Source organism: Pithys albifrons, chromosome 2 (genome assembly GCF_047495875.1).
Source record: "Pithys albifrons albifrons isolate INPA30051 chromosome 2, PitAlb_v1, whole genome shotgun sequence".
Classification (NCBI taxonomy): Eukaryota; Metazoa; Chordata; class Aves; order Passeriformes; family Thamnophilidae; genus Pithys; species Pithys albifrons.
Genome location: NC_092459.1, coordinates 44,887,349 through 45,031,527, shown reverse-complemented (window position 1 = coordinate 45,031,527; position 144,179 = coordinate 44,887,349). Strand labels below are relative to the sequence as shown.

At 43.5% G+C, this 144,179-nt stretch overlaps 1 protein-coding gene across 1 annotated transcript; it reads right to left on the bottom strand.

Moving 5' to 3' along the window:
- Positions 1–53,254: 53,254 nt before the first annotated feature.
- FOXO3 (forkhead box O3) lies at positions 53,255–143,899 on the bottom strand. The gene is made up of 3 exons (XM_071548862.1): positions 141,919–143,899; positions 68,676–70,110; positions 53,255–57,341 (listed from the first exon to the last, which is right to left on the bottom strand). The coding sequence occupies exons 1-2, from the start codon at positions 142,498–142,500 to the stop codon at positions 68,710–68,712; spliced, it is 1,983 nt and encodes a 660-aa protein (XP_071404963.1). The 5' UTR covers positions 142,501–143,899; the 3' UTR covers positions 53,255–57,341; positions 68,676–68,709.
- Positions 143,900–144,179: the final 280 nt, after the last annotated feature.

Here is a 144,179-nt window from a genome sequence, read left to right as displayed (position 1 = left end):
GTTATGAGTAACTGAATGCACTTAGTGTCAAAACACAGTGGAATAGACCACAATGCAGTAATATTTTGAACGTCTGTTGGAAAATACAGGCACATAACTAAGTACTGAAAAAATGTGTAGCACAGTAAAAAATCCATGACCAATCTAGCAAAGCTATTAGATAACAAAAAATCCATATGGGCATTAAGTACTATTATTTAAAGTAAAATCTGTGTTATAAGCAGCATTCAAGTGAAATTGATGAGACATCTATATAGAACAGAAAGAATCATTTTTTTAAAGCTATGATACGACCTTCTGTATTTCTTTACTCGGGAAGTAGAATTTTATTCATCTTTTTATAAAGGCATAAAATTAACAACAAGCACTTCAGAGAATTAGGAATACTGCCTGACTTGTGAGGGTTTTTTTTTCCTTTATGAAACACTGAGATCATTGGTGACAAAAAATCAGGAGAAACCTGTCTGGGTTTTCCAGTATCTTGTGGATCTTTTTGAGTGCCCTGTCCTTTAAGAAGGCCTCAGTTTTAAAGATACGGAAATGGAAATAGCTGAACATTTGTCATCCTGACTATATATAGAAAAATTTTGCTCTCCATTTATACTTGCAGAAGTATACAAGTAGTAACTCAGTGATGTGTCACCAGGAAAGGAGGGTTTGTTTCATATTCCATTAATAGATCTATTAGTTTAAGAATCCTCTGTTGCATTTCTAAATTTTCTTTAGTTTTTTGTTGCTCTTGTAAATTTGAGGTACTAGCTTATTTGTTTATTTCCGTTTTCTTACTTGTAATCATTCTAAAAGGTCCAACTATATTCTGTTCAGATTTTGTTAAGACACATGCAAAATAATTTTTTTAAGTTCCTTTTGCAAGCAGTGGGCTGGTGGAGGAGGTCTGCACTGTAAAATACTATACCTACGAAATTGTTCTCCAGTGGGAGATTAAAAAAGAAAGAGCAGAATGACCAAAACAAGTAATTTGTCACAGATGTTCATGCAGTTCTGGTATTTTATTTTAAGCTGGATTCATCAAACATGATAAGGAGTAATTTTTGTCTGATATGAAGTTCTCACCCAAGCAAAGTAAGTGGTTTAAGTTTAAACTCTGGTTTGAAAATACAGGGAAACGTTACCGGACCGTCGACAGTTTGATTCAGCAGCCAAAGTGGACACAAGGAAGTAAATTGGAGAATGCTATTTTTTGCAGTATCTGAAATATGTCAGGAAAATACACCACTAATATATTTCTGTGGAGCATTTCCTTTACCTACAAGATGTTTTTGTCTATGAAGCACAAAGATTTTATCACAAGTGTCTGAATTGCGTAGATTCTAAAGGTTTCCGATGCCGTCGGAAAGCAAGCACAAAATGGTGATGTGTGAACCTCAGATATCTGAGCGGCGTTTACTGACCACTTTTACAGTATTTTGTAAGTTTATCTCATAGTTTTAGAAATAAAAAATTAGTGAAAATGTATGAAGTAAGCACTAGTGTAATATTGATTTCAGGTTTTTTACATAGGCTGATTATCATATTTAGTAAAGTAGAATAGAAATGAGAAGGCCTGGGACTAAGATTACTTTAAAAGGGAGATTTAAAAAAAAATAGAATTATTCTTAGTTTGTATTAGTTGCTATTACTTCTAGTATAATTTTCTTTTTTGTTAAGTTCCATCACTCTTCATTCCGAACTACTGTGCCCCGGCCCTGAAAGGGAGAAATATAATGGCTACAATTAGCTTTTGTTTACTGGAGCAAAATGATTTTTTTCCCCAGCTGAAATACATACATTAATTTGCTAGACTTCCAGCTATTTTTGCGGATGGTATTTCTGAGAAATAGATAGTGATGTCCGTTTTAATGCAGCTTACTGCAGTATAGCAGCTGTAATCGAGCATTTTTCTCTTTGAAAGTCAGATACACAGAATTGTCAGGCTGTTTGCTTTTAAGTACCTGAAAGCTGAATCAGAAAAAGGTATATTTGATACAATAAGTTTGCCTTTCCTGTCTGTACTTTCTTTTGAGTTTTCCAGGTAAATGCTGCATAGGGTGATTATCAGAAAAATTGAGGCTTACATAATCAAGCCATATATTTTTCTACTGCCTCCCTTCCCCCACTTATCTTTCATTTTACTAAGAAAAATGAAAAATTTTGAAAAGAAAATTAATATGGCATACTGATTATACACACGTTTTCATGGGACTGCATAGCTAAGCTACTTGTATGTATTTAGTAATAGAAAGCAGCAAGAAAAATATTAAAACCTTGAGAGGGCTAAACTTTAAAATTGTAATAGTCATTAAATACAGCATTATCTGATATGCTGTACCCAGCTGTGTAGCAGTGAGTCTTTTTTCTTTGCATGGAGAATTAAAATGCTTCTATGTCGTCTTTATTCAGAATAAGAAAAATAAGCACGTCATACCCTAATTTTTTTTATTCATCGTGAAGTTGATGTTCTTCCCTCAGTGAGTTAGTTCAATACCCAACTTTCAGAGGGTGAGCAATGATTATTTACTGACAAAATATATAGCAAATAAATCAAAACTCTGTCCTTCTAGATAATTGCAAATTGAATTAACTAAAAAGAGTACTATTAAAATTTTATCTAAATATGTTAACATGAGGTCTTACCTATAGGTGGCAGTCATCTTTCACTGTAGCAGGGATGCTAAACTTTTGGTTCGTGGTATTCCTACTTATGCTGAAATAATTTTGATGAGGTATGCGTATGTGCATGTACATTAGTATATACATTTCACTGTGTTGGGAGAGGGGGAAGAAGGTAAAAATAACCATAAAATTAATTAGTAATTAGGAGGAATCTGAATTGCTATACATAAGCAAGAAGATAAGGAATTAACATATTCTGGAGAAAAGGTCCAGGTATTTTTAAAATGACACAAACATGTTTTTTGTCTGTCCGTTGCTGACGCTTATCTAAATGAAGTAGTGATAACTCAGAAAGGAGCCAGTAGCCCTACAAATTGAACATAAAAGCAAGTATGTTGCCCGCCGTAGAGAACACAAGCCTGTATCATGCCCAGTCCTCCAAATTACATCTCTGTTTCATTGCCTATTATCTGTAAATTATAGAAGGGCCACAGTGATGATGTTGCCCTAGAAATCCCATCAATAAGCTCCCTTAGATATCAAGCAAATACAGGAAAGGTGCTCTGAGTGTGGGAGTTCGTTTCAACCATGGAGAGCAAGTAAAACCTGCAGGCTGCTGTGCTGTTCTCCGTCTCTTTGCAGAGCTGCCATGGACACGCGTGGCAGTGCCGTGCAAGGGGAGGATGCTGCCTGCCGGAGCAGAGATCTGCTTGGTTTTGCCCTCAGCTCTTTTAGGGATTTGCGTGGTTTATGGGGATTTCCTTTTGCAATACTGCTAAGGAGGCACTTGGGACCCCACCAAAACTGAAGGGCATAGAAGGAGCTAATAAGGCCAAGTCATCTCAGTCTAAAACAAACAGAACTTGTGAAACCACACATGTATCATAGTGAAATGGTAACATTCTTCTAAGAAAAGAAGACCGAAACATGGAATTCATGAGTAGGTGAGGTCATATTTTTTTTCTATTGCAGCTACACTCGGACTCTTTTCAGTTAAGATTAATCTAATATTGTGTCAAGGTAGGCCACTGTACACATTCAGCAGAGGTCAGGAACTAGTGCTTTACAAAATGGAAAACTGGAAATCTAGACAATTATGTGTTACTGCTAGAGCGTTTCACTGTGATGCAAGATTAAGGGCTCAGAATTGAGCAGAATGGTGCAGTATTATTAAAAGAGAAGGACTAATTCTCCTTATGCAAGAGTCACAGCAACACACATCATCGTATAAGCCAAAGCAGGCAGTATGATTTCATAGTCAAACAGGGTATTTCCACAGACAGACAACTACGACGTGACTAATTAGATACTTGCATATGCATGGCCCCATTTGTTCACCAACTGTAATAATTAGGAAGATTGTACTTCACATTAATTTACACTCTTGAATTTACACTATTGAATATAAGATAGAAGGTAGTGGTAAACTGGCTGGTGGCAAATGTGTAAATTTGAGACATGTTTTGAAAATCAGAGCTTTCGTAGTCAGCTCTGTCCTTTACACGTGGGCAGGGCTGGAGAAGACCTCCTCTGCTGTTGGGCCTGCTCCTCTCTATCGCAGGCAGCCATGTTACACTCTTCAGCTTAACATGCAGAGACACCAGGCTCCATCTTGAAGCTACCTCTATCATCAGCTGATTTTTTGTTCCTCTGCGTGGTTGAAGATTTCAGATAATGTGTACCATGACCACCTGAACCTCTCGTATTTTGCAAGGTCTTTGACTTCAGTTTAAAGAGCATTTCTCCTGCCTGGTGTAAAGTCCAGTCTGTCTCCTCTTGAGCTTTCCTCAGTTACTGCCAAAACCTGGTCAGTCTCAGTACAGCCAACCCAGATGTGACATACTTGTCATAAGAGAACGGTGCTTTTCCCTGACTGTTCTAGTCCTCATTTGCACCTCCATGTCCAGTAAATCTCTTCTCACCTGCAGGGTTAGAAGGAGGCACAGTGCTCCTGGGAGATGTTGCCAGGGCCTCTCATGGTGACATTAATACCTGCTAGACATACAACAACTAGTATTTTTATTTTTAATTATTTAATTTTGTATTAGAGATACTTGTTATCAATATCTCAAAAGCCTTGAGGACTGACTGAAACACCCAACTTACCTTTTCTTATGGATGCTCATAGCAAAAGTTCTTCATTCCTAGCTTATGACCTTGACCTTTGCACTATCATAATGATATTGCTTGACAAGGGTGTCAAAAGGCTTTTTTATAAAAGGGTGTCATTAGTTTCATCCAAGCCATGGGCTTCCTCTGAACTTCCTGGCATGTCCAGATTTGTTCAGGGATCTTTACACTTTGCACGGCTATGGACGTGAGCTGGCACACGCACATGATACGGTGCAGGGCGGTACCGGTGAGCTGGCTTAGCTCACAGAAGAGTTGCCTCTGTTGTTAGGTTACCTCAGGCACATCAGTGTGTTATTTCAGGTACACCTGCTGAAAGCTGTACGGTACTTCTCACTTGGGGTCCTGCACTGGCTTTGTTTGACAGTTCTGGGAGCAAGAGAACAAATTCCGAAACATTTTTACAGAATCAACAGAGGAGATGGACTTAGTGTCACATTATATTGTTTCTATCGATCTTGTGGGTTAGTCTCCGGTTTACAGGTGATACCTGTGAAATTGCAAGGGGAACAGAATGTATAAAGAATTGTGTGACACTCTTGAATAATACCTAAAAGTGGGATTTTTTTTTTTATTTTTAGTAGAAGAATCTACAGAATTTTGGTCTTTCTGGAAGTTAAGTAACATTATCACTGTCTCTAATTAAACAAAAATATGTTCTGTTTTGTTGTTTTTTATTGGGTTTTTTTTTAATCTTCCCTTGGAATTTGCTGTATGAACTTTGTAATGCAGCATTTTTATAAAGCTCTTTTATTTGATATATTTTACTTCTGTGCCTGTGGGACAACTGAGAAACTTGACCACTTGTTTTATCTTTATAGTTAAAATACCATACTGAAGAACTTTTCCTAGGTTTGGTATATGCAGAGTTCCATGGTACTGAGTCAAGCTTATCATGTAAAATGATTTTTGGGGCCTTTGTTATACAATATTCCAGTGCTATTTCATGCCAGCAGTACCCTCAGCTTTGTGTCCTCAGATGATCATTCCTAGATTAAGGTAGTCAGTGAAAATAATTAGTAGGATCTATTTGAGATCATTCTTTAAGGAAGTCCACTATCAGCCTTCCTCTAATTTGAGACTTTCCCTTCCAAAGTACTTTGCAAGCTCTTACTCATATTAAGAGATAATTTAGAAATTGCTGTCTTCCTTCATTTGGGGTTTTTTTTCAAGTAGCATACTAACAAATATTTTCCTGAAATCCAGCCAGATTAAGTCAAGTAATTTACTTGATGTATAAAAGCATGGTTTGGTGTTTTTTTTGTAAATGTCTGGCTAGTGTGCCATAATCTATTCTTAGGGAAGCTCTGTAGTGTTTTTCTTATTTTCTGTTTATCCAATTTTATCTCATGCTTCCCCCCATCCAAGTTCCTGATGGGCAGTCCCAATTTTTCATCCTTTTAAACTCTGATTACTTCTAAAATCCTATTTGATATGACTGTTTTTCTGCTTGCATTCAAGGACCAAGTTTTCCCACTCTGAAATTAGGAAAGCCAGAACAAAAGTTAATTTTTTTTGCCCTTTTACCTCCATCTAAAGGATTCACAGAGAAGCTCTCTCACAGAGGTGGTGGTGAAACATGGATTTTCTTGGGGTCTTTAGCATATATCTGAGAAGACCATGAACATAAGAGGTTCTAAATCCTGCAATTTACTCTTCCAAGACTTTCACACTTTACTTCTAGTCCAGCCAAGGCCTGGTCATATCTTACAGGTTTTACAGAGTCTTAAAAGAGTGTGAACATAGCTAAACAGCTTGGTTAAGGTTGGTACAAGTTAAAAAGCATCCTTTAAAAAACTGAAGTTATACCCAAATGAAGAAATCAGAAAAGAACATCTATCTGGCAGGTTGTATATGTAAAAAACACAATTAACTGTATAAAAAATTAGTTTGAGGAAAAGCTCACTGGCTCATATGTTACTAATTTTTAGCAATGGCTCTAGAGGTAAGTACAGGTTATTGGGTCTCATGCCCAAGCCAGGTAAAGTAGTTACAGAAAAGAATTAGCTAACAAATGGGTAAGTAAGTGTGACATAGGGGAAGAAGCAGGCAGCTTTTGCAAAGGGAAGTGATGCCTTGCAAGTCCCTCTGTATGGGGAGGGGAGTTCTCAATGACACATTTAACAGGAATTTAAAAAAGGCATTTGACATCTTTTACCAGAGGCTCTCAAAAGACTTAAGCTGCATAGGCAAAGAGGCAGCTTCTCACGTGGACGAACATCATATGAAAAGAGAGGAAGCAAAGGTCAAAAATGAATGTGATGGGAGTCAAATAGCAGAGCCCCTCCACCAACATTGTACAACGTGCTCAGAAGTGTTCTGTGAAGGGGCATGAATAGAAGTTGCAGAGATTACTACGAACACAACGACAGGATGAGGGAGGACACTGTAAAGCTGAGTAACTGAGCAACAAAACAGCAGATGAACCTCGGTGTAGATGACTTCCCTGTGATGCACGGGTGGGAATGGCAGGGTCTCAGCTGGCTGCTACCCCCCAGGAGCAGCATCGTGGGGCTGTAATAAATGCTTCCATGAAAACATCAATGCACTGCTTGGGAGTGGTTCAAAAAGCAAGAAAGACATTAGGAATTAAAAAGAAAGGAACCGGGAACAAAACAAAACAAAACAAAAAATCCCATTGTTATGATGCTGTGTAAAACTTTTCTACCACCTTCCAAGTTTTGCACGTTTCTTTGGCCTGGAAGCCTTTAGCATAAATGCATGGCAAGTCCTATGTTTAAAAAAACCTTTGCAAAATCCAAGCTAGAAAGCCAATAACAGACAAACAAACAAAACCCACTATACTAAAGGAAAACAACTATTTGCTTTGCAGGCTTCTCCCCCACCTTCAGAAAAGCCAAAAGGAAAAGAAATAGCGTAAGAGGATAGCCGTGGCACTGCTGCAAACATGCCAAGTGGTGATGAAGATGAGTATGTAGAATAGTCTGATTACCCTTGGACCCTCATTTTCACCTCTTCCCCTCTTTTATCCTTGTAGATCAAATCTATTAATAATAGTAAAGGAGTTGTTCAATGCCATGCTAAAAATCACTGATAAGCAAGAGAGAGCATTGTGGCCAGGGTTTTAACATTAAAGCACACAAAGCAGCGGGCAAAAGAGATGTGATAGCAGGCTCTGTTGACATGGTTTCCTAGATGAGGCAACTGGGAATAACCTGGAGATCAGGGTTATTTAATATTTTTGTTAATGATCCTGTACCAACAACATAACCCATGTATCAACTGTAGCAATGAAATTGTCTAACAAGGCAAAGGCAGGGAGCTGCTGTTGGCACAGAAGAGGACTTGGCTGTAGCAATGGAAGTGAATGACTGTGTCCCTTGCATTAGTAAAGGAAGTCAAAATGTAATTAAATCCACATCTGCATGCTAATAAACTAGTAGGGGTTTCACCTGCAGATGGGAGCTTACAGGTTAGATCAGAGGGCCTGCAGAGATCCTGAGCTGACCCAGCGGGGCATTGGAGGAATGCGGATGGGGGAGAAACAAACGTGTAGGGTATAGCAAGTGTGTATGTGGCATTTCCAGTATCTGATTTCCTGACTAAATTGCGTCTGCAATATCATTTGTGATTGGGATCACTTGCACTCAGAAAACATGAAATGCAGATACCTGTCCTGGACAACACTGAACTTTGTCTTGCGAGAACTGGTTAAAAAGCATTGCTTCCACTAACCAAACATGGTCAGGAATGGCACAGGTTTTTTTGGAGGGTTTTTGTTCTCAGACTTCCACAGCCTTCCCTGTCCCTGCTCCTCAGGTACACATAGAAAGCTGAAGGCAAGGAGGAAGCAGGGCTGTATCCAATTAGCAGCTCCTCCACAAGGTGTGGAGGGTGGTTGCAGGGACTGGTGTTCAGCCAATGGGCCTGCCAGTTGCATGATGGATGGTAACATTTTTCATTGCTGTCAGGTGGCAGCAAATATTTTTAAGCATGGTGATCAATTTTGTTCTCTAGCATATAATTGAATATCAGTAAATATGTTATTAAGATGCTTGACAGTGTGCTCTTTCACAATCAAGGCCAAGATGTAGCCAGATACTCATCTTAATCTCTCCAAACACATTTCTAATGAATTTTTACAGTGCCTAGAGGAAAGGCCCCTGGTCTGAAGTGGGATACCTGGATGATAAAAGTAAATTATAATTAATAATATATCGTGTTTACGATTTCACAGTGTCATCTAAAGCTGGTGATAAAACCTTGTATAGGCTACTGCTAGAATCCTTTTAATAAAATTGCTTACTTTAAATCACTCCCAGGGCGTAAGAAAGGATGTTGCTTTGTTGACAGTGCTTTCTCTTAAATATTTATATTTATGGTCTATCAAGGAACCACCCAATACTGAGAGAAGAAGTATTTTGAAATAACTCCATTGTATTGCAATGTTTTTGTTATCATTCTGTCTTGTGAAGATGTGGATAAACTTCCTTTCTACTTACCAGAAATATGGCACAAGGTTGAGGCTTGATACCCACTGCAAAGCACAACTAAGGAGAAAACTATATCTGCTTAGGATTAGTATATACTGTCCCCTTGACAACTCAGTCCTCTATTTCTCTGAGTAATCAGTCTAAACTTCTACAATGGCAACTTTTGGTTCTTCTGTGTTCCTCTTAGCTGGAGGAACCTTTCTACTTCAATTTTTTAGAATAAAATTTACAAATTTTACTCAAAAAGTCTGCTGAGTTCTATCATATATGAAAGCCAATCACTGCAGTGTATGGTACAGAAAGGGATTCTAGTTCTTACTTAAATTCACATTTCTAGTCCACCTAATTTTACTGCAAAAGCATTTTGTTATCCTTTGACCCCTAGATTTTCTTACTATTTTTGAACCATTGAGAGAGGAAGGATGGAATCCTGGCCCTATTGCAGTAGTGGAAAATGTGCAGAGAACTACACTGAAATGAGGGCTAAGGGTGTTCAGAGCTCCAAAAAAAAAAGCTGTCTGGATAGTGTAGTTGGCTTTGAGCAGCCTTGTCAACATTTTAGTTACAAAAACAACAGAACCAATATATAAAAAAACCCACTTATCACCTTGTGCTGTAACCACAAATGGTTTGAGTAATAATGAAATAAAGACTGAACCATGAATTTTAGTGGTCTTTTTTTTTCTTCCCAATTCTGTACTTTTAATCATTGCTAGTTGACTCTTACAGGTGTGAAAGAATAGGTATGTTTTAGTTTGGGTGGGGCTGTGGCATCGCTTCTGGGTAAGAAAATAGGTTTAACTGTTATGGAGACAATTATTTAATATTTCACAAACTCCAAATAGCTCCTGAATGGCAGACCTGAAGTTGAAGACTTAAAAATTGCCTGCATTAAGTTATGTATCAGGAAAGCCTAAAGTGACATATGATGGAGTAATTTCTAACAAATCATTATTATCAATATGAAATAAATTTTCCATTAATTAATTACTACAGTCTTTGGACATTCATCCCTGACCGATAGATTATTTTACTTTTTTTTTTTAAGGACAGAGCAGAATATTAAATTTTCATTTTTATAATAACATGGCAAAAAATAATAAGTGGAAACATGGCAAAAAAACACACACAACCGCAATCAAGGTGGTAATAGGACAAGTCTATTTGAGCATGGAATACTCAGAAGAGGACATCTGTGCAGTAAATGCAGGCAGAGGTCAAATGCATAAAAGCAGTTGTTGAACTAAAGCACATGGACCTCCTAGGAAACTGGGACTCCTGTGGTGCCTACCCATCATAGAATCACAGAATGGGTCAGGTCAGAAAGGACCTTAAGGGGTACCAAGTTCCAGCCTTCCTAGGTTCCAACCTATGCCACCATCTTTTCCTTCCCAGAGAGCTCTCTCAGAAGTAGTCTACTGTCACTAGGCAAGCCACCAGCAGAGCAGGACTCTTGTCCCCTTACCCCTATTCCACCAGCCAGGCGCAGACTGAGCTCCTGGCCCTTTTGGCCAGGTGAAAGTGTGTGACCACAGCACAACTTAACTTCAAACTGAGTGCAGTGCAAACTACGAGAAAAACACTTGTGATATCCCTGTTCTATCAGGGAGACTAATGCAACTCCCACTTCCAACTGTAAAATCTGAAGGGCCTGATTTGAAGGGTACCACTTTTCCACCCTGGGGCATGGCCATAGAGATAAAAGCAGAGAGTGGCAGAATACAGTAATCTCCAGGATGTGTGGCATCATTATATTCAGGCACTGTGTAAGCTTGGTACAATAGCTGTTACCACATCTTGTTTGAGCTTGAACTATACCTTATTTAGCACAGAGAAACATTTCCAAAATTGCCTGGACATCATAACATGTTTTAAAGGTATAATTTTCAGCTTTTCCATTGACTACTTTTTGGTCAAGTCAGTAGTTCACTTTCCCCTGATCTGTTTGACTGTGTCAGCGGGGTAGCTGTATTTGCCTGCTAGCATGAAACGCTGGAGGGTCCTCCAATTTTTGTAGTTTCAGATTGTGGTTTGTCTTGCCAAAAATCTGGGTATGGGGATGAATACAAAAGTATCTTGTTCATCACATTTGCCTTCTGCTCAGGGATACAAGGAGCCTTTCACTGGATGCAGAACATACTTTATTATTGGTTTTGCATGTGGTACAAGTATTTGTTTTGCTGAATTCTCAGAACTTGAGAGAAAAAAAATGTTGCCACGTAAACGTCTTTCCAGAAAACAAGCAAACAAAGCAAAGAGCCAAGATCTCCAGCGCGGTGCCACTCAGCTGACATGAGCCACTTTGCACAAGGAGGGGCCATAGCCTGGATCTACTGTAGCTCTATCACTGGAGATTGAAAGCAAAGGCAAGATTTCCTCCAACCAGGATTTTGTCTGCAAAGGATGTCTGCTTTCTATGCACACACTAACGCTGCCCGAGGGATGGGACAGTTTTTATTTCCTGGTGACATGTATGAAACACCCTTTAGGTGCAAGAAAACAGGGTGAGTTTGGAAGAAAGAATAGTAAGAGTAAAGCAGGGAGTATTAACTACAAGTGAAGGGGACAGTCCTTAAGAGGATAATTTTCTCCTTTTAAATCTGGTGCCCGTATTAAAATTTCTCCCAGCAGCATGTGCATGACTGATACTTATTCAGCTGATAGCGCAAAGCAACAGTGACCCTGGCACCAATGCCGAGGCAATATTTACAAAAGGATGAACTATTTTCGAACAATGTCTCCAATGTACTAAGCACAAACAAGCTTTTCTTCAACATCAGGCATGCATGTTGTCTCGTTCCAACGATTTTGTTCATGTACAAATGTATTCATTGTGGACAATGCAAGGAAAATGTCATTCTCTATTTATATCCCAGTTTCCCTTTGTCCTCTTTACAGTATCTTGGGGCAGTGATGCAGAGCGGAGTCTTGTTCTAAACTCCTGCTATTTTCCTCCCCATCTTCTTCCAAAGCTCTCACAGTTAGAGAGCTGCAGCAAGTTAAAAGGCTCCCTACAGCAGATTTTTTTTTTTTTTGAGACACAAAGATCGGTCTCTCTCCCTCCGCTTCCCAGCAGAGAAGATCTGAGTCCTGCCTCTTGCTCCATCACTCAGGGCACATAATGGCCTTGGCAGCGGCGGATGTGGTGGCAGCGGCGTTTTGAGCCATGTAAGTGGATGCACCTGGCACAGCAGTGTGAATAGGAGATGTTAAGGCAACTCTGCCCCAGTAATATATGAAACCATCCACTTCATGAACAGCCCCTCTGTGAGAAAGGCTGCCTTTTTGTTGACTTGGATAAGTTCCCCAGTATGGTCAAAACAGAATAATGGAGGACTTTGAAAGAAGGGCCCTTGCACAGAAAATAATTAATCTAGCAGCAGAGGGGTAAGGAGAAAGATTTAGTGACACTTGAAAACAAAATAACAAACCCCCAAGTCCTAGGACTAAATTAAAACCTTGAGTGCAGGCTTAAACTGTGTTTTCATCATAGAACAAATCTTCTGCCCTGAAAGCATCATTCTTGGGCAGGTTGGCCACCATTTTGGGTAGGAATTAGGAACATCATTTTAAAGGACATTTCAGGGAAAATCTATTTTTCCTTTCAAGTATCATCTGATTTTCTCCAAGTTGAAAACGTCCACTGCTCTCATTCCAGTCTGAGAAGCTTCAGTTTATTGGTAAACTAATAAACATTGTTTTACTACATTTAAACATGTCTTTAAGAACATCAGTTGATAAAATTCCTTACAACTAAAATCACTTTAAATTGAAGCTAAACCTTAAGTAGGGTTTTCCTTTAATAGATTTTTGCACTCTTTCCAATTATGTGTGTACAACAAAAATATTCATGCATTCCTTAGATGCAACAGTGAAATGAATATAACACATTCCACATGTTCTGAAAAATTTTAAAACTTGCATTTCTGAAGGAAGAATATGTGACTGTTTTCCAGTGTGAGGCTCCTGAAGCCTGTACACTCACTTGAATGGATCTCCCAGTAAAGAACATCCTTTTTACACAGGATTCACACCAAATTCACTGTCAAGCATCAAAATATTCACTGATGATTATAGACTTCATAAAAAAGTCATTCATTTTTTTCCCCAGATAAAATATCTCAATCAGGTTGAAGCAATTTTGTTCTCTGAAAGAAAGTTTAAGACTTAATGAATATTACTAAATGAAAATTTTTTAACCACATAAAGCTTTTTAGATAAAGGTTATATATAACACCAAATAAATGAACTCTTCTTGTAATTCATACTTATAATAATGCATGATTTCATATGCTTTAGCACATAAAAGATTAGATAGCTTTAAAATTAGAGCAGTCAAACTTAGCACAGCACGAGATGAAGATAAGGAGTATTCAGTCACTGAAAACATCTTTCCTTCATCACCATCTTTCTCATCCTTAAGGAATTTTAAAATTGCAATTGAGCAATTCTGAACTACTGGACAAAAATAACTTCTATTAGCTGGAAAACATTTTAAGATCTTTCAACTGTAGAGTATAGAGATAAACTGCCATGTGAAGGCATGCCTTATCATTCTCATGAATTGAAGTTTGACAAAGGTTGGTAATTCTGACATTTGAAGAGATGATTAAAGCCCCTAAATGATTGAAAGCTAAGCATAGCCCTCAAGATTAAATGAAGATTAAATGATCATCTATTATGAATGTATGCAATATATATGATTTCAACAGTTAGCTGGCAGCAATTATTCATTCTCATTTTTCCTTAGATTTTTAGAAAATAGCATCTCCCAAAGTTAATACAGCTAAGGAAGATAGTATTGAAGTTCAAATAATTTGATTGTAATCTAGTTTTTTGTTTTATTTTTTCAAAAAATTCTAACATTGCTTCATTACCATATTGAAATCACTCAGACAAATAATTGGTTAATCCCTGTTCAAGTCATGATAAACCTTTGGAAATGTTTCAGTATGATCTGAGTCTTTAGTGAAGAGTGGGTAAAATATGCTCTTTTCAGTAAAGTTTTTTTAAAACTGTTTTCTCAGTATGTAAAGTGCTGTGCTATGTACGTGTCAATACAGAAGACCTTTTCTGCCAAAACATATAATTTTATCTAAGGGCAAGTCTTGGAAAATGCTACTTCTCAGGTTCTTTTAATCACATGATGTATAATGAATGACTGCAGCTAACAATATTTTATGCTGTTGTTGGTTTTGCAGCAGCTGGTACTACTGTTTTCTGTAATTTCACATTTCTTAGCAACAAAAAAGGGTAACTTCTGTTGTTGGAAGCTATGCTAGGATTATTTTCACAGTCTGCTCAATTTGCCTGCTCTTACATCTGAAAATCCACCATGAGCAATTGAGAAATAGTTTCTGCACAAGCTACATTACACATCACGACAATTATTGCTATCTTGGCTGATCCACTCAAACCCTTTTCTTCACTTAGTCTAAAAACCTAAAGCTCTTTTCAGGCAGCATATTCTGCTTCATGGAAGGCATGTTACCTCTATAGTCATGGTGAGAATCTGGGTACAGATGCAACGTGAGCTATTAAATTTCTGTAGGCTCAACGTTATGTAATAATGCCTCTAATTACTCCCATCCCTGGATACTGTGCTAGACCTACAGACAGCTGAGCCTACTATAAAAGTGTGTGGTCACCATTCTTAGGTACAAAATTTTGTACATGAGATGATCCTAACAGCAGTTATTCTAGTGCCACCTCCTCTAGTCTGGGCACGTATTTAAAAGGGATCTTTTTACATTTCAATGATAGTTCAGTTTAGCAAAAAAAAAATTAGGACTTGTTAGGTTTAAAAGTAGCATATGGATGTAATGCCTGAAATGAGAAAAGGGTTTGGGAAAGAAGACAGATTTCAACAGAGACAGGTGAGGTTCAGCATCTGCGAAATCCTTTTTGGAGGGTGAATACTTAGCACTTTTCATAGTAGTTGTGAGATCTTTGTTTTGCTCTGGACAGATTCAGTAATCTTCAGGTTGTGGTTTTCGGGCTCAGTTTGGTGTCTCAGCCAGTGCCTTGAACCTGGAGCCATGCCTGTTATTTTTGTTCTGGGCAGGGTGTATTTGTAGGTAATGCAGATACCCAGCATTTGGGAGACTCCTTTGACACATCCACCCTGCATGGCTGTGGCTGCAGGGGCCCTTCCAGCCTTGTGTAGGGGAGAGGAGCCCTCCCAACCCAGGCAGAGGCAGGCAGTCAGCATGGCAAGCCCAGCCCTCCTCTCACCTGCCATATGCCTGTGCTGTCCCTGCCCAGTGCTGTTAAATAAATGGATGCTGTCTGTGTCCTGGCCTTCACTGAACTGAAGATGCACCCTACAGTTAATGGTTGTTTGTATTTCCTTCAGCACCTGTAGTCTGTGTTATGCACTTGGCCAATGTGATGTGTAAGTGCATTATGAAAGCTGCTCCTTGTGGGAAACAGGACACTTGAGCTCTTGAACAGATGAAATATTTGATGCTGTGGAACAGGTGCAAACCCCAGTAACACCAATTAAATGGCTGTTTTCACTGAGGCAATGAAGTGAAAACATTTGTTATTTATTTCATAATCCAACTTGTATTTTAGACTTCAAAGTTAGCAGATTACTTCAGATAACCGTAATGATTTTGCCAGAAAGAAGTCTACTCTCTGAATTAGTGGGCTCTACAGATGAATGTCTCACAGCTGAATTCTCCATTTGTAAACTGAAGGTTTTCTTCTGCAGCTCTAAGCACTAGCAGTGTTGTTTGGGACCTGTGGGAGAGGCTCCGTGACCCAGGCAGGGTCCATAGCTCAGTATCCAAGATGCTGGGAAGTTCCTGCCCAGGCTGGCTCCACATGGGAGCTACCTGCCTGTCCCCCACGGTTCCATTGCTCAACAAGCACTGCATCTCCTTGGGTTTTTGTCACCCTGACACACATTCACAGACCTGGGCCAAACATTTCTTAGGCACAGGGGGACTGAGAGATGGAGAAAGACAGACCTCTGTCCTCAAACCATTTTGGGGCATATTCCTGCATCTAAACAGAAACATGGCAGCCTGTTTCTAGTCTGGTAGGAGTTGAGCAGCATCAGTGACCTTCTGCTCAAATCTTCAGGTGAGTACTCCCACTTTCTCCAGGCAAAACATTTTAAGAAGCTTCTAGGTGAATGTAAAGTTTTATTTACACTCAAGAAGCTAATAAAAACAGATACAGTTTTGTTTTCATTTAAGTTTCAAGCAAAACTTTAAAGACCAGTAATAAATAAATGGCTAGAAGGGAGAATAAAATGCTTGTACACACTTTGGTAGTGATGGTTTTCAGAAATTTGGTATACATTTTCAATATTACCATGGAGTATGAGTCGAAGGGAGTTAATGGACCTCACCTCTTTCACAATGATTAGGATATCCAAACATCTAAAAGAGGATCAAATGTCTTCTTGATGATTTTTCCCCCTCTAGTAAATTGCTGTTTGTAATAAAGGCAATGATTTGTGGATTAAATTGCTATTTATTTCAATGCATTGCTGGGAAATCAAGTCTCTAATCCATAACAGTGACAAGTCACTGCAAGGTGGGTTTCATGTCCTCAAGCACTTCACACTTTCTAGGTCGGGCACTCTGGATGCATGTCCTTGTGCAAAAGCTTCCATAGGATGTTTTACTTCACTCCTTAGACAGTGGCATTAAATCTGACAGCAAAATTGCTTCCACCCTCTTTATATCAGTAGCTACAGAAAGGTAGGTTAGAGCATATGGTTTTAATTTAGCCTTTAGTGGTGTTGTAGTTTGGGATTATTATGTAAATTCTCTCCCCTGCCACTTAACTGCCCAGGCCAGCGGTTGACAAAAGAAGTAGTTAACTGTGATCGCTGGGGTGGGGGCAGGTTTGTCTCTTTTGGTTTTTTTTTTGGATATTCTCCTCAGTCTTGGCTCGGCGGAACGGGGGAGTGGGGGCTCCAAGGAGGCAGGCTGCCCTGCTGGTTACTGCTGGGGTTTTCCCTGGCTGTCTTGCCGCTGCCTACTTCGGATTACCTTTTCCTGCCGTGCTGCTACCTGCCTTGGATTTGCTGCTGGTCGCTCGTACCTTTTTCTGCTTCTTGGACGGGGAACACAAGGGAAAGAGACTGAGTCCATCTGAAAGCCCACTGCTCGTCTGTTTCGCTGGAGAGGGACTGAAACTCACTCTGCAGCCAGCCGGGTTGTGACAAGGACACTTAAGTATAACCTTTTCTCCCGGAGGAAAACCTGCTGGGTTTTGTTGTTGTTTTTTTTTTTTTTCCTCTTATGGTGTTGGGAAAGTGGGTTGCACTAGTCTGTTTACATATATATATATATATATATAGCAGTTATCCTTCTTGTATTAAAATTCCTTTTCTTAAATTTGATAAAGAGTGGTGTGATTATTGAGGAGGAGGCCCCTCCCCTGCTTGTGGGTAAAACATTTTGGTTTTTCCCCTCAAACCGAGACATTTCTTGGCGCCCAACGTGTGGGGCTTGTAAACAAAGAAGGATAACTGCTATTTTGTGGCACCATGTGGGTCTTGAGCTTAGAGTTCATCAGGACCATCCTGTATAATATATTGGCTTTTTGTTGGTACAAATTCATGCCAAAAGGAGCGGCAGGTTTAAGTCTTATCAACAAATCAATGAGCAAAACTCAAATAGCCGCAATTATTATTGAGTTCTTACTCTGGATTTATGGTGCCATGAATTCGATGCCTTTGGATGTCATGTGGGTGGTGCTCTCCAGGCTGTTTTCCTGCCGCAACCTAAGCTGCTACCTCTGGGGATTCAGTGATAATAGTACGGACCCTTGGGAAGGAACAAAGGGGAATCTCTTCTCCCAACCCTTTGTCCATTCCCCATTCAAGTCTGCTACAACAGCTTTTGAGATGTTTAAATTCTCCCTGGATGCCAGAGATATCTTGCTCTTTATGGTTTTTCTGCAGGGTTGTATCCCTGCAGCTTACAGAATGTTTGAAGGTAGGGCCAGGGTTTTTCCAGAATGCATTCAGAAACCTAGCCCAGTGAAGGGGGAAAAGCGAGAGAATAAAACCCCTGATGCCACAGTGAAGGGAGAAAAGGATGAGGCTAAACCAGGAGGACAGGCCAAGCCTATGGAAGTTGCCCCTATTCAGAAAAGGAAATATAAGACCAAATTAGACCATCCAGCAGACGATGAGGGGGCTGCTGCACCTCCACAGCAAGCAGACCCAGAGCCTGAGATTATCACTGAGTCATTGTCATTTGATAATCTCCGTAGTTTGCGGAAAGACATTGCTCGACACCCGGGTGAGCCCATCCTGACTTGGTTGATCCGAGTTTGGGACCTTATGGGTGAAACCTTACAACTGGATGGTGCTGAAGCCAGGTTTTTGGGGGCTCTGGCCCAGGACGTGGCTATTGAACAGGTGTTCGTGAGGGAATCAAAGCCCCTTTCACTCTGGGCACGACTTCTAATGAGTGTAAGAGAGAAGTTTGTTTATAGAGAAATCCTGCAGGAACATCATATTAGGAAGACTTGGAAGACGATGGAAGAAGGAATTTTACGTCTGAGGGAGATGGCAATGATGGACGTGCTTTTTGGAAGAGGTGGGCAAGCCAATAATGACCCTGACAAGGTCAGATGCACACCACATATGTGGTGGGACCTTTCACGCTCGGGGCCAGCTGAATACACCGATTTCCTGGCATCCATGTATAGGGAAGAGAACCATGAAACAGTGGGCGCAGTAGCAAATAAGCTCCGGATATATGAAAGTATGACCCACAGCCCAATGCAGGCCCGTATTTCTGCTGTAGAGACATTGGTTGAGAGTCTCAAGACGCTGCCTGCAGAGGTAAAAGCGATCAGAGAGGAAATTAGGGAAAGTCTCCAAGTGGCACCAGTGCGAATGAGAACCTCTGAAGTCAGAGCCAGACGCCCCCCAGCCAGAGGAAGTGGACAGACCTCACGAACTGAGATGTGGTACTTCCTGGCCAAACATGGAGAAGACATGGGACGGTGGGATGGGAAACCCACCCGTGCCCTTGCAGCCCGAGTACAAGAACTGAAGGAGAATGGAAGAAGGTCAGTGAGAGTAAGTGCAGTCCCAGTTTCCCACGGGCAAGAATCTGACCCACAGGAGGGCACCTCCCAGGTGTACTCATCGAGAAAAGGTTCTGACCGCTATGACCAGGATCAGTGTTAGAGGGGCCCTGCCTCTAGCCAGGTAGAGGCACGGGACAACCGTGTCTATTGGACTGTGTGGATTCGATGGCCTGGTACATCAGACCCACAAAAGTATAAGGCTTTGGTTGATACTGGCGCTCAATGCACATTAATGCCATCAGGACATGTGGGCTCAGAAACTATTTCTATTTCTGGGGTGACAGGGGGATCTCAAGAGTTGACTGTGCTAGAAGCTGAAGTGAGCTTGACAGGGAGAGATTGGCAGAAACACCCCATTGTGACTGGTCCAGCCGCCCCATGTATCCTGGGCATTGACTACCTCAGGAATGGATATTTTAAGGACCCAAAGGGGCATAGATGGGCTTTTGGAATAGCCACTGTACAGACAGAAGGGATTGAACAATTGAACTCATTGCCAGGTCTCTCAGAAAGTCCTTCTGCTGTTGGACTGTTGAAAGTTGAGGAACAGCAAGTGCCAATTGCCACCACGACAGTGCACCGTCGGCAATACCGAACGAACCGTGATGCTGTGATCCCCATCCATAAGATGATCCGTGAACTGGAGAGCCAAGGGGTGGTCAGCAAAACCCACTCACCCTTCAACAGCCCCATCTGGCCTGTGCATAAGTCTGATGGAGAATGGAGATTGACTGTGGACTATCGTGGCTTGAATGAAGTTACCCCACCGCTGAGTGCCGCTGTGCCGGACATGCTGGAGCTCCAGTATGAACTGGAGTCCAGGGCAGCAAAGTGGTATGCCACTATTGACATTGCTAATGCGTTCTTCTCCATTCCTCTGGCACCAGAGTGCAGGCCACAGTTTGCTTTCACCTGGAGGGGCGTGCAGTACACCTGGAACCGACTACCCCAGGGGTGGAAACACAGTCCCACCATCTGTCATGGACTGATCCAGACTGCACTGGAGAAGGGTGAGGCTCCAGAACACCTGCAATACATTGATGACATCATTGTGTGGGGGGACACAGCAGAAGAGGTTTTTCAGAAAGGAGAGAAAATCATCCAGATCCTTTTGGGAGCTGGCTTTGCCATCAAACGGAGTAAGGTTAAGGGACCAGCCCAAGAGATCCAGTTCCTGGGAGTGAAGTGGCAGGATGGACGCCGTCAGATTCCAACAGAAGTCATCAATAAGATCACAGCAATGTCTCCACCTACCAGCAAAAAGGAAACACAAGCCTTCCTGGGTGCCATAGGGTTCTGGAGGATGCATATCCCAGCATACAGTCAGATCGTAAGCCCTCTCTACTTGGTAACCCGTAAGAAGAATGATTTCCACTGGGGCCCTGAGCAGCAACAAGCCTTTGACCAGATCAAGCATGAGATTGCTCAGGCTGTAGCCCTTGGACCAGTCAGGACAGGACCAGACGTACAGAACATGCTCTACTCCGCCGCCGGGAATAATGGCCTGTCTTGGAGCCTTTGGCAGAAGGTGCCTGGTGAGACTCGAGGCCGACCACTTGGATTCTGGAGCCGAGGCTACAGAGGATCTGAAGCCAACTATACCCCCACAGAGAAAGAGATCCTAGCCGCCTATGAAGGAGTCCAAGCCGCCTCAGAGGTGATTGGCACAGAAGCACAGCTGTTTCTGGCACCTCGACTACCAGTGCTGAAGTGGATGTTGTCAGGACAGGCTGCCTCTACACATCACGCCACTGATGCCACCTGGAGCAAGTGGATTGCCCTGATTACGCAGCGCGCCCGTATAGGAAAATCAAATCGCCCTGGGATCCTGGAAATCATCACAAACTGGCCTGAAGGTGAAAATTTTGGTCTAGCAGATGAAGAGGAAGAGCAGGTGACACGTGCGGAAGAAGCTCCACCATACAATCAATTGCCAAAAGAGGAAATACGCTACGCCCTCTTCACCGATGGCTCCTGTCGCATTGTAGGGACTAATCGCAAATGGAAAGCAGCTGTATGGAGTCCCACACGACAAGTTGCAGAAGCTACTGAAGGAGAAGGTGGGTCGAGTCAGTTTGCAGAGCTTAAAGCCGTGCAGTTGGCCCTGGACATTGCTGAACGAGAGAAATGGCCAAAGCTTTACCTCTACACCGACTCATGGATGGTGGCCAATGCTCTCTGGGGATGGTTAGACCGATGGAAGAAAACCAATTGGAAACGCAGAGGGAAACCCATCTGGGCTGCCGATATATGGCAAGATATTGCCACCCGAGTAGAGAAGCTGATTGTGAGAGTCCGCCACGTAGACGCACACGTGCCCAAAAATCGGGCCAATGAGGAACATCTCAACAACCAACAGGCAGACCGAGCTGCGCAAGTGAAAGTATCACAGACAGATCTGGACTGGCAGCACAAGGGAGAGCTGTTCTTGGCTCGATGGGCCCATGATGCCTCGGGCCATCAGGGCAGAGATGCCACTTATAAATGGGCACGAGACCGAGGGGTGGATTTAACCATGGACATTATCTCTCAGGTTATCCACGACTGTGAGACATGTGCTGCCATTAAGCAGGCTAAGAGAGTGAAGCCCCTGTGGTATGGTGGACGCTGGGATAAGTATAAGTACGGGGAGGCCTGGCAGGTTGACTACATCACACTGCCACAGACCCGCCAAGGCAAGCGCTATGTGCTCACCATGGTGGAAGCAACCACAGGGTGGCTGGAGACACACCCAGTGCCTCACGCCACTGCTCGGAACACCATCCTAGGCCTGGAAAAACAAGTGCTGTGGCGACATGGCACCCCAGAACGAATTGAGTCAGATAATGGAACTCATTTCAAAAACAGCTTAGTTGCTACCTGGGCGAGAGAACATGGCATTGAGTGGGTGTATCATATCCCCTACCATGCACCAGCTGCCGGGAAAGTTGAGCGGTGTAATGGACTGTTGAAAACCACTTTAAAGGCGTTGGGTGGAGGGACTTTCAAACACTGGGATCAACACTTAGCAAAGGCTACATGGCTAGTCAACACTAGAGGCTCTGTCAATCGAGCCGGCCCTGCCCAATCAGAACCCCTTCACACTGTAGATGGAGACAAAGTCCCTGTAATACACCTGAGAGGTATGCTAGGGAAAACAGTCTGGATCAACCCTGCCTCAGGCAAAGGCAAACCCATTCGTGGGGTTGTCTTTGCTCAAGGATCTGGTTCCACCTGGTGGGTGATGCAGGAAGATGGAGAGACACGATGTGTACCTCAAGGGGAACTTATCTCTGGGTAAACGACTCATATTACTGTATTTGTAAACACTTAATTATTTGAAAGAAAATTTAAGTTTAATGTAGAGTATCGGCATGGAAGAGAATTTAGGGGTGGATAATGTTGTAGTTTGGGATTATTATGTAAATTCTCTCCCCTGCCACTTAACTGCCCAGGCCAGCGGTTGACAAAAGAAGTAGTTAACTGTGATCGCTGGGGTGGGGGCAGGTTTGTCTCTTTTGGTTTTTTTTTTGGATATTCTCCTCAGTCTTGGCTCGGCGGAACGGGGGAGTGGGGGCTCCAAGGAGGCAGGCTGCCCTGCTGGTTACTGCTGGGGTTTTCCCTGGCTGTCTTGCCGCTGCCTACTTCGGATTACCTTTTCCTGCCGTGCTGCTACCTGCCTTGGATTTGCTGCTGGTCGCTCGTACCTTTTTCTGCTTCTTGGACGGGGAACACAAGGGAAAGAGACTGAGTCCATCTGAAAGCCCACTGCTCGTCTGTTTCGCTGGAGAGGGACTGAAACTCACTCTGCAGCCAGCCGGGTTGTGACAAGGACACTTAAGTATAACCTTTTCTCCCGGAGGAAAACCTGCTGGGTTTTGTTGTTGTTTTTTTTTTTTTTCCTCTTATGGTGTTGGGAAAGTGGGTTGCACTAGTCTGTTTACATATATATATATATATATATAGCAGTTATCCTTCTTGTATTAAAATTCCTTTTCTTAAATTTGATAAAGAGTGGTGTGATTATTGAGGAGGAGGCCCCTCCCCTGCTTGTGGGTAAAACATTTTGGTTTTTCCCCTCAAACCGAGACAAGTGGTTTTATTTCGCAAGCAAAAAAATCTGTTGAGCACTAACCTTGAATTAGAAACTGACCTATGAATTAGTCAGCCTTTTTCTTGTAAATGCTTTTGGTAGAGTATAAACATGAACCATCTATCTGCATAACGTTAGTGGCAGCCAAATGATTTCTTAGGAGCATTAATGCTGGAAATCCTAAACACTCCTTTCTTGCTGGAGAATGGTTTATAACTCCTGAGAATAATCTCTCCAACAAATAACTGCAAACAGAAAAGGCTGATCTTTTCCAATTGAATTTAGGATTTCTCTAGTATTTCACTAAGAAACCACAGATAATAATTATAAGATACTCTTCAAGGAAATGCAGGTCTCCTCCCAGAGTGTCTGTGGAAAGCCCTGACTGTGCTGGTGCTGGTGCAGCCTCCTCCTCTACTGTGGTGGCTTCATCCATTGTGCTACAGGAGATGTGAAAAGGCAAAGCAGAGTCTGAGTTCAGCTCAGCACTGGGAGTCCTGGTGCCAACAGAGTACCAGTGGCGACCCTGAGAAGTGTCAGTCAACAACAACCCCATGGCAGGCCTAAGTTTCTTTGCCTGTCCTGTTCCCAGTCTGCTGGGAAATCAAGGACAGTGAGGAGCAAGAGATTTCAGGCTTTCTGAAGCTGAGATCCTACTTGAGCTAAGGGAGCATCCAGCAGCCTACTTCTTTCCCAGATAGAGCAGCACAAGAAGCAGCCTAGCAAAGTGATAGATCCTGCACATGTGCTGCTGCCTCTGACATGAATGCAAGCACTGCAGCTTAACTGAGCTCATGGCAATGTCTTCAATGTTTTTAGTTTTCTTCTCACATCTAGGTAAAATGGAATCCATGAAGTGCCACCAGGCGTTGAAGTTCCTGTGTTTCTTTGACTGTGAGTTTTACTGGTTTTAAGAATAAAATTTTATAAAATGGGCATAATAAGAATGATGTGAAACAAATCTGAAAAAGATGCAGATAATTTGTCTGAAATATTCTTCAGGCCATGGGGGCATTTTAAAGGTTTTCAGAGGCAGAATAGTAAGTTTGCTCATTTTAGTTTATTTTTTGCTCACTTTAAAGAGAAAATATTTTGTGGGTGTCATAGCTCTTTTTGGTCTTTATTGTTGAATTAACAGTGGAACATACTTTCTTGTTTTGAACCTGTATTTTCAGAAGGTAATTTCTTTTATTATTGCAATAAGAGTACATGCCATAGCATAGCACTTCTATCTTGCTCTACATTTATTGACATGCCCTGCCATAATATGCCATAATAATTCTCTGAATTAAGATGGCATTTTTTATGCTTTCAGCAACAGCAGCAAGGTACTCTGCTCTTTGCTGTGTGCTGTTATTATTAGCTTGCTCATGATCAAATTTCAGCCTCGGGCACTGGTTGTGTGATGGGGCCGAGCTCTGATGGCAGGTTTCAGCCCACGTTTTTTCTGGCTATGTTTGCCCTGCCTAATTCATGATAGGGAACACAAAGACTTGGTTGAACAGAAGTGACATGCACAGCCATTTTAGGTATCCTCAAATTACGGCTTACAACTTGTTTCCAAACTGAAGTGGGTTCTGTTTAAAATAAAGGGTGGGAAAAGTTTTACTCTGGGCAGAGGTTTATCAGCCTCAGAACTCTCTCCAGTAGGTGGGAATAAGAAAGAAAGTATCTGATGTCTTCTCAGATAACCAGCAGCACACCACTTTGCCCTGGCCAGCACTGTTTTGCTCGCTGCCATCCTCCACATGGGTGCCACTTGGTCACTAGACTTGGCATTTGGAGTGCAGGCTGCAGGGGGCACGGATGGCGTTTCTCTGTTTTTCACTGTTATCGAACACTCAGTTTGGAGTGAGCCTGCCACGCTCTTGTGTCGCATAGAGCCTTTACCAAAGATTTGGCACAAATACTGTCAGTCACTACTAATAAAATAAGGCAAGCACCCTCCTGGAAGAGAGTGTTCCTGAGTTCCATCTTAGGATGTGATCCATTCCTCCTGACAAACAGGCAGAGACATCCAGAAATGTCCATGTAATGACTCATAAAGAGAGAGCACAAACATTGACTCCTGCAAGTGTATCTCCTGCCTCTTCAATAAGACTGGGGCTGATAAAGCTTGTCCTTTCTCAAGCCTCCTTCCTTGGGTGGTCTGCACTGTGCAACAGAAAGAGTGTTCTGTAAATAAACCAGCTCCCCCAGAAGCCAGGCTGATGGGTGACATGCATTCATTATGCTCATGTAAGAGCGTCATAGAACCATAGAATAGTTTTGTTTGGAAGGGATCTTAAAGATCACCTAGCTCCAACCTCTCTGCAATGGGCAGGGGCAGCTCCCACTAGACCAGGTTGCTCAGAGCCCCATCCAACCTAGCCTTGAACACTTCCAGGGATGGGGCATCCACAACTTCTCTGGGTAACTCATACCAGTGCCTAATCACCCTTTCTTTTCTTCGTAATCACAATTTCTTCCTAATATCTGACCTAAACCTACTCTCTTTCAGTGTGAAACCATTCACCCCTGTCCTATCACTACATGCTCTTGTAAATAGTCTCTCCCCATCTTTATTGTAGGCTCCCTTCAGGTACTGGAAGGCTGCATTCAGGTCACCCTGAAGCCTTATCTTTTCCAGGCTGAACAATTCCAATTCTCTTAGCCTTTCCTCAAAGGAGAGGTACTCCATCCCTCTAATCATCCTGGTGGCCTTCCTCTGGGCTTGCTCCAAAAGGTCATTGCCCTTCCTGTTTATATTCATTCAGCTCATTTCAGTCATTGTGGTCAGACATGAAAGCAGTATCACCTCACAAATGGAAAAAGCAATTCCTCTATCTCATTTTAGGATGACTTTAGGGAATGTAGTGCTGTGTGGCTAAGGTACATGTCCTGCTGAGGAAGGAGAATACTTCTGATCTTCATTAAAGCCTTCTGAACTCTCTGGTCGTGGGCTTGGATGCATCTGGGAAATAAAGTATTGCTGCCTATTTCTCTTCAGCAGGGCACTCTTGAGCTACGCAAGGAGGCTTGCTGGCTGCATACTCCTCTTCTGCTAAAAGAGCTTCTTCTCCAAAGGAAAAGAATTGAATGAAAAATTTAATGTGATTAAAGCAGGATTCTCTTGGGAAAAAGGTTTTTCCAGGCCCATCAAGGACATTTCCATTCCAGAAGAAATTACAGGTCATAGAAAACAAAACTTTCCTAGGTAGCTACTGATATAAACAAACAGGTAAAGTTCTTGTCCCCTGCCTGACTTGCTTTTTGTCCAGAATTGAAGTGTTCTGCTTGCTCTGCTTTCCAGTGGTGAGGTCTCCTTCACCAGCTCTGTTCTTAAGTAAGAGGGAAAAAAGACATCTTGGCAAAAATGTCTCAATCTGTCTTGCCAGTGCCATCATTAATTGAGCATATTTGGTAGTGGATCAGTTTTTCTAAGCTCGGAAAGTAAAGTGTCTTCTTTGTGGCCGTAGTGGTTTGACCCTGGCTGGACTGCAGGTACTCACTAAAGCCACTCTCTCACTCCCCTCTGCAACTGGACAGAGGAGAGAAAAAAAAACAATAAAAGATTCATGAGTTGTGATACGAGCTGGTAGAGGTCACTTAATGATCACCATCACAGGCAAAACAGTCTCAAAGTGGGGATATTAATTAAATTTATCACTAATGCAATCAGACCAAAAGAGTGAGAAATAAAAATAATCTTTAAAGCACCTTCTCCCCACCCCTCCTTCCTTCCAAGCTCTACCTCCTCCCCACCAGAGGTGCGGGGAGATAGGAAATGGTGGTTATGGTCAGTTGTTATTTCTCCTGCTGTCAGGAATCCTTCCACCCTTCCCCTGCTTCCTATGGAGTTCCTCCTACTGGGGACAGTCCTTCAGAAATCTCTCAGGTGTAAGTCCATCCCACAGGCAACAGTTCTTCACAAAACTTCTGTCACATGGGTCACTTCTCCACAGGGTGCAGTCCTTCATGGACAAGGTTCTCCAGCATGAGTCACCCACAGGGCCACAAGTCCTACCGAGGAAAACCTGCTCCAGCGTGGGCTCTTCTCTCCACAGGCTGCAGGTCCCTTCCAGGACACTGCTCCAGTATGGGCCTCCCACAGCGTCACAGCCTCCTTTATGCATCCACCTGCTCAGGCATGGGCTCCTCCATGGGCTGCAGGTGCATGTCTGCACCCCTGTGCTCCTCCATGGGCTGTGGTGCATGTCTGCACCCCTGTGCTCCTCCATGGGCTGCAGGTGCATGTCTGCATCCCTGTGCTCCTCCGTGGGCTGCAGGGGCACAGCTGCTTCACCATGGGCTGTGCCATGGGCTGCAGGGGAATCTCATCTCCAGGCCAGGAGCACCTCCTCGCCCTCCTTCTGCACTGATCCTGGTATCTACATCGTTGTTCACATGTTCTCACTCCATTCTTCCCTTGCTGCAATTTTCAACTGCCCAATAACTTTCTTACTGTTCATAAATATGTTATCACAGAGGCCTTATTGGTTCGTCCTTGGCCAGAGGCAGGAAACCCATCCTGGAGCCAGCTGGCATTGGCTCCATCAGACACAGGGGCAGCTTCCAAGAGAAGCCACCCCTGTAGCTCCCCACCCCCCTCCTTCCCCCCCGCCCCCCAAAAAAACCCAAACAACCACCTGGCCACAGAAATCCAATACAGTGGCCCACATGATGAGCAGGAGGATGGCACAGGGGGTGATCAGGTGAGCTGGAATATCTGCTGCCATGTTTCTCTCTCTGGCTTTGGAGGGCAATGGTTCCTCCCAGAGCTCTCCACAGCCAGCCCAGAGCTGTCAGCAGGCTGCCCTTCACTTCCCTGTTGTTCCTCCAGGTTATAGAACTTTAATTTTTCTTCCAGCTCTGTGGTGGGAGACACTGATGGCAATTTATTTAGGCTCCTGTTATCTAGAAACCTCCAATTGGGTTCCTCCTGGCATAGAGTAACACGCCTACTGCCTGCCAAATACTTTTTTTTTAATCCTAAAAGCCTTTCTGTTGCTAGGTGGAAATTTTTTCTGCCTTTCAAATATAAAGTGACTAATGGGATACATTTCATAATACATCAGCAAGCATAATACTTGTTATTATCATATTTTAGTGCCCTTTAAAAATTACCAACGTGTATTGGAAGGATAGGTACTATGTAAATTGTGCATCATAAAGACAGTAGGGAAAATTCTTTGTTATTTGATAATCACATTTTATAATCTTAAGAGGGTTTATTGCATTAAGGAGATGAGGTTAAGAAGTATTGGTGTGGGGGGAGTTTAACCAATGTTTTTCAGGAGATGGATCCTGAAGAAATAAAAGCATAAAAAAAATCCAATCTCATAATTATTTTTAAAATAAAATTGACGTTATGATGACACTCTTAGCTGTGAAAAATAGATTTCTAAGTATGAATTTAGATACATGAAAAAATTTCTATGCCACTCATTGGAAAAAACTGCAAACAGAAGTCCTTAAAATGTATTAAATGTACTTCACAGGTGTCCTGAGCTGAGCTGGCAAAATGCCAACTGGCCAGGACAGAGTGAAAGGGTTCCTCCTCCCCCCAACCAGCTAAGGGGAAAAGAAGAGGGAGAGGAAAGGAAAAACCCTCAAACCAGGTTTATGCTGAAACTAACTACATGTATGTATACAGAAAAGAGATAAGTAAGAGGAAACTACAATATAACACACACTTACACAAGTTACATATATATAACAAGGAATAACTTTCCACTCCCCAATTAATACAAAGCAAAGTCTATTACACTAGATCTGTAAGTACTCTAAGAGATACATAGCAAGAAACAGAAAGAATAACAACAAAAATGTTTCTACTTCCCTGAATGCAAACAAAATGCAAGCAGAGGCAGCAGGGGCAGTAGCAAGGCCTGCTCCAAGACAAAAGCTGGATCACGTCTGGCTTGTACCTCGGCCATGGCAGAGCTGACTAAGCCACTCCCACACACTGGATTTCATACCCTTTGAGATGATGTAGCATGGTATGGAATACAATATTATTGGCTGGAAGAAGTCAGCTGTGAGCTAGCTCAGCCCAGCTTAAATCAGCTGACAATTCTAGGCCTAGCTGAGCTTTAAAACCTAAGTTTAGGCCCACCTGGCTAAACCCATAACAACAGGTTTTTAATTTTTAACCTTACATGTCCTTGTAAAACTGATTGCTTGTCAGTGGACTCATTATAACAACTCAAACCTGCATTAGGAAGAGGACTATACAGGAGAATGGTTTCTTTTCTCTATTTTTTTAAACTTTTGGTAAACCTATATAGAAAGAATACTGAAAATTATTGTTGAAATTTTGAGGGTTTTTCTAAGAAACCAACTATCTCAGACCACTCTTAAGTTTCAAACAAAAATATCTGAATTAGATTTTACCAGCCCCATTGTTAGGTTTTATTCAAGTCCTGCAATTGTTATTATAAACTTTTTTCTCTTTTAACTAAAAAATTTTCATTTTAGCTGAACGTCCAACTTCATCTGCAACACTCCAACCTCATATGAATGGAGGGATATTTATCAGCCAGCCTGCACATTCTGGTCAAGGGCTCAGTGTTCTGCAGACAGAGGTCTTATCCAATGCACTGGTCTTAAAACTATCACTCACATCATTCCTTATGCTTTCCCTCCCACCCTTATCCTTTATAAATCTCATCTTTTATGCCACACAAAATGTAAAGTAAATAATGCAAGGGTGATTCTGCATTTTACCCTGTACCAGGTTGTCTCAGCCACAGACATTTGGAAGGATGAGTAAGTAGAAAATGTTTCAACTGTCCAGGCATCCCATCACATTTACATTTATAGTATTGCCAAAACCCCATATAACTCATGTTTAACCTGAAAAACCAAATGTTGCAACTTGAACCACCTTTCCCAACATTTCTATACAGTTCATCTCTTCCAAACCCAGAGGAATAAGTGGGTCTTGAACTGAAGACCAGCCCAAAACATTTTGAAGACTAGAAAGAGAGAAAAAAGGCATGGCATTAGGGCCATCTCCTGTGAGGGCTCAGTGCTGGACCAAATCCATGACTGCTACAGTTGTCCCAGCTCCACTGCCTGTTTAAGCAGGGCACTTTCCACAGACAGAGTGCCAGTCATCAGCACTCTAGTTTAGGGACTACTAACCCAAATGCAGGCACTGGACTGGATCTTTCCAACAAATTCAGATGCACAGCTCACTATACAGTCAGAAAGGTCTACATGCCCACCTCCTGTTGTTTCTGCCACCTGTTTTGGCAGAAACAACAAAATAGGTTTTGTGTGTGTGCCTGTGTGTATTGCATAATTCACGACCCAAACTGAATTCAAAATATTTGGATGGCAGCCTGCCCCACACTTGTTTGGTGGAACTGGAAAGGCATGCCAAGAGCAGCACCAGCAGCTGGCAGCCCAGGATGCTTCGACCCCCCAGGCTGGAGACACAGTCCAGAGACTGTGCAAGTAAAAAGGGTCCTGTTTTTTTAAATCAGCTCTTTGGGCAGCTGAGGTTTGTGTCCATGAAAGTAGAGCAGGGGATAGCTTTCAGCCCAGACACAGACACCTTTTCTACCAAAGCTCTTCAGGTCATTAATTTCTTGCAGCATTTTATTTTGGTGGTGAGCAGGAAGCATTTGACAAGTCACTGCTGTTTTACAGGCGGGAGCTCAGCTCAACCACACCTGAGAGTGACGAGGTAGGGACTCATAGTTCTTATGTACAGTTGCAAATTTGCCTTTCAGTGTTCATTTGCCTTGCAGTGCTGCTTGCAACAAAGATTTCATTTGAGCTGGTACAATACACTTGCATCATTAACAACAATTACCAGTCATTGTTCCATTTGGATTTCTCTTGCTAATTAGATTCACTGTGACAATCTGTATGGCCATAAACATAACCCCAAAAGGAGTATCTTCCCACAGTGAGCAGAATGGAATATGAATAATCAGTTTAATAATTGTATTTGACTTAACTTCTCAAGTCCAACGTGTTAATCAACAGCCTGCCAGGGCTCCTGATGTAGGAGTCCCACTCTGTTACTGACTGCTCTCACGAGAGGAACCAGAGCTTGCCTAACTGCTTTGCCAGCCTGCAAATGCTGTGTGGGTTTTACACAGGCTTTAAGAGCCACCAATTTGAATTCTTGCAGTTTTGCATGGGCATCCAGCTCTTCTCATTTTCATTCACTCTTGTCTCACACTCTACCTTTCCCTCTCATCACACTCTTTGGAAAGGCAGCAATGATGGAGACAATATTAACTCCAAGGGAAGCTGAAGAAATTCTGGAATGTAACCTTGCAATCTCTCTGTAAAAGGCACTGCTGTGCAGCCCTTTGCTCCAGGCACTTCTGCTCCCCTTGATGACCTGAATATTTGGGCAACAAACCTGGGCTGGAAGGCATTTCTTAGCTACTTGCTGGGCCTTATCTGGCAGTCCACAGCAACACCCCTCTTCCAGTGCATTTCCAACGAAGGCAGCAGTGCAGCTTCTAGACCCATGTTGCTCCATGTCTCAGTGGCCTGAAGCATGGTCAGAGGGTCGGGCTGTGCTTGTACCTGTTTGGTCAGGCTCCACCTGGGGCACTCCTACAAATTCCCTTCTCTGCAACACATGCATAAAAACTTCTGGTAATTGGTAGGCAGAGCAAGGCCTGGTTGGTTGCTCTGGCTGTGAATCACACAGACAGGCAGTCGTTTTTATTAATCTTTTTTGGTTACTTTTCCAAGATTTGAGGAAAAATATTAAAACAAATGTAACTACCAATTTGAAGAACTCTCCCAGATAACTCCTCCTTGACTCAACTACCAGGCACTCGTGTTGGAAGGGCTGGTAACTCCCACCACAAAGAGGGGAACGTTGCACCCAGGTTCATTTGGCATCAAAGCACTGGGAGGCACCTCTGAGCTGGTCCAGCCTGACCTTTTCTCCATCCTACTCCCACTTATGCTACTTGTTCCAGGGGCTCCTTTTGACTTTAAGCCAAAGAAAATAGTGGCTGGCAACAATGGAGGCTGGCCTTAGGCTGGTGCAGGCAGCACTTGGATACTTGGAGACTCCAGGAGGAGCCTATTCCATCAAACTCCATCCCCATCACCACATGTATGCACTCCAGGAATATCCCATGGCCTAGGAAAGAGAGTCTCTGGTCTCCTGGTCTCCATTGCAGGTCTTCTCTGCTGCTCAACTGTTAATGCATCTTTCCCAAAAGGAGGGTGAGAAGAGAGGAGAGTTAGTCTGGGCACTAATACTTCCTTATCTCATCTGGAAAAAGGAGCAGCGTAAGAATCAAGCTGTCCACGCATAGCTCTTCTATGACTATTTAATGCTGATTTTGCTTTTTCCTCAGTTCCTTTCTCAACATATTCACTCTCTGTTAATAGCAAAAGCCACCTCTGACACCAGTTTTCGCCTGCATGACTCTTTGTCTTTTGCTTGAATGTCATCCTCCTTTTATTGTAGCCCTTCTCAAGGTGTCCTGCTCATCCTACCTGACCTGCAAGCCATCTCCATGCCAGTGATGCGTCACGGCTTTGTGCAACACATTTCATCAGCCCAGCACTTGCATAGGCCAAGAGCATGCCATTAATGCAAACATTGAAACAAAATTGGTCCCAAAACTCCTATGTGAAGAACTCTCCCAGATAACTCCTCCTGATGTGAGATCTCCAGCCGCTGTACTCATTGTCTCGTCTTCTTACCAACAACACAATTCCTTTACTAATCTATTTTCTCTCCACATCAGTGGTTTCTCACTTGACATCATAGCAAATACATTAAAGTGGTCTAGATAAAGGAAATCTGGCAGATATCACCTGTCTGGAAACATAATCATTTTATCAAAGAAAACCATCAGGTTAGTCTGGCAGGATGTACCTTTAGTTGCATTTCATTCCATTTTTGATGTGCCTTTGCATTTTTAATTAACCTTCAAGGCATGTTCCAAAGCCCTGCATACCACTGAGGTCAGAGTTACAACGATGATGATGGTTGGCTGGATTATTTTTTAACCCTGCACAACTGAACACATTGTAATGGATATCCCCCAGTCACAGGGTCCCTCTCTGACTTGGCAGATGTATAAAAGCAAATGCTATTAGATGTGCTACCTCACATGCTGGTCTTTCCAGAACTCCTGGAAAGGCTGCCCAAGAGGAACACCACCTGCTCCTTGAGCACAGTAACAATTCTATTTTCATATCCCTGTTTCCATTAACCAGCCTGTTTTGCCCCTAGGATTTGTCTTCCTAAAACCAGAGCAGAGGTAAAATACTCCTTTGACTGCAGGCCATGCCTAAATTATCTTTAATCTTATTTACTGCATGCCAGTCTGACATTGCTTTTCTTCCTCTCTCACACTGAAATTTGAAATTTTTCACATTTTTTCTGGAATACTTTGCAAGTTTCAGCTCAGTTTTGCTACTGACGCTTATACTGGTATTTCTTGATCTCTAAATGATCAAGTCCTCTTTCTGTAAGGCTCTCCAGGATTAAGCAGAGAACTGAGCATCACAGTCACATGGAGCGAGCAGGCAGAGTGCAGGATGCCTCACCTCAATGCCTCTGTCTGCGCCTCTCCAGCACTCAAGCCTCCAACTTTCCCACTCAAGCCAGCTTGGATGAGGAACATTGCCCCACTTGTCAGTTTGCCCATTGGCAAACTGAGTCTCAGAGACACAATTTGTGTTTATTCCCCCATTTGCTTCAAACAGGGAGAGCTACTTAGTTCAAAGCTCTGCTCTGTGACTAGATCCCTAGTAACTTAATTGCACATCAAAACAACATCACCTTGCATGGTTTCACTGATGAAGATATTTGTTGGTTGTCAAATCCAGGGATATCTGGGCGCTACCACTGCTGACTTGAAGCACCATTGAGTAATGCAGTCTCCTCAGATTGTCAAGGTGCTGAAAGAAAACATGAATAATTTCCAAAAGACTTTTTGTCTCAGCCAAAACCATGAACAGCAGGTAAAGGAGCAAAGAGAAAGCATATTTCTGACCCTGCAGTTTCTCCTGCTGAGTTTCAGAGGTTATGGGACCATCAGAAGTGGAAAAGCTTCTCAGCAATACATTGCTAGAAACTTTCATGTTGGTAAGCATGTGCTTATCATCCTGAGGTGTTCTAGGGGACACTGGAAAAGGTTTCATACCACCTGAAGAACAGAAGCAGGCCAAGTCCAAATGGTGTTGGTGAAGTTTTTGCTTGACCAATCTCTCCAGTGCAGATGTGTGTGCATTTGTACCCTCTGCACAAGGACTATCTGGCCTTGCCTGCAATGAGGTTGGCATCAGTGTCAGGAGTGATTCTCTCAAGATCTGCTCTGTGTTTCATCTATCCTTATCAAATACCGCTACCATCCTGCTAGATGTGTCAGCCTAGAAGTTAAAGAAAAAGAATTTCTCCTCCCAAGAGCAGACACAACACAAAGTGCTGTCATGAAGCAGAATTTCATAGAATCATAGACTGGTTTTGTTCTGGAAGAGACCTTAAAGATCACCTGGTTCCAACCCTTCTGACATGGACAGGGATACCTTCCACTGGGCAGGGTTATTCAAAGACCCTTTCAGCCTTGAAGACTTCCAGGGATGGAGCATCCACAACTTCCCTGGGAAATCTGTTCCAATGTCCTACCACCCTCACAGTAAATAATTTCTTCCTAATATCTAATCTAAATCTCTTCCAGTTTGAAGCCATTCTCCCTTGTCCTATCTCTTCATGCCCTTGAAAAAATCTCTCTCCAGCACTCTTGCAACCCCGCTTAGGTACTGGAAGCTGCCATAAGGTTTCCTCAGAGACTTCTCTTCTCCAGACTGAAAAACTCCAACTCTCTCCGCCTTGTCTTCATAGGTGAGGTGCTCCAGCCCCGTGGTCATCAAAACATTAAAGGACTGAAGAAGCAGTGAAGTCAGTCCTTTCACCACACAGCACACCCTATAGGATGCTATAAGACAGTGGTCATATAAAACATCTAAGAGGTTATCACTGTGCTGAATCCTGGCCTTAGCAGAGAAACTTTAGCATGGCCAGCTCCACACCTCTTGTTCTGCACTTAGCTGCCGGATGGGAAACAACAATTAGATTGTGAAATGTCATGGGTCTACTGGGAAGCAAAAACATGTCAATATTTTCTTCTGGTTGCATCGAGCCATGATGATTTTGCTTGACTGCATGCCTGGGTGAAACAATAGAGAACACAAACAGAGATGGGGCCAGAGCTTGCCTGTGAACTACTTTTATCTTCCTGCCTTTCCAGTGCACCCATCGCAGCAGAGTCTGGGTGATAAGTCTGTCTCTTTACAAAACAGGAAGACCGTGGGCTGATTGGCTTCTCTGATGAGCTATAAATTACAGGGATTTTACCTGGCTGCCAGCCTGCATGTGCGCTGGGTAAGGAGGCGCTAATGGAGGGTGCTGCGGTGGCCAGCGATAGGATAATTACTGTTACTGCATTAGCAGAGAATAGCTGAGACTTAAGAGCCGGAGGGGAAAAGAGTCCCAGAAATTGGAGAACTGAAGGCATTGCTAGCTTCATGCACACAAAGGCGACCGACCTATAAATAATCTGTGACCTCTTTGTTCCAGTGAAATGGCACAAGAATTAAGACCCCGGTTCAGGAAGAAACTTAAAATGCGTTACTAAAGTCAGCATAGCTGAGCAGACCTATTGATATACCGGGGGCCTAGAGGCCTTTCTGCTCTGTGAGCCTTTGTGCTCACCTGTGAGAGTGGCTACTGGAGGTGTCCCGCTGGCAGAGCTGCTCACCAAGGGCTGCAGGGGGCAAGGTTAATTACTGCAGGTAAAGGAGGAAAAACACAGTCAAATTTTGAGTAGGACTTCTCAATAGTATCTACTCTTTCTCTGCCATCTAAGTTACAGCTAGACAAAGAAACCTCTGTTAACCTCGGTTACCTGATAGTAGTTAGCAATTTGAAAATGAAAAACTGACATGTAAAGCAAAAATATCAAGTGTTAGAATCAGAGCCTAACAAACATACCTCAGAAATTTGCAAGTAAAACAAACCCAAAACAAATCAGAGACCAAAAAAAGAGAGATGAGCCCGCAGCAGGGCAGGTCATCTCTAGGTTAGCTTCACCCAGCATGGGTATTGTCTCTCACCTTTGGGGAGAAAACCCACCCAAAAATATGCTTGTTCAAATTAAAAGGCTTGTCATCAGGCTCAGAAAGTCCTTGGCAGCCTTGATAAAGTAATATTAGAACTACTTGTGAAAAAAAGGCTTTGATGCTTGCCTGAGGTGGGGAGTAACACCATTTACAAATATTTTTCTCCTAGCTCTTGATCACAGAGACTTAGAAAAATTACACCTGAAAATTATTAATAAATATAAACAGATTTCTAAATGCTTCTGGGCTTTTGCATTTTATATTTGCATTAGAGAGAGAGTATATAGCTGTTTTACTGGTGGGGGGAAGTAAACACGGAGAAGGTGCATGACTGACCCAGCATCACCCACCCCCAGCCCCTGGCCTGGCCACCTGTGTCTGGAATCCCCAACAGATATATGTGTCCCAGGGAAGACATACACTGGGTGGGTATAAGAGCCATTTTGTTGCTTGGCAGGTGAGTAACAGGGTTTGGTAAAGCATCTTTGAACCCAGTGGGGTATCATACTTGACTGTGGGCTTAGCAGTTTAGCAGCTGGCTGGCAAAGCAATAATCCAGCAGTGTTTTCCCAGGGGAAGAGGAAACAATAGGAAACGCAAAGTGATCTTCCAGAAAGGTTGCAGCGGCCATTTGGGCAACTGCAGGAGGTCCAGCCACTCTCATTTATGCTGTGAACACCTGGACAGCGAGGAGCTCTCAGGTGTACACACATCCCCATTTTGCCTGCACTGCTTTTCATTTTATCTGACACTAAGGGTGAGGAAAGAGGCACATTCTTCTCTTATGACTACTTACCCTGAGCCACAGCACCTTTTCACTTCACCAGCTTTCCCCATGCCACACACGTATACATGGCCCCTAAAGCAAGCACTTTAAGACTGAAAGCATAATCCAAGTTTGCATTATAATTCTTCCTATGTAGCTTAGTCATTAGTGACTGCAGAGCAATTAAGAACTAACAGGTCTAGCAGAGAGAGACAAAGTTTTCTGGTCGCTTTTTCCAGGCTCCCAGGACCATCTTGACTGCTGTCCTGGGCAGCTCACAGCCCCATCAGGGAATATCTTATGTTACAAACTCTGCAGCCCAACGCTCTGCAGCCACATGTTGTTTGCATCCCGTGTTTATACCATTTCATGCTTGGAGCCACGATGCTAAAAGCTGTATTTTCCACTTGTTTCTCAGGCTCCTCCCATGTGCATGGCCCCAGTGGCCCAAAGAACCATCAGGCTGCAGAAGAAGCCAAGAGGCAAAGGTCATTTTTTGTTCTGAGGTAGCACAGCGCCTGGCACAGCTATTACTGGTCCTTGATTCAGAGCACAACCATCTTCAAAATAAATAAAATGAAGAACAAGAAGACCTTTGGGCCTATATCTGACACTTGTATTCTCACACCACCTGACATTGTATAAACATATGGATTGGTATGGTAGTTATTTTGACTCATCTGTTTAACAATCATTTTATTTTAATCATAATTTATTTAGCTTACCAGCTAGACAAAAGCTTCCTAATTTCTTCATCTGATTTAATTGATGTTCTCTAACAGAATGAAGCTAGACTGGATAAGACAGTACAAACTGTGCCAGTCTTCTTTGGTTCGCGTGTCTTTTAACAAGTCCTGTGACTGTCGCAGAGCCAGGTCACATCTTACATCTCACAGAGGAACTGGGACCATACATGGCTGTATACCCTGGGACAAGAAGCCAAGAAACTCACCAAAACAGTAAGTGTTGACACAATAATTAGCATATTGATTCTTAATGCAAATTACCTCTTCATACATCGTGAAACACTTTGGACTTCAGAGGACTTCAGAGGAGCCTGGAGTTTTTTATAAGCACCACAATAATTAAATACATGTCTTCAGTTGTAATAGTAAAATACAGTTCTGCGTGAAGGATCTTAGAAAGAAACATGTATGTTGTACAGATAAAAAATGTATGGGATACATCTACCTGACACCCCACTCCCATCCTCAAACATGCACCATAATTTACATTCCTGAAGGAGCTTTCAGACCATTGGTATTTCAGGCCTTCTTAGAAGAACATTTTGCTTTTTCTTTGAAGGAAATTATCTCTACCTTGTGTCACCTCAGCCTTGTGCCAAGGGAAAGGAGTGGCTGCAAACTGAAGGACTGAATCACAAAACTTAATCTTAAACCATTACTCCACTTTCTTGGAAAGAAAGGTTCACTTTAACAAACCCTAAATCAGACTGGCTTTCAGAGAAACTAATTTTTCAAGCTCAGTCACAAGTGCAGAGCTCTCACATTTGCATATGTTGGAGTCCCATAAAAACTATGAATCTGAAATCAGCACATGGAAAAGATTAAGTGAAGCAACCTGTAACTTCCTGCCCAAATTAGTTCATACTCAGCTCTCACTGTCAACATCTAAAGTCTTTGTGAAATGCTGAAGTGTAAAGGGTAGCACTGTCTCTCAAGGTCAAAGTCAACTGATATTAGGAAAGGGTGCAATAATTTTAAAACCATTAACAACATTAACAATCCCGTGAGCCAAGTCAGAAAGATGCCAGAAAGACTCAGAACCACCTCCCCAAGGAGGAAAAATCCCCCTGCATCCACAAGCATACAACACTGTTGTAAAAATCAGCTATCTTGACCAGAGGCACAGCTTGTTGCAGTGACAGAGGCAGATCCCACCCAGAGACAAATATGGCACCATGAAGCACCCACCAGAACACCTAGTTTTGAATGTAGAACAAGGTACATCACAGCAGGATGGTTAGTCCTACAAAAGGAAGCTGCTTCATCACAGTAACATTTTAGGAACAAATCACTCTCCTCTAATGGAAGGTCCTGAGCTTCACCAAGAAGATGAGAGCTCACACAAGATGCCTTTCCCTCTTCCTCCGATGCCCTTTGTATGCTCCTCATGTACGGTTGCCACATGTTAATGCTACCGCAGTCTCTTGATGAAAAAACACCAATTTGCCAGCACATATTCAAGTGCTTCAGGTAAGGCTTCCAGGGGGCATTAGAAAAAGGTAATGAAAAGACCTAGATCCCACTCTGAAGGGCTTCAGGGAACAGGGGACAAGTGAAGAAATTTCATCTTCTGCAAAGGCACTCAGGTCTGCTCAAGATTTGTTCAAGCTTGGCTTTCTACACAAGCAAATCATACAAGATCAGACATTCCTTGTACAGAAGCTGTTGAAACCATAGGTTGTTTTTGGTCAAGCATGGCAGGACATGAGGATCTCTGTGATCACCCTGTTCCTGTGCATATAGGTTCAGTGGGTGTTTGTTCCCCATGGCAGAGGAGCAACTGATTACAGCTGGAATGATGTGCTGTACCTGCTCCAAGGACAAATCCTGGTCTTCAAGCATGGACATCAAGAAATGAGGGAAGGTCCCATACCTCGAGGTTTGAGTGGCACAATTTGAAATAGCTTTCATTCTGGTCCAAGTGCAATTCAGGTCCTCCACTCTGTGCCTCAACAAGTCCTGGCTGTTAGCAAAAGCTGCCTTCCTTGAAAACTGCCCATATTTGCAGGCTTTCTGCACTCAGAGGGAAAAGGGAGGGATTGGATGAAAAAATACCTTTGTGTCTTTGAAACACAGAAAAGGTGTATGAGGTGGTTCAAGAGCCTTTCACAGGCTCAATAAAAGATTAATTGAATCATCCACAATGAAAGCAAGTTTAGCATCCCTGTCCCTGGGTTAGTGGACATGCAGAATCCTCACATGCAGTTTTTTACAATTGATGCTATTATTTGGTAAAGGCCTCAAGTACAGTCCTTACAGTCCTATGGAGGGTCATAAAAAACATACCTCAAACCCAAAAGGATGCATGGGTAGAACAGTGATAGAAATTTGCACTTTTCCTGACTGTGAACAATAATTCATGCAGTTAGCACTTTATCAGAACTAATCTAACTGGGTTTCTCATTTAAACTATGGGAAAGTGAGTTCAATTATGTTTCTGTAATATAAAGGACATCTTTTAACCCAACTTTTGCTCCTGTTCACCCACCTCCACCCAATGCTATTAGATGGCTTGAAACACAACACAAAAATACATTTCTTATCATATCAATTGGCTTCTCTCACTATAGCAGCTGTTATTAACATTCAGCAGCCCTATTAATGTCGTCCCCTGCAATCAGCAGAAAAAAGTCGTGCTCCACAGATCTCTGATACATCCCTTCCCAGTATCATAGGCCATTTCTGGATGATGCATAAGATGCAGGAGCTCTTTTTATGCCAGCAGTTTGCTCCCTTACATCTGGTCTGCATCCCCATGGTCCATAGCTGTCATGGCTTGCTCCATGGCAGATCCCTGAGCTGCCAATCTCACACAAAGCTGCCCTTCCCTGGGATGCATCTCCTGGCTGCCCTGTTGCTGTCACACCAGCTGGGAGAACCCCGTCTTTATGCCCTAGGTCTGTACTTTTAGAGAAAGGTTTACCTGTATGAGTAGTATATATATTGCACTGCTAAATATAAACTGCCCTGAAAAGATATCATAGATTTGCCTTAATGTGATGGAATAAAGTTCTAGAAAACCATTCCTCACAAACTACCAGAATTTTTGTGGAAAAGAACTGTGGAAACCCAAACTTCTGTAGAGCCTCCTGCAAGGAGCAGAGGTTTGGGAGCAAAACTTCAGAAACTGGACACACTCAATGGGCACCAAATTTGACTTACAAACCACAGAAACTCAGATGTCAGCAGCTGTATCTCTGTTCTTTTTAGCAAAGTTATGTTTACAATGTTTCACTCCTCATTGCATCTATCGACAATCCTTTTACTAACTGCTTTCCTCAGGTTATTTTCACTTCATGGGCGGCTGTACTTCAGTTAGGGTTCCCAAGAAGTTAAAAATAATGTAAACAACTATTTTCAAAACTGCTTGCATCTCTCCTCTTCCATCCTGGAACTGGAGTGTCCTTGAGATACTATACTTGACTTTAGCTGACAGATAGAAACAGGGTTGGCAAAAACAGACAGAGGAAGGATATTGCAACACACCAGTTGAATCTTTTCCCTTGAGATTTTGATTTTGACCTGGCCAGCGAGGCTGGCAAGAGGTGAGATGGGCAACCTTTCTACTTTTGCTCCACACGGAGGCAGGTTTGGCTGTGTTCTGCAACGGTTCTTGGGCAGAGATAACATGAGAAGCTAGGAGTAGTTTTTGGGGTCCACATGTCACCTCTTCAAAGCCAGGGCACCTTTGGCATCTCCGCAATGTCAGACTCCCCACTTCACCTCTGCAATGCCGGGCTGTCCATGCTGATGCTGTTCTGTCAGGGTACCTACAGCCCCCCTGCAATGTCAGGGGGCTCAGGAGCAAGCCCAGGGAGGCTCCACTGCTGGTCCACACCTGGGGACTCCAGCCCAGGCAAGTCCTGCTGCTATTCCTCTGGTCACCCATCTCAGATCCACCCTCAGCTGTCCTTCTCTTCCCTTTGGCAGACCCATCAGTCACAGCCAGTGGGGGACAAGAGGCAGCCAAGGAGGTATCCACAGGACTCCCCAGGGGCTGTGTTTTCCCTTAGGCTTCATGACCCTCTTTCAGGGCATGTAGGTCACGTAGGGAGACACATTCCCTGCATGCAAGTTGTGTTGCAAGACAGAAACTGCAAGGCATGGTTGCTAGCTATGAAAAATTAGCCAGGAAAAGGTTTCTCTCTTACGAAATGCACCTCCTGATCATCCTGCAGAAATTGTCCTTGCCTTTGCTAGTGCTGCCACCCCTCAGCTTTTCAGTTCTACCTTTGACTTCCTGACAGGCTTTCAGGAATGCCTCCACACCAGGCTGCTGAACAGAATTAGCTTTGCTGCCTTGCCTCAATTGTGCAGTTTTACCACAGTGCCTATCCCAGCTTCACAGTACCGGTGCAAATGGATTAAGCTTTACTGGGGTTTGTCAGATACAATTCTAGCTAACCTGGGGTCAATTTTTATACTCAGAATGCTGGTTTATTATTCTTTAATGTACTGTTTGGAAGTGTTATGGACATAAAATGGTGAAATGTAGCAGATCTTCCTTTTAAGTGTTTAGTCATGTGCACAAAGGCAGAGAAGTTCATACTTTCCTGACCATTTTGTTTCTCTGTTTCCAACATCATTCTCCAATGTCTGGAGAATTATTTCTGATAAGAAAGAAAGAATCATTCCACAGTTAAATAAAAGCAGGCAGGAAAGGAGAAAAAAGCAGGTATTGTCATATTGCCTTTGAGAACTGTTACTGGTGTTGGAACAGATTAAGTTTGGACCAGTGACTTAGAGCTCAAACGTGTGTTGCCAAGTCAATTCCCTTTTTCTAGACTTCTAGTTTGCACTAAGTTGAACAAGAAAATAATTTTGTAACATTAAACTCCCCACTTGGTACAACTGTAAGTTGAAAGGCGCAAATTGCTGAACAAGTTTGCAGGGAGACACTTATTTAGGTATTAATTTAGGTAATCATGAGTTCTCAGTGCCCTCTATGTGAAACTATTCTGTTTCTTACCATCTCTACATGTTGTCATCAGGGCAATTAGTGGTGATAAAGAAAACTTGGAGAACTTCTTTCAAAAACTTCTTTTGGCTTGGATGTCTGTCACATGACCATTCAGTCCATAAAAGTACACATTTGCTTGAGGTGAATATAATTTTCCTGGAGAAAAGGAACAAACCCTCTAGCCAGTCAGCTTCTTAGGATTTTGTCATTGTTTTCAAGGAGTGATTTAGCCACGACTGAGGAGCAGGCATACATGGATTACACAACACACATAAAGCCTGATAGTGTCATTACCACACCTCTGTTTTTTTAAGTACACTTCCTCCTACTTTTAGGTTGAGTCGAGTTATTCACAGTTAGTACCTGGCTCTGCACAAAGAAGTGCTGAATCCTTCACCTTCAAAGCACACAGACCACAAGGAAGGTCAAGTATTACTCAGGGATTTCTCACCAGATCTTCAGATCAAATCTCTTATTTTCTCAGTAAAATACAGCATATCTTTTTTGCATGTTCAGCTGTGGAGAAAAGGCCTTGATTAAACCAGTGAGGCCAAACCTCTCCCCTGAATGCTGCTAAGACATAGCAGCATAAAAATTAACATTTAAATCTTCCATGGAGCAAATATCCCAGTTAATCCCAGAAGTCCCTGGCAGGGCCTTATGGCACAGGGCAGGCAGGGACCAGCCATCTCCTGTAGTCATGGATCATCCCAACTGCTCAGGGACTTGCCCTATAGCCAGGAATGGCACCTCCTCATCAGGGAGGTGCTGTGGATGGGGTGCAGGGTCTTCAGTCCCACAGCATGCCAGGAATGCTCAACATCCCACCAATCAGACCAGGGGAGTAGTCAGACAGAAGGAAGCTCAGGTCAGTCCCCTGCACCTTGTTTGTTTGCTCATTTTCCTCAAAGACCCTGAGCCACCCACCCCTGAAAACACAACACAAGCACAAGGGAGCAAGAGGCTAATTTATTATTATTTGGAAGAATCTGCTTTGGCTTTACTCATAGATTAAGGCAGTTGTAGACAAAAGAGCAACAGCCACAAGGACAGCCCCCTGGAAGGTTTTTCTCCAGGTCTGTGCCCTGGGCAGGGCAGGCAGATAGGATCTGCAGCACCATAAATCACCTGGTGGGTTGTGAAACCAACTGTAAAATAAACATCTAATGTAAACATCCAACAGGCAGGGGTTTGTTTTTTCTGTCTGGGAGCACAAGTCTGGTACATTTTACTGACTGGCTATGCCAGGACTCTGTTGGGTGAGGTTACTGCTGGCCCCACTGCAGGGCAAGGAGGCAGCTGCCATTGTTCTTTGCCTCCAGAAGAGAAGGCTGATCCTGCCATAAGCATCCCTGCTCTTCTCTGGCACAGCCCCTCACATGCTTGCTTAGGCACCTAAGCTACCTAGGTAGCCTGGCAACAGTGATGGGGACACCCCAAATGGCTTCAGGCTGCATCTTTCACCAGCCCCTGGGTTTTCTGATAAGCAAGTTCTCACCCAAAGCTGCCTCTCCCTGACATGTCTCCCATGTCCCTGCCCATGCCAGTCCTGCTGCTCAGAGTCTGTGGGGCTTTGCTACTTGCACCTTTTCCTGGTCTGGCCCATTGTACCTTCTAGGAGAGCCAACATATGCCCTCAGCAGGGGAAGGAGGCTACCTCTGAAACAAACCTGCCTCATTGCAGCAATGTCAGCATTTTCACCTTTATTTATACTTCTGGTGCTTCCAATTTGCAGACATCCAGTCATAAGAGGGATAGACAGATGCCAGAGTACAGTGTGCCACAAAGAGGAGCACTTCCTATGCTGGTGTCATCAGGAAAAGGAATCCTATGGGGCAGGATATCTTCTCAGAGCTTTGAGTCTCACCAGGAACAGGAGAGGGCAACTTCTTTTTTGCAGTGAGATGTGCTTGGAGAACAAATTGAGATAACACACAGCTTCTCTGGGGGACAAAGGGAGACACTAGAGAATCAAAGAAAACCAAACACCAGCCAAAGTTCAAGACACATTTGGACAACACATGGTGACCTGTGCAAGGCAAGGAGCTTGACTCAATGATGCTGATGGGTCCCTTCCAACTCAGATTATTCTAGGATTCCAGGATTCTATGGGTGTACTACATCAATACTTCTCTGGGGTCTGGGTAACACACTGACTCATGCACCAACACACTGGGACAATGTTACTCAATACCTGTTATGCTCAAACCAGGAGAAAAGATAACCATTTGCTACTGTACACTGAGACCTGAGCCTCAGGTAAGAAAGGGCAGAAGTCTCTGCGCTATTTTTTTTGTCTTGCTTTTTAAAGCCATTCTAAGTATTTAAGGCAAGTCATAGAAGCATGAGGTTACAAGGGACCTCAGGAGATCATCCTCTTGCTCTGAGGCAGGGCCAAGGAAAATCCAGGCAAACGCTTTGCTCCCAAAAACACCCTTACTGAAGAAAAGTCTACATCTCTAGGAAATGTGTTAATTATCCTCATAGCTAAGAGAACATAACCTACATTTGTGGCAGATGAAACACAGCTATGTCCTCTCTTTGGTGGGCATGAAGGGTGCGGGTTTTTTTAAGTAATCTTCTACATTAAGTAATGTAAAGGTATTTTTTGTCCCCTCTCAACTTATTCTAATAAAATCAGCCTTCCCCCATAGGTCCCTATTCTCACTGTTTTTTCTCATTCTTGTTCTTCAGGCTGGCCCAAATGTCAGAACTGCCCCAGTGCCATGACACAACAGCAGGAGCTCAGGCAGTTTCGAGCTCCTTCCTGCCCACAGTTCCTTTTTTTGAGGGCTGCTGCTTATGCTTCACTTGGTGCTTGCGAGGCTGATCTCTTTCCTTAGCACAGCAGCTTTGTCTACTGAATCTCACCTGGCTGATCTCTTCCAGTTCCTCACGTTGGCACATGGTGGCACTCCTCATTCTGCAGGAGGGCCTTGCTTTGGGTGTGGGGCGCGTGTCCTGCAGCTGCTGGGCTGACTGACAAGCTGCAGAGGCTGCTGCCAGCTGCCAGCTTTCCAGGGCCCCCTGGTCATGGGCATCCAGCCAAAGTTGGGTGGGGCAGGTGGCAGGGGGACAAGTGTGGCAAGAGATTAGGCTCAGAGAAGGGGAATGGGACAGTTGGGAGCGGAGATAGCGTGCAAGTCCTACTTTTGGAAATGCACGTGAGAGAACTCATAGTTGTTGAAGTGTCTTGGTGGAAAACCAGTTGCTACCTCCAAATTCCTCATCTGTGGCCAAACACCTGTGGTTTTTCTGCCAAGTGGAAGGTGGATGGGCTGAAAACTGTCCAAAAAAAGTCTGTGGGACACAGTGGAGAAAGCCTGGGGGTAAGGGACTTTTAGCTGATAATCATTTTTCAACAGGAGAGTCTGCATCCCTATAATGGCCTACCAAATAGGGCATAGGGGATGCTGCTGAAAATACAGATTTTAACAGGGGAAAGTTACCCACTCCCTGCACTCATTCCACACCTTCACCTTTGCCTGCAGTTTATTCATACTTTGAGTTCTGTACATTAATTTTGTGTGAAGAAGCCAAGCAGGAGCAGTACTTTCACAGGCAGCTGTGCTCTGAGCAAGACCTAGCATGTGCCCAGGTGTTGTTTACAGGCCCTGGTCTGTGGCTGATTGCCCCATATGTGGGGTACAAGGGTGCCCAGGGTTTGTTTCAGGTGCTGTTACCAGCTGTTGCAGCACCTGTGCTGAACATGGACATGTGCAGTGAGGTGTAGGGGTCTGTACACTTGCTCTGGTGTGGCACAGCCCCATGTCTGGATACACAAAATTTGGGAGTAAACTGCTTAAACACAAACAAGGTACTTCAGCAGTTTGGCATAGTTCAGATTTCAGAAAAGAGGGGTCAGAACAATGACATTCTGCTCCATCTATTTCTTAAAACATTTCCTTTGTCAGACCCTTATTATTATCATATATTTCAGGTGCAAATCAACCCACCTCTAACAATTGTAGCACAGTTTCATCCTGAGACTATTGGCACATGGGTCATAGAATCAGAGAATCATAGAATTATAGAATCGATTGGGTTGGAAAAGACCTCCAAGATCATCGAGTCCAACCCTTGGTCCAACTCCAGTCCATTTACTAGATCATGGCACTCAGTGCCATGTCCAATCTGCGTTTAAAAATCTCTAGGGATGGTGAATCCACCACCTCTCTGGGCAGGGCATTCCAATGCCTGATTACTCTCTCTGGAAAGAATTTTTTTCTGATATCCAACTTAAATTTCCCCTGGCAGAGCTTAAGCCCGTGCCCCTTTGTCCTATTGCTGAGTGCCTGGGAGAAGAGACCAGCCCCCACCTGGCTAGAACTTCCCTTCAGGTAGTTCTAGACAGTGATGAGGTCACCTCTGAGCCTCCTCTTCTCCAGGCTAAACACCCCAGCTCCCTCAGCCTCTCCCCAGAGGGCTTGTGCTCCAGTCCCTTCCCCAGCCTTGTTGCTCTTCTCTGGACTTGCTCCAGCACCTCAATATCCTTTCTGAACTGAGGGGCCCAGAACTGAACACAGCACTCAAGGTGTGGCCTCACCAACACAGAGTACAGGGGAAGGATCACTACCCTGGTCCTGCTGGTCACGCTGGTTTTGATACAGGCCAGGATGCCATTGGCCTTCTTGGCCACCTGGACACACTGTTGGCTCATGTTGAGCTTCCTGTCAATTAGTACTCCAAGGTCCCTTTCTGCCTGGCTGCTCTCCAGCCACTCTGTGCCCAACCTGTAGCGCTGCAGGGGGTTGTTGTGGGCAAAGTGCAGGACCCGGCACTTGGCCTTATTGAACTTTATGCCATTGGAATCAGCCCATCTCTCAAGTCTATCCAGATCCCTCTGCAGAGCCCTCCTGCCTTCCAGCAGATCAACACTCCCTCCCAGCTTGGTGTCATCAGCAAATTTGCTGATGATGGACTCAATCCCCTCATCTAAATCATCAGTAAAGATGTTAAACAGGACTGGAGCCAACACAGACCCCTGGGGAACAACACTGGTGACTGGCCGCCAGCTAGATGCATCTCCATTCACCAGCACTCTCTGGGCCCGACCCTCCAGCCAGCTCTTAATCCAGGAGAGGGTACACTTGTCCAGGCCATGGGCTACCAGCTTTTCCAGGAGTATATTATGGGAGACAGTGTCTCAGACAAGGCTAGACCAAAAAGAAATGTGCGTGAGCTGTGTGTGTGTGTGTCTGTACAGCTATGTTAGACAAGTCACCTTTGGATGGTCTTTCCTCAACCATGAGCTCATCCAGTCTGCCCATATGGTAAATTTGACCTTTAAGTTAGTCTCGAAATGCTGCACATGCGCCTACAGAGGACTGTCAATTATAGTGGAAAAGAAACAGATAAGCCTTTTGTTAGCTTATGGATGAGGTGATCATCATAAAATGTTCCAATTCAGTTAACCTTCAAGGGGAAAAGTTTGCAGATTCTTAACTCACTGAAATAGAGAGAAATAGAGTTTTTCAATTTTATTTTGCAGATTACAGCCCAGGGAACTATTGCAGGTCACAAGTGCCAGAACTGCCAGAGGGCAGACACCACAGTCAACTCTGTGGCTGGTTGTTCTAGGCTGCACCTGGGCTGTAGAAAGCTACTTCACAACATCCATTTCTCACAGAAAGACTTGGCAGAGCGTGAACAAAGAGAGACACTTTGAAAAAGAGCAAGGCATTAGTTTTTCTCCATTCCTATGGCTGTACAATTTGCTCTGAAGTGGTGTACTCGAGTTCCTTTGAGCAACCATATGTGGTAGTAAGTCCACAAACCATTTGTACTTGCTCTCAGCTCTGCATCTCCTGACCTTAGCAGACTTTTGAATATAGCCACTAGACCACATTGGCTGCACACTTACCATTCTGCATGAAGCAATGGTCAGGGTTTAGCCTATGTCAGGAAAAGGTGGCTGACACAGGTAGAGCAGCAAATTGTGTCTTCAGACTTAGATGTGTTTCTTGCCAGTGCAGCTGGAATGGTGTGACTTGTACTGGCAATGAGCTCTTACCAGGTAACTGTATTACCTGGGCTTCTGGCTTAAACAAAAGCATTACAAAAAATAATTGGATCCACAACTTACAAAACTGATCCCACAAACATTTTAATAACTGGCTTTAGAAAAATAGAAAATGTCAAAAAGTCAAAGAATAGGGGGGGGAGAAAAAGGAAAAGAAGAAGAAAAAAAGAAGATTTCTTTCCAAAGAAAAATTCAGGGAGATCAAAAGGCAATGGAAAACACTGGTGACTTTAGATATGGATTGAAGAATCATTGAAGGGTATGAAAGAGTGGTTCAGGTGCCTGCTATGGTATTGTATAATTTAAAGAGTAGCATTTTATGAAGCCCTTTTCACATGCTGCTTATATTCCCGTATGCTCTTATCTTTTGATATTTTCTCTGCACAGATAGAGAAGTCCACTTGGATGCATGGACCCTGAGATAGGTAAGGTGGGAGCTGGCCACCCCTGTGCTCCTCACACATGCGTTTGTGTGGGAAAGCCAAACCATAAGAGGCTCCTGCTAACAGCAACATCATGTCATCATCCCTAAGGCCCTTTCCTAACAAGGGAACAAAGCTTTGGCAATGGAAGGTGAGGCAAGTCTGGAAAAGCAAAGAAATTTAAGAGGTTGGAAATGTAGCAACAGACTCTCAACCATGTCCCCTGAGACCCAGCAATTCAGGGCACTTTCTGCAGACAACTTGTCACCTTGAAGTCCTCTAGTGAAAAAAAATAGTGTAAAAGGCTCACCCAGAAGTGCTGGTTATGAGTGAATAAAAGGCTTTGCATTTGTGTTACCCCAAGGTAACTTCCCACATAACCACTTGTGCTCTGTGGTGAGGTGGCTCGCACTGACCCTTTGCTAACAACACTGCAGTCCACCTCACTCAGAGTGCAGAGAAAACACAACTCAGCTGCAAAGTGAAGACCCCCTGGATATTCATGCCTGACCTTTCCCTCTGCAATGCTCTCCAGAGGCAGAAGCTTCAGAGCAGACATGCCAAGGTAGCTGCCTTCCCCAGGAAGAGACTTTTATATCTCCCAGCCCTGAAAGCCACTATAATTTTATAACTGCTCAGGCATAGTAGAATTTTGACTTAAATTGTAGTTTTTCCATAGGAGTCTGCCAGGCTGAGTGACAGTGCATGGCAAAAACTTCTGTATAAATGAGACAGTCTTGCCATAAATTTTGCCTAAGAGATGCATACTGAGGTTGGTAATGCAGTTTGATATTGCAAGTATGACTCTCAAGAGAAGCGAGAATGACATTGCATTTCATTTAATGAGTAAAAGGACTACTTTTTTATTATTATTGTATGTCTTTTATTAATTACTTTCTAAGCAGTGACTTTTCTCCACAACATTCATCCATGAACTAGTTAATGGTGTGCAAGCCTGGATAGCCTCAAGTAAGAGGAGCCCACAGAGATTTAAGATAAAGGGCTACTGAAGTACGAATTTTCTACTGAAACAACAAATGCAAGACAGACATCAGGCCAATCATTCACAGCAGAGGCTTGGAAAACTGTACCTCTCCCTCCTTGATGGGAAGGTGTGGGGAGCAGCTTCCTCTACCACTCTCCAGAGAGGACCTCTGAGGTGGCTGTGCCAATGCAGTTTTTCTCCATCTTTTGCTTTGGAGAACAGAGGTAGCCTATACCTGTATTTCTTGATTAGCACTTTCTAACTAATGCCATCCTTTTCCAGTGTGGTTACCATGTCCATGAAGCAGGTGAAGCTTCAGAGAGGTGATCAGGTAATGGAGGAGGGTGCTGGCATCTGCTGTGCTTTGCTCACACTGGTGTCTTCTCCATCCTCTCACCTTGGACCTCACTGGACCAGCCATGGGATCTTTCAGGGCTTATAGCGGCCCCCAGGGCATAAAAAATGAGCCAAAGCCTGACATTCACTTGGTGTCAGGCTCCTCAGGTGCTCTCAGCAGCCTCAATGCCCACTGCAGGGTGGCAAGCACAGCCTATGGTAAGAACTGCTGCAAGGCTAATTCCTGGGGAAAGGCAACACTTGGGAACTGCTTTGTGCTTTGAAATTCAGGAAAACCAAAGTTTTAAGGTATTACCTCAAAATGAGTGAAAACTGAGGGAAGGGACTCCTGATCAGAATTACATTTGTCTCAGAAGTTGGAAATATTTTTATGAAATATCATATACTTTTACTGTTTTCCCCCCATTTCACCACGTTATTCATAGAATATAAACATCTTTAAACCTGCATGGCATAATGCAAAATTAAAAGAACATTACAACAGTTACCCTCACTGAGATCCCCACTGGGACATTTTAACTTGTTTTCTAGATAAATCACTCCTTGGTATGTCATCAAATCATCAAACAATAAGTAAATGTTTTGGCATATGTAAAACTGCTCATGTCATGAGTATGAAAAGAAAACCCAGGTGCAAAAGTAAAAAAATCCAAACTGAAGACTGAATTTTTTTCAGACAAATAAGTTTCTTAAATATTTAAATAGCAATTAAAAAAAAAATCTTGCTTTTTAAGTTTTTTTTTTGTTCTAATGGAATTTCATGTTTTGTGTTTACCTGATAAATATATTCTCATTTTAAAAAATTCCACAGGCAGAGCCAGTGGAAAAGAGCTCTGTGGGCTGAGTTGAGCAAACAAAGATGCCATGACACACTGCAGAAGCTGCTGGCAGTGGGATGAATCTGTGCACCAGCAAGAGCAGTATCTACTCCATCTGGCTTGGGCTCCGCTTCATCCAAGAAGACTTCCTTTTGAACAAGGAGATTCCAGGCACGATGACTCCACCAGTAAAAGAGGTAGCCTCCCAGGTTTCCTTATCTCAAACTACTTGAAAGCACCCCTAACTTCCTTGGCAGCAAGTAGCCAAACAAGAGCTGTAAAATACTGTTTTCCCTGCTCTGGTTGAACTCGCAACTCAGCATATGTGGTGACGAGCTCCTAAAATAGCTCTCGGTTGCCTCACCAGCCTCAGAAGCAACTTGAAAAGTCTTCTGGGGCAACTTGGAGAAGCTTTTAAATATTTGGACTTATTTTGAAAGTGCTCTGAAAGATAAGAATTATCTGTTCCAAGGCCAGGTGAACTGAAGGTCACAGCTAAGGCATTGCACAACACAACGAAGTAGGTTCAGCACAAAACTCACAAAGAATTTGATAAGCTCATCATTGCTGCTGTTGTCCCTGCCTAAATTCAGGTCAAAGCTGAGGCTGTTTGACCTGGCATCTCATTGGGCCAAACACTCTCATCTTTCGTGCCAAATACCAGTGGGGTGAATCCAACAAGGCAGAGTACATGAGGCCGTTCCAGACAGAGCCTTGTTGGAGAAGCCTTCAGGAAAAAACTCAAGCAAAACAGCTCCATTTCTGAGGAGAAGCTGTAGTTGCTGCAGGACAAGTGGGCTCTCACTCTGGAAAGGCTAACACATACTTCATCCTGGTCAAAGGCTATTTTGGGACTGGATCTTGTAATATTGCAGGCTACCTCTAGAGAGGGCAAAGCCTGAATAGCTCTTGCTGTGTTAAATGAGGGATATCCTCAAGCTGCTCTTTATTGCTGCAGTACTTCAGCACAATGTTCTTGTGGGCTCTGTATGGATAACATGGCACTTGTCCCCCTGGAGTCATGTGAAACCCCTCCCTCCTGTGAGGAAGGGCTCCTCTTTCTTGAAAATATAATTTTCTCTTAGAAAACAACTCAAAAAAACCATATACATCTGTGGTTTCCCATCAGGGTGGGAGAAGAGTTTTTTTGTCCATGTCTCATGTTTCTGAGCATGCTCTCCAGTGCCTTGGCCAGAGCCCTCGGTATAACTTTTTGCTGAGTTAGGCTGCTGGTTTTCTTATCCCAAATCCCAAACGGGTGGTTTCAAGTGCTCAAGGCATTTTTCAAAGACAGCTTGAAACCCAGCCAAGACTATAGTGGGGGAGGATTAGGGGGTGGGTGGGCACGTAACTCTTTTCCTGACAGGTCTGCAGTTGGTCTGGTTGTGTCCAGACCAGGCAAGCTGGTCTGCAGCTGCACAGTGCAGCTGCCTCCCCAGGGGACAACCCCCCTGTCCCTGAAATCAAGTGAACTTTGTGATTTTTTAGCAGCAGTAAATGATCCCCCTGAGGGTGATTTGACCACCAAAACTATGCGGCTTGGCTGAAGGGTTGACGTGCAGAGGCCCATGGCAATATGCATTTACAGATACTAGTGGATGCAGGATTGGGATCCCACCCCAGACCCAGATTTCCCCTACCAGCTATTTTTACCTGCTGCTTGGAAATTCCCCCTTCTCCAGGTTCTGCATTTACATGTCTGTCCATGACACAATAAAACAGAGTGAAAGCAAATGTGCAATGTAGAGATCCATTATGCTTTATTTACATGCGTCACCATCTCTTTTACAAACTAGATTACAATTTAAAATGGAATACACAAGGCAATATCTACTAACACCAAGTGGAGTAAGCACTGCGTCTCTACTTCGTTTGGAAAGGGGCAGGTTTTGCTCCAAAACAAACTTCCTTCCAACCTCTGAGTAGTAAGGTAATATATTTCTCCAGGGCAGCATCTTTTTTCCTTCTTTTATTTTTTTAATACAAAATCCTCAGTAAGACTGCAACGTGAGAGTGTCTGCTTTCAAATGAAAGTACAAGATAGCCCAAATGAAAAGTATAAACTGTTCAGCTCTTCAGTATGTAAAGACGGCCATGCACGATAAGGCTGTGGATTTAATATTCTTCCAATTTACATGGCTTGAAACAGAAACAGATAAAACAGTTTTACAGATACTGTATACATATTTTTTCCAATCATGCAACTTTTTAAAAAAAAAGTTAAACATGTGAAGACAAATGTACAATCCATTTTTTCCAACCCATAGCAACGAAATGTATCTGGTCCCCCTTTGCATCTGTAGGCAATTCCAAAGGTATATTGTGTACTAGAAACACTTACAGGACACTGATTGCCAAGCAATGACATAATTTTAGAGAAATACATGACCTAATAACTTTTTGAAGCGGTGGCACAAAAATTTCTGGAGTTAAGCTGTGTTTAACTATCCCATTATTCTCAAGAGAAATTTTTTTTACAAAATCATTAAATCAAGTCCCAACCTGTGACTAGAAACTGCATAAATAACACCTTTTTAGAACTTTTGTTTAGATCAAGTGTTCAAATGTTAGCCATGTAATTGTGATCATGACCTTTATCTGTTTTACATGATTTCACAAGGAAAACGTCTAGACATAAACATGTTCAAAGACTCAAAGGCCAAATTTTCAAAATGTAGGTTCCCAAAAATTAGCTATTCAAGTCTGTATTTTGACACCTAAGTAAGTGGCCCTTTGATTCAGCAAGATTTATTTAGCACCTCTGGAGCGAAGGGCCTTTGCTGGGCACCTCAGCAGGTATATAGGATGATGACTTTCCCCTGGGCCTGGGGGGACCTGTCACCTCCCTCTCCTTCAAGAAGTGACAAGGGCAGAGCAGCTCAACCTCTGCAACCACACTACAGTCCCCAGTGTTCAGTGCCTGACATCAGGCACTTTCATTTGAAAATTTTGGCCCCAAAAATGAGGAACAGAAACCAAACCAAGGCCAACTCCAACCCTCTGCAGCAAGCGCTGGGATGTTCTCTAAAGCAGGGGTCCAAGGTGTTCCAGCCATGCCAGTGGAAATGCTCTCAACATTGCTGGGAGGCAGATTAAGCCTTTCAGCTGCTAATGCTTTTATGACTTTTTTAAAAAACTTCTCTGCCATTGATGGGCTGTCTCTAAATCAAGTGTTATTTCTCCGTTTTCTGAACAGAGCAGGCCATAGTTTTCTTTCTCGGTTCTGTCAGTAGGAGCTGCTCCACTGAACTCAAACAGGCTAGGCTGCCAGAACAGAGCAGAAGTTGCCCCCACCTGCTTTAAGCTAACAGGCTTTCCCTTGCCTTTGACAAGAACTGAATTTATACCAAGAAAAACCAAAAAAGTATGGGGCACCTTGGCCATACTATCAAGTCAGGCCTTACTGGATCTATCAATGACCTGGCTGGTGGGTCTTTGGGCAAGCACCTCGGGTCTCACTGGAGAGGGATTGTGCAGGGATCAAATGCTGCTCTCCAGCATGAGAAGCCACAGAGTGAACTCTTCAGGCAGCCAAAACCACAGGGACAGGGGACAAGCCCAGCCACAGAGTGGCAGCTGCAAAGAAGCCTTCGGGAAAGAAGCACTAGAGGGGAGTCCTTCAGCATACACTCACATTTTGGGGTGCACCAGGAAGCTGACAGCTAATGGCACACACTCAGAGGCGGCCAGTGAGAGACACCAGACCAATTTCAGTGAAAGGACTCTGATAAGAAGGTGCCCAGGTGTGCCACACATGCTTCCTGGGACGCTGGCTGCTAGCAGAGATGGGCAATGAGCACCAGTCAGCTCCAATGAACACAATAAACTAGGCCACATGCTGATAACTAGACCACCTCAGTGTAAAAAGAAGAGTTTTTTTTCTTAAAGGCAAATGATAAACCCTTGGCTGCTTGGAAGAGTTGATATGCTACAGGGCTATGCTAACCACATCTGTACAGAGCCTACACAGTCATAACTGGGGGGAGAAATCAAGAGGTGCACCTTTATGAGAGAACAGCGTGGGGGCTACGGCACAAAACCAAAACTTCCATCACACCAGGAGCTGTTGTTTCACCTGTATCACCCCAGGGACCTGGAAAGTAAGGAGTGAGGAAGGGCCCACAAACGCGCCAGTGTGTGCATGTGCAGTGGCAGTGGCGAGAGGGAGTCACTCCACATTGCATGGGATACGTGTCCGTGGGAACTCATGCACTGAGACTTTGGGTTAAAATGCTAGTTTGTTTTCCTAACATCCATGCATAATGATCCATTTCTGTACATAATAAAATATATTTATATATTTATATGCATAATGCTTTTATGCAAAGAAAAAAACTTCATATATCGCTTTGGAGAATTATGTATACACTGTCCTATTCAGAACCTCTTCATATCGAGTTCCTATGTACCACTGGTGTTTTCCCCTCTTTTTTTTGTATCCCTCCCCTGCCAAGATTCTAATAAAAAGTAATCAAACTTTCCAGATTATAGAGAGGATCTATACAGCACCATACCTTTTATTCATTATTATTATTCATTTTATAAAAGAAAATCTTCGAAGCAAAATATATAAAACTGCCTTGTCTTTCAGTGTCATTTATCCTGTTACAATCTATGCCCATATGAAAAGCCATTTGTACCATAGTGTCACCTTGCCATTCCCACTGCTGCTTCTTCTGCCACAACAGATTATACATAATGAGAAGGAAAAAATAATCAAGGATATGCCTAAAACAACAACAACAAGTAAAGGATCACTAATGCAGTAACACACCCTGCAGTGACCTGTGCCTCAGCTCCTGGCATTGTCACTGCAAGTCACCTGCTGATGCCCAGCTGCTACATTTCCCTTACTTCTTGCTTTTTCAAACACATCTCCCACAGGTGGATTTGTTCACCTTGTCTGGCAGCTCAGCTTACAACTCCTTACCAGCTCACTGTGGCAGTAGGGGCAGCCTCGCCAATATAAGGCAGGAGTGGATCCTGCTCCAGTGGGCAGAAAACGGGTTCCTGCCTCGGTGTACGTGAGGACAACAGCACCCGCTGTCAGTCTGTCCTCATAAGTCAAGAGGCAAAGCCACCATCCTCCCTTGTTTTGCAATCAGCTCTGGTTTGACACTTATGGAAGGCAGGGGCGTACCATTAAATTTGAGGAAAGGGTAAGAAAGAAACAAACCAACCAACCTAACAAACAAACAGGCCACACACATCCCCTCTCTCTGGAATTCAGCCAGTTGATCGGTCTAACAAACGCTGTATATTCAGAAAAACCTGACACCTGAGCGGTGTTGGGCTATGATCATTTCCTTGCTTGTGCACAGTATTTCAAATTCCCCAGGGTGAGAAAGCAAAAACAGTCAAAAATCTAAGGAAATCACACTGGAGGTTGTAGGGGATAGGGTGGGCAGATGGAGAAAACGTCCAAAAAAAAAAACCAACTTAAAACATCCCATAAACCATTAATATATTGAAACACCACATATTCATTGACAAGTAACTATTTTAAAGGCTACACAGTGTGTTCTCAACAGGATGGTGCTGAACATTGTCTCCACAGCAGGTGCTTGGCCATCCCAGAAAAGGAAGATTTTGCATACTTCAGAATGAGTTCAATTTCCAACAAAAAGAGAAAAAAAATGAAAAAGAGGAAAAAAAAAGAAGTAGGATCTTCACTCCAGTAAGAGGCCTATTAACAGTCTGCTTCATTAGGAAAATAATGCAGGGTTCACAAAGGTCGTAAGCTGTAAACAGTATCACTGTCCACTTGCTGACAGCAGATTTGGCAAAGGGTTCTCTCTCTACATCTCGTGTCAGTTTGAGGGCCTGGAGAGGAAAAAGAAAAAGAAGGTAAGACAGTGAGACTACCGCATGTAGGAAAAAAAACACAACAAAAAAGGCAATCAAGCAAACCTCCAAACCCAACACTGAAGAGCAATTTAGATTTGTTTGCACTCAGAAGCTTCAAACATATAGCAACTAGGAAATTGCACTGTGACCCTGACTGAAAATGTTTCTCCCTTCCTAAGGTACGAGTGTTTTGTTGCTGGCTTAGGTGGTCCCAAACAGGTAAGAAAAAATCCTCTTTCCAAAGAAAAATGACAGCAAAATCTGATTTACAGAAACACAGTGCATTGTCTATTTGTTAAGTGTATTTCCAGGTGAAGTACAGACAGATCCTCCAGCTTTTCTCCATTTTTCATGATCACTCTTTTTCAGCATCACCAAAAGGCTGGGTAAATTTTCCCTCACTGTTTGACATTGACCACCACCCTTGAGGGACAGGTGAAGGAGGCTGCTCAAGAGAAGCAGTGGGAGCCATGAAATTCAATGTGGACTTTGGAGTTCTCCATTTTCCTGTGTGCAAATACACCACCAACAGACACCTGGCTTTAAAAACTGGGTCAGGGTCCATCTTATTCTATAGCCATGAAACTTCTCTGCAAAGGGAGAGAGACACTGCAAAGACACCTTGGATACAGCATGGAGATGACTACAACGGGACACAGTAAGCAGATAAAACATGGAAAACAGATGAACATTTCAACAAAGGGGGCTGAGGGCACGGAGATTTACAGGTACTCAGTTGCTTAAAGATATAGGAAGGTACTGAGTAGGGTTTTAGAAAGTATGTACATTTAAATATTCCCATGAAATCCTGCCACATCCTCAGAAAGCCCAACTGGTAGACATGCCGGGTATGTAACTTCTGGCTCTGAAATGGCTTCTGAAAACACGGCTTAGCCCCTCACACCACTTACTGCCTGTTGAGGATTTTCCCCAAGAAGAATGATTGATCATTTTTTTGTATAGTGCAAGAACAGGGGACACTGGCTGAAATCTAAAAGCCATTGAACTGATTACAGAAATATCTTTACTCTCAAAAGATCCTGCTATCAGGCACGCTCATGAAAAATCGTGGATTTAGTGGAACTGCTGGTTTAATCTGGACCGGCATCTCCTGCAAGGAGGATCACTCAAAGACTGTCTGCTTTCTAAGGTGCCAGGCACTGATCCTATGATAACATTTTATTAAAATGACCTATTCTGATAATGCTAAATGATTGATGGAAATTTAATCATTCTGTCTCATGGTTATTAGAGCAACAGTGTGACAGCTGCTCCCTGTGCCATTAGGGGAGAACTTCATTCAGCACAGCTTAGGGAGCTGACAGATTGCATGTTTCACCCAAACAAAATTTGGCTTTAGCCTTAATTATGTGGAGGGGTCTGGGGTAGACTGTTTTGTGAATAAAGGGATTTCCAACTGGATCAACATATTGATTTCTTCATTTTCAAAGGGCAAATTAACGCTGGCCATTCATTAATGTGACTGCTTGGCAACGACTCCATTTGGTTAGGGTGTCCTCATGGCCGTAACAAGGTCAGCAGAAGACACCCAGACAGGCCTGGTAGCCTCCAGTAAAACAAAAACAAGTGCATGCCATTTTCTCTACTTCTTAAAGCCTTAGCACCAGAGTAAGCTGAAAAGGAGTGACTTTACAAAGTGGAACCTCCTCCAAAAGCAAGGCTTGGGTCTCAAATTCTGCAGCCCAGCAAGTCAGTTCCCTCTCAGGCAGATGTCAGTTATGCTGAGCATGGGCTTTACTTTGGCATGTGTGAGAAGTCTTGCTGACTTTGAATAAAGTTATTAATTAAAAGTAAATGAGTGCAGAAACTCCTGATGAAGTACCAGAATACTGTTTAACATTTAAATTAAAAATCTATGTGAAATATTGTACTATGAAACAAAGAGACAAGAAGAAAAACTGGAGAGTGGATGAAGATGAGCATCATTTGCGGAAGAGGCACTGCCAGATATTTTTTCCTGAAGACACCTGTCCTTCATACAGTGACAACATTTAGAAGACAGATGCACAGTTGAGGTGAAATTTCTTGTAGCAAAACCAAACCATGCACTATTTTCACAGCTCTATGTACATGGGCTTTGCAAATGGATTTAAAAATTGAAAAGAAGTAGATCAGCATCTTAACCTGCCTGTCTTCAAGTTACCCTGTTAGTCTGTAACAGACACACAGACTCATGCTTTCTGCCTCACCTCAAAAAGCCTCTGTTTATCCCAAGTTAGCAGCCTGCTGCTTCATCGCAATGAAAGCAAGCTCAAGGCAGGAAAGCAAGTGCTCGAGTTACATCCCCGTTTATCAGAGGTTATCAATGGGTTGGTCTGGAAGCAACCTTAAAGATCATCTAGTCTAGCCCCTCTGCGGTGAGCAGGGACATCTTCAGCTAGATCAGGTTGCTCATAGCCCCATCCAACCAGACCTTGAAAACTTCAGGGAGGGGAGCATCCACCACCTCACTGGGCAACCTGTTCTGGTGTTTTATCACCCTCATTAAAAAAAATCTTCTTCCTTATATCTAATGTAAATCTAGTTTAAAACTATTACTCCTTGTCCTATTACAGCAGGCCCTGCTCAAAGGTTTGCATAATTGCTTGCAATCAATCATGCAGGAGATGAGATGTTCTTTCTTCTGCCCTCTTTGCCTTCCCATTCTCTACCTTGACCAGTTACAAATGCTACTCTCACTTTGTGGCCCAGCTGTTGGTTGTGATTTCCCCCAGCTACATTTCCTCTCCTGTCTCACATCATTCCCCCATTTGACTGGACAGCCATCTCCCAAGACCCATGCCAGCTTGTGCACCATCAGAGCAGTTCTGTAGGATCATTTACCACCTGTTGCTTTCTCCCTTTGATTCCCAGTGGTGCCAATTATGTAGCATTGGAAATTTCTTCAGAATAGAAAGATGACACATTGATGCTCCCCAGAGTGAAACACAGATAACATGCCCTGGTTTATCAGTGAGCTAACTTAACAATCAGCACACATAGGTTTCTGGAAAAAGAAAAGTTATGTGCTCCTTTCTAGTATGAGAAACTGCACTACCAACACACAGCTCCTCTGTAAGGCAGCCTACCAAGGATCTCCTGAATTGTCTGGAAGGCTTGTTGAGCGGATCGCATCTTGGAAAAGAATCACCATTTAGAAGCCTGTAAAACAAGAGTTTTCCCTGAGTACCACTTTGCAACAACTCTCCAGGGACAGGAAATCCCAATAACTACTTTTACTGTCCAAACACTTGGGATGCAAACGTTTTCAAGGAAACTTGTGCCCTTCAGTGACAGATGTGCATTCATTCTGGTGCCTCTGCCCTTCAATTTGTTAGTGGCTCCAGCAGTAGAGCTTCTATTCCAAAATGGGGAAAGGTTCAAAAAGCAAGGTTTGATTATGTGTGGTTACAAGTTAATATTCTGCATGAGGTTTCACAGCCCAAGACTGAAAAATACACAATATTTGTTTAGAAACAAATAAGGAAGATAACTACTGTGGCCAGTCCTACTATAGTGACAAAATTAGAGCATGAGATTTTTTTTGTTCAAGCGCAATAAAAATTAGGAATCCCAATGCCACAGTGACACCCTACAGGCTTAGCACATGCAGCACTAGGATAGTTCTTTGCTGACAGACAATGCTGAGGTTAGGGGGCAAAGCCAGGGGACAAAAAAAGAGCTGGCAACTTAATGTGCTTTATTTCCTAAACTTTCAGGCATGTTGCAACTTCACTTTTTCTCTTTTAAGTTCTACTTGTAAAAATAGATCTTTTCCAGCTCAGAATTGGGGGCAGAGAGTGAAGGAGAAGGATGAAAAGAGGAAGAATGCCAGCACACAACTAGGACTTAGGGGAGCTCAAGTGTTGCTGTGCTGGTAGTCGTATAGGCATGTGAAGCATAAAAGTGTATCTTTTCTTTTTGTGGCTGCTCTTCCACTCCAAGAAACATTGCAAACCATAGCAGACAACCAACTATTTTGGAAATAAATGTAACTAAAGACAGCAGATCCTTCTCTCATCCTGTATCAGCTCCCTGGAACAAAAGGCTTGTCCAGAACTGTAGGGAGGCATCACAACTATTTTTAAGCATGTTATTCTGATAACCCACTGGTCTGCAGAATCATAGAATTCTAAATCCAGGCTGGAAGGGACTCAGCATCATCTCATCCAACTTTCTTTTGAAGACAGTACCTCAGGTTAGGTTATTCAGGAACCTGTCAAGTATGGAATGTTTCCAGCACGGGGGAGTCTACTACTCCTCTGAGCAGTTCATTTTACCCTCAGGGGTAGATCAGGTCCTTTCTACCCATTTTACAGTTGAAAAGAAAACACCAAGCACAAGCACTGCTGATACCCAATTGCTGTTGAGAACCATTACATTGGGCTGGGTTCAATCCTCTGTCCTGGCCAACAAAGAATTTAGATACAGGACTACTTCTCTCCTAAAGGTCATCAGGCTTCTTACTTGACAAACTTTTCCTAGATTTTATCTCCCACCTTTTGTTCAGGAGCCTGAGAACTGGGGTAGAAATCATGACAGTTAAGGTGACACTGCCACTGACTGTGAGTTATCAGCCCGAGTGTTCAACACAGCACATTTTAGGCAGAATGCTGCTGGACTAGAGGAAGGTCAAAAATGCTCACAAAATACATCTTCTGTTAGAGATAAAGCACATTGGCTGGAATAATGGTGCTTTCTTTAGGTACTCGGGAGCACTGGGAAGAAGATGTCTAGTGAGGATCACAAAGGATGTCTAACTACTGCACCTGTGCATGATCAGAGAAGGATTTTGCTTGCACTTTTGAATCTGAAGAATGACAGTTACATTTTAAGGTAAAAGGTACCTGCATGGCTGGAAATATCCTGAATAATGGGTTTATAGTGCTATGGAAACATGCTATGTGTCCATTATTCTGAATGTCCTCAGAGAGAGCTTCTTTTTCATTGCTAGGTACCAAGTCTATTTTAAAAACATCTTCCCTGCTATGGAGTCTTCCCATTTTCCTCTGCAGTAAGTTGAAAATGGCAGACCATTAATGCTCACACAAGAGGATTCCCACCATGTTGATATAAGACAGGACATCTTCTATCATGCCTTACCAGTGGCAGAAAAGGCAAGATAGAGAAGGTCCTTCCTCAAAACCAGATTTTACCTATATTTTTATGAAATTATTTACCTATAAAAGCCAGGAGAAGCAGGCAGTACAAGGGAAAAACAATGAGCAAGATATTCAGCTCAGCTGTAAAAGTGCATAAACACAAGCCATTCTCTACAGCATCGTCTAGGAAAAGTGGCGTTTTTCCTGGAATAATGGCAGACAAATGTGGCTGCACAGCAGCTCCTGTTAGCTGAGCTGTGTCTCTGTCCGATTACTGCTCGGCAGATGTCCACTCTGCCACACTCCAATAACTGCCACCCTGTGTGGTAATCTGAGTGGAAAAGCTGATTAAACAGCCCCCGTATACGAGACCAGAGCAGAGCACTCCGACCACCCAGCCACAGGTACCTTATTTAATGGGGTCAATGTCCCCACACACTATTAGGGACTCAATCAGGGACAATGCTGATGGGAACATCTTGCTGGAGGTTCTTCACCATATGAACCACAAGCCCAGAGTGGCATTGCATGAGTATCCTACCTTCATCCTCCTTCTCCGGGCAAGGACAAAAAGCCTGACTATTAATGTATGGTACTACTCAAATATGTGCACTCCAGCTGCCCATGCCATACCTGTGCTTTTTGGCCGTCATCAGCACAAGACTTAAACCTCTCTGGCTGTCAGTTCATCACCTTGGTTGAGTGCCCAGTTGCTATGAAAAAAGATCTCAACCTTTCCTCAGCTGCATGACACTACACTTCTAAAAAGGATCTCTAATTATGCACTTCTTCAAGAAAATATGCTATCATGGGGGCTATTTAAAAATCTGGCTCAAAAGAACAAAAGAGTAAAAGAAAAACCACCTGTAACCAGCCCAGCTATCAGGCAACAGCATACCAGGGGACCAACACTGATCTGCAGCTCTAAACAATCATTATGGCTCATTCACATGAGAAAGACGATTTGCAAAGACTCATTCTGTAATAAAATCTGCGCACTGCTGATCCAAGGAGGAAAGCACTGGGGAGACCAGTTGATGCGGGCTGTTCTAAAAATATCAGTTTGTGCTGTCATCTGGTGAGAGTATGTCATCCTGTAATCTTGGCATCTGCAGGGACAGCAAGTTTCTGCCTAATTATTGCTGCTGAATCACATGACAAAGCATGAGGTACTAAAAAATACATCTATATAAAACACCAACAGGAGAACACCCAAACCACAGGATCAGACCACTGTCCTGACTTCAGCTGCTGCACACTCACAAAACCTGTGAAGGCAACCGTGGTTTTTACCCAGATCTTTGCCCTACATTAATAAAACCCCCAAATATAAAGCCAGATTAAAAAAACACCAAAACCAAAAGCCCTCCTCCCAGAAGGAGTGAGCAATTCATTGTGCTTGTGTGTCAGCTCCTGCTGCCTGTGCACAGCAAAAGCTGCAGTGTCCCTGCAAGCAAGCACAGGACTGGCTCTTGTGTGCAAGGGGCTTCAGGGGGCTTCAGTGGGCCTGCACAGGGGCAGCCCCAGTGGGGTTTGCCCAAGTTTCCTTTCTCCTCCTTCCCAGTAGCCATGAGCCTGGAGTTCAGTCCTCTGCCAGTGATGCGTGCTCAGGAACCGAGGAGCCTGCTCAGGGCAGGCCCTTCTTGAAGTTAAAGGGATCCCTGTTCCTCACAAAACACATTTTCTACATAGATATTTTTGTTCAAAGACTAAACTTGGCATGTGTGGTGTTCAGCTAGTTACAAAACCACCTTTCAAAACCTGGGCTGGTAGAAACAACACTTGAATGTTACAAGCACCACCACCTTAACCACTAACCTATTAGAAATGGAGCAGAAGAATTTGCTGCTCTTGAATTTCCTTTAGATATTTTAAAAGGCAGCCAGACCCACCTTGGCTCTGTGTAAGGAACCTGCCAGCCCTATGCCCAAGACCTCATTTTTGAAAGCAAGAGAGAAGGAAATGCAGCTATGGTCCTGAGGCAGTCAATGTCCTCAAGCAAGTGGTCCACCAATTCTGATTTCTACATTATAGCTTTCATGGGCAGAGGACCTCTGGCAGAAAACAAAAATCATCTTTGTGGCATATTGTACAGAACTCTGTGATTCAAAACTCCATCCAAACGGAAATCTTTGACTGCCTATTTTCACTTTTAAGATGGTGTTGTAAATATTAAGTCATTCTCAGACCTATTCACCTTTGGTATGAATTGTATCCATAAACAGGCTGAACACCAATTAACAAACTGGCAAGTAGTCCAAGCTGATACAGACTAATGAAATACCAATAGGCATTTTCTTAGGTTTCCTAAGACTTTTTGTAAATCAGAGATGTTAATCATCACACTGTGTGAACATTACATGACGTTACTATCTGCAGCTTGCACACTCCACTGCTGCAGTAAGATGAGGTGGGACCTATATGATACTAGGGAAGAATGAGTGGCTTCAACTGATCTGTCAAGTTTTTTACATGCAGTTTTCAAACAAGTCAACATGACTCCAGCACAGCTCTGTTACAGAGCCCAGAGGCATCCTGCTAAATGGCACATTGAAATCTCTCTCAGAAGGTGCAGCTTAGATGAGTTTTTCAGACAGTGACACCAGGTCAAAAGTTCTTGCCCTGTTTGTACTGGGCCATTCTCCACCCCACACCCAACCCTGCCAGCATTGATGCCTTTGTGGTGCCACTGTAAACTGGATCACTGAAACAATCCAGGTAAAAGCAACTTGTTGGATGGGTTTTGATGCTGAGGGAAATGTTTGCCCAAGCTGCAACTGTTCACGAGCCCCTGACCTTCCAGACCGCGGCAAATGTCCTGAATAGTCTCCTGTGATGCTCTGTTTGGGACAGAACTATTTGGCAAAAGGTAAGTCCTTTTGGACTTGCCAGCTGAGAAGGATCCCAGAGCAAAGTGCTGAGTTGTGGGAACCCAAGACTAGAAGGAACCATTAATTTCAAAATAAAAGGTATTCTAGAGACAGGTGAGGGAATAGTGATGCCTTTATTTATTAACAAACAAGCTGAAATACCTAGGTGATGATTATCTGAGTGGGCATAGGGCATTTTCCAGTGCTCTTGGGAAGCAGGTAAAGACAGAGGAACAGAGGCCTCAGGCAGCATAAGAGGAGAAAATTATGGCTGAGTGAATAAAGCATGAAAAAAAACATACTGATTTTCTCCTTTTTTTCATGTAAGAGAAAAAAACCAAAACAAACCCAAATTCAAATGTATATGCCTCAGTGAGAGCCACCTGAAAGGCTGGGCATGGCCAGCCTCATGGGCACAGGGCATATGAGCTGGGCAGACTTCTCTCCAGGGACCAGGCATGGCTTTGTGTGCAGCAAACATGCACGGCCACTAACATGCAACGGTGGCATCTCCTGCATGGGTTTTTTAATTCCCCTCTAAAGAAACTGTAGTTGATTTTCTTCCAAAGTAAATCTCCCTCAATACCTACAGTATGTATAAATTAAATACCTATGTATTTGCCTTCTTTCTTTTCTTCCTCAAAACTGACTCCAATTTCTCTCATTTTTCATAGAAAACACAGCACTCACTATTCCCAGGTATGCCAATAATCCATTGTAACTGCTTCTGCCTGCCTGCAAAACACATCTGGCTGCCCTTGCGAAATGGATTTAGCATGAGGCATCACCAGGCTGTTCTGCTGAAAGCGTTCCCCAGTCTTGGAGCCAGTAAAGACTCAGAACTGCAGCCATGAACATTGCTGAGAGGATTTTAATTCAGGGGTCCCTACTGTTACAGTGCAGAAGTAACTGAGAAGCAGTTCAGAATGACTGCATCTGATGTCACGCGAGCAGCCTCTATCAAAATATGAGATGCTTGCAGGGAGGCAAACTCTCGAAGAGCGCTGCTTAACAGATGAGGAAGGGTGCATGATGAACCAGCTCAGCAGAAATCATCCGCACTTGCACCTGATACCAGAGGCACCCCAGAGCAGCCGGTCCACTTGTCAGAGAGAGGGAGAGGCTTCCACAGATGACTGGACAGTAATTCGCTGAGGAGAGCTGTCTCGTTAATAAATCTGTCCTCTGCAATGAGACTCCGCTCACACAGATGTGTCAGTTCCTTTATTCGGAGGGAGCAGCCTGAAAAAGATCACGGCAGCTCTGCTTTCTGTGAATGCCAGAGGCCATGGTGAAGAGGCAGCAGCGAGCAGCAGTGAGGAGGTAGGATGGTGTGGCTCCTCTGTGCTGCCTAGGCAAGTGCCCCTGCGGCAGGTTCTACCTACACCCTGCAAACAAAGCTATGGAAGCAGGAGGTTGCCCTATTTGCTTGTGTCAAGCAAAACTGTCAATAACATACATTTTTCAGGCCCCATTTGACAGATTGTACTGCTGGATGTTTCCCAGCAATAAAGGTCCTACAGTCTTTTACATCATGCAAAGAAGGTTTTGAAATCCAAACAGAGGAAGAGAGAACTGGTCATGACCTGTAAATTTTTCCTTTCTGGTTCTCAAGACAACTCTCATTTGTTTCCCCCTTCCCTTTCCTAAAATCTCCATCACTGGAACTGAAGAAAACCCAAAATTCAGCTGTGGCCCTGGCCTTGCCATGTTGCCATCTCACACACGGGCAGTGGGACATACTGTTCTCTACAGCCCATCTCTACAGCCCATCTCCTGGCCATGCACTGCAACACGCTCACTTTGAGTGAGATCTGCAAAAACCAGAGGAAATCCTTCCACTGACAGAGAAAGGACTGTGCAAACCAAGCACTCCACTGAAGCACAGCAGCTTTGTAGATCAACTGAAAGGAGGATGCCTGGGCAGTCTTGTTCTCCCTCCCAGACAGCAGAGCACAGCACGTCTCCTGAGGTTCTCCGTACACACAGGGAACAGGAAAGCATTCAAGAGGTTCAGCACTGCTGCTCACCTACAGCAAAGTTTCCCCTTGAACATCTAACTGTGAAACACTGAATGAACACACTTAAAGAGGAAAAGGGCAAATTATGCACTGTACAGTCAAATGACACCGACTGCATCTTTCCATCCTTCATCTGGAAAATAAGAAAGCTGTAAGTAAGCGGCAAACAATGAATGCCTCATATAACCTCACCACTGAGATACTCTACACACTGTTTTGAAGTTAATAGAACACTTTCAATAATTTATAGCTAACCTTTTAGCCTACTGTATTTTGAAATCTACTCCCTTATACTAATAAATAAACAAAGGAGAAAGGGCACTTTGTGTAGCACCTGCCCTACAAGTCAAGGAATATGTACGTGTGAGGAGGCAGGGGTATGGGCAGGAGCTGCAGAATCACAGAAGGATGACAGGAACAATGTTCACAAGTTCAAATGCCCCCAGCTGTGAAAAACAAGCAATGGAAAAGAACGGATCAATCTAGGAAAAAAATTAATCTGAAGAGGCTAACATTTAGAAACCACCTATGCTAGAACCCAAACCTACAGATATTCTCTTGCAGGAGTCCAAAAGAAAATTTTATATACCCCATTCAGGAGGGTAGGAGGGCAACAATTTTTGCATACTTAAAACATTAAACTCACAACATTCCTGAGACCAGGATTTTACCATTGTTATCCCAATATACAATTCCTTCACTTAATACCTTCTTTTTGGTCCAAGAAATACAATTTAAAAAAAACAAGTAACTAACAATTTTGTTAGTGTTGCTGTATCACAGCAGTACAACCCTGATTCTGTCCAGATCTGTCCCACACACCCAATGCCCAGTGAGTGCCCTGTTCTTGCAGACACTCTTCCTCCTCCCCTGCAGCAACACTTCTTCACCAACTGCAGAGTCCCTCACCCCATCCCTGTGTAACGTAGCTTGGCTACATCTGGCATCAGCTGCAAGTAGGAATCCATCTGTTGCGACTTCAAAGAAGACGAGTTAGAGCTCTGTGATTCCCCAAACCCACAAATATTCCACCTTGGTTTGCCTGATTTGTCATTAACATTTCTCATGCCTAAATTAAGAAGGACGCTAACATCAGATGCGTCTTGACAGTGTTGCAGTTGAACAGCTTTTATAGCTTAGCCTCGTTTTCCCTCCCCACCTCCACGTTTCTTGGTTGTGCTTGTTGCATACCAACACAGAGCAAGCCATCCACAAGCCAAATTAATATTATTAGTGTGCACTAAATATTAAGGGTTTTGTGCAAACTCCAATAAAACTAAGGAACCAATTATTTTACCACGTCTATGGGGCACTGACCTGTTTGCCCATTTTCCCTGCTCTCAAAGATCCTTCAGCCTGGTACCCAACTCTGTGATGAAGCCTGTTTAGCACCAGTGAAGTTCCCCACATTCAGACTGACAACGTTCTGAGCTGAGATGAGGGAATCAAAGTTAAAATCCAGCCCATCAGCATCCATGAGTTCACTGCGGATAATGGACTCCATGTCACACTCCAGGCTCCCATTGAAAATATCCAGGTCCAAGTCACTTGGGAATTTCTCATGTCCCATGACTGGTAGGTTCACGCTAGAGGAGTACAAAGAGGAGCCTGACAGCGGGTCAGAAAGTGTTTGCATAGACTGATTGACAGGTGACTGCTGATGTTTGGTGGATCCCAAGCTGTTGGAGTCATTCAAGCCTATGTTACCGATGGAACTGGACAAGGCACGGCTGCCACTAAGAGAGGAGTTGTGGGACTGGTGCTGGTGATGGGACAGGTTCTGATTGACCAGACCACCCTGGCTGGACTGTGCAGCAAATGACATCATGGGGTCATTGCGGAGCATTATATTCCTGCGGGAATTCTGGGCAGACACAGCTGTGCTGGCTTGTGACATGAGTGGGTCAGACTGTGTCATCATGACATCACTGTGACTAAGTGCATCAGAGGCAAGAAGATCCTGCAGCGTCTGGTTGTTGTAATGAGAAATGGAAGAGAAGGTGGCCTGCTTGTTTTCCTGAATTGTCTGCATCGGCGACTGGCGCAGGGAATTCAGGGACGATGGCCCAAACACAGCATTGTTGAAACTACTTGATGGGGAACCCAGCCCTGAACCTTTGGAACCATAAGGAAAACTGGAGCTTCTCTGCATTATTCCTCCAGTAGGTGACTGCTGGGAGGGAGGGAGTGTTATATTGTCCAAGAGATCATCCATGAGGTTATCTGTAAGTCCGTCATTCAGATTCATTGTCCCAGCCATATCAGTCAACCTAGGCAACTCCACAGTACATGGTTTATTTACTGAAGGGGACAAGCTCGATGGACTACTGTACAGCATGGGAGAAAGTGGAGCATCATCATCTTGAACATCATCTAGTTCGGTGCTTGCCAAAATTGGTGACAAGCGGCCACTGATCGTACTGGCGTTTGAATTTGTACGGGAGCGAAAATCTGTCCACGCGTCCAGCTCATCACTGCTGCGAGACGTGGGACTCCCTGGCCACTTGGTGAGCTGAGAAGGGCTGTCCTCACTTGTCTCCTGGGCGGTCTGCAGGGCTGCCTTTTTCTTAGCCGCCCGCCCTCTGCTCTTTGTGTACTTGTTGCTGTTGTCCATTGACACAGCACGTCTCCGTGGTGCCTTCCCGCCTTTTCCACCATCTGGATTGATCATCCACCAAGAGCTTTTCCCAGTGCCTTCATTCTGCACCCTGACGAATCGGCTGTGGAGTGACAAGTTGTGCCGGATCGAATTCTGCAGGGAAGGAACAAAACAAAACATCAAGACCAGCACACCACCTCTTTTATGACCCAAATCTCAATCATTAAACCAACATCCCATGAAAAAACCAACATGAATAAAAGCATTGAGCCCTTCTGGACACCTCCATGGATTTCTCGGGTGCTGGATATCGGAGGGCTGGAGAGTGACTGCTGTAAAGCAAATCACGAGCTTGAACTAGCTGTGCATTCTTGGTGCCCACCTCTACATCCCCAAAAGCTGCATCCTGAGGAAAAGAGTGCGACACAGCTCTATTCCAGCTAGCAAGGAGCTAGATGTTTCTCTCTTACTTTTGATTCAGGACAAACCCCTATATTATCAGTAATCTTGCCATCAGTTCCTTGAAATAAAAACTGCAAAACTACAGCAAAAATCTGGCTGGGGAGGAGTCACACTCATCACAGCCTCTGCATATGTCTTTTTAATTCTTCACGGGCACATGTGCTGTGTATTTGTTATAATAATTCTTGAGAAAACTGCAAGTGCTGTTGCTCCTCTCCCACAGGCACTCTGCGCATGACTAAGCTATACTTCGTCTCTTGATTAGAGGCATCAGAATTATGACCGTACTTCAGCAGCTGGCCAGCTGTCCCCTCGCTATAGTATCCTCACAGTCTTCAAAACATGATGTGACACAGTGTGCAACGATATCCCTGTCCCTGTAAGCTGCTGGATACAGAGTTGTATAAAGCTGCTGTACAGGATCCCACAACATGCAGTACTCTCAAAGGAGCCTGCATAGAGTCTGCTTTTGCGTTCTACCCACTTGCACTAGTCAGCAACAACTCCTGTCCAAAACTCACACTGCCTCAAACTGAGGATAATAACCTCAGAATGAGGAAGAGGCTGAGCAAACCAGTCCATGGTACCCCTAGTGCAATGGAACCAGATTTAAACCAAAATAACTGAGAAGAAAGTCCCACTCCACTCATCCTGCTGGCCCTGTGCTTAAAATATGGCTCAAAGAAAGGAAAAGCAAATAGCATTTGTTAGCTTGAATGCTTCCAGGTTTGGTAAACAAACTTTTTTTCCAGTGTGGAAGTCAAAAGATTTTTGGAGCTATCCTACATTCCTTTGAAAAAACCCTTGTGCTATTCCTCCAAGTTTAAAGAGTTGCAGAGCTTTTTGTTTCTTAAATTTTGGCAGTTACCAGGCAGTTACCTATGAAAAGGATAGAAAATAAATCATGTTTTTCCTATCAACATCCTTCAAAAACACAAAGTCAACAGGACCACAGCATAATCAAACCATCCAGGACAAGTGTCCTTCATTTACAAAACACTGAAGAAATTCCACAATTAAATGGGCAAAGAATGAATCAATCAACAAATCATTCACAAGTGCCTGAACATTTGCATCCTTAGGATAAATGAATTCTTGACACAAGTAAACTGGAGATATATTTGATGTACACAGAAATACAGCCCAGCTTTTTTTAAACAATTCTTTTCACTATAAAATGCCTTTTTTCCCCACTATTGAGTGTTGTGGTTTTTGTCAGATTGCGAAATGGAAAACACGCCTCAAGTTCTTCTTGCATGCAGACAGCAGATGTGGTTGTGATTATCACGTAATGAAAAGAGAAATCATATGGACCACAGTTCAAAATAGCAACCGTTATGTTTTAAACAATTTACACAAAGCAGACTGGACTTTGCTGACATGCTCAAGAGAAGTTTGGGTCAGTGCCTCAGCTATAAACTTGTCCATTTCTGAGGGACTATCATGCTATCAAAATATGGTGGATTGAGTTGCACCATAATAAGTCTTCATTCTGAAGAAGAAAAAGACCTTTTTATTGTTTAACTGATGACATTTTAACTATATTTTGAGTCTGGCAACAATCTAGCTTCTAGTAACTAGGCACCACTGCTTACTTCCTCAGGTTTCTCCCAGTAAAACTGGCTGAAGAACTGCTGTTTTTTTTTGAAAAACAACCTTTGTTGATATACTAGCGCATGCTGCATCAATGCAGGTGGCTCTCACATCCATTCCCTGTAACTTTCACGGGCAAACACTTGTGAAAACATCTGCATGGGGATCTCTGCTCACAAAGAGCTGGCAGCAGGACAAGGACAATCAGAGCTGGACCACCACACCGAGCCACACTGAGCCATACAAGAGCCATACAAACCATGCTGCTCGCCACTTAAAAATGCTGGCTATAAGAATACACAGCATAGTGACTCTTGCTAATGAAAAATAAATCTTAGAAAACACAGAAAAGAAACACCCCAGGTGGTGTACACAGTGTGCCACACACAGCTTCACATACAAAAACATTCAGCCAAAGTGCCAGCAGCTAGCAGTTTTCAGCCTATAGTACTCTCATAAAAGATCTTATTTCTGCTGGTGGTATTCATAGTATGAAACTATTTGGTCTAAAACTACGACAAATCCTAAACAGTGAAACTGTGAGACTGAGGCACCTTTCAGGATGAGGACTCCTGCATGTATGGATATGTATGTGCACATGTGTAATTTTCTTATTATATCTTTTTGCTCAGTGTTGGTTTTACACAAATAATAAAAGAATGTAATAACCCTTTTGCATTGAAAATTGGTGGTTATAAAAAACCCAAGCAGTTTGTTTTCCTTTACATTAAGCACTATGCCACTTATACTCCTGCTTCTGTTTTTTTTTTTTTGCTTTTCTTCTGTAGGAAGACTGTTTTCTTTAGCATAATTATGGGCCAATTTATTTTTGTGTACCCCATCTCCACCCTCTGCTCAAACACTGCCTTAAGACCCACTTCTTTCATTGTAACCTCCCCCACTAACCTCTTCAGCAACAGTATCTGGGTTTCTTGGTCTTTCCTTCTGTTGGATGCTTTGCCAAACAAATTAGGGCTGGATCCTATTATCCTTTCACATGCAAGTTTTGCTACAGAAGCCACTGGGATTGACAACTCACACTGATAAAGGCTGTTGCACTGTGCTACCAGGCTGCAGTATGGATGGAAATAACTGTATTTCCTACCTGTTTTCTGAGCTGTCAAAAAATATTCCCATCTGCTTAAAATATAGGAAGAGATCTTGGGACAATCAGTGCTCACAACCATGTGCTTTACTAATATATGACCATGTAACAAACCACAAAGGAGGTGGGGAAGCAAAGAAAATACAGTTTATCATTTGAACCCACTTCTGGTGAAATTCATTTGACTTATGTGGGAGATGAATTAGGCCATGATGATGGAAACGTAACACATTTTTCCATGCCAAAATGCAGGCAGAAACTTAAAGGATCTATAAAGGAACTTCCATCATCTGTCCTGGACACCATATGGATATGGGATAGATGCTAGCCAGGCTGCAGACAGCTCAGATACCACCACTGGGTACAACATATGGACTGTACATGAGCAGAGCAGAAAAAAAATATGATGAGCTCCTCCCTTTATTAGTGTTACTATTTATACTGGACTTGAAGAATGCCATGCACTCTGCTTAGAGCCAGAAGACTGAGGTTTCTGCAGATAACATCAAGAGCACCATGTGCTGCCCTGAGGCCAGACCAGTTCAGCTGGGTCTCAGTCCCAGTCCTGGTCAAAAGGGGTTCTGCAGAGAAGGACTGTCCTTGGAGACAAGGAAGATCCAGGGCAGAGGAACACATGAGGGCAGAGCAGAATGAGTGTGAGCAGAGCATGGTGTAGCGCCACATGCAAGCAGTGCTGCTGCCCTGCCGTGACTTAGGCTAACAGCACCAGGAGGGGGAGTGAGCTGGGTGCCCACAGTAGCCAGGGCAGCACCATGAGGGGTTACAGCACTTTCCCCAAACTCAAGGCCATGGTCTCAGCTTTAATAAATGTTGATCCATTTTATTCAGTTAATACTCCTTGAGGGATCCAGCCACACTTTTCTTGCCAAAAAACCCCCCAGAGAGCCGCTACCATGTCCTAATTACACCTGTCTCTCTCGATATTTTGGTAACACTACAAATGGGTAAGCTGATAGAGAGGACACTCAAACATTTCCAAAGTGCCGTATCCTTCATTTGATACAAACAACTGAATGAGTCTCCCAGGGAGGCTGAGACTGCATGTCATTTCAACACTCAGACCCAGTCAGGCAACAGCAGCAAATGCTTGAGCCTTTAAAACAGAGAAAATTCTCCCTCCTTGTGCTTGTTTCGGCCTCTTCCAAGCCATGTTTACCTTGTGGAGTCATTCCACTAACTCAGACACCAGCTGCAAGTGCTTCCAGCGCAGTACAGAGTCCTTTTTGTCTGGAACCAACATGTGGTATCAATTTATCATCCTCAACAACGCAACAAGGAATCCACTCACTTTAAAAATAAAATGAGAGTTGTGTAACTTAACTCTTAAAAGTCTCCGTCTTTTTTTTTTTAAGAAAAAAAAACCAACTAAAGATTAGCAAGATTAGATGCAGCTGGTGGCTGCCGAGTCCAAGTTACACATTGGTCTGTTTTTCTTTCAGTGTTTTGTAGTGAGTGGCAAATTCGTTACTTCAGACATGGGCTCCTAAACTGTAAATTTAGGGGTACAAATCAAAAGCAGTTGTTTAATATGTGGGATACTAGGACATGGTGGGCGAAAAACACTATCTGCAGACCCATAAATGCTGCTAATGCTCACTTGGGAGAATTACACTTTATTTTATACTGTATTAACATATTTAACGTTTTAACTTAACCATATGAAGTTGTCTGGTGGTCATGCAGTAGAGAAAGGCATCAGATCTAATACCACTGAAAGAAAGCCATGAAAATAACTCCAGCTTATCAGACTCTAGCTGACTAGAGGGAGTCCAGCTTCTCCACAGCTCTGCTTGTTCACTTGAATTTCAGTTTACAGCTTATGTAATACTCCTCAAACTGTATTCACACAAGTTTCTTTTGGGATGAACATCCTTACAGAGGGCTTCCACCAAAAATTATTTCTTTAAGAAAGGCAAAATGAAACAAATTCTTTTTTGCATTCATTTGTTGCTGAAACCAGAGTCTGTGAATAATTCAACACATTTTTCCCACCTGTCCAGACCACTGTGTGCCTTCTTATGAAGTAACTCGAAACTTGTTTCAAACCAGTTTTTGTAGAATCATAGAATATGCTGACTGGGAAGCAACTCATCAGGATCACCAAGTCCAACTCCTGGCCCTGCACAGGACACCCCAAGAATCACACCATGTGCCTAAGAGCATTGTACATAATGATTCTTGAATTAAACTTGGTGCTGTGGCCACTTCTCCAGGGAGCCTGTTCCAGTGCCCAACCACCCTCTGGCTGAAAACGTCTTTCTGACATCCAACCTAAACCTCCGCAAGTCAGCTTCATACCATTTCCTTTGGTCCTGTCACTGGTCACAAGAGTGAAGAGATCAGTACCTGCCCCTCCACTGCCCCTCATGAGAATACTGAAGACCACAATGAGGTCTCCCCTCAGTCTCCTCTTCTACAGGCTGAACAGACCAAGTGACCTCAGCTGCTCCTCATACAGCTTCCCCTCGAGGCCTTTCACCATCCTTGTGGCCCTCCTTTGGATGCTCTACAACAGCTTAATGTCTTTCTTATATTGTGGTGCCCAAAACTGCACACAACATTCAAGGTGAGGTAGCACCCGTGCAGAACAGAGCAAGACAATAATATTTTACACGTTTTACATTTTGTTTGCTTTGAAATCCTCAAGGATTGCTTCAATTGCAAGCAAACAAGAAAACAGATGCAGCGGCTTCAAAATTATAAATAATTGAAGTTGCCAATTGTGTCCATGTATGTGGGAATTCCTGGAGAAAGGGATTTGCAAACCTAGGCAAGTCAATCTTTAGGAAGTAGCAACCTGTTGGTTCCATACAGTCCCTTCCTGTCTAGCTCTGTAAGGCTGCAGTGCTGTTCTTTTCAAGGAACTTTGAAGTCCCAAACGGAAAGAGGTCTCAGAATTTCTTCCTCTTTCCCATGAGCTTTTGCTAACTGGAAAAATGTATATAATTTAATGAACTAGTGAGGACACTCCACAGATGCAGCAAACGCAAGAACTAAAACATAAAGAGAGCTCTCCTACAATATCTATCCAGCTATGTTGTACTGATATACATCTTCTTCCATATTAAACCAAACATTATGTATTCCAAATTGTTATATTTTCCTGAAATTATGGAATTTTCAGGGAGAAAAAAAGCATTAAGCAAATTGCACGCAGAAAAAGAAATCTCTTCTGACACCCAAGTAGTTTTAATGCTTCATGTTTGGTATCATCTGCCAAGTTCCTAAGGCAGCTCCCAAAAATCTCACCAGATGTTCAGCGGAAAGAGGCAGTGAGAGTGCACCAGAGTCCTGCAGGATACCTCCCTTAGCACCCAGCTGGCAAAGGCCACTGTCCTCACAGTCCTCGAAAGGATATGTGGGATGACAAAGGCTCAGCTCCACCCAAGCATGCCCTCCTGCAGTAAAAGGGAAAAAAATCCCATAGATTTTGGGGGGGAAAGTCAGCTCAGCATCTGAAAGGTGGCTCTGTGGTTTCCCCTCCTCATCATTTCTTCAGAGGGCTTTTCTGCTCTTGGTGGTAGGGGAAGAGCTAGAAGTGGCCTCCACTGTAATCAGCCCTCTGCTTGGATCTCTGCCCATTATTCCCCATCCCAGAACAGCAGAGTCCTGAGGGATTTAAGCACCTTGGTAAAACATTAAGTCCAGCAAAGATTTATCCTCCGACATGTGCTGGCTCAGATAGGAGAGCAGAACACGGACCTGCCTCAGTCCCACACATGGGGCACTGCACAATGCCAAATTACAGCAGGGCAAGGTGATTAGCAGAGAGGAAACAAACCCTTCCTAACTTGCGCCCTGCACTTCCCTCCACTCCAGCTGTGCTGGCCACCAAGGCAGGTGGCAAATGACCTGCTCACCAAGGAGGGTTATGTCTTCCTTTTTTTGAAAATCACCTCAGAGCATGGGAATTGAGTAACAACTCTCAAGTTTTTCCTAAAAAAAAAAAAAATTAAAAAAATAACTTTAGCTAAAACAAACGCTGCCTCACTCTTTGCAAACAGTGATACTGCAAATCACTACACTGACGTAAATAAAACTTAGCTGAAAATATACACTGCCTGGAAATTGCCTCAGAGCATCACGCTTCCAGTTAGCAGAAAAATCTCCAGTTATTTTACAGTCAGACATGCTCTGACCACATGAGGACTCTAATAAATAGCATTTGTTTTGCTGTGAGTAGAGCATGCCGGTTGTCATTTATTTTTTTCCACTGTGTGTTGGAAGATGGGAAGCAGAGAGTGAGGAAAATGCTATTTTAACTAATGTAGCTGTGGAGCAAGAACAAGGTCAGGCTCACCAGCAACTCCTCCTAGTGTCAGGAGCCATATACCCTGGCACTCTTTGCTATAGGAAGCCCCCTAAAGAATAAAGTGTTAGCCTCTGCATGCTATAGTACTGCTTTTCCATGTTAAAACAGGATTTGGGAATCAGGAGGCAGGCATTGCCATTGAGAGTTTGCTAAGGCACCTTGTCAAAGAGCCACCTTTTTCATTCCCTTCCAGCCACTTCGTATTACAGCTGTCCAAAATTCAAGAAAACACAATTGATTTCAACCAAGGGATTTAACTTAATTAAGAGTAAGAATTTACTTTGAGGCATTGCTCTTGTAAGGTGCTGAATTGGTGAAAATCCCAAGGCACCTCACAGCAAGCTTGACTAGGACATGAACACAGGCAGCAAGAAAATGGAAGATGTTGCCCCTTGGTGAACTTAAACCCAAGGAGTTGCATACAAAAAAGCTGCAATGAATGCACACAGCTGGGTCTTTGCAGAGCCAGTTCAAACCAGCTGTAATTTCTGTTCAGGAGTGGTATCATCAGCAGACAGTATCTTTAATTTTTTCTCAATGGCAAGCCGCAGCATTTAAAGTGTTTCCACTGTAGAAACTTTGCAAATGACACCATGCTTTATTTGTCGAGTCCCTTCGGCACAGCATCACTGCATTTCTACCGTCCATGCCATGGAGCCCCAGGAGAAGTGCAGGAATACACAACTAATCAACCTGAACACTCTATGTACAGTAACTCTATAAAAATAGTTACCCCTGTCAGCGCAGCCCCAATCCACCAGATGCTGAAGCTACTGGAAGAGCACTCCCAAACCTCAGTGGTCACTCAGCTAGGCCTCAATGAAAACCATCCAATTTGACTGTGAGGCAGACTTTCCCCATGAAGTCTTTGGGCTTTTATTGCTAGAAAGAGGAACTCGAAAAAAGGAAAAAAAATCCCTGTTTTTAATTTCTTAGATGCAAAGATCCCAGCACAACTCTCATGCAGCATTGTGGAAACCAAAATGCTCAATTCTATTTTTTCTCACTCTCAGCATATGGCCGTTACTATACACTGACTATTTAGAAACACATATGGGTGTTCTTTCATGCCTTTATAAATAAATGTGAGTGATGCTACTGCTTATAATAATAATTCACTAAAAATAGTGGCTTCTCATGGAAGATCACAAAAGCCTCTCATTGCTGAATCACCTATTATAAATCTTTATTTTTTGAAATGTAGTCATGTGTTGATTTTTTAACACTTCCTAAGCCTGTGAAATGCAACTAAACCAGCAATAACTTCCACCATACAGTGGTAGGGGAAGAGCAACATCCATGTGTGTGACGACAGCCTTCCAGGGCTCCTGCTGTACCCAAGTGCAAGGCTGCCCTACACGCAGCTCCGTGATGTGCTAGCTCTGAAATGATAGATTGTCAAACACTCGGCCCGGATTAATTGGAAGTGTTGAGCTGCACACATTAAATTGCAAATCTGGTGACAGTTACAGCTAACATGTGACTGATGAGAGGAATAGATCTGATATGCTGTCGCCTGACCGAGTTTGATCAGGCCTGAGCAAGCCCATCAAAAGCCAGCACAGATGCCAGAGACCTCCTTATGAGAAAGCCTTCAAGCAACCTCCAACCAGCCCCCAGCATTTCTGCTATGTAGACTAATCTGAAACAGGACCCCTCTCCTGTGCTATTTTAAGCACATAATTATTTTATCGTTGAACCATAAGATACTATCTGATTTTTTTTAAAAAAGTGCATTTTAAAATACAATGTGCTTCAGTCAGCTGCTGAGCTGGCAAAGGGAGTGGTTCTGCTCCACAGACCTGAGCACTGGTGAAAGCTGGGGATGCACCTAAGTGTGGCTCCCAGTAGGTCTGACCTGCTGCCTTTTACAAGAAAAAAACCCTTGGGAGCCTCATGAAGGGCAGTTGGTGTGGAAACACACAACTGTGACTCCAGATATTCACCGAGTTAATGCAGTGCTGGTGTGGACAGGGTGTGAATTAGGAGATGAGGGATAAATTAACAGAACAACTTGAAAAACAGGTATCTCCTCCTTCATGACTCCAGACTATGTAGCTACAGCACTACCAATAAATACCTGAGCACTCTTCAAAATGTAATGGCAGCTATAAAATATTAATGCCTTTTGAAAGTAGAAAGTGATCAGTTTTCCTTTTGATGTATTCTGATGTGCATTCTGCTTTCGTCCTTAGAATAACACATGGGTCCTTCCTAGCCTCTTGGATTCACAGTTTCCTACATTTTTCTTCTGCATTGGGGAACATATTTTAAACACTGCACTTTAGGAGCATATTTGAAAAATTGTACAGAGTTGCTTTATATATACACAGATGATATAGGTGCCAGATGATATGGGTGGTCAAAAATATCCACCTCCTCAGCATTTTTTCATGAACAGGAGTGAGGTGGGTTTTCTTCAGAAGTCTTTCCCCAGCCCATTCTTTAATCTGACTTCCACTGATGCACTGCATCTGGACACCCAGTCCCAAAACCAGCTCTGCCCATAAACTCACTGCCAAGGCAGGTGGCTTTAGTTTCCACACTGTGATGCCCTGGCTGTAATCTCCAAGTTGACAGCATCTTTTTTTCTGCCTATAGAAAAAGTTTTTTTACAGACTTAAAATATGGGCAGCTCCAGTTCAGACCCTGATGTATGAGCTGGTGACACCAGCCACCCTTGGCAGGCGCTGGGAGAAATGGGTGCCTCCAACAAATAAGCCCACCAGCCTTTCCTGTTCTCCTCTGAGAGTGCCTTGACCCTCTCTGCTGGTGGAGGCGGATCTCACATTCTGGCAGGAAGGCTTCAGGACTGCGGCTTCTTTGGTCATTCCCGGTGCCTCCCAGGGCATGGCAGCTTCAGGGAGCTCACCCTTACTCAAACCAAACTCTCCCTCTACTCAGCCTCACCTAACCCCACTTATGAACTGTTTTAGTTTTCACTGAACCTCACCTCACTCAAATGACTTGCATGTTACTGGTTCTACTGGATTTTTTAAAATATATTTTCTGTTTACTGCAGGGGCAAAATATACCCAAGGAGCTGACAAAAGGGAATATGACGCCTATTATGCTGCCAATGAATCAGCCCTTTGCTACAGCAAGCAAGACATTCCTGTTTCACATGTAACTGGCAGCAGCACCATCCCAGAAATCTCACAGTCCAGGTAAATGCACAGGTATGAAAGTTTTGGGGGTTTTTTAAGCTCTTTTCCTAATTTGGGAAAATAAGATTACTATCATCAATACAATTCCAATCACAAGTGCTGAATGTTGAGCCCAAAGCTAGGCTGGGTCAAAATGTTTCAGCACTTGACAATGCTTTGTTCATGCCCCACCCCTACACCAGAGCCTGAATAGCAGAACGATGAGTGGAGGAGACTTTTCACGTTTCTGTACACTTAAGAAGTCCCTCCTGAGGCCAACACTCAGGCCATGCTGGGGCCCTTGTATCACTGTACATAGACTGGGACATTTTTCAGAGGCAGCTAGGGAGCCACAGGGCAATGGCACAGGACCTGCACTGTGCCAGCAGCGTCCTCAGGTACTATGACAAGAATTATCTACCCTGTAGGATGCAGTCTGTTTGGGCTTACAGTGTGAGAAGCATTGCCTAAGTAGAAGACACTTGCATCTGGAAATTTACAGACTCAACAGGCAGACAAAGAAACATTAATTCAATAAAAACGCTACAGAAAATAAAATCAAGAGACTTGTTCCGGTTTCATTTGCTAGCACAGACCAACGCTCCCTTCCCTGCCCTTCAGGACAGGCATTGAGGCAACCTCTCATTACCCTGAGATGCTGTCACTTCACAGACACCCCTGCTTTTAGGGGGCAAATGTTGTATTAGTAGAACTACAGTGTTTGAGATAAGCCCCCTTTTCAAAACCTACATGTTCAAGACACAGGGCAAATTTCAAAGGACAATGCCAAGAATGATCATGCCTTTGTACATCATCTTTTTCATATGACACTTTCACAGCATTCATAGCTCAAGAATGCAAGGCCTCCTAAGTATGCCAGGCATGGTTTTTGTAACAAAAGTACACAAGCAACAAGCACCTTTAAGTTGCAGTTGAACTGATGAGGGCAAAAAGAGCAAGCAAATACTTATGTGGGGATATTTCCCCTCCTTGGAAAGGGACCCACTACCAAGCACCCTGAGAGACACATATGGCCATATATTATGACAGGTCTGCTAATGCTTTCGTAATATGAGCTGATATGTAAAACATAAAAGCTTTGTGCTTTTTTTCCCCTTTCTATTTTTTCCCCCCAGTTTGATAAAGTTTTGAGGAGATGGGATATCTAGAAAAACAGAAATGAACAAGGCTACCTTCTATTTAAGATTAGAGATGTGGGGAATGAAAAAATTAATGAGACAGAAGAGTCTGCACTTGTTTCTTGTCTGACTTTTTTCAGAGCTAGTGGAAACTAATTCTGTTCACAGGATCTGCTCACATGCCCTATTGCAAAGTGAGATTCTCACCTGCAAAGGCTTTTTTGCATTTATCTAAATGCATGTGAACTACTTTGTGTGCTTGAACAGGAACTAGTGTAGGGTTAGATATGTACCAGTCTTGGCCAGACTTGGCCTTACTTATAAGGATAAACAGAAGGAGAAATGAAGAAATTTCCAATTCCATTCACAGGCAAGTTTCAGGAGCTTGCAAAAAGTAAATGAAAACCTTCTAATAGTTTTGTAACAGGCTCTTTTGGAGGTGAAAATGCACTGTATTAATTATTCTCAGCAGAAATGGCTTCTTGGTTCCATCCAATCACAGCTATAACACCAGCAGCCCTTCTGTAAGGAGGGTGACAGCTGAGTCACTAATGTTAAAACAGGGATGAGAAAAGAAAAATGAAAAAGGAACTGGACTACTTCCCCTGAGGAGCTAAATACAGTATTTAGTGGCATCTTTTTTATAAGGTTAACAAATCAAATGCTTCAGCTATGAATTTTTGCCATCATCATAACTACCTACAAGTTGACCCTGGACAACCTATCTCCATCTAGGGTTTCTCCTCCTGTGACACATAAATAAGGAGGAAGAAGGTGGGAGGCAGACCAACCTTTCACCATACTCAGGGTCTTTGGGGGGACAGGTGGTGATAGCCACACAAGGATTCAGCATGACAAACAGCAATGTTGTCCACACAGGGGGAAGGCAGCAAGAGGGAGCAGCAGCTTGGAACTTGTCCTTTCCCTCAGCTGCCATCTTCATCAGCTCTTGCCCCTGTGGCACTCTGCCTACTCGGGCCAGAGCAGACAGTACTTGGGTTCCTCTTGTTTAACTCACACTGAAGAGTGGTCCTGCTCACCTCATTGCCCTTAAGTAAGTGCATCAAAAGAAATTTAAAGTCAGGATGGCAAGAAATCTTAAAGCTATATGTACAGAGGAGGATCATTTTTTAATGCTGCAGAAGTGATGGACACTTTGGACTCTGTGTCACTTACAAACTGTATTTTAGTAAGTTGCATTTTAGTGAAGTATCATAATACAAGCATATGCTAGAAAATGTCTGTCCAGCAGAACACTAAGGGCAGAAGCTGATTCTTGAGGAAACCAACTGCAGCCACCTGACAAGACCCTCTGTATTAGGAGACCCTATATGTAGTCATATGGCATTAGGGCACAACAGGGTGAAATTTTTGTTTGTTTTCATAAGGTCATGTTTTTCAGCAATAGTCCTGGCTCGGGGCTGCACCAGGCAAACGGCTTTGTGCCTCCAGGCCCTAACAAATGGTTCCCAGTGCAAGAGCCAACAATGTAATCACAAATGCAACATGATCATGGGGTGGTTCGGAACACTGCCTCCTGATCTGATAGCAGTGCCAAACACCGGAGTGCACAAGACACTGGCATGCAGGGAACTGGGCCACCTGGGCAGATAAATCCTGGCAAGATCATGTGCACTTGGACTAACCTTCCTCCTTGAGGGCAATGTCAGGCAGCGCATGTCGGACACTGGTGGCACTGCCTTTATGTATTCTCTTTAGGGAGACACTTTCTCTGAGTTCTAAAGTTTAGCCAATCTCAGCCATGACTGCCAAACAAGCAAAATTTTTATTTAATTATTCTCACGCATGTCTTCAGAACACTCCCCACACAGTTGGCCTAAAGCACCCCATCCACGCCTTATCACAAACTCTGGCCGTGTTTTTATGACTACTTTAAGCAGAATTCAAGCATGATGCCAAATAGCAAGTAATCACAGTTCATGCAGAACGTCTGGCTGACCTCTGCAGGACTCTTCACATGAGAAAAAGTTTGCAGCATTAAGACCAAAGCCTGGAAGCGGGGTCATCTCTTCCCTCTGCTCACCCTCCCTCTCTGCCTTGGCTCTAGTATCCAGTACATGCTGTCCTCTTCATTACTTCAACACAGTCCTTAAGGCTTTAGACCTGACTGAAGAAAACGAGCAATCTCTGTGATTCAGGTTATTTAAAAATGGAAAAAAAGGGCAACTGTTAGGCAGAACCTGCTAGCAGGAGGAGGAGGAGGAGGAGGAGGAGGAGGAGGAGGAGGAGGAGGAGGAGGAGGGAGAGGAGGAGAAGGAGTTGGTCAGAGTGCCAAGAGACAAGAGTCCACAGTCTTCAAATTTCAAAGGCTTTCAGGAAAGATGACCTCAAGATACTTTCACAAGCTAGTCTGAATGAGTCACTGGTAATCTGTTGGGTTTTTCCTCCTTTGCTTTTTCCACCTAGATAATTTTGGTTTTTTTCACTTGGTGAAAGACAAAATAACTTTAATAACTTTAAATAACTTTACTCCCCTGTGGCACTTACTTGTCAATTAGCTCTGGACTGCTGCTATGTATTGGGATAGTGTATATGCTTGGGAAAGAGTTCCTGGGAATTATAAAGTCATAAACCACCTCAGTGCTTCAGCCCTACCCCACCACTCTGGTAGGCCAGCGAGTGAACACAGACCGCTTTCTTCTGCTGTGCCCCTTCTCCTTCCCCCACTCTCTCTAAAGAACTGGGACACTGCTGGAACTGGGCACAATGAAATTTGCAGCCATGCATGTTTAAAATAAAAAATGAAGTCCTGTACAAAACCAGGATTGTATCTCAGGCTACTTGCAATCCAGCCCCCTTTTGCTGCTCAAAAACAAAGACAGAGCTTGCATGTTTAGATAAGTATAGCAAAATGAAGATGAATAACTGTAAGCAATGCCTTTTGAATGCAGACAGGGCAAGGAGTGTCTGTCAAGACGTGCTGGCACTAACCGGATGGAGCCTTATGAATGTTTGTCTTGCTTCACTCCCAGGTCTACACCCTGAGTCCCAGGTGTGTGAAAGTCATCTGGGGACACAAGTAGGCTTGGAGAAGCCCCGCACCTGCAGCTCCCCTTCCACTGGGGAAGGGGCCAGCTGGCAGAGCCAAAGGAGGGCACATTTGGTGACTCCAGGCAAACAACACGGCCAGTGCGGGCAGTAACGCCAGGCCTGTCTGCTCAGTCCCGGACTGAGAGATGTCAGTGTGACACTGGGCATGTTGGAGAGGTCTCTGCAAACCCAGGACTCTGCCTTGCAGAGAAGCAGTGTTGGTGGAAAGGAGGTAACAGGACCAGAGTTGAACTGCAAGTATTAATAGTCACCACATTCTCATCAAGATGAGCACCTACCCTTTCTTGAGCACATACTGCCAGTAAGAAGTCTTTTAAGTCTTATCAACAGATCTGGGACACCCCAACAGCACATTTTGCCAGGAGAGCAAGGGAAAAAACAATCCACAGCTCTAGTCTTGTTGATAACTGGTCCCTGTGACATGCTGAACGTCATCTACTACATAATCAATCTCCTAGTTCATAATGACCTTTACGGGGAGAAAAGCAACCTGCTACATCACCTATTTACTGCTGACAACTGGATTGGGTTTGCTATTATAGAACTTTTGGACACCTGTGTGTCAAATGACAATGAGCCCCGCCTGTCTGGTGGGGTATTTTTAACTTCTAGAAGTACCTGGAGAAAAGCTGGGCGATGAATCCCACCATCAACCAAGTCTGCAGGGACACTACTGCAAAAAGGAAACAACCTATCGGGGAAATGTCATGGTGTCACGCCATTGTCTTTATGCATGGGTGTTTGAATGTCACCACACATGCTGCAGCAAGGTCTCCACCTCACAGCCCAAGTACAGCAATACAGGCACTTGATTGGCTAAACCTCATCAGTCCTCCAGATCTGCAGTGGTTTTGAGAAAACGTCTTGTTCAGGAACTGGAAAAATTCAAAGGATCCTACAGGACATGATCCATTTTTCTCCATGATTATCTCAACACATAAAGGCAAAATGAAAAGCCTGGAACAGACGTCAGCAGCTCCCAGAGGCCTGGCAAGCACTGGAAAGGAGAGCTTTCCAGCACCAAGAAAAGGCTCGGAGTATCACCTTCCCCTGGGTACATAGCAACAGTTGCTAGTTTTGGCAGGCAGCGAGATGCAGTGCAAGACGTGAGGGTGACATCATTTGATTATCACCTTGCTTCCCTTGGATTCAATTGGATTCCAATAAGGAATTATTTTTAGAATCACTGCAGACAAAAGCTTTGAAAACTAATTTATTTCAGATTTGGGTAAAGGAGGCTGGGGACGGTATTAATAGCAGACAAAGCCTTAACAAGTATTTGGAAACCAAAATCACAGCAGGAATACCATGTAGATATTAGTAGTGAAGGTAATTAACCTTCTGAAGAACACACTTAAAGGCAGGGTGGATTCTCCACTCCTTCAAGTTTTTGCATTTAAGACTAGATATTCATCCAAAAGGTGAGATGAAACTGAAACTGAATGTGGGATTTGCTACTGAAAGTTCTGATGGGAGCTCTGAAGTTTTATTCAAAAGGCCTGCCCATAAAACCTAAAATTTTGCCTGTTGCCTGTGTTTGGGAGTTTGGTCCCGCTTTGCTAATACAGGCATTTGCAGTTTTGAAGAAAGTTAAGAATTATTAGAGGGTATAATGACATATGATGCTAATATTCCAGGGAAAGCAGTACAGGAAAAAAAAATAAAAGCCCTCCAAAATGTTAAGCCTGAAGTCCATTGCTCTTGCCCTGGACACAAGAAATGAGAAACAACATGTCTTGTTACTCCATGACACTGAGAGCTTGAAAGTAATTGATCTTGCCTCCAATTTCAAGTTAGCCACAGTGTTTGTTTAGGAGAAGAGGCTCACATGACAGGCTGGAGCTTCTGAAGGAGACCTTTACCTAAAGTGGCAGCAGCTCTCTGGAAATAAATAACTGCAGGCATTCCCAGGCAGTCGTGGGTTTGTCAGCACCAGTCCACTGCTTGGTGGTGCACAGCATTTCTTCATTATGTTTATGCAGCTACAGATATTAGTATTTGCAGCAAACATCTTCTTTTTTACATCTCTTACTTCGAATATTTGATATCCTAGATGAATTTTAACGGACTGTTGTAGTGTCTTGTGTTTTTTAGCTTGTCATTTAGTATGCTTGTACAGTGATAGACTAATGAACTACTGAGTGATGTGCTCAGGAACCGTGTGGTATGTCACAACAACTTGGTCTATAAAATAAGGGGGCAAAGCTTTCTCTACCTTTGCAGTAAAGACAGATTCTTTCCAGATTCTCGCTGCCCCAATGACAGCGAGAAGAATTGTTTTGAGCAAGAAAGAAGGAAAACCAAAAAGCAGGACAGAAACGAAACTGCATTGTCAGGTTTTCATTCTGTCACAGCCCTTGTAATGAAACCCAGGAAGGCTACCCAGTGAGGGGCCCTGGGCTATCACATCATCCCCACTGCAAAACTTCTGACTGACGCAAGCAATTGACTTGTCTGCTAATTTGATTCTGCAACTCACTGCATCAGGACATGACTGATAAGAGCTGACCAGCAATTCCCACAGATAGGGATTTTGCAGAGCCTTGCATGCCATACAGTGAGGCCAACTCCACCCATTTCTTTCTGCACATGCCACTGCTGCCCACAAATCTGAGGCAGACACACACGACTCTATCAGCAGGACCATATGCGTCTGCAGAGATAGCAAAAGCCAGAGACTGCCATCAGCTAGCCAAATAAACAACTTCACATACAAAAAATGACATGTGGCAGGAGAGAGCCAGGAAAGGACACATTTAAGCCTCCTAAACTCAGAGGCTGTTGCTTCAAGTAATGCAGGGGTGGAAGACAACCCAATAGCCACAGATTCCTCTTCTACACAGATTCCTATTACAGAGAGGTCAAACGCAAGATGGACAAACCATACCCAAAGCAGAGCATACAGGCTTCTTCCAAACTGATGTATCTAAATCGAGGATTTTAACATGTGTGAAAAGTCTCAGACAAATATTGTGCTAGAACAGTAAGAATGGGAAATGGACAGCGAAAGTCAGGCCAGCAAGTAACAGGAGCAATGTAAAGATATTTGGTGGGGTAGAGAGGGCAATAAATAACAAGCTATCTGGCCCATGGAGATTTATGAGAGTCTGTCTGCCACTGAGGCTAAGCAACTCTTTTCTTCTGGAGTGGGACAGGTGAGGAAGCACAAAAGGAAAGATTGAGAACTGCTTAATGGACAAGTAGATTTTTAAAACCCTCAGAGAAGGCAGGAGAGACTGAAAAGACTGCACAGAAGTTCAGGCTTCCTGGAGCTACGTGCCTTGAGCTGAAGGCTGTACAGCTGCCTGTGGCCATAACTACCCCACACAAAGGATGCAGCACCACTGCTGGAGGGCTGGGAGGTGCCTGACCTTACCTGCCCAAGTCCCATCGTACCCTCCTCCTTTAGGACCAGCAAGGATTTACTGCTTCCCCTGGGTTATGCAGGGGTCATAGAATCATAGAATTCCTTACGCTGAAAAAGTTCAACCATTAACCTAAACCTGCCATGTTCACCACTAAACAATGTCTTTGAACACTTCAAGGGATAGTGATTCCACCCTGTTCCTTAGCAGCTTGTTCCAGTGCCTGACCAACCCTTCAGTTAAGAAAAAGAGTCACTGCACGACAGAGGGGTGAGCTGCACCAGATACGCTCCTCAGCACAGGTGCATCCCTTCTCCCTCTCCAAAAGTGCCCAAGGAGGCTCGAGGACTGCAGTCAAAATATGGTTTACTACTAACAGGAGGCAGGCAGCATAATATTTTCTAAAACTGATAAAAAAGAGGATATATGTCTCTACTAGCTCGGTCTCATGCCACTACATGTTTCAGGAGCTGCTGAGAAGCTGAGATTCCGGCAAACTCACAGGCAGGTGGCTGCTCCTGGTGGGGTGCTCTCAAGCAACTGCTTCCTTTCTTCCTGGAGAGTTTTTTTTTAACTGTTTATAGGGGTTTTTATCTGCTCCTGCCTAACACTGGCAAAAAAAGCTGGAGCTGAGGAGCTAGGATCTTTCCAGTTAATAGCTTTGGCGTTGTATCCTTAATCCTTCCTGAGGCGTCTCCTCAAAGTCACTTTACCAGCAGCCACTGTCTTGCCTGCCTGGTTGTTTTTAAGGCTATTGTGATACTAAACCAACTGCACACTACCCAAAAGTAATCATCCCAATACTGGGGCATATACTCTCTCCAATGCAGGAGATTAGCACACTAAACTGGGGACAAAGGGCAAGGAAGAGCGGGACAAGCCCCGCTGCCCACCTGCTGGCATCCTGGATGTCCAAGCTGGGAGTTGAGGTTCCTGGGGCATCCTGAGACTGAAGGTTTGTTTCAGAGCCCTATGATCAAAAATGTTCCACTGCTCATATGAGGCACAGAGGCATCTGTAGTTGGACCATTATGATTTTGTCCTCTTCTCTCTCCATGAATTTACTTTTTCCTTAGCTTCTCCCTTTTCATTGCTAAGATTGCAACACTGTGCAAGCTGTTGTCATCTTTGCATGCCCAGAGAAATAAACCAAATTATTATATTAGCAGATGAAAAAGGGGAAATTTGTCTCAAGACCATGATGTTTCTATTAAGGTGACTGGAGGCACAACATTGATGCCCCAAACAAGGGGGAAAGACAGGCAGAAAGGTATGGGAAGAAGAATTAGTAGTAGCAACACACATGATAATGCATCTGAACCAGCAAAAAGAGGCTACAGACTTACTTCTTGCCCTTCTCAAATAAATTACTTGTAACAAGCAATAAAAGTTTCTCTATCAATAAAACAGATTAAGAACTTAATACCTGTAATTTCAGCCTCAGAGAGTAAACTACTTAATCCTTCATTTTTTAAAATTTCTTTTACTTCTGAAAAGATTACTAGCTCCTCACTCTGGTGCTTCCACAGCAAATTAACAGGCATCAAATGACAAGATAACAAACGGATAAATCTCAGTCCAAAGTAGAAATCTGTCTACCCTCATTTAGAAGAGAAACTTTACTGTTCAGCTCCCTCTTGGGAAAAGCAAGCATAAATAAATACAGTGCTTTTGTTACCTTCCTCATTTAGGAAAAAAACACCACCACCACCACCATGTGATACAGCCTCAAGGCCACAGCTTTCTAGAAAGAAAGGTCAAGTGAAACAGTTGTTCCTGAAGAGTTTGTCTGATTGCAGAAACACAATCGCACCGAGCAAAGAGCAGCAGGACGATTGCCTTAAATCACACACTGCAGATGCCTCGGTCCTCCATGAAGCTAACACGGCCAGAAACGGAGAGTGGGGAGGTGGTGGGGAAATACAAGGATGCTGCATCCACTTTTATGTTGACCTTACTTCTGCCTGACAGTTTCTTGAAAAGGCAAGACTGCCTGGCCACCAAAACCAGCCAGGCACTGGAACAGGAAAACAAAAGCCCTCTACATGTGCGCTGCAGAGGTGGAGGAATGACCAGGTGGCAGAGATGGCAGGAAGAAACGATGAACTGGAAAACTACCACGAATAACAACCTCAGCGCTACCACAAAAATATGAAAACCCAGGGAAAAAAAAATTCTGCGAAAATACTGTAATAGGTTACCTTTATGTGGATGACTCTTCATGCTTGCCTAGACTGAGTCACTCTGTGAACTGCCTCGCAGTCCATCTGGCTGCCAACTCCTGGCTAAACTTGAACATCCTGTGACTGAAATGAATGCATTAAAGGCTAAGGGCCTGCAAGGTAACAAGGTTTTCTTTGTCCAGCACTTCCAGATGCACCAGCATTCCCCTTACACTAGCTCTTACATATTCTCTGGTTCTGCATTTGATATATTCCTGACTTTCAGAGCCTCTAAAAAACAGTAGACTTGAACTTTGCCTCACACCTTACTTTCATGGATGTCCTCAATCCATCCCTTGCCATGTACTGGTGACAGTACAATTTCAGATGTGAAATTGTTCACAATTTTTCATTGCTCTGGGCATGAAATTTTGCTGCCTCCTACGAAAACAACTTTCAAATACTGGAGGATGCAATTGTGCAGACAAATGCAGGCACTGAAACCACTCCAACATGATCTTACAGAAAGTGAGCCTTGCACTGCTGGATTCTGCACTTCCACTGTCTACCTTTCAACCCACTTGCAGTTACAGTAGAAATGGGGGGGGAGGGGGAGTGGGAAGAGGAAAAAAGCATTACTTACATTCCCAGCTTTTCTCCCCAAATTAGAAACACACTCCTATCTCAGGTGGCAAAATAAACTTAAATCATTTTTCCTGCTCTTACCAAAACTATTTTAAAACCAGTAGTCAGGAAAAAATTAAACGTCCCAGCCAATGTAATGTGTATTACTCAGTGATGATAAACACTATACACCCACCTAGATTTTTCACTTGATGTGGTTGGAAACTGCTATGTAAGGTGGAAAAAGTAAGGCAGGCTGCTTTATTTTTGGCATTTGCTTAAGAGTTTAGACCTACTGAAGCAGTGCATTTACTCTGGCTCCATGTGCTGCTTGCAGCCAACTGTGTAAAGGTATTTTGTGGCTATTTTTTTGGAGGGAAGTAAGAGGTATCACCCCCCTCATGTCTCCTCCTTCACTGCACTGCCAGGCTGCAAGAAGGGGGCATGCAGGGAGGGGACCTCCTCTTCCTCATCTGCCAGAGCAAAGCTCAGCAAGGTAAAGCTCTGTCTAGCCAACAAAGCTCTTTACCATGAATATCCTTATTAAACACAGCCTTATCAGAGACCAGTTTCTGCAGTCTGAAGCACCAGGAATTAACTCTGTCAATGCAAAATTTCAAGACAGGATTAGGGACCATTCCCAAGGAGATGAAAGCAAGTGTGCAAGCCACAACACAGTGACGTGACTGTGCTCACGCTGTGTCAGGGTCCTGCCTGAGTCGCTGGGGCTCAGGATGGGTACCCACCACCTTGGAGGTACCCCAGCCCCCTGAGAGGCTCGCTGCCCAGGCTGCTGAAGGAGAAGGGAGATACTGAAACCTATTTGTCTATAGGGATGGAGGGGAAAGGCTGGGCCAGTGCTTGCATAATGAGCTGGGCTGAGGACAGACCCCAGGTCCGGCAGCATTAGCTATGTGCAGAGGGCATGAAAAGATAGTCTGAAGCAGGGCAAACAACTTCCCACAAGTGTGGCCCAGGACTCCTGGGATGAGAGGCCACCATCCAGCAAGGTGCATGGCCAGGATATTAACTCATTCAGTACACTCCATCAGCCTCTGGCTCTAATCCCCACCCACAGGATCAGGCTATGTCTCTGGCCTTATCCACAGGATGAAGCTGTCTATCCCTGACACAGCCCTCAGGGCAGGGCTGCTGGGATCAACACCTTGGCTCCAGGGTGAGCCTCCTCCACTGGCACAATACAGCTGCCTGCCCAGCCTGGAGAAGGTGCAAGCTTTGCCCCACAGCTCCATGAGTCAGGATCTTGCTTCTCCTGCTGCTATATATTGAAAGCTGGCAATGCTATTAATGGCGACTCCATGAAACACATTTGTAACACTGGCTAATAAAGCATCAGTGAGGCTATTGTGCCCTGTCATTAGGAATCTTGGTGAAGAGCCTTCACGCTTCCCTTTCCTACAGAATACTTGTGCACCTCTCAGGAAAACAGTACACTTCAGTGCATGCCTAAACTACAATAATTTTTAAACCATTACTCTGAGTTTATCTTACAGCAGCCACTGAACGGTTAAGCTCATTAATGAGTCCAATTACAAACATGGGGAAAATACTTCTACTGCTTTTGGCATAAAGTAAGTGCAAAAAGTTGCCTTTCTGCTTGACTAAAAGCCTAAAAAGCAAACAATGCACACAGCATACATTGTTCAAGTGATGCAAACAAGCCCAAAAGCAGATAAACTTTGCAGGTGTTGTGCAGGAGCAAAGCAGGCAGAATCTACTGTTCCCACCCCAGCATCCCAGCCAACCAGTGCAGAAAATGGCTGCCCAGCACCAAATGGGATCCTGACCATTCACCAGCACTGAAAAATCCAAACTTGCACCTCAGAAAACAAGCAGCTATTATAAGAAAAAAACCCAAAACAACAGATAAGGCCCTAACACCCCAAAAGCATGCACTACTTATTTTAAGACTTATTCATCCTTTTCCAAACAAAATGAAGATGCTTTCAGTGAACCAAAACCTGTGGGGAGATTTTCAGTCACCAGAGGCAGTAGCAGATGCCTTGATTCCTACTCAGGTCAGCAGAAATCAGGTGCCCAACCCATCAGTGCCTCCAAAATCCCCTCTGTAATAGCTCAGTGCCACAAAAGGGAGAAGCAAATGAGTTTTGTCTATAGGCTGCTTCTCAAACAAAGAATACAAATTGCATGTGACAGGCTGCTGCATGACTTTGACTGTATCTGTCTACATGCCAGTGGAAGAGTTAATGGAGAAGTATGCCAACTTCAGAAGGGCATATTGCTGCCAGTCATTTTTAAAATAAAATAAAATAATGAAATAAAATAATGAAATAAAATAATGAAATAAAATAATGAAATAAAATAATGAAATAAAATAATGAAATAAAATAAAATAAAATAAAATACATCTCAGACATCCTATAGTCACATTATGCAAGACCATTTGATTTGAGCAACCTGCAATTTAGAAGTAGCATGCACCCCTGCCTGTCCATGGCCACAGACCCCATGGGTCACACATCTCATAGATTAGGACTGGCCTTGTCAGGCACAGTGCACTAACAACACCTCCATTTTACTGTCCTAAGATCTAACCTTAGTCACCCCCTAAACCTTCCTCTTTAAAGACATTTACCTTCATGTCTCAATGCACCTGCTTGAGCAGCATAGTGTGCCCATGGCTCCAGCTGTGAAACACGGACCTGTTGACCTGGCCGGCCCCTGAACTGGCCCCCAAGACTTCCTGGAGATGTTTAGGTGGTTGCATGAGTGGTAACCAGTCCAACACAAAAGTACCCTTCATTTTCTCCTAGTGAATAATTTTCCACCCTGAGCAGCTCCTCTGTCTAGAGACCTGCCTGCCTACACTCAGCTTCACTACCACAGTGAGAGTGCAGTCTCACGCTGGGTGGCACTGCTCCGAACACGGCTCCCAGAGTCCTCTTTTCACTATTTTTATTCTTCTTTCTGAGAGATTTTGGCCAGATCAGCTCTCTGAATTGGCCTGCTGAACAGCAGAAGAACTGATGTTGGTGGAGAAAGAGAAGTCATAGACAGTGCAGGAAGAAGCGGGAGCACCACGACAAAGATCTTCTCAGGGTCAGCTTACACCACACCATGGAAAATGTATCTATCAGAAGCAGCACTCCTCTCTGTGGCCTGCAATGTGCCTCAGTAAGCATGAGAACACCTCTTGTGAAGTGACAGCCATGGCTTCACAGATAAAACCATTCAAGCACCCTAAATTCAAGGATTTTTTTTCAAAGTTTTGGTTCATCTTCCAAAAGTAGAGAAAGAGCACAATTCAAAATTTAGATCTAATCATCCTATGTAGGATGCCTGAACTAAGGTAGGGAGCCAAGTCAGGCATCTGTGAATTAAAAATCTCACCTGGACCCTGCTAGCTCCCCAAAGGCTCTTCTGCTCATCACTTTATAACACTGCAACTGAACTATCATCCTCCCACCTCACCCTTTGTCTTCCACAAATCTCCCTGGGTGATTAATACTGAAGTTTGTAGACACACTGGCATTTTGATGTGGGTTTGTAGTTCAAAAACATTCAAAGTGACACTAGTATTTGGCAATACTGGAAAAATCACATACAGAGGGTTGTGTTCTCACACTGAGTGTCTGGGAAGAAACTTCCAGCAAGGTGTCGGTGTGCTAATGTGAAATCAGTTCATATGGGCCAGCACCTCCCTTAGTTGTTAGCATTTAAAAGAGGTCGAGGCTTTCAGAGGGACTCAAGACAATTAGATGATCCAGACTCATTGAATTTCAATTAGATTCATGCACTTACTTTCTTTAGCCTCTTCTAAAATCAAACCCATTGCTTATACTTATAATGATACCTAGGTTTTGAAACACTTTTCTCCTTTTTGTGTAGGTGCAAGTCTTTATTGGGGAAAATCTTTTATGTGGATGGTTAACTACAAACACACTTAAGTATTTCTTGAAGCAAACACAACTTAAGCTCATTTAGATTTAAGCAGGTGCTTGCCTGCTTTTCTGAAGACAGATGAACTTAATTACATGTTTACCTGGTCTCCTAAACAGGGGCCCTTCAGACATCTAGTAGCAATTTTTGCATGTTTTTTTTTCTTTGTTTTAAATGGTGTTCACATCACACTACAGAGTTTATAAGCTCAGTTATTCTTATATCCCTACAATACTCTGAGACTGGGTTATGTGATTACAGAATATACTTATTTTGAATATATTAATTTTCATTTGGAGAAAGCCATTTACATTTACCAAGTTTCACTACAAATTTAAGTAGTGTACAATTAGCACTAATTGTTGGATATGCCGTATTACTGTGTAATACGCTGATCTTCTAAAACCTTGAATTGTAATGTTTAATAATCTGTCCCTAAACAAGGGTCTAAACTTGGCTTCTCTACACATTTTGCCTTATCGTATTTGACTTGTTAATTATCTTCCCAAAAGCTGCAGTTAAAGGAAAGCAAAATGCAAAGATCTGTATTAAGATAGACATATGTGGATTCATCTCATTAGAAATCAGTAATTCTAACTTTCATATTCTAAGTAACGCCTAGATGAAAGACAGGCACTAAAGTACTTTCCAATGAAACGTGCCTAAGTCCTTGACAGTGCCTAATACCACATTAAAAAAAAAACCTTCAAGCACAGCAGACATTGAATGACCCCCTTCATACACATCTGTGTCTAACTTGGAGTCTGAGAAACTTGTACCTTGAACTTGCACAAGGAAGCAGCTTGTCCAGAGGGCTTTTGGAAGAACCCAGGACAGGTGTGAGGCAGGGACAGTGACTGAGGTCAGCTTGCCAGCTAACACGCTCCGTTAAAACTGCAGCTGCATGGGAGCAGGGGTTTTAACCAGAAAAGGAAGCAACTGCCCTTTTGCACATCTGCGATGCAATGCACTATTAAGCAAAATTAACTGATTATGTAGCAAACATGGCAAAATGAAGCCCTGACTCCTCTGACAGTGCTATCTCCTTTTTAATGAGGCACAGAACAATCTGTTACCAGGGTTAGTGCTGCAGCCACTGTTCATAGTAATGGGTCCCAGCTTATCTATTTTTTTTATAGTTCAGTAGGTACCACAGATGCCAGAGGTATCATACAGTACCTGCTGATCCTACACGGGCTCAATATCTGACCATGTCACTGGATATTAACAAACTTGTAAAAAGAGCCTCCAATAGTCATTAATGTGTTTAATGACATCTATTCTAGCCCTCCCAATCTGCTCCACAGGCCTCTAACTTGCCTTATGAACACTTGGTCCAACACATCCATACCTGTATGGCTCAACCTGCTCCATTACCTGGAACTTTCCTTGCTTCAGACATGTTTTGATGGCCATGCTTAACTTACCAGGCTTTTGTAATCCAAGGAGTGACTGAAGAACATAGTTAGAAAACCCTACAGGCAACTGCAGAATCAGCTAAACTGCACAAAATAGGTTACTTCTGCATTGTCGAATATATTTAGTGCAATTACAATCACAGAGAACTGAAAAAAATAAGGTAAGTAATAGAGGAGGGGGGCAAGCCATCAACAGCAAATGTGAAGTCCTGTTTCTTTTGCAAGAGAATGCCATCCTCAGGTCACCCTCCGTGGGAAAATAACAGGCTTTAAAATGGACATGGTTTTTATCACATAATTAAAGGCTGCAAGAGGGGATATTTAGGTTTTTCAGTACTGTGATGAACATCCAAAGCAAGAGCATGGAATAAAGCATTAAAAATCTCTAACTGTAGCCTCTGGAAAGGAACCAGATGGCAGCAAGAACCCCACAGTTTTGCTGCAAAGCCTCCTCATAACTTGCGACTTCTCAGAAGAGCACGTTGCAAAGGGGAAGAATGCACTTTGCAGGGCTTTTAGCCTGTGAGATAGAGTAAAAATAGTTTTAAATTTCCAGTTCTTGGGAGGCCACACATCTTTGAAAGTTTGTCTCTGGAATTTGTTCCCCAGTGATCACCAACCTCAGCTCTTCTGCCTGGATAGCCTCCTTAAAATTCACATTCTGCTAAAAATTTACACCCAACTAACTCTAATGAACAACTCTGACTAAAGTGAGGCTGTTCGTCCAAATAGCCAGAAAGTCTTGTATTAAACATATCTTAAAATGTGAACATCCTGCATTAATGAAGCAGCTTGATGCAGAACATGAAGATGACAAGTGTGTTAGTGAGCATCCATTCCTGCACAAAGCAATCCACAGGCTACATTTCTTCCCCTTGCAGATAGAATTGCTTTCAATCCATTACAGCCTTTTCATTGTGGTGAAATCACAAATGCAACTTAGCACCTTTAAAAGTAGCAAAGGCTCACCTTGACAATTGGGATTCAAAACATTTTGAATGAGACAACTAAAGGTAGGTGTGCCATGATGAGTACAACTTTTACTGTGTAGCCTGCAGACTGACAGGAAAGCATCATAAGGGATGGGGTATTTCATGGCAAGCAGATTTTTTCATGTCAATAATCAAATTATTTCATGTCAATCAAAATCACTGTCTTCTGCATGCTTAAGGCACACTCCAAATAGGTTGCAAGCACTGTATTTCTCGTGAAGAACCAAAAACAAGATTCCTTCCTTTTCTTTGCAGCATGGTTTCTTGTAAAAGATGAATACTTTCATCATCTAAATGAAATGGTTTCATAAATGAAGAAAGGTTACAATAAAACTATTCTCATTTCTTGTTTGTTTTCAGTACTTCACTTGAGAAACACAGATCTAAAGATTACGTACAGGATAGCATTGATGCAGAGAGGGATTGTGACACCACACCAAACCATAACGAGACTAATTCCTCCATCTCCTCCTAATCCCTCTGAGAATGCAGGATATTTACTTTTATCATCACCATCATTGGACTTCCCAGCCCTGACTGCCAGTTACTGTAGTACAGTATGTACTCTTCAGAGCTGCTGAGTCAAAGAAAAAATAGCTCAAGTAATTAGAAAACAAACAAACAAAAACAGACTTTTCTTTCTCTCCCACCCCTCCTCTTTATAGAGAAACATCACACACTGTGAATAACACCATGGCCATCATATGACTGTATTAAAAGCCTCATATTTGTTATTTCTTTTGCTGTGAGTGTAGACAAGAGAAAAATGTTTTACTGGAAGTTAGTCATCATAAAGTATCCACCGAGTCAATTATCTATCTTTGCAATGCAAGGGATCTTAAGATGTAGATTGCTGATAATGAACTACAGATTTTTGGAGGAGGGAATATTAACTAGGGAGAAGTCATGTCATATGTTTGATCCTAATATTTGTTTGCTTAGGAGCAGCACACTTTTGTGGGACTTGTTCAGTTTTTAAATGTACCTATCAATACTGAAAGCACACCTATTTTTACAAGAAAATCAACAAATACAATATACTATGTTATATACACACTCATTCTCTCTGTCTGCCTCAGTTTGGACCTCCCATGTAAACGGGACCCCTAAAAGCTTAACTCCGACTGAAACTGAATATTAACAATGTGCAAGCATCCTAAGCAGTCTGTGAACAACAGTCACCATTTAAATAAACCCGGAAAAACTGGACTCAATTTGCAGTAAGTTTTCAAAACCAACATTTAACACAGCCATAAAGCCCCTAAGTGACACAAGTATGCAGACTTCTAGGAAAACACGCTCACTTCAGCCAACCACTGCCAGTGTATTTCTCTCTAAAGAAAGCAAATGACTGAATTATCAACTGCAAATGACTTCTGGGTCACAGAAGGAGGTGGAGAGGCTGAAACCTTGAACTACTGCTGCTGATCTATAGTATTTTTATCTCCCTGCTCCCTATGTGTAGTTGCTGGTTATCTCAAAGGATGAATGACCTGCCTGCAATGAATTATGCCTGCTTATCTTCCAGACAGGGTATACACCAAGTCATTAAGTCATCTAAGAGTATAACCCCAAGGGAATTACTAAATGAACTCAAAATCCTGTCCTGCTCTTAGCTCCTGTGACAGACTTCTGCGTGCTTCTGGTGCAGGCGCCGTGGGAGCGAGGAGGGGGCTTTAATGTCTCTCACTGGTTGGCATGGCTACCTCTTCTTGGAGATTCATTTTTTCTGCTTCTGACACTACGAAGTTAAATTATGTCAAAGTAATAACAATAGTCGTTTGCTATAGAGGAAGGGAAAACACAGCCCTCCTCTGACCACCAAGTTTCCAAACCTCCAGCGTACCAGAAGACACACAGCCACCATCAGACTAGCAGAGAGCTTTCAGCTATCATATTTGGGTTGGGATATAATGGGCTTTGCCCAGGCAAAAGGGTGCACTTCTTCTGAAGAGCAGCACTTTTTTTTTTAATTAAAAGAAATTGATTTAGTGACAGAATGTACAATTGGGTATCTGACAAGCCCACTGACCTTCACACGCAAATACAAATACTGAGGCTTGATGCACTGAGAGAAGCAAATTCTTGCTTGAAACCATGAAAGTGTTACACATTGAGATCACTGACTCCTGCAGAAACCAAGAAAACTCCCCCTAAGCAGAGTGTATCAGAGGAGGCTTAGGGTAAAAACTGATCTGCACAGCATGCATTTCCAGATAACACTTCACGAAGTCTTGGGGATAAATAACATCTTTAAACAGCAAGAAAACAGCGTGTCTGGCAAAGGCTCACCCATGCTTTATTATAGGCTGGCAAAGCTCTAGCTCACCATTTGCCTGGGATGCTGTATTTACTGTCCCTACTTCCATTGCTCCTTGTACTGAGTAAGTTCTTCAGAAGTTAAAGACATCCTTTCAAGTAGTCTCAGTACCTACAAAAGAAAGAAGCTCAGCAGCACCCTTAATGAGAAGAGATCACACTAGCAACTCCAGACAGTGCTAAACAGTTTGGCAGCCTCTAAAGCTGTTTTCAAGGGGCTGTTGCTCAGGTTTGTTTTCAGTTTCCCATTATCTGCAGCCAGAGTAATGAGCACCCTCGGAGGTGTTTCCTTGGAAGTGGTGGTGCGACAGCCTCCGCACTCCACCCTGGCTGAACAGCAACTGAACTTGAGCTTTACTGGGAAAGAAAATAAGCAGGATCGTCTGCAAAGGACAAGCCTTCAAAAAAGGGCAATGACAGCTTCTAACCTTCCTACACCATAAATCGGCATCGTTTCAGCATCCCCTCCTAAACTTAAAATCATAGAATAAAAACAATAATTTTTTAAAAGCTCAGTTTTCTTCTTTACTTACACGTTTTACTAAATGAACACCCCTCCCAGCCTTTCCAACCTGATAGGTTTCCCTGAATGTTACCAGATAAAAAATAAAACCTAATCCTTGCTTGAATGTTCCTGGGACAGGGCCAGGATATTTATATCTTTCCAGGGCAAAACTCAAACTAGGCCTTGTGCTGTCACTTGTGCCAAGAAAAGTCTTGTTAGGACGTGGAAAGAGGAAATTTCTCCTGCTTCCATGTGGACATGAGAAAACTTCATCTGGAAAACAGAAGATGCCACACAAACAGAGAGCAACCAGATTTCCTTTACAAATCTCCACACATCACTCTTCTCAAAAGTTTTTAAAGACGGTTCAGGCTTGTTGCCTTTCAGTGTGTGCTTTGTTTTGGTTTTGTTTTAATCAGGACCTTCTACATGAATAAAAACCCTTAAGTAATGCAAGTTTTTTTTTTCAATCGGTATTTCACACCCAGAGACACACCGGGCACCTCCAGAAGAGTGATTTTTATCTTACCTTCCTATGCATAGTGGTTTATATACGGACTTAATTTTCACTCTCTTATATAACACCTATTTTTTTCACACTGTGCCTCCAGCCACTACCAAAAATGAGGAATTAAACTGTACGATGGTGAAAAGATTTCACTAATAGACCAGCTTCTAAGCTTGCAAGCAGTCTGGTAAAGGAAAAATAAAAGCAACAGATTTTCAGTTTTAGTGGACAAGGACAGCAAGGGCTCCCTTGTTAGCTTCTATTTATGGTCCCACAGCAGATGACCTGAATCTCCTCCATACTCATCCCCCTCTACAGAGCCTATAGCTTAGATTATTCACTTCTTAATGAAAACACCACCTGCCAGATGGACAAGAGAATAATTACATTACACTTACATTAATAAAATACATATGAGTCCCGTTTGCTGTGCACAGAGCAGTGCTTTACATCTGGATTTGTGTACAGTAGAAAGACTTTCAGAAATGGGATTTTCCTTGCTGTATTTTGTGGTAATGAAGATCAAGATCTGATTCATGCAATTGCCTGATGCAAATCTACTTGATGTGGGAAAGGCAGCTCTTGGAGTAATAAGCTGCCTTTCCTTATCATCTGAGCTGGCTGGGTTTTGTAGGCCAGGTTCAACTGTTGCATCCACAATGCTGCCATTCCTACCTGAAAACCCAAACAGAATGAAGGAGACACCACCACGAACTACACAGAAGGGCAGAGCTCTAGGGGGAGTCAAACAGAGGTAGGGACCTTATCTGAACTTGATAAAAAAGCCCTGGATTTAAGTCTAGGGGTGAGCAAAAGTTCAAGCCAATTATGTCGTTGTATCCCTAATACTATCCACAGCATCAACCAACAGCACGTCCTACCCTGGCAGTGTCTCTCAGGGAGCATTTCCCCCACTCTGCGAAAAGCATCATTATTCATCTTTCTGGGAACCAGGGGTAGAGAATTAGAAAACAAAGTGTCTGAATGGGCAATGAAGCACATAATAGTTTCACCATTAAAAAGATGGCCACAGAATGAGTCACTTACTGTACAGCCATGGCTGCATTTGGATTGAACTGAGAAGTACAGAAAATTGATTTTCCCTCCCTAGGAATGTCCTGAACCTTTAATGGTGTTTTGCCAGGAGGGCGACAAGACCAGTAGACACTTTCTGTTGGATGAATCCATTTCTCTCTTCCCTCAAAAGAGGCTAAATCTTTAACAAAAAAGGCTATACTTTTAAAGTTTAACCTCCGGAAATTCTGCTAACATAGAAATGTTGGTAATACCATTTCTTTCTGTCTGTCCCACCAGTTTGAACAGAAATACTACTCTGGGGCTAGTGAGACTTTTCCAACCGTTTCCTACTTTCTTGGCTCTTGTTCCTCAGATGAAGTAAAACTTTAAAAGACCCTTTAGGGACTTATCAATCCATGTTTGCAGACACTTGAGGAAACTACTGGTTGGTTTGACTGAGAACATAAATTCTGCCACTTAGCTCAATGGTGCCAGAAATGCATGATATCTGCACTGCCTGGACAGCAGTTGTCCTCACAGGGTGAAACAATGGAAGCACAGCATGCAGTGTGCACCCACTTCACTCCCTCTGCTACTGGGAAACACACTAATGTTTCTCCTTAAAAGGACTATCATGTTTTGGGTAAGTTAAGAAAATGGAAGAAGTACAGAGCTAACACTAAGCAACAAATGCCTTGCACACAAAGCCATCCTGTCTTTCTGGCTGACGACTAAACACATATTTCCTTGAGGGAGAAAACATCTCCATCAGTTTGCCTCAGACCTAAACTTCAGTCCTAGCCAGACAGCAGTCCTAATTTCACCAGGAGCCAGACTCCAGCCCTGGATGGTTTCCATCAAGATCCCATTAAGTCTGTGCATGTGCAGCTCTCATAATTTTCAAGAGCCACGTGTGTATTCAAGAGCAGATTTGGATGTTGTATTTGTTTCTGGCTTTGTAATGGTTCCCCTGTCCCTTAAATAACTGCCTGTTTTCTGGAAACTTAGTAATTTCTTAAACATGTTCACAAGTTTATCCATCATCTGGCAAACAAGATTGAAACTATCAAATGTCTGTAGCATTTGTTTTTACTTTTGAAGACAAAAGACTGTTTCTCTGAAGGAAGATGATGGTTAGACTGCATAGTTTGAGGCTCAAGACTCTTTACCAATACCAATGTCTGCAGAGGTCCTGCCACATACAGCTCCTGGTTTGTCTCCTAGGTTCCGCCAAGTCTGTCTAAGCAGATGCAAACTGTCACAGAACTAGACTAACGCCTACTTTATGAAACCAAAACTTGCCTCAGAATACAAAATACGCAAAGGAAAAACCTTTGCACAAGGCACGGCTCAGGTAGCCTGCAGTCCCAAGCAATTCCCATTGTTCTTGGCAAAAGCAGGGTATAGATCTAAATTTCCAAATGCAGAAATGTTTATTGCACTAGTTTGATGATTCACTAAGTACAGGATGTGCCCAATTATTCTGTGTATTTTTCCAATCCTATTTCACAAACTCCAGTTGCACAAGTACAGCAATACATTCTTCTTTCTTGTCCATTAAAATTAATTTTAAGAAAGGCCATCTGACTCGAACAATAAAATCACCAACTGGCTATATGTGTGAGGCTTTTTTGTTTTGTTGCTGCAACCATGGAAGCAAAAACCTCAGCTGTTAAGCGCATATATTCGGTCATACAATCACTTTCTTTTTTGTCTAAACCTCCTGAGAAAAGTTTTCCTTTTAACTTAGGATGCTGGCTTTGTTCCAAATCCAAGAATTAAAACAGTAGCTCTGAAGGACACATATCTAAGCCAACAACATTTGACTGCCTAATATAAAAATTAGCAGAACTGTTATTACTAAAAACAAACCATTAGATCTTTACAAGATAAGTAAGACCTTAGAATTCTGAGTGTCAGTCCACAAACAAAGATTCTAATTTAGTTTGTCTGAACACCACACTGTGGATAAAGGAGATACAATTTCAATTTCTGTATCTCTAAAGTTAATTTCAGCACCTTAAGCAAGCTGGCTGTAAAATGAAGCTTCACCTCTTCTTCCTTCTAAACACAAGTCTTTGAAATATCAAGGTAGCATGGCTGACAGCAAGCGATACTTTGACAAGCATGTCCTACTGCCACACATCCAGGACTAATTTTATGAATGAAGCATAGGGTTTGCTGCAAAAGTAGCAAAGGCAGCAACATGCAAGATGACGAATGTGATGCAAGGTCCTCATCTCCCACCAGAACACACATGCAGTGTTATAGAACCCCAGCAGCCAGGATGTATTCAGCTGTTATGAAGCAGTTTTCACCTGGAGAGTGCAGATCACCCTACTTGAAGCAGATGGGCCAGTCTGAGGTACAGTGGCTTCCCACAAGCCACATGGCACCCACTGGTGCCAGAGATGCAAAGGAAATCTGGGCTTCTTAAACCGCCAGCTAGGACCGCCCTGGCTGTATCGACACGAGTGAGTGGTCCAAAGCAGTTCTGAGGCAACCCCTGTGGCCATCCCTCTGTTTTGCAAGTTGGCTTTGTTCACAGGGTGGCTGTGCTGGGCCCAAATTAAATTCCTTTCAGAAAAAAGCTGAACAGGAAATTCAGGCCCAGAGATTCAGCAAATGCCTTCACATCTTTTAATGGAGATTGAAGGACCTGAAACAAGTAGTCCTTTGGACATATTCAACTCACAAATGTGGTGGGGGGACGTTTGGTCCAAAGGACCAGACTAAATCTGGTCTGAAATAAAGTGCTCGGTTTGAATATAATGCAGATACAGGAGCCTCTGCACCTGCTGCTTTGATCTACTCATCCTCTTCCACTGTGCCACACGGCATGGTAAAGTCCCTGTCACTCTGGCACAGCAAACTGCCAGGCCAGCCAGTGACTCTTGCTGTGTGTGCAGGACAGATGCCCACCATATTTTTCCTGGACAGCCAAGTATTGCCTTAACAAATCATTTTATGCACTGAATTTGATGATGAAGGTACAACCTTCAAATTCCAGACACATATTCACAAGGAAGATCAGACTTCTGTTCCAGCTCACATGTGCTCTTCGTTGACAGGACCTGCAGATCTGTTGAACCCTGTCATAGAAAATACACTGGAGGAGGTTTCCCACTACAAACTTGCAGCATCTGCACCACTCCACAAGGCCAAGCAACACCTGAAACATTACTTGATGTGACCCATTAATTAGATCACCTGCTCTCTCCAGCACAGCTCAGAAGGCAGAGATCCAATTGTCCTGAGACAGGAGGATCTGACAAAACAATGCCATCTAAACCAGGTTGGCCGGTTTGAAGCAAGATCATCCTCCCTCCTTGCAGCAGAGATTTACCTCCAGCAGCTACCCAGTACTTCAAGGAAATTAGCGTCAGCTCACCACTAGGTGTGCGCACCTTGAGTTGCAGTGGTCAGGCTGGTCAGGCTTTCCAGCCTCACTGGAAAGAGACACAAGAGTAAGACGGGCCAAATTAAAACCCTAAGCCCATTAATCACACCCTCATGACTTCAGATAATGCAATGTGCAATGTGCACCATATGCTTATGTAGGTCTTGCCCTTGGCCATAATCTAGATTATGGAATAAACTAGGAGCAGGGCTGCGGTGAAAAAATGAAACTACACAAGTGAGGAGGGACAGGCAAGGGTCACGTGAATTCATGCCCTCAATGAAATGCAGTTATGCAAAGAGTTCATACCTGAACTCAAATTAACATTCCTTAAATGAAACTCATCAGTTCTTCATGTGAAATGAGGCCAAAACTGATGGCATGTACCCACTCTCTGACACTCTCAGTGCTTGAAGTGGAGTTCAAATGGCTCGCTGCAGCTTTGCAAAGTTCTTTGTGAAGAACTGCCAAAAGAACAGAGTCATATGAAATATCACTTTATCATTTCTATGGTGGAAGCAATCATAGAAATGGCAGCAGAAGAATGCAGCTGAAGTAGTTCCTCTGACCTGCTGCAAGGCGCTGAGAAAGCTCTTATGCCTCACTGGAGAATTGCAGGGAACTCGGCACCATAGTCATTTCATGCCTCTATTTTCACACAACGTTGCATGATATTTTAAGGTGTGCATTAATGGAAATCCTTTAAATACAAAACTCAAATGAAAATTGAACACACTCAAATTACATTATTTTCATGCTATGCTAAATATTTATTCTGTTTGGTATAACTGTAGACTAATTTGCATGGGGGGAAAAAAAGGCATTAATTTTGAGGGGGAAAAAAGCCATGTGGAGATTTACAAAGATTTAAAATCAAACACATCAGAAAATAAGTAATCCTATTAGACCAGTTGCATAAAGTAATTTTTTTTCTAAAAGACTGCTGTATTTCCAACACATACCAAACTGATATAGGAAGTTTTGGACAAACTGATACAGTACATGGCTACATCATTGTCTCTGATTTTACAGTCTGTGCAAACAGCTGACTAGAAAACACCTAGCCTGTTTTCCACCTCCCCTGCACGAACAGAGAGCTTTCTTAGGGTTTTTTCATTAATATGAGTTGCTGAAGAAGCTTGCTACCTCCCACAGCAGTGGCTGTGGAACATACATCCTCCAATGACACATGAGGGAGACCTCTAAGTGTCAGGGCAATGCTGCAGGCTGCCCATCGTGCCAGGTCAGGGACAGTGAAGTATCAGAAGAGGGATGTATTTCTAACTTGGCTTCAGTCACTGCTCTGACTTGCAGTCCTATTACTCAGTGGGAGAAACATCAGAAGACAGATATGCCCTTGAAGAAATGGCAAAACTTGTTAAACTTATGTGTGGTCACAAATCTGTCACAGCCCCAGATGGCTATGGAGTCCCTGACAATGGACACCAATGGAGAGTGATCCAGAGGAGAGGAAGAGCAGATCCCAAGTATGCATGTTTACCGGATCTGCACTTCTCCCTAGCTCCCTCAACTGATTCAGACACCTATGGCCAAGTGCTTGCAGAATGCTGGAGAGTGGACAAGTCTCAGAGGGAAGATGTTCCTGCAATCCTTTAATGCTTAAGCTGTTCTCTCAACAGCCTTGGTCTCCAAACACAAATCTGACTTCGTTGTATCTCACAGAATCTTTTTTGTCTGCAGATAGTGAAAGATTGTTTCTAGGTGATAAAACTGTTTTAATTCCTGCAACTCCACCCGGCAGAAACAAAGTAGTCTGTATTGAAGACATTTACCTTAACAGAGACCTTTAATGCACACAGTAGAAAATGTACTTCTATCTTCATCAAAGACCTGCTATCAGCTCAAAATTCTATGAGCTTAATAAAACAGAAGGAAAAAAAATTGAGAGTGAGTAAGGTTGGGGAAAGTAAGGGTGGGACAGGAACTGCACAGAACCTCTCGTATATGAAAGTCCTCTTCAGTCCACCTGAAAGGGCTTGTTTTTACCCAGGTAGAACACCTGGACTGACCTAAAGAGACCAGATTTAGATACCTATGATAGGTAACCACTACATAAGTGCTATAATGGGAAAAATGGGGAGTGGAGTGAGTTCCTTTAGAGTGTGATCCAACCCAGCAGACATGAGCTGTGGCATGGAGAACTCTCTCCTTCTTTGCTTGGAGAGAGCACTATGGACATACACAGACATTGCAGTAGTGCTGGGAGGAGCTGATGGTGTGAGGCAGTCTCAGGTAACACCGCTTCACCCTAAAAGAAGGAAGCAGGCACAGTAAGGAAAACTGCAGGAAGGAGGCAACTGTTTTGCCTGAGCTTTTCGGTTCATTTTAAACAATATGAGTGACAACAGTAGGTAACAAATGAACACATAAATATCCAACCCTGAGCCTCCTGAACTCCTTTGAAACCAGCAAGACACACTGTCAAACACTTGCAATGCTGTAAACCTTGCCAGGTTGTGGGGGAGACACCAAAAACACACCACCAATCATACCACACTGCATATAAGTGAGAACTAATCTACCTGCTCTGCTGAAAAGCAAGCCAGAGCAGAGGAAAGGAGAGCTCACCCTCCAGAGAAGTGAGCCAGCATTCCCACCCCACGCGCCTCTCTGATGCCATTGCACAGCACAGGTGGGCATCCCGGCCCAGCCAGCACAAGCAAGCCGCGTTCTTTTGTGTTTGGGCAGAGAAGACTCCAAAGTCAAACATCCTTCTTGGAGAGAGAGTACAGGCACAAACTGTGATTTTTATTAGCAACCCTGTGGTGGAGCATATGCTTTCTCTAAATATGTCAACATGTACCACTTGAAGGGGATGATGCTTCTACTCCTCCCCAACTTTAATAAAATACAAAGGCATCCTCTTAAGTAACCTTCCTCCTGTAACTCCCCCTCAAGCCAACAGTAGCCAGCCACTAAAAATAGTTATAGGCAAAAGCTGCTCCTTGAAGGTCCTAAAGACAACAGCCGGGCTGCATGCCTCAAAGGAATCATTTGTCCCTAACATTTCAGGCATTCAGACAGAGATGGGCAGAGAGACACTTGGCTTAATGCTCCTTTCCCTCTCTCCCTCCCCTCCTTCTTGGAAACAGTAGGCTGGCTGAACACTTTGCTCCAAGTGCCCGTACCCATCCCTGGCTTTAAATGCCTCTTTCCTCCAGGAATCATTTCAATATAGGCCACTCTATTTATGTTGCTCTTCTGTAATCGGGGATGAAAGCATATTGCTTGCAAGACATGCCTGCCTGGTTCACAGCCCATCTCCAGGCAGTGCCAACAATAGGACTGCTTACGGCTAATCCATTTAGTTGGCTTACCTGTTATATTCCCATCCCCTTAATAAGCGCTACACAGCAGCTTCACCAAACCTGGAAACTGCTAAGTGACCCGTAGTAACCTCCCCTGTGCCACGTGCTTGGAAAGCTGTGGATGTGGATTTACACAGAAGCAAACCAAAACAGTCGTGGAGCTACCAGTGGCCTGCCAGAGAGAGAAGTCTGTGACTTTCCCTGCATGCAGACAGTGCCATAACCATCAGTGGATACAAGCACCTTCCTCTCCATGGCTAACCTTCATGGAATAGAAGCCACACATGACATGAATACCAGCTCCCTCTTCAAGGCCTGAAGAAAATCACATTATACTATACTCTGTCTCCTCTGTCTTTTTTTGCATCCTCACACAGGTCAAAAAGGTTCCCAACATGCTAATGACCTCTGTGATAAAAGGGCTTGTAGCCTCGTGCAAGTGGCTCTGTGGCACCACTGATCTCAGTTTCCTTTCTTCTCTTCAAGAAGGAGTAGCTTCAGTGCTACTTCCCCCCCAAAACTGCAGTGCAAGGTAACAGGGAAACAAAAAGCAGCAGAAAATGGAGGCTGGAACTTCAGCGGCTTCAGAAGAGCTGCAGATCATGCCATCTACAGAAGGCCAAATTCTTCATCACATGCAGAACGGAATAGGGAAATGGATCAAGAATACAGAATGGAAGACCCACATTATTTCCACTTAAATCAAAACAAAACACTTTGCATATCTGGGTAGGTGAAGAAATCTCTCCCTACATAAAGGTCTAGAGATGAAAGTGGGGATTTTGGAACTTTGACATCAGAAATATATTCAATTTAAATGCTAAGCAAACAAAAACCCACAAGCTAAATTCAAGGCAAAAACAAGGCAAAAAACCACCACACAAATCCTGATATTGACTAAAAAATTTACTAGCAAAATAAAGTTTCTCATAGAAATAACCTTCAATGGAGACTCCAGTTACAAAGACAGATTGCTACCAATGGAGCTGTGGAGCAAGTGAAGAGACTCAAATACTATGAAGCACATTTCAGGAAGTATAGGAGTAGGTAAGGAAAAGGCAGAGGAGAGCTCCTGTCCCCTTAACATGTGACATATTTGCCTCCATCACCTGGCACACCAATGTAGTGTATTACCCTCCCAACTCTTGGAACATTTGAAAATAGACAATTCCTCAGTGACTCATTGCACAAATTGCCTTCACAACTACCAAACACAAATAATACTTCATAGTACCTACAGATGGACATAGAAACAGTACTCGATGGAACAATAAATAGGGGTTTACAGAATCCCATTATTTCAAAAAGCTTAGTATTCATAATAGAAAAAAATCCCAACCATAATGAGCAATACTTACATAAATTCTATTAAGAAGAGTTAAGGACTACGAGACTAAAGCCCTAAAAGATATACCTGTCAGGGAGGGCAGGAGAAGTCCAATTGATTCAGATTATCTAAAAGATGACCAAGAGGTGACCTGGTCCTATGTACCTTCACTGAGTGAAGGTTTCTGATATTAGACATCAGCTAAAGTTAGCACACAAAAATGGAATACAAAAAAATCCAGTGGCTTGATAAATTCAGAGTGGAAAAGCAGTGCCAAACTTCTTATAACAAAAGAAAGAAAAAAAGTAACTAACTGTTAGAAAAAAAGTCCAAAAGCTTTATTATCATACGTCTTTAAAGCAGAACTGGATACCTTTTAAAGTACCCTCAAGCTTGGCCAGAATTTATGTCCTTGATGCAGGAATTATTAAATGAAATTTGATGTCTTGTGTGTCACACGAATGTCAGACAATGAGCATAATGGGTCCCTCCAGCTTTAAAATCTATTAATTCTATTCTATATTTGCTGGGAACTCAATTACATTTTGTAGCTACCAAAACTATCCAAGTATTATCACAGTTTTGCAAAAGACAAGCTAAAGAACAGTTTATAAATCACAAAACACTGCAAAATGAGTCTTCTTATCAAGACAAAAGTTCATTAATAAATGAAATATATAAAAAAGGTGCTTTATAAACTCATCTAGACCTAAGGCAATTCCTCCTCACATTAACCTAGTGTTAACACACCATTTTTAAAATAACACTTTGTGGTTAACAAATAGTATCAATAATCATAAGAAAATGTGTTACCTATTTTTCTGCACATGACTGGGAAAAAACCCCAAGAAGAAAGGGAGGAAAATTCTCTTTTCAAATTCAACACCTGGACCCTGGTTGATAAGAAATGGTCTCTTTACAGATGCTTTATTCCAGAGTGAAGGAAACAAATTCCTAAGAGAATAAAATACTTTGCGTTGAAATAGCAATTTCCAATATTAGCACCAGCAGACATTAGGAGGTAATGTCTTTCTCGTAAGGATGCATCCTCCCTTGTGGCTGGCCTGGATGAGTGACTCACAATGCTAGGTGCTACACAGAGTACCAAGAAATGCTCACTCTCTCCAACTGCTTGCTTAGAGCAAGCTGCCTCTTTTCCACATCTTGAGGAAATGCAGGTAGCTGAGAGAAACATACTTTCCAGAAAACACAGCAGTACTTTGCATCACTCCAACATCTCTCCCCTCCCTGTTGTGCCATCACCTCCCGTTCCCTCTTGCTAAGGTTAAATGATACGTGCTTACCTAAGACATGTGAGATGATTAATCAAGGCTCCTGCAACATAAAATGATGTAGATTGAGCTCTCTCATATTTCTACATTAATGTCACTTTACTTAATCTGATCTCTTTATTATACTCAAATATTACACATAGTTTTCAAATCTGCAGTCTATTATTAGTAGAAAGAATTTTCTGATGATTTTTCCCCCTCCCTACCAAAACAGAAAAAAAAGAGGGCTAGTCTGGATTTTCTGACAACAGTTTTTTTCTTAGTAATAAAAAGGATCATATGACAACAGTTTTGCAGTGTATCGTGCAAGCTCTGCTGGAGTCAATCCAATTTCTATACAAGTGCTGCCATTTGGACAACAAAGCCGCCTTATTGAAACGGGCAGGCTTCATCTTAATTCTGGCACTACTGAATGGAGAGTACACACTAGCTGGGGAACAATGAACCAAGAAAAGAGTTACAAATCTCTCGTGACAACTGCACGCCAAGGAAGAGAAGACGCATTATGATAGTGTTGTTTGTTCTACTTCTTCCCAAGACCACTTTCAAACAAAGATGGCTTTTTTGCACCCAAAACTGAAAGCTCTTTCCAGATTTTACATGTGTATCTTCCAACCCCCCTCACACATCATCCAGTGAGACCTTCGATTACAGCACTGTTCCGTGGACAAAGGTGAGAAAAAAGATGCTCCTACCTTCCCACTCCCTTCCTTCTTGTCCCAGCTTTATCTGCCACCTCTGTTATTTAGAGCCTCCCTTGCTATTTTCAAATTTAAGGGACATACAGTTGGACTGTTGCATTGTTCTGGGGGAAAAGAATATTTGCCCTTTACTCGACTTACTTCTCAGTGAAACTTAACTCCTGAATTCCTGAGATTTCCTGAAGTTAGGCTTAGTTCAAAAGGATGCCTGCCTTGACCTTGGCTCCTGAAAGAAGTCTGGCTCGCACTGGTCCCCAACTCATCTGAAGACACAAGCCAAAACGCTTCTCAACACGATGTATTTTGATACTACATATGGTATGCTAAAGTATATCGGTGGTACGATATATTGTTTGACAATGTGCATTAAAACATGTACAGAATAGTGTGCAGAAAATCCCTTACAGAACAGGTTAGAAAATGCAGTCATCTACCTAGAGTTTTCTCCCAATGTGTATTTTTATAAGTGGGAGAAGAAGCAACCAATATAACTCCACAGACACGAAAACAAAAAATTAAATTGAACGGCAGAAATCTTGAAGATCACCTGCACTCTGCAGTTTTGTGCCAGCAATTCTCACATGGCAGTGTGTGATGCTGCCGAGGGGAACACGCACTCCCAGGCAGAAAGGGCTGGTGACTCCAAGCCTGGCTCTCACTTGCAGCAAAGCTTTTCCACTTAATTTAGGAACTGAGACTGCCTCAGTGGGAGCAAACCAGAACTCTTCCTGCAATTCAAAGCAAATTTTCCAATGTTTGCAATAGTTCCAGAAACACAGTAATGCGTCTTTATTCCCACCACAGACGACTACAGCTCTTCAGGCTGCTTGCTTTTTGGTAGGGTAAATGCAAGGACACATATACACCCATATAAACATGCACACACATAGGGAGATAGGACAAAACCTTGTGAAACCTGAGAAACAGGCCAGCTCAGTCCACGAGCTTCAACATAATGAGGTTCTTAAAACCTTTCAGGTATTTACTCTGGCAAATACAACCTGATAATACAGGTATTTGTAATATAAATCAAATGCAGGTTCATGCATGTTTTTTTTAATTAAAGCAATTACAATCTTTTAAACGCTTGAATATAAAGCTTTGCTTGGTAATTCTGGTAAGACATTCAAGAAAATACTGGCTTCAAAGAGTCCTGGAGAGCACCAACTCATCACAAAATGCTAGACATTTACAGAGAGATGTTTCAAGGACAGCAGCAGAGCTTTCTCTTCATATCTCACACAGTAAAAGCCAACAGGAGTTGAGACCAACTTTTCTAGTATACCTGAAAATCTACTCATTATTGTTCAAACTGGAACACTGAAAAGCATGAATGACTTTAAATTAAAAGGCATTTAAAATAAAGTCTGTTCTGTCACACCTGGTTTCAGAAACCTGATGATTCTAGTGCTGATTTGTACAAAATGTCCCTTGGAAAGGGGGAATGGAGGGCAAAAAGCAGGACTGGTGCCCTTCACATGCCCACATATATGAGACAAGGAGAAAGATCTGGCACTTTTTTATCCTTATTAATAAATAGCTTTGAATTCTCACTCAGCAAAAAAGAATTAATTTTATCTCTGGTGGATTGCAGCATCTTGGCAGCAAACACAGAACACGGGTTTAATCTTTCTAGACCAAGTCCTCAAGCTTGGATGATGTGAACAAAAATATGCAATGGGAGTTTTTCTCTCCATGAATAATTGTGTGGAAGGGAGGTGAAGCAAGTCACGGACCTAATGAGCGGAACTGTTCAGCTCAGTCATTTTGCTGTCCCACAAAGGAAGTACAGCTTTCGGGGGTTTTTGACAAATATCAATGATGAACCTGAGTCCACAGCCTACAACAGCTACTGCGCAATTACCTCTAATGTGAATTACTGAAAGATGAGGAAAATTAAAAGCCCTGGAAGCCAGGAAATTTTGTGAACATTAGAAAAAGGTAAAGCAGTAAGAAGGCCGGTCACTCAAAGTACTTGGAGAAGCCTCTGAAGTTAGAAATAATGTGCCAGAGCATGTAGTCCAGACTGTGGGTTGTCCTTTAGTGCAATGGGGTACAGAGAGAACAGCAGACTTGGGCTGTGCCTAACACGTCCTCCCACAAGCAAATGAATTACAAAATACAATGTGAGAGGTACTGTAAGGCAATAATTACCAATCTACTAATAAAGGCAAAGGTTGACTATGTTCAAAAAGCTGCTAGACCAGCTACATGAGGATCTCAACACTACACTGAACACTTTGCTTAAAGACCACAGTTGATGTGAGTTTATGTGAGCTGGCTCACATAAATCAGTCAAGAGTTCACCTTTCTGTCCATCTGAGTTGGGACTCAGAGCACTTAGAAACCTGGAAGTATGGGTACAACACACTGCATGGGGCATGCACATCAAAAGGACAGCTGAGGTCTCCAGCAGCTGCCAGGGATCCTGAAAGCCTCACAGAACCTTGACTTTGTTTCACAGAAAATGCTTCACTACCAAGATGATTTGTGTCCAAAGACTCAGACTGCTCTGGGAATAAAACTCTAAGCTCTCATCTCAACTGTGCCAACCTCGTTAGAGAAAAAATTCAATTATCCAGTCCATCACAAGTTCTGAGAAAAGTTGCTGAAAAGATACCAATTGCTTCAATTTTATAAGTAATGTGCTTTTGTTAAGAAAAATCTACTAACTTGCTCCCTAAAACTTTTGACCAAATCTCTGAGGTGAGTGGTGAACACAAGTATCTCCTTTATCAATGTTTTAACAATTAAACACACAGTAATAACTCTGATAAAATATACCAATCTCAGACTCAGTTCTACTTCACTGTTTGTCATTTCTAAAAAAACCCCATAAAATAAAGAGCACCTTGCAAATTTATTTTAACAAGTGCCTAGAGAAGAGGGTTCAGGGTACAAGGTTCAAATTGCCACCCATCCTTCATGAAAGGAAGATGGAAGGTGACTGCTCTCCATTTGCCCTGTTGTCCTTATTCAGGTGCCAGTGATTGAGAAATGCAATGCAATTCAAAAATGTCAAGAGTTTGTGTACTCTGATTATCAGGTGCCTTAAGACTACACTTAAATAATTAGATTAACAATACAATAGGAAAGAAATACAGTTTTGACATAGGGGTTATTTTTTTGTGATCCTTTTTGTTAAAGGATCACAGAAAGCACAGATAAATTTCCAGCAACTTCCAGCACAGTAATACTGGAAATCTCCTTCATCTGAGTCAGGAATTCCAGAAAGGAAAAGAGAGGAAAAAAAAGTAAGCCCCAACAAAAAACAACTGTAAATAAGGAGACATTTACAAGTGCCCAGTCTATTCAAGGGAACTTTTAAAAGAGCCGTTTCTTGAACTTTAGATCTTCTGCATTTGTCTTTGTTTCCAGAGTTATAAATTCAGGCCAACCAAGGGGAAATTAACACAGACTCAGAAAAAAGTGCTGGGGAAGTAAGATGAGCTCCCTCATGTTTCCCAGCAGAGGAAAGATCACTCTATAAAACAATGTAAAATATGGTATTGATTTCAGTGGCCTTGTCACAACACACTGAAGGTCTGAGCTGCCTTCCAAAAACATGCAAAGCCAGACTGAAAACTACATGATAGCAGAATCACCCTACACCACAGGGATGTCCCCCCACCTTGAGAACAGCATGCTTCTGGGAAGGTGTCCAACTTTTTGGACAGAACTTGTTTAAGCACAGACTAAATCCTTTCCCCATACCCAGCTGGGCTGACTCTGAAAGAGCAACTGTCATGCTAAAGCAAGACTTTGTAAAATGATGCCTAAACATGGTCAATGGGGGTGGGGGAGCATGTTCTTTTATTGTCTGGGAAAGTTGTTCACACTGTTCCTTAAGAATCTGTGGAAAACCAGAAATGTAGTCCAAAATTGATGTCACATTATGACACTAACTTTCACTCTCTCCTTTCTGAGTTAGAAGATACAGAAGAACACCCAGCATTAAAACAAAAATATATGGAATATTAGCTACATATAAGACTTCTCTGGCACTATCCTGCATCTGTATTTGGATAAAATCAAAATGACAAGTATACAATTACAAATTAATTTTCCCTTTTTTTCTGTTTAGAATCCAAGTAACTGCTGTTGGGCAGCAAACTATGACCACCAAACACACAGGGCTAATCAAACAACCCCCACAAAAATAATCACTGAAGACAAAGAAAAGAGAGAGATTACTTGAGGGCAAGTAAACCTAACCACTGAGAAGTATCTAAAATAAGCAAGGCATTTGCAAAACTCTTTTCAAGTCTGTTCCATTAAATCTGAGTTCTGAAATTATTTCTGTTAAGCAGGAATTAGTTCACCTAGCATATTATGCACTGATACAAATATCAATACATCTTCATCCTGGTGTGGAGATCTGGCTGAGAAGTACCCTGATCAAAATGATGATAGAATGGTAAGTGCAACCTATTAATATTTGCTACAGGAAAACGATACAGAAAATTGTCTGCTGTACGTGTGTTCTGAATACACCAAACCAAACTTTTAAAGATATTGCAAGGAAACTTTCAGGGGGTTGAGTTATCTGCCTGCACACTGCAATGAGCAGAGCCTTTGGGTCACTTGGCTTCGACTGACCCTGGTACCTCCTGCCCGAGGGAGGACAGCTGTAAATCACACCCTGTGAGACCGTGTCAACATATTCCATTTTCAAATGACCTGGTAGGATCACTCCACACCTGACAATGCTTGCAGTATCACGTAGGCAGTTGCCTCTGAACCTTTAGGATTAAAATTTTGCTGGCCTTACATGCAAGGAAGTCAAAAAACCTCCCAAGATGTGAGGCTCTGAGCAAAACCACTTGCACAATATGGAAGAGGCTGAGAGAGAGACAAGCATTTTTGGATTTTGCCTTCCTTGCAAAAAGCTGAACAATCTTAATTGCTTCATGTATAGAGATAATAATGAAGGATCTGAGTTGACTCTATGTGGAAACACAGCACTAATTTAAAATGAACTCTCAGGATGAGAAGAAAAAACACAATTCCCTCAATGAAGTACTGACTGAAGGCAGCAGAGGTGGAAAAGCTGGACAACTGTATCTCAGCACTGGAAAGAACTATTTATTCCTAAAGAAAGAGTCTTGTTTTCCCCAGGTGGCTGGGGAAAAAGAGGAAGAAGGTTCCTGAAAGACAGGTTGCCTTTGATCCTCTTAATACACTATATTAAAACAATTTAATTCCTTTTTGTCAGAGGTCTTGGGAGCATCTGTATCTTGGCTAGCTTTAAGACACTTAAAAAACAATCCAATCCCATCTCTTGCTATTTATTCATTTAAATGACAGTATGAGATATGAAAGGCAAGTTCTCGCAGCCAAAACATATTTAAATGCAGACACATGCTATCTGATTGAAATATCCTGTACATTTATAATCCTCCTTTTATGGCTCTCTAGTCCCTGACTTGGACATCTCCTCACGCAAAAATGAGAACCCTGAGGAAGATGGGAAGTCCCTACCATTGGATCTCCCAAAAGGCTGCAGCAGTCCTGGTGGACACAGCACTCACATCCTAAGAATCCACCCTAACTACAGCCTAGCAGCACTGATGCATTTTACACACTGGGGTCAGGTTGTTCCAGCAGCAAAGGGTGAGGGGCCTCTGCACATGAGAAGGAAAGAGATAGCCATCATAAACACTGTGGCATTAATTTGGCCAATCTTAATATTAACGCATGCAGTTTTTAAACAGGGAAGGACTCAAGTTCACCATAATGAGCAGAAAGGGCTGGGAGAAGTATTTCCTTGGCTTTGGAGAAGAGACCTGGCCATGCAAGGAACTGCATGGGGAGCGATCCAGCCCAAGACTTCTCTGTCCTCACATTCTAAAGGCTGGTCATCATCTTTACAACTTGACACCCCCTGTGGCAACAACAGACCCTCAGCCTCACTGAGTGCTCTGCCAGCCTTATTGAACTCATGGCCACCAAAACACCTGCATGACACGGCTGGCCAGGAGGCAGCCAACAAGGGAAGGAAGTGCCTATGGAACAGGTAATGAGGGTGGATATTTCAAACACCACCACAATGGAGTAGTACATATAGGAGTGAGCTAGTCCTCTGTGTGCCCTATCTGTGTTTGTAACAGTATGCTGGGGGCTGCAGTCTCTTTGCTTTTAGTTGCCTCTAGCAGAAGTGGGAAAACCCCAGCAGAGGGGATAGAAAGCTGACAGCATCCCGACTAAAGCTGCTCCACCCGGCCCGCCAGCATCCTCCCCCACAGCCACTGGCAGCAGGGTGACCCCCGAGGTACTACAGCTGCTCCAAAACAGCAGAGTAGTCTTTTATCTGGCACAGCACTGCCTCAGCAGAGGAGCCCACAAGAGGCATGTAATAAAAACAGGGTGGTAATTGTAAATCGTCGGGATCTTTCTGGTTGTTCAGAGCCCTTTCAGAGCCATAAGGCAGGGCAAGGCTGCTGCCCCGAGGGGCCTGGAACCGCATTTGGGCTGATAACCATAGCAGTGCACACCCAAAATGGGCACAGAGCTAGAAAAGCCAGAGGTGAAGGGGGAATCATGCTTAAGATTAAAAACAATGAAAAAACTTGCTTTCCTCCCCACAAAATCGTTTAGAGGCTTTTGAATTCATTCAGCCATGGCATTTTCACATAGGTTTTGTTTAGGTAAACAAATTGCTTTTAATGAATTTTGTTAGCCCTCCCAAGCCATTTGTTAAATGCAAGGTAATTGCAGAATGCAGAGGTGACAATCACACCAAGAACCTTTTTCCTCTAGCAAGCTCCTTCACTTGCTGCTAAAAAAAATTTGCAAGTTGGACCAAGGCCACCATCAGAAAAACACTTCCCTCTTTTGGGAGGAAAAGAAACACAGAATATGCTGAGTCAGAAGGGACCCACAAGGATTGAGTCCAACTCTTAACCCTCACAGGACCATCCCCAAGAGCCACAGCACGTGCCTGAGAGTATTATCCAAAACTCTTCTTGAACTCTGTCAGGCTTGGTGCGGTGACCACTTCCCTAGGGAACCTGTCCCAGTGCCCAACCATCTTCTGGCTGAAGAACCTTTCCCTAATATCCAACTTAAACATTCCCTGACACAATTTCACATTCCCTTGGGTCCTGTCACTGATCACCACAGAGAGGAGATCAGTGCCTGCCCCTCCTCTTTCCCTCACAAGGAAGTTCTAGACTGCAATGAGGTCTCCTCTCAGTCTCCTCTTCTCCAGACTGAACACACCAAATGCCCTCAGTAGCTCCTCATAAGGCTTCCCCTTAAGGCCCTTTACCCTCTTCATTGCCCTCCTTTGGATGCTCTCTAGTAGGTTAATATAGCTTAATAACTTTCTTATATTGCAGCACTCAAAACTGCGCACAATATTCAAGGTGAGGCTGCCCCAGTGCAGAGCAGAGCGCCTGTCCCCTCCCTAGACCAGCTGGTGATGCTGTGCCTGATGCCCCCCAGGCACACTGATACCCCCCTGTCCTGAAACCCATGGAAAGCACAGGAGCTCACACCTGATCAACGTTCTCAAAAATGTTGTGAAAAGCTGTTTTAATTCCCTCTCTCATTACACTTATTGAAAAGAAGGGAAAACCACCACCTTTTGTCCCTCTGCAGTGCAGCCTTGCCAAGCCACACTAACTCTAGGCATGCAGCAATGCTCAAGGCGAGCTGGAAGGTGCCAGATTAAACAAAGCCAGGCACAGGATGGCATGGTGGCTTAGACCAGGTTGCTGTACTGACCTGGCACACACCTATGTGCATACCCTGGCACCTGAGCAGGGCTCAAATCATGTGGGCAGCACAGGGCAGGGGGAGCAGGCAGCAAAAACCTTCAGGCAAGCAGGCTGTGCTGTCTAACCCCAGTTTCTTCAGATACACAAATAAAAGATCCCATTCACCAAACTAATAAACATTACACCTGCAGCACAGCTTGGCTTCATGTGGCACCTTCAGCCTTTGAGAAGCCCTCAGACACCAGGGGAAATGCTTGGGTTGGGTTTGCTTGGGTCAGAAACCAATCACAGAGTGCAGCAATGGACCAGTGATGGGGAAGGGCCTTTCATTTCCTCAGCATCAGACCTAAACGCCACCCGGGTCAGCTTCTGCCTGATAGTTGTTCAAAGGCCTCTGTAAAACAAATTGGCTGTTTTAATCCAGTCTCAAGTGGATTGTGCTTAGATCCCAAGGTAGTAAAAGCTTTAGCAGTGAAGTGGACAGGAACATACCCTCCACATAAAACTCAGTACAACAAGTACTAATCAGTAGCAGCCATGCAGGAGAGAAGCCAAGGACAAAGAGGAGGCTAGAAATCCAGTTCCCACTCCATTCCTAGAAATGATTCAGCTAGATTGGACTTACAGCAAATGGGCAGAAGCACAACAAGTAGCTTGTCTTTGCTCCCCACGTTTTATGAATAAGTATTTCAGCTCCTGAACCCTTGATCTTTCTTCCCATAAAATGCTATTGCAAAAGCCAGCTCATATTTTCCACACACATGGAAAAGTATTTGCTACCCATTCAATTCCTTAAACAAACACACACACACTTATTCACCAGCTTTCCTCCTCACCCCCCTTGCATTTTTTTTTCTTCAAAAAATGCTTAATTTTCTTCTTTTTGGGTCTTTCTTTTCAATATTACAATATTCTTTTTGCCTGTGCCATCACTAACTTTTGGGGAGCAGCAGAAAATTTGAGGATGATGCAGTAAACACTAAAACAAAATACCAGGATTTCTGCTTTCTGTTTACAACCTTATCAGAGCATGGTGTTTTCCTGTGAGATTTTTCACTCTTGCAGAGCAGTCGACAAGTGAATGAGAAATTAGCAAATGCCTTGACTGCACTGTAATAAAACAAATTTAGGAAAAAAGTCTCAAACCCCCTAAAGCACAGCAAATAGGAGGGGCAAACGGGGTGTTTTGGAAATTGTACATGTGCAGTCACTATGTGTTACTTCCAAACCCATGCTTCCAGCTGTTATGTATAAATATTGGCTTGAAAATTAATCTGTGGACGAGGTGCTGGCACTTAGTCGAAGCTGTCAGCCGATGGGGTGCAGCTCGGGTGACACCACGTACATGCTGTGCTGTCACAGAGCGTGCTGGTCCCTCCCGTCCTGGTGTGTCACCAGCATTGCATCACTGCCAGTGAAATAATGCAGCTGCCTCACTGCTTTTTTTTTTTCCTTTTTAGTGACACCAAATTTCAGCGCAATAAATCCCTGAGCCTGTGCCCAGCTCTATCGTCCACACAGGCCAGTTTCTCTGTGGTACCCTGCTCTGTAGGACCCTTCTTTTTTCCCTCACCACGGCCTCATTTGAGAAAAATAACTCTCTGAACACCTGAAAGATGTCATGATTACGCTTAAAGTTTGGCAGTCATGCTATTGCCTGTTGTTATCCCCTTAGGCTTCTGGGATTACTGCTTTCACTGGCCATTATCATTGCTCTCCAAGGAGCCACATGGCATTAAACAGCCCATCCCATGGCCCTGCAATCCAGCACAAACCCTGAACACTGCTGAAAGGCCCCAGCAGCTGTTGACGAATCTCAGCAGCAAAATGCACAAAATTTTTCTGCACATTAAGGCAGTAGCAGCAATAGGTGTGATAAGCACAGCCTTGCCAGGCTGCTGGCCTTCACTACTGCTCAGTAGGTAGATGGCCACAGCCAAGTTGCCTACATGGCTTTCAAAATGCATCTTAGGGTCATGGCCACAATGTAGACAAGTTCTTTTTTTCAGCTTTATCCACTATTTACCTGTAGCAAACCTGCAAAAGTGTCACTCTTTATAATGGCAGAGCTATCTGTGGCCACTGCTTGCCATTTTAGTAGGACACCAAAGTCCACTAACACACCCTACCATATGATTCAACCACAATTTTACAAAAACCACTGGAGTTACCTGCAGTGAAAAAAAAAACCAAAACTAAGCCTTAAGATAAAATTTTTTCCTTCTGTTTTTGCCTGTGCAGGATAAACCCACCTTGGGAGAGCTTTCAGAAGTGTTTCCCAATTGATGGACACACAGCAACCACTGTTGATCTCTTCAGAGACCCCTGTTTTCATTTTGACAAATTAAATGCACGAGCATATGGTTCACCGCTGGCTGCAGCTGCAAAACTCTAGCTGAAACCTGCAAGCTACATACTTGTTCAACCAGATTCATGTTATTATCTTTTCCCTCTCCTTTCGTTGTGGCAAGAGTAACAATTTAATTAGACAGAGGAAGAGAAAAAAAAAACCAACCGTATTATTTATAACTATAGCGCAATGCATTATTTTTAGCTGAAGAACTCTTAAGAAAGAAACAGCAGCCAGACTGATTTTCATATACAACTTCCTGAATTTGGGATTCACAGCCAAATTTCAGGGACAAGTTTAATTTGGGTTTTGATCCTTTTGACCTCAGCACATTAGCAAGAGCTCTAGTTTTAATGCCTACACCTTTGCTTCTTCTGAGCTTTACAGGTCTAAAACTCAACAGGTCCATCGGCTGCAAAATCAGTGACACTTCAGAAAAGGAAGCCTTTGGAGAAACAAAGCTGTCAGCCTACTGTGGTTCTGGGGGAAATTTGGGAGGCAAGGAGCATCTACCCAGGCACAAGACCACACCGACAGGAGGGGGACGTATCCCGTTACAGGAACTGCACGTTCGCAAACAAGCACCAGAGTCACAGGCTGTTCTGTGCCACGCGGCAGAGATAACACTGGCAGGTTTCACGCTGCAAATCCACCCTCCCCAGCGACCTTTTTTTTTTTTAACCTAAACTATATTTGACTTCACTGTCAAGTATTTCAGCACAGCTGCTATTCTCAGGTTCTCCTAAAATACACACAGTAGGTACTGTACTATTGCACATATAAACATCTACCTTCCTTCCACAGCTATTTATGATTAAAATAACTTTTCTCCATTTCTGATTTCATTTCCTTTCTCTGGGCCCAGTTCTACGTTGCACAAGAGGTATTTTCAAGACCAGAACTAACCTATAGTATGAAATAAAGAAGTAAAATGCTCCTCTAGTTAGAAGTTTAGAATTTAACGTCTAGTTTTCCTTGTGGGTGACCTATAAACAGGATTTGATTTCTGATGCCTCAGTTTAGGGAAAAGAAAGGGCTGAAAGTCAGCAATGAGCCAGGGAAGATAGTGGTAGAGGGAAGCTGCTGTCATCTTCTGCTCCCTCAGGTATGTCAAGTGTCAGTTCCAGTCGCTGCTGGGCTTGTTACCTGTCTTACTGGGCCTTGCACAGGACAATCCTTCTCTAAAGATCTGCCTCAACTGCAGTTATCACTGTCAAAAATTATGCAGGTTCACAACAGCTACACTTAGCAGTGATAGATCTTACTCTGTCTAAAAACAAACTTCTCTGGTGAAGAACAGCACACCTGCTTTTCAGTTGCACTGAAAGAATAAAATGGTAGCATGCAATTTAACATGCTCTTCCACCCTTCTAGGACATTCCACAGTTCAGGAGTTCTCCACTGATGTGATTCATGAAAAGGAGCCAGTGGTTCCCCTGAATCTGGAAGATTGCCTCTCTGCACTGAAACACGCAGCATCACCTTCTAAACTCACCTGTCCAGCATGGAAAAGGGTTTTCCCCAAGCAAACATACCTTGTTTCCAACAACCTTCGCACCAGGCAAGTGTGGAGGTAAAGTGTTAACACCATAATCACAGAGCTGAGGGGGCTGTTTAAAGGAACAGACACACCTCTCTGGTCACAGTAAGTTTTTAGCTGAGCTCCAAGCAGAGGCTTTGCAAGTGGTTAGGATGTTCTGACAGATGTTCCCATCACCTCATTCTTATACAAAACCATCCTTAGTGGCATATGTTCCACTCAGGATGGTCTTGCTCTCAGTGCATGTATTCTTCCATAACTGAATGCATTCAAGCCCAAAGCTTCATTTCCTCCCAAAGCTTCTGCACCATTTGTAACCGCAGCATGACATTAGCTCTGACACTTCTGGGGGCAAAGCAAAAGCCCTCCTAACATCCCAAAACATTATTCTGGACAGAGTTGAGCAGCCTCATTCCTTGTACATGATCATCCTGCCTACTCAGCTGGCTATTAAATAATTAACCTACACTGAGCCAAAGGCTGCTTTCTGCCTGATGGAATGGGGCCTCAACTTTTCACTGTGAAGCTCCTTTGTACTGAAACCAGGATGTCCTAGAAATCTTTCTGGGGGCAGCTGTACGAACAGTAATACAAACAACAGAGATTACAGGGGTTCATCTCTCGCTGTTAAAGGAAAAGAAATACAACTGCTACAAATCATTTTGAGTTGATAAGGAATTTGGGGTAAGCAAAGCTGAACCCTGACTCCACAACCCCCTGGCATGCACCCAAGCGCAGCAAGAGGAAGCTCCAACTGGCGAGCAATGGATACAAATTACTCAGGTCCTGAAGCTGAGTCACAACCCACCTCAGAAAGGAACAGGCACTAGCACTGCAAGGCTGCATTTTGGCAGCACTGCACTCCATTCTGCCTCCTCTTTGGAGTCACTTTCACTCGTTCACGAGTGCTTAATATCAGCTGCACAACTGAAGTCACATCAGGAGACAAGCAGCAGTTCCATTTTGCTTCGTGGAAATGCCTTAGCAGGAAGTGACTGGCACCAGTTTGTGCAATTTCAGTCTTTCTCATATGCTAAGAAAAATTGCCTGTTCCTAAGATTCTTGCCATTTGCATCCACAGAAAAATATTTTTTACCCAGCTCCATCCTCAAACATAACCTAACCAAAGGCCTTGTCCTACTGGAGTGAAGATGATGCAAGATCACAGTCCCAAGTGAACTGATGCCCTCCAACAACCACAGGACAGCTACCTTAATCCTAAGTTTGAGCAGAACCAAACAGCTGGATACCTCTTTAAATGCACACACTCTAAACCTGTCACTCCTTTTATAGTTTGGTAGTTTTCCTAAACAGCTGCTGCTTCAAAAGGGCCTTAGTCTTCCTTCTCCTTGCTTTAAGTTCCCCCTAATTTCGAATTCGAGCATTTACACTTCTAGGATGGAAAAATGAAATTTGTGATCAGATGCTCTAGATCCTATACATCAGTAAATCGGGGGGCAGGGTAATACCATGTTACCACTGATCTGTGCTGCCTGTTCTCCCTGCTCCAAAGCCCATTCCTGGAAAATTGACGCTGGTGCTCTTCCTAGCTGAGTATTCTCAGGTCCCCGAGCCAGAGCAGGGTACTCTTCTAACACTTGCCCATTTAAAACAACTGCTGAATCTGCAGTAAGGGGAAAGCTCGCTCCTTTGACCTGCCCTCAAGATCACACTGACAAGGATCTTGGAAGATTTTTTTGTTTTGACTTCTGGCATGGGATCCTCTGGACATCTCATTCAACAGACATGCTGCACCTACAATGCCTTGGACACCACCTCATCTCTGCATGCAGCACCTCAGTGCTGTGGCTTCTGTCTTTTAACTATGGAACTTTGACTTGTCATAAGGTGACAGAAAAGTGCTTTGTCTGACATTGTGTGAGTCTTTGGAAAAAGATGCTTATTGGCATGGGTGACTAGACCAGGCCCAGCTGATCTAGGACTGTTAAAAACTCTTCCTTTATAGGGCAGAAAGCTGCATATATTGCAAAAAAGAAACTTACCAACATGTCAGAAGCTAAAGTTACAGGGGTTTTAATTTCTTCTACCAACCTTTTACACTTCTCTACTGAAAGAAGTTGTTTACAGGATGGACACATGCATCAAACAAAACTGTACAACAGCCTTATCTCAACCCCACAGCATGTTAACTCAAAGGTTTTACCTCACTTACCTCCTTTCCTTACACACTGGAAAACAAACAAAATACACAACAGGCACATGGAAAAGCCTTGCTGCAGTACAGACAGGACAAATTTTCTGATTCACCTTCACTTTTTTGTTTCCACTAAGAAATATGTACAACTCTTGTATCTACATTAGTTGCCCAAATCCAACCAATGCAGGCTTCAACACATGACCTACAGCACAGACAACAAAAGTTATTTAAACTCTTCCACTCTCCATAAATGAAAAGGAAAATCTCAGCTGGCAGCCAGCATGCTGCAGTACTGACACTGTTCCTAAAACCAGCCCCCAGCACGTATTGCTGTAGATACCTATCTGCACTCTAAATTTGAATTAAAAAACTTCACATTTGCATGCTTTTGAATGCGCAGAAAGCACACAAGGTAAAAAGCAAACAGTTTTAACATGACACAGAGATGCACAGTAATGCTCCCTCCCTCCAAACGACACAGCTAAAGCTTCAGCCAACAGCGCCGGCTACATGACAGAAATACTCCATCAAGCCAGTGCTACAGCTCTGCAAAACTGTAAATGATTACAGAATAATGCCCTGCAATCAAAGAACAAAATGTGTGCTGCAGATTAATCACTTTCCAAGATGGGAAAGGAAAGATAGGCTTGAGAGATAAATCTGGCTGGGGTGTTTATGCAAGCGTATCATACTCCTTAGTACTGAATGTCCCAGAACTTAGAGAGGAAGTAAACAATGTGCTGGGGGGGCATGTGGGGGGTGTGCGAGGGGTGTGCATGTGCCCATGCTCACAACCTCAAATAGGACAGCTTGTGAAAAATGCCCAACTTTCAGTTATGAAACATGAGCACTAGAAGTCACTTGATTGCTACTGCCTGGGAAAACCTAAAAGAAGGACCTGATCACATACAGCTGACACTTCCCTCTGGTATTTCAAACTTCCCTATAAAAACTCTACAAGCATGCCCACAGACTCCTGAGCCCTCTCCCCCATGACTCCTCAGCAGCTGTAGCAGACAGATAGTGCATCTGAAGGCAGGGACTGCAAGCACTTCTAGTTGAGATTTACTCCTGGAAGCACACTCCAGCAACCTACATTTTTAGTGTCCCTCTAGCATATAATCACACTGCTTCTGGCTGCTTAGGCAGTGCCAGCTTTCATGCATTCCTCTTTTTTGTGTAAACATATTTACATTTTTAAGTCCTAACTGGCTTCACGCAACACCAACATTTTGAGGAAAACTCTACTGGCACATGAACTAAATGCAACACTTTGATAGTCTTCTGCAAACACAGTGCAAGACTGCAAGGAGTGAAGGAGAGGCTGGTGACATGGATTTAGATCGGGGGCTGCACAGGTTCATTGGGAAGCTCTTCTACAAAAGCTTACCCTGAGCTTATGCCACAGCAGCCCAAGTCACATAAGTTCTGAATCACCTTATCATGATTCAACACATTACAAAAAAGTTAGAAAATCTCCCTGCTGAGAGTTTTCATTGTCACCGATGGCTTTGGAGGAGGTCCAGGCACCATGACACAATTCCTTGCCTGTGGATGACCATCCTGTACAAAAGATGTATTTCCACACAGGAGCTAACAAAAATTTCCCCAAAACAAAAGCAAGATACAGTGCCAGTGCATGCACTGCAACAGTGCTGCATATACTGAAAATACTTCACAGAAACCATTTGAGTTCCCTTCTCCCTGTATTAAAACCAATTGTCAATAATCTACTAATAACAAGACTGTGATGTAGCTGCGAGGTTGCCCTAAAGCAAAAGCCTGCCAATGCTAGCAATTGATTCAGCAATATGCACCAGCTCAATGGCATAGGCGTCTCCAATTCTTGGCCACATTACATCCACTCTAATTCCCCCTGCAAGGTCACCACAACGATCAGAAAATCCCCATACATTGTGACCCAGAGAGCTGTGACTGAACAGCTTTAATCAATAGCCTGGCAAACTGAAGCGCCATGCCTAAAAAGCACCAGGCACCACAAGTGAATCCCTCAGCCAACCAAGGTGCCAAAATGGCTCAGGGAGCAGTGGCAGAGAACAAACTGCAGGTTTCTCTTGCAGGGGAAAAAGCAGGACATGTTAGATTTGCCTTCTGCATTATTTGCTGCAATGTGTGTTTAAATGCACTGTATTGCAAATCACAGAATCACAGACTATTCTGACTTGGAAGGGACCCACAAGGATCATCGAGTCCAACTCTTAAGTCAATGGCCCACATAGGGGATTGAACCCATGACCTTGGCGTTATTACAACCAAGTTTTAACCACCTAATGGAAAGAGGCCAGGCCACTCTGCTGCTTGATTAAAGTCTTGAACTTTATCATGAAGGATCAGGGAACTCGTAACTACACACTCTATGCCTAAGCTCATCAACAGGCCAATATAAGGTTATTCACATCTTTTAAATGACTTGGTATAGCTAGCACCAAGTCCATTAGAATATGCCAACAACTATGAAAGAAGCTAAATCACATCCAGTGAAAGCAGCAAAGGTGTCCATTCTTCCACACTCCATCACCTTGCAGTTTTAAACAATTCATTATGAGTTTCTCAGTCTAATTCTGATAACAAAAAATTGTGCTCAGCTTCCCAGCTAGCTGTGAAGGCATTTTACAAGAACCATTAAAGACTAGGCATGAAGCTTGCAGCAGAGGCAGAAGATACAAAGAAAATCATGGAGCTATGTCAGGAAAAGTAAGCTATGTCTTTCTATTTTCCATTCTAAGTCCATCAAGTCAAAGGGTCCCTGCTAGACAATGCAGAATATGGTGTGACTATGGACTTTACTCTTTTATGCCTTCTGTAATGTCAGTGAAGAACTTGCATGTCTCCTCTCTTCTCACTGACAGGAAAGAAAAAGGGAACAGCCCATCATAAAGGAAATAAGAGCAATTACTACACATACCATTAAGTATTTTAAGGACAGCTCAGTAACCCTATGAACTGTACAGTCTCAGAAACCATCTGATGTCTAGGTCAGGCCATGCAGAAACAAGCAATCCAAGTCCCTCTGAAGGCAGGATCCTCCATCTCTTATACGAATGAGCAACCTCTCAGTATTTAGTATCAGCAGAAGGAATAGGATTATCCAAATTACTAAGGATTTACACACTGACAGCACCAGGACTGCTTACCTAAGGGTGGATTAGTTAAAAAATATAAACAATGTTCTAAATTATAGGTGGTGCTGTGAGCCCCACCTACTTCTTATATTGTCCAACACTTCCTACTATAAAACCCTGTTTGTTCACCATCACTAATAACTTTGCAAACCTGATTTAACTGGGATTAGAAACAGGGTAAGTCATTTGGGATAGGAAAGACACGGGAAATACGCAATCCTGAGGCAGGGGGAAAATGTGGAATGGGGAGCTGGACAAAAAACCAGACAAGCTGGACAAGCAGAAAAGATCCGAAAACCAGGAGAGGACAGAGAGAGGGGTGGAACATCACAGGAAAAGGAAGGAGGGATGTATGGAGTAGGGCTGGGAATCACAGGAAAGGAGGCTGGGATGAGAGAATATAGAGGGTAAGGATCTTGGGGAGGGGAGAAGAGGATACAGGGCTGGGACAGTGCTAATCAGGGAAGCCTATGGATACTGGAGAGGCAAATGACACACTGGGAAGGGCCTATTTCTTTACTCATAAATGCAACAAATATGGGCACAGTGCCCACACAGAGAGCACAGGGGATGAGTTGAAACCCTGCGTACCCCTTGAAGCATGCAGCCCGACAAGGAGAGTGGGGATGGATAGAACACGTGAGTTTCTTACTAATGACAGTGTCATAGCCAGCATGACAAGTAATTTCAAGTGTTAGAAGCAACTTTTTTTCTGACACTGTGTACTTCCCTAGCACTTGCCTTTTATATTGAAACATTTTTTCAGTGTAGATTTTTGTGTAAATAAAGAACACTCTTATTTAGTAGTACTTCTGCTTTGCACTTCACTGAACAGTGAGAACCAACCACAGCGATACTCCAGCGGTCTGGAGTTAATGGTCAAGTCTTGTGAAAACTCCCTGGCAGCATCTGGAAAATGGGAAAAAACCACCACTGACATTGCTCAAACCCACCCACTGTATCATGGTACTTCTAGGGAGAAAGTTGCTGGCCCCCACAGGTCTGTAACCACCAGGAAGAATTGGTGGTTTGATACCTGATACAATTTCCTGCAAAAAATGAGGAAACTATCATCAATCTCTCGGGCCACAGAGAGGGTTTTTTTAAACAAACAAACAAACAAACAAACCAAACAAAACCCCCAACAAAACAAAACACACAAACCAGAAAGCAGGCAATCAAAACTGGATAAATTTAGTAAGATGTCATGATTCAACCACAATTGTAAGAAATCCATATTTAATTTCTCTAGCAACTGCTATTGTATACTGTTCAAGCAAAGTGTTTTTCCTTTAGGCTGAGAGGACACCAAATACACACTGTTTCTCAATGTACTACTTTTCCCCTCTTTTCTTTCCTTCAATTAGAGAACACTGTCATTCCATATACTTAGTACAAGCCTCAATAAAATGGACACATGAGAAGTTTTTGCCATGGTTAAGTTCTGACACAGCTGTTGGAAAAACCCAAAATGAACACTATCCTGGCCAAATCAGTGTTCTTTTCACTATTTATACTCTTGGATCCAGCAGCTGCAAGTGACGCTACAGGTCATGTTGTCCAAAATGGACAAAAAATCTGAAGACCCTCTCAAGTTTTGGAGGCTTGTTTCTTCTACTTCTGTTCTCCCTTTCAGTGCTTCACAGCACTGCTGCACCAATGACAATTTGCTGCAAGTTTAAGTAAGGTATCACTCTGGTCAGAACAGATTTTTCAACTAGGATTTCCCATCTTTTGGGGGAAAAAAAAAGACTTTTTCCTGCTTTCATTTTTCAGCACCATAGGATCAACACTGGCAGCTCAGTTGATAAAACCTCCCTTTATTTGAAATTATTTTTACCACCCACATTCATCTGGGACTTATTCACTAGTATTCTGCCTGACACTAGTCCAAAACAGCAAACCATTTCTGTAACAGCACAATAAGCAGAGAAGACCTTAACAGAGCCGCTTCATCGTCTAAGAATCCCCTTATGCTCTGAAAACAAAGTTGAAACACTTGTAAGGGGGTTAGATACAGCTGTGCCTTTAACAGAATAACTTCTCTGGTATTTTACATTTGGCATTTTACAAGCAGGGAAATGCTTCTGCTATACTTTGGCCTTCAGTCATCAGAGAGAGGTGGAGATTTATGCCCTTTCTTCTTCTAAATTAGACTCCTTCAGTGCCCTATTCTTCCTGACAGGTCCCTATTTTGTATAAAGCAAAAGGGACTACCGTCATTGTGTTGCATGGCAAAAGCCCTTTCCAGCTGAAAGGGAAAACTCCTGCCTCCGAGTCAAGAAGTAATATGTAACTTTGCAGTTAAAATTGTGAGGGTAAAATAGTTTGCCCGGCAACATTCATTTCCAGAAGGATTTGATGAAATTATAATTCACTGTCCAGAAAAAGACTAAAACATTAAACATATTACACTGAGAAAGTCAAAATAGGTCATTCAATCAGCATTATTCCCCCTTCATTTCACACATAATACAAAGCAGTTAAGTAGTTTCTCTTGCAATTAGCATCATCTTTGTCTCTTTGGTCTCTTAAAATACACTGGAGATATGAAGCTGCTCTGACTGTAACTGCAGCTCATGCCCTGCTTCCCATCCTCACCGATTCCTCAAGAAATACATAGACGTGAAATCCTATCTTCAATGATTTCAACCACAACAGTTTTCTTTGGTTGTTCCAATTCCCTGGTCTGTAGTCTCAAATGATAGGCGTTTTCCCACTCACTGAAAAGGCGTACAGGTGCACTCAGAGAGAACCCTAACATTTCCAGCTGCTAATGCCCATCCCACCCCATTTTCCAACCAGGAAGACTTGTTACCTGGCAGAGCCCTGAAAAAAGGTGAGGTAGAAAGAGCCTTCCTGAGGAACGGCAGGGTTTTAAGAGATCTTGCTTGGATGTAAGAAGTATGGCATATGCTTCAAATGCATTTTAATTCAGAAAAATGTTGGAAAGATTTTATTTATGTTTCTAATTAGGTAAACAGTATGCTTCTTCCACCTGCTTTGAGCTACCCCACTAGGCCCAGTAGACATCAGATGTCTATGAACATACATCAGGTTGATTTACTCCCTGCTGCTAGCTCACAGAATCCTTCCTCCTTCCAGCCCCGTATGCCACTACCTTATGTCCTATTCACTGCCTTTCTTTTTTGTATGGAAAATGGCCTCACTATTGATTTTCAAATACTTTCTTAAGCACAGGGCTCCCTTCCCCATAGCTTTATAGAGAACAGTTCTTCATAAAAGATTTCTCTCCTACCCAAAGCATGCAAACCTCCTAGTACATTTTAGTCAGAAGTATTTTTGCCGTGTATGAATCAGGATCTAAGAGCAATGGGGCAAGAAATAAAGCTAAACATGCTATGGAAAGAGAAAACCAGACTGTCAACATCTTGATCAACACAGTACACAGGGTTAGAGCTTCTGGCTGCTGCACAAACTAGACTGGAAACCTCTGGCCGAATTCATGCAGAGCTCTGACATGGCTTCCATTTGCAAATCAAAGGTTTTAGACGTGGCCCACTTACCTGGGACAGATATATGGTTGAGGCTAAGCAAAAGCAGAAGCTGCTTGAACAAAATTCACAAAATACTTCATAGTCTTTACAGCTCCTCCGTGGCATCATTGTTATTGCCGCCAACGTTGTCCTCCTACAAAGGCATTGTAGGATGAGCAGCCTCCCATTGTAGGTCTTGATGAATACTTAAAGAAGCACCATTCACCCTGAAACCTGACATCTCAAACAAATGGTTTTGAGCTCCGCCATACAGTGAAACTCTAAAGCATAATAGGTTGTGTTGCACAAAAACTAGAGCAGCTCTACATGTCTCAGCTTACAAGCATCTCAGGACACTACTTGAACTGGAGTCACCTTCTCCTACAAATTCTTGGAAAAAAACATTCTCTGAAAATTAGTCAAGGTCCAGAGCAGTTTTGCAAAACAAACAGTAGGTTATAGGCTTTCAGGAAACCACATCACTGCACTCAGCACAAAATCAATCAGCAAAAAGGTGATAATGTGGGAGCCTGTAAGAGTCTCACAAGAAGACACTCTTTCTTGAGCACTGTTCTCATTTATCAGGTGCCAAATTTTATGTACTAAGCATGTCTAGAACGTAATACATGAAACTGATAAATCCTCCATGAAGCACTAGCAAATATATTTACACAAGATTGGACTTCACACAAATGAGAAACTTTTGATCTGGATTAAGGCTCGCATTTAAAAGGTATGTTTACATTGTAAATTTCATGTGAGAAAGTGGTGTTAACATTGGTCACAATGTGTCTTTGGAGAGCTGAAATAGGTGCTTAAAGAGATAGTTTGGAGAGAAAAACAAACAAACATAGCAGGATTAAAGAGGACGGACACATAAGTATGTATCAGATAATTCAGTCCGCATTCTAGATAAAATAAATATGGCCCTGGAATCCAGTCCATGTCCTAAAATTATTTCTTTTGGACATTACATTTATTCTTCTATATCCTTCTATAAGTTTTGGGAAAAGCACAGAAGCCAACACAGCACAGCATGAAAAAAACTAAGTTAACAGGGCAAATTGTCTGCAAAGTCAGAGGTGTCAGCCTGGGCTGTCTAGACTAAGAGAGTAGCTTGTATCAGATTATTAGCAATTAACACATATTTAAACAAAGCTTTGTTTACTTAAGTGTAACACTGTTCCTAACACTCCCTGGTCATCCCCAGTCCTCTCAGGGAGCGCAGGCTCAGTTGCAATCGGGATTTTAAGCACTGCTGGCTTGAGCCTGTCTTGCTCTAATGCAAACGCGTGCTGCTGCAGCACCACAGGAGAGCCCCACGCTGCTTTAGGGTGACCTTTAGCAGGGATAACACTCAGGCCCTGCCCTCTCTAGGTCAGGTACACATGAAAATTGCACTGTCATAAACTGGGCTGCATTCGTGCAAACCAGCGTTCGTTCCCACCCCGAACGGAGCAGTCACAGCAGCCAGGAGGCTGAGCGAAGCCCAAGTGGGCACATGGCGATGTTTTTGGGTGCTCCTCTATCTGTCCTCCCACAGCAGACTGCCGTCTATCCTCATCAGTCTTCCAACTTATCTGCTGTCTCCCACTCCCCTGGGGTTGGGATAAGCAGATGTTACCTCCCTGTTCACGAGCTGGCAAGCAGCCCAGACCTGCCCTTTTCTGCTCATGTGACTCAGGAGCCAGCAAACCTACTGGAAAACTTTTTGCTAGGACTGAGTCCCACCCACTGATCCAATCCCAGGAGCGCCATGGCCTTGGCTGCTCCCTAGAGAGCTGAAGATCTCAGAAAGTCAGGGATGGGGAGGCAGGCTGGCCTGAAGACACTGCAAGGCTGAGGGCTGGGTTATACGGAGCCCCCAGGGAGACCCACAGCACAACACCATGTGAAGGCAGCTCAAGAAGTAGGAGAAAAATGTCAGCAGCACTGCTGCCTCCTGCCCTCATTCCAAAGCCCTCAACTGGATTTTAGCATGGAGACGTCAGCAGAAACTCACCCTTCACCTCAGCACAGGCAGTGGGTGAAGGGACACAGAAGTGGCGTGATCCAGTGACTCAACCCCCGGAAATGCACCTGGCCGCTGGCAGCACTCAGGTGTACAGCAGCCCCAGGTTGCACAAGTAGAGTCCCACACCACTGCTGGCTGCCTCCTGCCCTCCAAAACTAGAGACATATGCTGCAAAGGCACTGACGAGCTGTTAGTGCCGCAAAGGATCTTCCTTGCTTCAAGTGGACCTCTCTCCATCAGTTCCTGGGGCAATGATCCACGGGCTACTTCCACCCTTCTGTCCCTGCATGAACAGTCTTTGCCCATCCCTTTACATGTAGCAAGTGGCAACTTCACCATTAGGGGAAAAATAATAAAGAAAAGCAATATAATACCTTGCGCCAAACAGACATGTTCAACTGAGAAACCAGCATTCCATAATTCAGCTCTAAAGTGTGTAGCATGTTGCAATAGAGCACATAATCCATTCAATTTGTTAGCACAAGTCTATTATAAGAGCTAATTTTCACAGAGCGTTTCTTTACCTGTACAAATCCCCAGAAAGGCATTTCTCTGCCAGAGAAATCTTACAAAGATATTTGAGATGAGTAAAAGTATTTAAATAGCCTTTATTTTTAATAGGTACCAGCATACAGATAAAGAAAATTGCCCCAGTAAGCAAAGTCCAGATAGGACACACACAGAGTTATTAACAAGACATCAATGCTGTTAACTCCTGACCTGCCTCAAATTCCCTGCGGAGCAGCACATCAGACCTCGAACAAATGTGTAAGGAGGATGGGGGTCAGAGAAAGGACTTTGGCTTTGAAGAGCAAGAAGGGCTCCTCCTGGACCTTGCAGCTAGTAACAAGAGTCAGGAGGAACCACTCTGGCCAAAAGCAATGGTGACACTGCAATGCTCTTCTTCAGCGCCACTGGAAGGCAGCTCCCTTGCTTATTTCACACCAGGGATGAGGCAGAGCACTGATGCAATCACTCACTTGTTCCCAACCCCTTACTTTGCCCTGAAATTGCTTTTCATCAGTCCTGTAGTGTAATTGTCTCCACACTATCCACTGACAGGAGGTGGTGCCTGTCAGTGGTGGAATCATATCCCACACGCACAACTGGAACATCAGGAAACTGGTACAGCCATGCAGTGAAGCACAGGATACCCCATCCTGACTTCATCTGAAGCAAGTTAGAACAAAACATCTCACTCTGAAGGAAAATCCCCTTCTGTAGACAAGCCACTTTTTAATAATAAGTGCTAAATGGACTATTCAAGCAGGTAATTAATGTTAATTAACATATGTCAGGCCATAAATTGGTTAAATGCACCTCATTTTCCAAGCTTAGTGTGTGGCAATACTCAGGAAATTGTAACAGAACAGTCTAAGTTTGTAGAAGCATATAAAAAAGAGCAAATAAAAGGTTAGGTATAATCTTCACTTAACTCATAGTGTGCTAAGTCAGCAATACCAAAAACTGCAAGGCTATGCACATGACTTGAACACTTCGTTTTGCTCCTGAACTGCTGCACTACACATGTATTTTCTGCCCCAAGAAAAGCCACATTAAATAAAAGACCAAAAAAACCAAACCAAAACAAAACCAAATAAACAAAAAAAAAAAAACCAAAACCAACAACAACAAAACACCAACACCAACCCAAACCTGCAACTCCTTGAGTGCTGTGTTAGTAGGCAAGCTTTTATCAGGATCCTCCCCATGTGCTGCGAGACCTGGATATTCCTCCTGTCCCAGGACCTGGCAAAGCTGTGGCCGGTTTTCAAAGCCGACTTGGGAACCACAGGTTTCCAGGCAAGGGGAAGGAAACAGCGGTGGGAGGATGCTCAGAGCTTGCTCTTCACCAGAGAGTGTCTCAAAACACGGAGGGGCTCCTGCCTTTAGAACAAACTAACATTGCAATTTTGTAACACTGCCCTTGGGCACATTTTCTGTGACAGAGATAGTAGTAAGGCTTTTAAAAAAAGTGGGAGAGAAACAAGAACATGCAGAGACTTCAGTCTAAGTAGCAACTTGCATTTGGAAACACTTTCTGTTTCTCCCTTGGCAAGCTGCCACTACACCAAGACCCGCTCTTTAATTGCATTGCAAAGAAAGAAAAATCCTCACAAAAGATTTTCCATAATTCCACACAAAACAGCTGGCTGCCAAAATCTAGCAGGGCACCTTTAGGAGGCTGCCACCTAGAGAAACGCTTTGGCTGTTTATCTTCAGTTTTCCCTTATCTCCAAGGCAATCCCTTCAGCCTCCCTTTGAACGTAGCACACCCACAGTAATTTTCTGGGGTGTTTTCATATTTGTTCACCCTGTCCACCCCAGGCAAACTGGCTGGAAACCACCCAGCCGCTACAGAGGGAGGCAGGGGGGCTGCCACTTCTGCAAGGGACGCCTCTGACTCTGGGCTTCTACTTTGTCCAGGTCAGCACAAAGAGCTTTCACAAAACCACCCAGCTAACCCTAATCACTCGCCTTTCTAAATGCACCAGCACGTGCCCAGCCTCCCCTAATCTCCCAGGATTACAGCAAAGTAGTGTAGCACCACCAAAATGACCCGAATACAAAATGGCCTCGCGTGTAAGACACTGCTTGCTTCACCAGGACAAAACCAAGCAGAGCCAGGATGTCCCAAGGCAGCAGTGCCAGGACATCTCTCCTCCACAGACTGATAGTCTCAGACAGGATTTGCTCATGCCAATATAATACAACAGTATTATATTAGCATTAACTGTGAACTTTCAAACACGCAGGTAAGTGTAGGAGCCAAGCTCTGACTCTCAAGCTTCATATTTTAAATATGCTCAAATATTGACACTAATAAACTTATTACAGACAACGCTGATGTTACATGACTGTTTTAGGTAACCTTCTGGCCCTGAAAACAGACGAACATTGATTCCAGTATTTATCATGCAGCTCTACCTGACAGTGATACTATCCAGCATCACTGACTGGAGGCTTCCCAATCACGTTAAACGTTATTTATCAGTCTGTGACTCTTTGCAGCTGATGACATTCACCCGGGCGATGTGTTTATGTCTGCATTTAACAAGTCCTTTAGCAGACATGCTCCTCACTGTCACACTGTGGATCAAACAATGTCAATGATTCTGGGAGAGCTACTCGGTCTCTCTCTTACTGCTCTAATAGCTGTCACCTGCCTGCACGAGCTGGGGAAAAGTGAGATCTTTGATATACATTACAGATATAAAATAATCATGTGCGCTAATGTCTACATATGGTTTCTACTGGAAAGTTTAAAAAGTAATTTGTTAACGTGATACTCAAGTATACTCCTCTTTGATGCAAGAAGCTTGTTATCTAGTGGTTTCAACCACTGGAACCACACATCTCTCTACATTGCTTGGCACTAAATTCACTTACAGATGTTACTGAGTATTTTGCTAAAGCACAACATAGTAAGGCTTTGATCAGGTAAGATGCTTAAGCAGCAAGTTTAAGCACACAAGTAATCCCAGTGAAGTCCCAAGGATCCATTCATGTGCTTAAACCCGTGCTCTCTGTGGTAGATCAAAACTTTAAATGATCAGGCTACAGTTTGTAACCCAAACACCTCAGTACAGATTAAAAAGGTAGCTCAATATTATATTAAAAAAAAAAAAAAAACAAAAAGTAAGAATATAATGGAAGGCTGGGAAAAATATGCTTGCTAACAGTTAACTGGGGAACAGAATCTTTAAATTAAAAAAAAAAAAGACAGCAAAAGAAAAAAAAGAAACTCATGCAAATTCCAGTTTTATGATGCCACTCCTGATAAAGACATTGTGTGCCACTCTGAGGAAGGAGAAATAAGAACAGAGAGTGGTGTTGTTTCCTTCTCACATCCTTTGCAAAATGATGATAAAAAAAGTCAGACACATCTTGTGCATCAGCATCTGGTTAACACATTTAGACATCTGTCTACATTGCTTGCAAATTTCTCAAGCCTTTTCAAGTCTCAATAATTGGAGAAGAGACTTGTGCATTTGCTACACTGAAGGGACTGCAGCCCTTTGGTACACACTGGTCAATAAAACATGGTAAGGAATTATGAAATGTCCACGTACGAAGTTTATAAAAATCTCACCTTCAAAGTAAATATCCCAGCAGTGAATGTTTATCTTTCATGGGGAAGATGAATGCAACAGGTGTAAAACAAAATACGCTTCTGATTTGAAAAACAAATCAAAGCAAATCAGCTGCATTGAAATTTGAGAATTGCCAGTATCTGTGTGTAAAGGACGAGATTCATAGTCTTGCTACACCACTTAACAAAGAGGAAAATAGTCCCCCTAGTGTACTCTTCATGTAGAAAAGACTGTTTCACAAGATAGTGCTGCAAGAAATTACAAAACAACATTCTGGGAAGAGGTATGGAATTACTTAAGCTATAGTGAAACCAGGCACCTCTACTACACACAGGGACACAAAGGTGTTTCAGTTTTCTATTTCAAGACCGAGTGAACCGAGTGCTGCACCCTAAACACATGGAGCATAAAACTTGGGGTTTAAGTCAGCACGCTTGTTTTATGGCTGCAGAATATAGACAGGGTAACAGATACCTGAATTTGGAAAGACGGATAGATCCAGTCATCGAGGAGCTCTGTACCTGGAACAGTCACCTGGCATGGTGCATTTCACAAGGGTGAAACCAGCTCACCCTCTGATCTTTTTCACACTCCAGTGATGGTAAATATAAATACTGACATTCAAGACAGAAGCACATACTGAAACATGCATTGACAGCCTCCCCAGTAGTTTGGAAGTGTATGGGATTGTACCAAACCAGGCTGGCCGTGGTACACAACAGTGTCCAGAGCATGCCAGCTCTATGGCAATGCACTGTAAACTACTGCCCTAGCTGGCTGTCAGGCAGTATTAGGTTAACCAATGTCACACCAGGGCCACTGGGAGGGGGAAGCAAAGAAGATGATTGGGGGGTGTATTAAGCAAACCTTATCTGAATGAGCGGAAACATAATATATGCCTTCATAACCACATCTGAAACATTCACTTTTGCTTTAACGCCCTAGGCAGAAAAAAAAAGTGATAGTTGTAACTTCAATTTATAGCTCTTAAAATAATTGTTTTGAGGAATATAATCCCAGTTATGTTTTATGGATTATGGTATTCAGCACATCTCACTGGAAATGGTATTAATATTTCATATATCATAATACATAGTATAATAAGTCCAAGTTCTCTTTTTGCCTTTGTTTAAAATAACAATTTTCCCACTCAGTACCAGAGCAGAATAACATTAAATGGGCTTGCTGCTTTCAACAATGAAGTTAGCTGTGTAAAAATAGTCTAAATTAAGATAAAAGTCTTCTAATACAAAACTATCTTCTGTTCCTTTAAAGTCTCAGTGTAACTAGCAATCTTAAAAAGTCTAATGTCAAAAGCTGACATTAGTTCCTGAAGAATTGTATTCATTACCTGTGAGGGAAACAAAGATGATAATAACATATAATGTGTTTTAGCATCAGGAGACTAAGATGGAGTCTCTATTTAAGAGAGTTACCTCTGCACAAACTAATCTATGTTCCAGCCAAGAAACTGAAATAGTCCTTTTCTGAAATCACCCTCTTCCGAATGCATATGCATAATTTAAAAAAATCTCTAGCCCTGCCAAGGAATGAAATTTTGCAGTTTTGGAAGCCTGGCAAATTTTTAGTTCCTGACCTCCCCTTTGCCCCTTCCAGTATGCCCCTACCACCCACGTCCAACTGCACCCACTGATAACACAATCGAGCACCTTACCATAACTTCCTGAGACAGTTCACAGTCATTAGAAGCAGAATTCAGAATTTTCTGCTGCCAGTGTGCTTTCATCTCCTGAGAAAGGTCATTCTAAAGGCTTGTGAGAAACTTCTGAACTAAATTATATCAGAAGAATCTCAAGGGATCCAAGTTTTTAACATTTTAATTAGCTCCAAGTACCAGTTAATGCTGCTCAGCAAAGGAATCAATATCGAATTAACAGTATAAATTGTCAGAAAAATTGTGACTGTATTAAGGATACTAATCAATGTAAGCACTTTGCATTATGGCCCAGATCCTGCTTCTGCTGAAGTGAAAGGGAGTTTTTGCCACCAAATTCAGATGAAACAGTGTCAGTCCCATTGTTCAATAAGTCTTCGTTTGAATTGGGTATCAAAAATTTACTGAAAATTCAAAGTACCAGATAAAAAGGCTGGATTTGTCATAGCAGATGACATCTAAAGCCACTGCTTCTGCATGAAACCAAACAACTTATGAAGGCACGGGCTGTCATCAGGAGATGTAACCCTTTATCACACTCCATGTTGTACTTGTAAAGTCAGATCAAAATCCAACACCTAATACAGACGCAAAAGCTGTAAAAAGGACCTGTGTTTTTAAAAGCCTTGTCTTGAACTAGCTACGCCACCTATAAACTCTGTGTTTATATCTTCCCCAGCCTGAGACAAGTCTGTCAGTGAAATGCTTCCTTTACTGTGCTCCATTTGGAAGGTAAAAATCATACAGCTTCACTTCAATTCCTAACTGCAAGTCCTGCTCCAGCACCAAAATAGAAGACAGGGCTGCTAGTACAGAATCTGCCAAAAATGTTTGATCTATACAGTATTTCTGACCAATGTGTATACTGTAAGTTATCACCTGATCCAAAGCTAAAGTCAAAGACAAAGTTTAATTTCTCTGTAAAACAATAGAACTTCCGGCAAATTTGCCTTCAGCCATCCATTCAAAAACTCAGTGTCAGATGCGGACGGTATCGGCCCTCGGCAGCACCTGAACCATAGCGGGATTTCCTTCTGCAAACAGTATCAACATCAAGCAGCACCTGCATTTCTCTATAGCTGCAAGTACGTGACATTTCGGCATCCAACAGACACTAGCAGATGGACGTGGAAAACGAGGAGGAAAAAAAAGCAGTTCTGCAAATCACTTCACTGTGCTTTATGTGCAGCACCAGCTCCTGGTAGGCCTTATTACATTTTGTCTTGAGGATAAAACCCTGCCTGCCTGCAACGTGCTTTTGCACGCGCGAAGTAAACAAGCCACAAAAACAGATTTATTTTTTTCCCCTCACTTATTAAAAGGATAGTAATCTTAGCTACTCACTCTCGTAGTGCTGGACAGAAAACGCTGGGCTATCAGTAAACGGTGCCCTCTTACACCTGCACTGCAGAAATCGCAAAGCAAGTATTCCCGTGGCTGAACAGCCAATAACTCCGTGCTTTGATTAACTTCATGAAGAAATGTCAAGACCCGAATTTCCCTCTATTGCCTTTGAGGAACGCATGAGGAAACCACTGGGGTTTTTCTTGACAAAAATAACAGAGTCGTTCTGTATTTGAGCTTTGAGACTCAGACCGACCATGCATAAAAGCCACTCTGCTTATTTCCAGCATGAGTTACACCAAAGGTAATTATACCTTTTTTTTAAAAAAAAAAAGTCAAACCAAAACCCATACACCTTATTATTACTTTTTTTTTTACCCTCTCGCTTTTTCCTTCCCTGCTTATGTGCTTGTGCACCACAGAAGTCTGCTCCGTTCCAGCGTCTTCCCCTGAGTCAGGAGCCCTCACTACTGGCACGTAGTAACAGGAAAGAGACAAAACTTTTCTTACCCCCTCCCTTAAAAAAAAAGCAAAGGCGACAGGGCGACCACCAGCAGCAGGGTCAGCACCAGCGCCCGGCCGGCTGCCGTCGGGAGCAGCCGCCGACACCGCGCTCCGCGGCCGCATCCTCCGCGGGCAGCGCGCCCGTCGGGGCAGCGCGGCGGGTCCGCCGCGTCCCCGGGATCCCGCCTCACCTTCCAGCCGGCCGAGCTGTTGCTATCGCCCTTATCCTTGAAGTAGGGCACGCAGCGGACCATCCAGTCGTAGATCTGGGAGAGGGTGAGTCGCTTCTCCGGGGAGCTCTCGATGGCACGGGTGATGAGGTCGGCGTAGGAGAGGTTGCCCCACGCGTTGCGCCGCGACGAGCACTTCCTCGGCGCCACCGCCGGGCCCCCACTAAGACCCCCGCCGGCCGCCGCCGCCGCTCCCCCCGGTGAGAGGCTCGGCCCCTCCGGGCCGCCTCCGGGCAGCGGGGCCAGCAGCCGCGTCGCCTCCTCCGGCACGGCGCTGGCCGCCGCCGCCACTTCTCCGCCCGCGGGGGCCGCGCTGCCGACGGTCATGGCCGAGCCGCCACCCTCCTCCTCGTCGTCCTCCTCCTCGGGGATCATGGAGGCGGCGTCGGCGGTCGGCTCGCCGGCGGGCTTGGCTGGGCTGGCCTGCAGCTCGGGCCTCTGCAGGGGCCAGGTGCAGGAGCGGGGGCGGCTCTGCGGCTCGAACTCGGGGTCCAGCTCCACGTCCAGGGGCGAAAGCGGGGCGGGGGGCGACGCCTCTGCCATCTTGGCCTCTCCCGCGGGCGGCTGCGGGGCGCTGCGACGGGGCGGGCGGGCGGCCGCCGACCCCGCTCCTCCGCCGCCGCCTCCTCGGTGCCGCCGGGAGCCTCAGCAGGCGCGGGGCCGCCGGGCGGGCATGCCGCGCTCCGCTACGTGCTGGCCGGCTCTCCGCTGCGCCCCGAGCCCCGCTCCCCGCGGGCGATGCACACGCCGGAGCTGCGAGCGGGAGGGAGAAAAGGGGAGGGAGAGTGGGGAAAAAAAAATCAGATTAGGAGCCGAAGCAGCCGCGCAGGGCGGGCAGCGCGGACCGGGCGGTGCCGGAGGTGCCCGCGGCGCTGCCCTTCGCGCTGGCGGAGCGGCGGCCGCTCCCGCGGTGCGTGTGTGCGTTTGTTTATGTTTCACTCCATGCGGATGCAGAAGTAGCTCCAGCGGGAACCGCGCTGTATCCAGCCGAGAGAGGACCCCCCCCACGCCCCCGAGCTCGCTCCTCGTCGCTTCCGCAGATATCTTCCTTTTTTTTTTTTTTGGAGGGGGGGTGGTGGTCCTTTGCCTCCTCCCTCGGCAGGAGGGCAGGGAGAGGGGTCCTTCGGATTACGCCGAAGACTTTTTCCCTTCTTCAAAACGCCCTAAAGGGAGCCGAAGTCTTAGCATACATCCAGCTGCACGCTAGCGTAAGCCTGTCACTTTGCAGTGCTCCCAAACCACACGCAAGCAACCCCCCAAAATCTCTCAGCCGACGGCGCAGGGGGCAGGAGAAGGCCACCCCGGGGGCTGGTCGATTAAAAGAAAAAAAATAATAAATCCTTCTTCTCTCAGGGAAAAAGCAAACACAACGGGAACAAATCAAATCGCCAGTCTTCCAACAGGTCCAGAAGCTTTAAGCCCTCCCTAGGGCTGCCAAAGAGAATACGTTTTGTTCCAGCATCAACACCACATTCATAACCTCCTTGCTCCTGCTGCTGCCATCTTGACAGTTTTCCCCCCTTCACTTAAGTCATTTAAAAAGCGCAGGCAGACGAGGCAGGGAAAGCCACATCGGGAGGGGCGGGAGGCGGCGGGGGGTGCTGGATCGGCAAGCACAGGCAGCAATCGAGATCCGAATTCACGGGAGGAAGAAGCAGCGCTGCTGCATGGTTCCTGCTCCTCCTGCTCCTGCGCCTTCAGCTCCGAAGAGCCTTCCCTTTAAAGGCGAAGGAAAGGAAAACGGCGCTGCGACCGCTCCCCCTGCGAGCCGCCGGCGAGAGGCAAGCGATCCGCCCGCGCCCAGCCCGTCCGCCGCCGCAGCCCGCCCGAGCAGCCTGTCACCCTCCGCAGCGCCGACTTCCACATCCCTCCTCCTACCAACCACCGGCAGCAACACAAAGTTATAGACACACGCAGAGAGCCTCAACCAAACCGCACGGCACGGCACGGTCCGCCCACAGGGCGGGCGGCGGGCGGGCGGTACCGCGCAGGAGCCGCCCCGACGGGGCGGGAGCGTCGAGATGGAGGGTGGTGCCGGGGCTGGGCGTGCTGGAGAAGATGCCGAGAGTTGGGAAGGGAAATGCCTGGGTGCTTTCTGTCCGTGTGCCCCGGCCGCTTCTCCAAACAAACGGTAACTCTTTCCTTGGGTTGCATTAGTCCTGTTTCTTTTCTGGCTTGTTTCCAATGGTCATAAATTATTAGTGCACGAGTTATGCTGGTAA

Coding starts and splice junctions, on each gene's coding strand:
- FOXO3 (XM_071548862.1), bottom strand. CDS start 142,500: ATGGCAGAGGCGTCGCCCCCCGCCCCGCTTTCGCCCCTGGACGTGGAG. Junction 70,111..141,918: donor ACAGCTCGGCCGGCTGGAAG/GTGAGGCGGGAT, acceptor CCTTCCCTGCAG/AATTCGATCCGGCACAACTT.